The sequence below is a fragment of the Pezoporus occidentalis genome, unplaced genomic scaffold (genome assembly GCF_034315485.1).
Source record: "Pezoporus occidentalis ecotype Australia unplaced genomic scaffold, CSIRO_AGI_Poc_V1 ctg431, whole genome shotgun sequence".
NCBI classification, from domain to species: Eukaryota; Metazoa; Chordata; class Aves; order Psittaciformes; family Psittacidae; genus Pezoporus; species Pezoporus occidentalis.
This window is the reverse complement of record NW_026915760.1, coordinates 1-110060: the sequence shown is the minus strand read 5'-3', so window position 1 is coordinate 110060 and position 110060 is coordinate 1. Positions and strand designations below refer to the sequence as shown.

The window sequence follows — 110060 nt, the reverse complement described above, 5'->3', positions numbered from 1 at the left end:
AGCCAGTCATCCATTCCACCTCCAACAATTCTAAGCTCCTGCGTATTTTCATTTCTTTTCGCAGCTTAGCATGAATTGATTCAGAATGGTCAGTTAAGTTCATGCAGCACATACTTTCGAAATCCCCACAACCATCCTGTAACAATATCTTTGTTACATCCCGGGCTTGTGCGCTTCTAGTTGGAAAGGCTTCTGGCCGACCTGAAAAGGTGTCTGTTAGTACCAACAAATGTCTATTATATCCCCTTTTTCTGTCCTTTTGAAAATTCTCCTGCAAAATTTTATTTTAACTGCCATTACCATCTAGGGTCTTCTTGAAATAGTTCCCTGTTTCTACTGGATATTTAAATTTAATTTCTTTTTTTCCAATCTTCATAGTTTATCATAGATCATTTACAATTTCAGGAAGAAAATTTTGTTATACCACAAGTAATCAATATTAAAACAATTAATATTAATCAGGTATAAGTATTGGTCCCAAGCTGCTATGTCAGTTATCACATAAATCCAAATTACGACTGATACAATTTCATATGTGAAGGGCCTGAAGGTTCGATCCGCCATGTCTTCTCTGGTTCTGGTGCTTTCTTCGTTTTTGAAGAAAGGTTGTTCCATTATCTGGTACAGTCTGCTCCACTTCTCCTGTAGAGGATCTCCTGAAAAATTCTTAACATAAACCCAGTCTCTGGATCTAAAAGGGTGAGTCAGATAATCCATGCCTCTCGTTCTTGTCCCCAGTATTCTCTTATTTGCTCTAATTACTTGCCCAGATTGATCAGAAACTCTAGGAGATAGCCTTCTCCCACTTCCAGAAGACTTTCTCCTTTAAACCGGGACTGATACGGTCTTCCATATAAAATTTTACGTGGGATAGCCTCTTCTTTCGACCGAGGTTTAGTTCAAATTCTTCATAGAGCCAGTCTAAAGCTCGGTATCAATATCTTGACATATTTTACTAATCTGTTGTTTGATCACCTTTTCTACTTGCCCACTGGCCTGAGGCCTGTACGGAACATGTAGTTGCCAATCCAGCTCTAATTTTTGCTAATTTCTTGTAACTATTTTGCACTAAAGGGCGAGCCTCGGTCGGAAGAAATTGCCTTTGGTACTTCCAAAACAAGGTATTATACTGTTTAACAATGTTCCAATTACTTGTCTTGCATTATTTATTCTACAAGGGACAGAAAGTGGGTCCTACACAATGTCAGGGTGAAATCAGTCTGCTGAAAGCCCACACAGGGTCTTGTGGGTTTGTGATGGCTCTGAAACCATTTCATTACCTCACAGAAGAAGAGTCAGCGCTGAACCACTGCGTGTGGAGGAATCTGAAAGGTCATCAGATTCACAATTTAAACACCAGATTGGAGTCCGTTGGGTTACAAGAAGCTTTCCAAGGACAGGAAGCTGCACTCAATAAATGTACCAGTACTCTGACACATGGCATTTAAGGGGTTAGAGATATTTGGGCACTGGCTCTGCTGTCAGCAGAGGTGACACTGCAAAACTGTGCCCCAAAGGGATGTGCCAAGTGGGGAGTGCATCAGCCAGTGCCTCCGTTGCTGGACTTGAGTGAGCATTCTTCATTATCAAGAGGCAATCAGTGAGCACCCACTGGAGAGGCTGAGCTCTGTGGTGTGCTTTGCCTGGAGGTTGTTCCCACTGGGAGCAGAGAGGAGTTTCCACGCTGGGGGAGAAGGATGCTTACAAACCCCACCAGATGCGGATACTGAGCTCACACCCACCAGCCCAAAGTCCTTCCAGAGTCCCTGAACTGGAGAGAACCAGGTTTAGCTCTAGTTGTTAACAAAAGCCTATAAATCAAAGCCTCTGAGCTCCAAAGAAGCAAACTAAACCCCATGTTGTACATCTCCAGCATTGTCCTTCTCCCACCATGCTCAGATCCTCCTGACTCCAAACTTGGGCACCTGCCTTGCATCACCCTGGCAGGAATCCCTGCTCCTACATCACACCCCAACGCTCTTTTGGGGTGCGGGGATAATCCGAGATCCCAACAGAAGCAGCTGGAAGCTCTGGAGAGCCAGGATCCAGGGACTGGGCTGCATTCTGGTTACCTTCCAGGCCACTCCCATGGCTGTGCCTGCAGACAGAGGGACACCAGAGGCATAAACCAAAGCTTATGCAGGAAGTAATGGGGATGTACCTTTCAACGAGGACATTCCCGTTGTTGGTCTGCACGGCCATCCACATATCCCAGTACTCTGCCTGTGAAGGCTGCGTGTAGGGCCCAAAGACTGCCCCGAGCCTGGACAAGAGGGAGTTCAGAGCAGCAAAGCAGTAGATCTGTTAGTGTATGGATCAAGAACTAGCCCTGAAAACCTGAATACATCCACTGGGGAAAACGGGGAAGTACAGCAATGCAAATGGACCCCCGAATGCACCTAGAGTTGGATTTTGCAGGCCTTTTTTTTTGGGGGGGTGTCCTGGTTTCAGCAGTAGCAGTCATTTTTCTCCTTCTTGGTAGCTGGTGCAGTGCAGTGTTTTGACTTTCAGCTCGGGAACAGAGCTGATAACAAGGATGCTTTGGTTTGGCCAAGGACTTTGTGAGCCTCATGCTCTGCCAGGGAGGAGGGGAAGCCAGGAGGAAGCAGAGACAGGACACCTGACCCAAACTGACCAAAGAGGTATTCCATACCACAGCATGTGCCTAGGATGTAACTGGGAGTTAGCCGGAAGGGCAGGGAGACTGCAGGGTTGGAGGAGGTATCGGTCAGAGCTTGGTCGGGCTGGGGGGGCGAGTTATCGGTCGGCTGGTGGTGAGATGATGTATTCTCTTCCCTTGTTATTTCCTTTATCATTATTATCATTGGTGGTAGCAGTAGTGATCTGTGTTATACCTTAGTTACTAAACTGTTCTTATCTCAACCCGTGGGAGTTGCATTCTTTTCGATTCTCCTCTCCGTCCCTCTGAGAGCAGGGGGAGGGCAAGAAAAGGGGGGGGGAAGTGAGCGAACAAATTACCTGACTGGGTTTAAACCACGACAGTCCTTTTTGGCGCCCAACGTGGGGCACGAAGGGTTGAGATAACGACAGATCTGACCAGATTAATAGTCACTCATCACAATGACGATTTATTGGCTCTCAGAGTTGTTTCTCTTGATCTCACAGCTTCAGAATGTTGTAACTTACGTAGAGCCGGTATTTGCTGTGATAGTGTTTATCAAGTGTGGGGCCTGGGCTAAGGTTCTTGTCTCACTGTGCTTTATGGCAATGGCTTGTAATACGGGCGGGCTCCAGCAGCAGGGCGGGACGGACGTGGCCGTGGACTTGTACCTGGCCGTCCGGCTGCTCTTCACCGTCCTGGCCCTCACCCTACTCTCCATGTTCGTGAGGCTGCGGGGAGCCGAGGGGGAGCGGCCCCGGGAGCCGGCGGCAGCCGAACCGGCCCGGGAGAGCGGCCCCGGGGAGCAAGCGGCGGCGGGAGCGGGGCCGGAGGCCGCGAGGGGACGGCTGCCGGTGGAGGAGGATGGGGCGGTCGAGAAGAGGAAGGAAGGGGCTGCCGAGCAGCGCGAGAAGGCGGCGGAGGAGCCGAGCCCCGCACAGGCGCCGAGCCCCGCGGAGGAGCCGAGCCCCGCTGAGGAGCCGAGCCCCGCGGCCGAGCCCAGCCCCGCGACGGCCGAGAGCGTTTCCCGGAAGCCGCCCGCCGAGCCCCAGGAGGATGCAGGAGACCACGCAGCATTTCCCAGCAAGGCAGAGGAGGAAGAGCTGGACTCAGGAAAAGAGAAGCTGGCGGTGGGAGAGCCGCAGCTGCACCAGCCCCAGTGACAGCAGCAGCTACACCAGCCCCAGTGACAAGTACAGCAGCATCGTTTGAGAGTTCTGAAGGTTTTGAATGGCCTTTGGGTATCCTTGGGACCTGCCTGCTGATTGTATGGGGATCAGCATGTTGGCACACACACACAGTGTTTTACCCAGAACCATTTTGTCTGATCTCAAAAGTTAAGCAGAGTCAGGTTTGGGTCTTGTCTGGGGTTAAACAAGGATAGAAGGGGACCAAAAGGTTTTCTCCAAGGCTGGACAGTCATGAGTGGCAGGGTGTGTGGGACAGTATGGGCAAGTATCTAGTCCACTGGGCCCCTCCAGTGCTTTGGAAGCATCGGAGATGGAAGGCAGCTGTATGGAGTCCCCAGCAACAAGCTGCAGAAACTGCTTAAGGGGACAGTGAATTATTTTGAGCCTGGTGGGCCCATGGCACTTCAGGCCATCAGAGCAGAGATGCAACATAGAGATGGACTCATGATCAAGGGGTGGACTTAGCAATGGACACTATTGCCCAGGTTATTCACAAGTGTGAACACTGCACACAGTCTCTCCTGCTCTGGAAGACTGTTACAAGAGATGGAGCCTGGCATCATGGACCAGATGGACGCAGCAGCTTTATAGCTACTGGTCCATGCACTTAGATAAGAGTGATGGTATATTGAAAATGTGGGATCTGAGCATGACGTGAATGGTATGGAATAAGGGGCGGATAATGTCCTGGTTTCAGCAGTAGCAGTCATTTTTCTCCTTCTTGGTAGCTGGTGCAGTGCAGTGTTTTGACTTTCAGCTCGGGAACAGAGCTGATAACAAGGATGTTTTGGTTTGGCCAAGGACTTTGTGAGCCTCATGCTCTGCCAGGGAGGAGGGGAAGCCAGGAGGAAGCAGAGACAGGACACCTGACCCAAACTGACCAAAGAGGTATTCCATACCACAGCACGTCATGCCCAGGATGTAACTGGGAGTTAGCCGGAAGGGCTGGGGGACTGCAGGGTTGGAGGAGGTATCGGTCAGAGCTTGGTCGGGCTGGGGGGGCGAGTTATCGGTCGGCTGGTGGTGAGATGATGTATTCTCTTCCCTTGTTATTTCCTTTATCATTATTATCATTGGTGGTAGCAGTAGTGATTTGTGTTATACCTTAGTTACTAAACTGTTCTTATCTCAACCCGTGGGAGTTGCATTCTTTTCGATTCTCCTCTCCGTCTCTCCGAGAGCAGGGGGAGGGCAAGAAAAGGGGGGGGAAGTGAGTGAACGAATTACCTGACTGGGTTTAAACCACGACAGGGGGGGAAAGGTGGTTTGAAACATCTGATAAAAATATAGAGGGATTGGGCACTGTATGTGCTGTGGTTTGGGATTTCATGGCCTCTGGAATGTGCACAAGCTCAGTACCCAGAGGACAGAGGATTTCAGCGTACTGTGAAATCTGTGTCATTTATAGGTGCCAACCTGGAGAGAGAATGGCCTGCAGGATCAAAGTCACTTAAATCCAGGGGCAAATTCCTCCTGGGACAGCACTGGGGCATCTGCTCATGGGCCAAACACCCACTACTCCAATTCCTATGTGGCCCCCTCCCCATGTTGCTCATACCCCCTGTATGGGCTCTGACCAACTCACCCTCTGGAGAAGACAAAGAAGTTCATCAGGCACGTGATGATGGGGGACAGCAGCCCCCCATCCTTGAGGATCTTGGGCACAAGGGAAAAAGGAGACAGTGCTGCTCAGTATCATGAAGATGGGCAAATCCTGCTCCCTTAGGGGGCTTTCCTCCCGGTTCCCCATAAACTGTGAGAACTGGGCTGGTTCAGCCTGGAGAAGAGAAGGCTCCTGAAGGGGAGACCTTAGAGCAGCTCCAGTGCCTAAAGGGGCTGCAGGAAAGCTGGAGAGGGGCTTTGGACAAGGGCCTGTAGGGACATACATGTCCTGGGTTCAGCAGTAGCAGTCAGTTTTTTTCTCCTTCTTATTAGCTGGTGCAGCGCTGTGTTTTGACTTTCAGCCTGGGAATAGAGCTGATAACACCGATGGTTTTAGTTGTTGCTAAGTCATGTTTACTCTGACCAAGGACTTTGTGAGCCTCATGCTCTGCCAGGGAGGAGGGGAGGCCGGGAGGAAGCAGAGACAGGACACCTGACCCAAGCTGTCCAAAGAGGTATTCCATACCACAGCACGTCATGCCCAGGGAGGTAACTGGGAGTTACCGGGAAGGGCACGGGACTCTCTTTTGGGGTCGGACTCGTTTCGGCGGGTGGTATCGTATTCTCTTCCCTTGTTATTTTCTCTTATCATTATTATCATCGGTGGTAGCAGCAGTGATTTGCGTTATACCTTAGTTACTGGACTGTTCTTATCTCAACCCCTGGGAGTTACATTCTCTCGATTCTCCACCCCATCGCCCCGGGAGAGGGGAGGGGTGGGGGGAAGGAAAGAAGGAGGGAAAGAAGGGGGGGGGGGGGGGGGCGGGAATGAGCTGCCTGACTGGTTTTAAACCACGACAGGACAGAACAAAGGGATTGGCTTTAACCTGCCAGAGGGGAGACTGAGATGAGCTCTTAGGCAGAAGCTCTTCCCTGTGAGGGTGCTGAGGCACTGGCACAGGGTGCCCAGAGAAGCTGTGGCTGCCCCATCCCTGGCAGTGAGAGCAGAAAGAGGGGACGTCTGTGGTGATGCTCAGCTATGGATGGCCACGGTCCCTTCCACTGTCACAGAAAGCACCTTCCAGCTTCAGGAAAACTGCAGGAGCTTAAAATATCCCAAATAACAGCAAGATCATCCCCAACCATAAACAGTTGTGAGTCCCTTTCTCCCACTTTGGGCTGGAGAATGGGAAAGGATGATGCAAATAGAGCTTGGCTCCTGTGTAAGGTATTGGAGAGGAACAAGGCTGATATCCTGGAGCACGGTGGTACCTCCTCTGCAGCATCACCCACCCCAGGCTGTCTCCTCATCCCCATGGAGGGAGAAGCCATGGGGGTTGCTGTCAGCATTCAACCCACATGCCCTCGCTGCCCTCACCTTGTACCAGTTGTAGCTGGAGGTCAGGAATCCATGCAGGAGCACAATGATGTCAGAGCTGGGAAGGGAATGGGGCACCTCAGCATCAGCTTCCCCCGATTTCCTCCTCTAGGAGACACACTTTGCTGTTTGATTCACTAGAACCCGAACCAGCATCATGATGTTGTCTTTCCCACTGCTCCTTTAAAAACCAAGGTGGGTTTGACTTGCACCACAGCTTCGGAAACCCAACCAGATGAGGAACCATGGCCACTGGTACCAACTGCTTGATGCAAACAGGGATTTACTTAGCACAAATCAACTGCAGCTGCCTCTAAGATGCTACAACCAGTCACAACTGCTCCAGCAAAAAGGCCTTTCCTTGCTGTGACCATCAGAGGCTCTTGGGATCCTTCCCACTGGGAACAGAGCTTGTGCAGGGCCTGGAGCACAAGTGTGATGGGGAATGGCTGAGGGACCTGGGGGGTTCAGTCTGGAGAAGAAAAGGCTCAGGGGGGACCTTATTGCTCCCTACAACTGCCTGAGAGGAGGATGGAACCAGGAGGGGCTGGGCTCTGCTCCCAAGGAACAAGGGATGGGACAAGAGGAAACGGCCTCAAGCTGCACCAGGGCAGGTTTAGATGGAGCTGAGGAACAATTCCTTCCCCAAAGGGTGCTCAGGCATTGGAACAGGCTTCATGATCTTGAAACTCTTTTCCAACCTGGTTGATTCCACGATCACCCCATTATGTGCTCTGATAATGAAGACCCACAGCACAGCTGGATCCACACAGCAGCTCCCCTTAAAGCCATTGTGGTCTGGGAGGCATTTGCCATCACTTTGCCTTGGGGACACCCCTGGGTGCACCGAGGGTACCAGAACCACCACCCCTCTCCCCACCATGATGGACGATGTGTCCCTGGTATTGGTGCAGCCCCATCACCTCTATAGAAGATGTTCTGGTCCCGGTATGTGAAGTACCCTCCAGAGGACCTCCAGGAGAGGAGAGCTGGGGATAGCCCGGGGGGGGATGTGAAGGTACACGGTGAGGAGGGGCATAGTCAGCAGCCCCACCTGCACCCACCACTCCTTCATCCCGTGGGAATGAGGCACCACTCCATAGGGATCTGTCCCATTAACTCTCGTATCCCCATAACCCAATCCAAAACCCCCAAGAGACAGGTCCATGACATCAAAGGGTCTCAAGGTTAAGGTATGAGGGGTGGTGTGGGCCCCAGTTGGGGTCTAATGGATGGATGTGGTCCCCATTTGGGGTCTGAGGGGGAATGGAACTGCATAGGGAGTCTGAGGGGAAATGGAGCTGCATAGGGGGCCTGAGGGGGGACATGGGTCCCCCAATGCATGTCTAAAAGGGGATAGGCACCCCATTGAGGGGCTGAGGGGGACACGGACCCCGTTGGGTTCATTGGGAGGGCTGAGGCTCTGTGGCCCCATTGAGGGTCTGAGGGGAACGTGGACCCTATTACAGGTGACACGTGCCCCATTGATGGTCTAAGGGGACACGAACCCCATTGGGGCGCTGGGACTGTGAGGCCCCCTTGAGGGTCTAAGGCTCAAAGCCCCGCCCCCCCCCCCCCGAGGTGTCACGTGCTCATCTCAGACCACGCCTCCTCCCTCCCTGCCGTGCTCCCCCTCCTCGGAGGGGTGTCAGGTCCCGCCCACCGCAGAGGCTCCGCCCACCGAGGAGGCCCCGCCCGCCTGTGGGCGTGGCCTCGATGCGGTGAGGGGAGCCCCGTGCGCGCGCCGCCATGGCTCTCCGGGGGCAGGGCCAACGGCCCGCACCGCGCATGCGCCGCTCCTCGGCCGCGGGGGGAATCAAATCGGGCGTAGTTGAAGGGTTGGACGTCAGAACCTGGAGGGCGGTTGGGTAAGCGGGTAGCGGCGGGACGATGTCGAGCAGGAGGAGCGTTGGGGATCCTGAGGTGGGTGCCGGGGTCCTCTCTTCAGCCTCGCTTTCCCTTCACCCGTACCCTTGCAGCGGGGACTGTGGTGGATTGCTGGAGGCCGGGCCCCTGTCCTGGGGGGATGTGGGATGTGAGGGGTAACGGGACGGTTGGCGGGGGGGTGTCGGCAGCTTGCAGAGGTGTGAGTGGGGATGGGGGGTTTATGGGGTTAGAGCCGGGTGAGCTGTGGTGGAGAGAGGAAGGGAAATGGGCTAGTGGAAGTTGTCCCTACCCAAGGCAGGGGCTGGAGCTGGGTGAGCTTTAAGGTCTCTTCCAACCTAAACCGTGGAAGTTGTCCTTACCCAAGGCAGGGGTTGGAGCTGGGTGAGCTTTAAGGTCTCTTCCAACCTAAACCGGTCCATGATTCTGATTCCGAGAGCAGGGGATGTCTGAGAGGTTGCTTGTGGTCTTGCTCCTCTTTTTACTGTCTCTTAGACCTTTTCAGATTGCTTTTCCTGTTAATGGGAGAGGTTTTTTGTCTTTAAAACAAATAATAGCTGTATATTGACTTCCTTGTGTATTTTCTTTTGTAAACCAGTATTTAACCAGGCGCATCCCTCAGAATCCCAAATACCAACATATAAAAACCCGCCTCGATACTGGTAAGTGAAGCTGATGCTAGTGAGTGACGTTGTAGTGTAACAACACCAAATGTGGATGTAGGAGCATAGAAAAATGAGTGTTTTCTGACGCTGTCCTGAACTACTTTACCCCACATACCAGCTATATCAGAACTCGCATCCTGATTATGATGTGTTACAGCTTAGAAACTTGGGCTCTGCAGTGACAGTTCCCATGGAAATTGCTGGCCTTGGAGTTTATTATTCTTGTATTAGTTAATATCTTGACAATGGTGTAAGTCAAGATGGTTGTTTGGGGGGTGTCTTCAGGGATTGGCCAGGTTGGACGGGGCTTGGAGCAACCTGCTCCGGTGGAAGGTGTCCCTGCCAATGGCAGGGGGGTGGAACTGGAGGAGCTTTAAGGTCCCTCTCAACCCAAACCATTCCATGATACTTCTGCCCCCCCCTTGCTGGAAATCCTATAAAATGCACTCAGGTACATCTGTAGAACTGAAGCAGCACTGTAGGTATGTGTAGAAGATTTGAGCTCCTCCTGGTGTGGAGCATCTCTAGTGACTTTCACCTGGGCTTTAACCTAAGGGTCGCCTCCTGTTCCCCGGGGTTCAGCAGGTCCTTTGACTTTGCTGTTTAGTTTGGCTTTTCTTTGTGAGAGAAAATTTCTAGGAGGAAAATTATGCTCTTATTTATGGCTGCCTTGTGTTCTCATGGTGAAAGAGGATCTGCAGCAACGTCTGTTGTCATAGGCTTATCTTCTTATTTAAAAAATCCAAATTTAAGACTTAAAAGCCCTGAAGAAAAGCACTAATAAAATAAATCAAACTGATCCATCCCCCCCCCCCTTTTCCCCCCATTTTCCCACCCGTCCTTCTTTTTCCCTTATTTTTTTCCCTCTTGTTCTTTTCCTCTGTATTCCCCCCCTCCCTTTTCATATTTTTCTCTTTATTTTTCCCTGTTTCCCTCTTTTTACAGGGCACAGTTTGACAAAATACACTGAGAAGTTGGCAAAAGTCAAAAGAAGTGAGTATCTGAGAGGAGCAGAATGTAACTGGTGGGTTAGTTCCAAACAGGAAGAGCATCAAGGAGCAGGGATTGAATCCTGGGCCCTCTATTTGCTTGGAAATCTCTGCTCCGTTGATTCTCACAGCCATTTACAGGAAGGAATAGCAGAAACATGCAGCAGTAGGATACAAAGATGCTTCTACCTTGATTTTTGGATGCTTTCTGCTTTGTCTTGTGCCTTATTTCTCTGTCTCTCTTACTGCTTGACAGATATAACTTAAGAAACCAGGCAGGCAGTTCTAGGAGTCTTTCCAGATCCTTCTTAGTGCAGCTTCTTGCTATTGAATGGAAACCAGATAGGAAGAAGTTCTCTGGACTGAGAAAACTAGACTAGATCCATCTGGAAGACTCAGACTGTGCTCCTGAGGCTTTATTTTGCTTTTGGGTAACAAATTGAGATCTCTTACCTCTGTTGTTTTAACATGCTTGGATTTCTGTCAGAATACTCTAAGGTTCTTCTCATTTCTGTGTAACTCGTTGATTTTACCAGAGCCAAAGACTGATGCTTGGAAGCCTCTGGCTTGTTTAGGCTGATGAAAACCTGACTGACTCTTATTTCACTCTCTTTTTCCACTGAAAACAGGCCTTTAAGAAAAACTGTTACTAAAAAGCAAAATTTTACTACTATTGTCCAGATTATTCTCTCACAGAGAGCCAAGAAAGCTCTTAAACCTAGAAAGCTGCATTTCTTTCTGTGGAAAACAAAACCCATTCCCGTTAAGGAGGATTAATTTGATTTGGAACATTCAGGTTTAATTCTTGGACCCATTTATTCTGTCCCTCTGAGCTGGTGCTGTTCGCATTAGAAGGCAGGTCACTAATCTGTCACGTGAATATATCAGAGCTCAGCTTTTTGCAGAATGGTCCTTTGTTGCTGGCTTGTTTGTTGTTTTGCTGTAAGCACCACAGGTCTGTGGGGAGAATCAAAGGAGAAATGACTTTTCTATCCAAAATCCTGTGTTGCCTGGCTAAGATTTCAATGCTTGACACTGGCTTGCCATCACTTGTTCTCTGTGCTTCAGATCTTGTTGTATGGCTCTAGTTGGTTTTCAGTCTCTGCTCTGGGTCTGATTTGGTTTCATGTAGGGCTTCTTTTGTTGAACCACAGCTCTGGAACCCAACAGAAACTTTCCCATTCTCTTTGGGCTGAATAGACACCTTCTGTTCCCAGGCAATTTGGAAACTTCTTCCCCTTGGTTTCTCACGAATAGATGACACCACTTGGACACAACTTTAAATACCCACTACAGGCAACTCTCTGTCTCTTGTGTAATGTGAGAGAGAGGGATTTAAACCTGTGGAATTAAAATGAAGAGAGCTGGAACCACGATGATTTGTTCCTTTTGGAGGATTGACTTGAGGAGAAGCACCAAGTCTTTTCCCTTCCTCTGGTATCTCCACTCCTTTCCGAAGCCCTGAGGAGCACATCCTTGATTCCACAATAATTCCAGCCCCAAAGCAGTTCACTGAAGGGAAGAATGTCAGAAAATTCCAGTGGATCTTCCAGGACAGAACTGGGTACGTTGTGTTGCTTCTACAGGCAGGAGCAGCACTTCCTGCGACCTTCCTGATCACTGCTGGGATGTTCATGCAAAGCAGTCAAATTAGTTTGTTGTAATAACACCAGCTTTGGGCTGGTTTTCCTGTTGATAGGAATAATTTTGGGTGGTAAAGGTAAGATCTAGGTCATAAAGAGATAAATAATCCTCACTTGAGGTGGGCAGAAAGCATCCAGCAGCTGTTTTGTGTGAGCACTGTGGTAGTTTGGTCAGTGTTCATAGGCATCCAGCTCTTCATAAACTTTCTGCTTTTCTTTATCCTTGTAAGTTAAGTTGATTTCTTGCTCTTCACATGACTGAAGGGCTCTTTTTGCCCATGGCTGGGGTGGTTTAACCATATGGACATGGGCTACATGTGGGTTTTGTGTCCGGCAGAGGAAATGGGCTGAATTATTGCTGGTATTTTCCTGTTAAAATGAGACTTTAGCAACCTGAACCTGAGGCTTGAAGCCAAGTTCATTTTGGAGTGCATGGATGTTCTGAAATCTAGTTTATGCGTAGGTCTTGTACTTGATTCAGCCCCATAATTTGAAATGTATAGTGCACCCTGCAGTGCACAGGGATGTTTTGGATGGGCTTCTTTTCCTTAGGTAAGCTGCTGAGTAGCAAGTAGGCACTTGCTTTGCTGCCTGATAAACATTGTATAGCATAAAATGTTGAATTTAGGAGCTCTGCTTGGTCTGAACACTGAAAAGCACTTGGTCTGCCTCTTCAGGAAGCACATTTAAGAAGGAAGGGATAAGAATAAGACCAAACCAGAGATTAAAACTCGCAATTTCTCTTTTTTTGTCTCTGTTTTGCTCTTATAAGGTTCCTTAGGTTGTGTATGGGGGGAATCTTGTCCAAGCATTGTCACCACTTGTATTGAGAAGAGATCTCAGCCTCCAGCATTCATGTGGCTCCTTCTCTAAACACATGTCAGCTTGAGCATTTCCCTAAGCTAATCTGGCAGTAATTTTTGGTGTAGTGGATTCAGGAGTATGGATTTGAGACCTTCCTCCCCCTTTCTCCACCTTGCTTAAGCTAATGGAGCATTCAGCAGATGGTTATAGAAGATTTAAAATTGCTTAACTGGCTGGATTTGCTGAAGGTCCTGTTCTCTGTTGTTAAAGTCTGTTCTCTGTTATCTCTCTTAGCTGAAGAGAGACCACTTTGGAATCTCCTCCAACAGTTAGAAACATGCAAAGGATTTTTCTTTATTAAATATAAAAATCTCTTTACTTCAGAGCTGGAGCTTCATAAGGGAGGAAGAGGAGGAAAAGAGAGAGTTTAGATTCCTTAGTGTGGCTTCAAGAGCTTCATGCAGAGCTCTGTTAGAGCTGCAGTGCCTGACACAGGAGGAATTTTGTACATCTTTGCCTTTCCCTGCCAGTGCAGTACTGACCTTTCTTATTTTCCCTCACTTTTCTTTCGTATCTTCTTTGTAGCTGTAAATTTCCCAAAGGAAGAGGCTTCTATTACTTCCCATGGGAGGCTTTTTTATATCAAGATGTTCCTACAGATACTAGTCTTTGCTTCTGTTTCCTCCTACATAAACCCTTTTGTTTCCCATTAGAAGGCTCTTCTCTCCCTTGTGTTTACACATCTCAAGTATCTGTCTGCAGTCTGCCTCTTGTCATTGCTTCGTTAGGGCTGTTAATCTCTGCTCTAGTTGTCTGTCAGTCATTCCAGCAGCTGTCTGGCTTTCCTTGCTACCTCAGCTTTGTCTTCAGGCTTAAGATTAAATTAGTCCAGTTTTTCTGTAGCAATTGTGTCAGCTTTGAGCTGGTATCCACACTGAGCTGCTGCTTTCTGCATGAAAGAAATTCTTTCATTTATCTCTCCCTCTAGATATCCATATCAGGGAATTGTAGGGATTGGAATTTGACAGCTAAAAGTAAGAAAACCTGGAGCATCTGAAGATTAAATATGCATGTTTAGCTTAGTACCTGACAAGACAGAGTCTAACATAGGATGTCCTTGTGCTGTGATCCTCCTGTAACTTGCACAAAGTAAAAATTCAATCCAATATCTAAAGGGGCTGCAGGAAACCTGGACAGGGGCTTTGGACCAGGGCCTGTATGGACAGGCCAAAGGAATGGCTTTGATACCGGGAAATAAAGGGTTAACATTGTGCCTGCTTCCTTAAGCAGTTGCTGTGCTTAGTGAAGCAGAACCTTAGGAGTCAAAGTTGCAACTCCTACAATTCACCTTTCTAGCAGCTGCTAGGCAGAATTGTCGTAGATAAGATTCATAGCTTAATGTTTAAGACATTCTTGTTCAAATAGTATCTTTAGAAAGAAAAGGAACAAAAGATAACCAGAGTAACAAAATTTGCAAACTTGACAAGTTTCTGCTTTAAGATACATAAAACCAGCTTGTACCAAACCTGAAGTCTGGACAGGAACCAAAACCCTATTGAGTCTGCGTGAAAGCAAGAGGTTGCTCGCAGTGATGAAGAGGAACTACAGGCCTTCATCCCCACGACCCCCTAACGACCACCACCAGGAGGCACTGCGCAGGCGCATCAATGGGACGAATGCCAGAAAACTAATTATAATACTAGATGGGAATAGGTTTTGCATATGTATTAGGCGTGAAGCAATCTCATGTTTAGGTAATCATTATATGTGATATAAACGCACTGAGTGGCAAAGGAGGGTGTGCATGCTTTTGGAAGAGTAGTCCCCATGCGCCTCAGCTGAATAAAGCATACCTACTTTACAACTCTAACGAGTTGTGGAGTCAATCCGTGTATCAGCTTTAACCTGCCAGAGGGGAGACTGAGATGAGCTCTTAGGCAGAAGCTCTTCCCTGTGAGGGTGCTGAGGCGCTGGCACAGGGTGCCCAGAGAAGCTGTGGCTGCCCCATCCCTGGCAGTGCTCAAGGCCAGGTTGGACACAGGGGCTTGGAGCAAGCTGCTGTAGTGGAAGGTGTCCCTGCCCGTGGCAGGGGTTGGAACTGGAGGAGCTTTAAGCTCCCTTCCAACCCAAACCAGTCTGGGATTCTAGGATTCCAGTAAACTTAATCTGGTTTAAGGGGCTTTGTGACATAGTGGGCTTCAAAGAACAGCAGACAAAGGTGCTAAATTCATGAAACTTTCTCCAGCAAGAAGAGAAAACACACAGTGATACACACTTGACCCTAAAAGCAACTAAATCTGCCTTCTCCACTTTAACCATATCTGGACAAGATCTCTCTTTATAACTGGTATTACTTTTCACAAAGTCGTCAGGTTTTGGTGCCCCAAAATCCCGCTGCATTGGTGAAAAGAGTCTATGAGAATAGCTGGGACTCAGCCCATGAGCTGGTACAGCAAAAGGTGGGAATTAACTGAAAACTGACCTTGTTTTTCTTATGTTTTCTCTCTGAAGATTACAGATATAGAAAGGATGAGCTGTTTAAAAGGCTGAGAGTGACCACTTTTGCCCAGCTGGTATGTATGGTTCCCTCTGTGGCCTCTGAAAGTTGTCATCTTTTAGGAGCAGCATTTTTTGTCTCTCTAAAACTTTCATGTTGTTATTTCCTGCAGTGTTTTAACTCGCTGTACCCTGTTCTCTCCCCAGTTACGTGGCCTTAGTAACTCCTGTACTGGCTTTGTCCTGCCCTTATAGATTGCCCTTAATACAAGGAAACCATTTAGGCCAATATTTTCAGAGTAGTAGAAATGGTTTTAGTTTCAAATTCAAGTTTTTGGTGACTCTATCTTTGAAATTTATTCCCTATTTTTTTTATGTCCCTTCACTTAAGAGGATTTTTAAGCCTCTTATAAGAAAAGAGGGCTATGTAAAGGAGGTTCAGATCTGATCTCCTCAAGCTTTGTGTCACAGCCTGAAGCCCTCCCTACCAGGGGGTTTTGCTACACATGATGGAAATGTTCTTGACTTCAAGGCTTTCTGTGTGTTTTTAAATCAAATGAATCCAAATATTAAAGGCTGGTAAATTTGATCTGTAAATGAAGAGCTGAGTGGTGCTTATGTGTTAGTTCACAAAACCTAATAAAAACTAGAAAAATACAAGCTCTCTTCTAAGGAGAGAATGTTAAAGTTGCAGATATTAAAGGACTGGGTTTAGCAGACTCCCATCTTCAGTTCCCCTGGATTAAGACCAGTCCTGTACCTCTCACTGGTGCAATGAACTGATTTACTATGAGAACATCCCAGGTCTTCTCTGTGGAATAATCCCATGTGTGATTTTAGCCAGTGCAGTGTATGCTCTGAAATGTTTTAGTGACTGAACTTGATAAGTTAGACAGCATTCTGGTATTTGATGTTACCTGTGTGGCACATGTGGCTTTTCTTTCCTCCCAAGTTGAGTGTTCTGGGGGTTTTCTTTGCTACAACTTCCACTTAATAAAAGGACAAACTTGCTGTACAAGCATCATATACACACCTATGTGTGACCTTGAAGTCCAGTAGAAGTTGCAATGAGTTAAATGCATCTTGGCTTGAGGATTGTTTTTCCTTAAGCTGATCCCTGCTCTCTCGCAGTGACATCAGTGCATGTGTATCAAGGTATTGTTGCTCTCTTTTGTCTCCCGCAGGTCATCCAGGTTGCCTCTTTATCTGATGAAATCTTAGAAGTGACAAACAAGGAGATCCACAAGCTGGAAGGTAACAGTATTTGTTGTAAGCACAAAGAGAGGGAGCTATAGATCACTGTCATGTGGTGAGCTGGGTCCTGACAGACAGAGCTGGCTATTCAGCAGGGGAAAAATAACTTCACTTTTGGCCTTCAGCCACTTCACTTTGTGGACAGCAACACTCCTAAACCAGAAAGGCTGCAAGTAAGAAAGTCCTCATGCTGCCAAGTTTATTGTAGTAACTCAGTAGATATCATGCCTCAAGAACTACATATTCATTCTTCAAATTAGATCTTCAGCCCTTAAAAATCCTATGGCTCTTTATTATTAATATGAGGCTGTTAGTAAAACATCCTTATAAGAGGATGAAATAAGGCTGTCTTTGAGAGACACACTTTCTTCTAAGACTAGGAACTGGCTTAAAACCTGCTTGCTTATTTCCTGCAGCATTTTAACTCTTTGCACCCTGTTCTCTCCCCAGATGGTGATTCTGCTGCTCCACATCCAGATGCTGAAGTCACAGAAGGGACAAATGGGAAAGGAAGCCCTGATAGGACACCCAGTCCAGTCCTGTTCCTAAACAATGCAGGGGCTGGGGTTTCCTATCGCTCCACACTGCAGAGGTGCCTGACAATAATACACCATTTCCTTCCTGTCATAGCAGATAATTCCTTTTATCCAGCTAGGTTTTTTTAATTGCTGTTAAATAGCTTTATATTGTATTTCTCATTAAAGCCTGAGTTTGGAGGTCTGGAAGTGTGAGCAAGAGAGGGCTTGGCAGATTTTCCTGTCTGAGCTAGGTTTGAGGCTGTAACCCAGCCCTGTGGCCACCTGAAATGGGTGACCAGGAAATGTATTTGTGGGATTTGATCCAGGTCCCTGGGTTGAAGAATCCACGTTATAAACTGCTCTGATAAACTCAGTAATGTGCCTTGCTGACGATAACACATAGTTCCATGGTTAGAATAAAAGGCCAGTTTCCAAACCCACTACATCACTAATCAAGGTCAGAGGTACCAGAAAGACATTGTAAGAGGAAGCTTTGTCTGGGCTCTTCCCTTGCAAACGCTAACAGTTGAGATGCTCACCTGACAGACCTAGTGATCATGTATTCAAGCTGTCAATTTAGTGACCACTAAGGGCATCTGGAGGTTTCTCTTCATGTCCTGTACCCAGTGTAGTGGTGAAATGGGAAACCTCTGCATAGCACTGGTGCCTGAAAGTTATTCAGTGTGTCTGACTTGCTGAGATCTTGGGTCTAGTGTAAGGTATCACTGCCCATGGCAGCGGCTTGGAACTGGATGATCTTAAGGTCCTTTCCAACCCAAACCATTCTGTGATTCTATGATCTTGGTGTTGGCAGTTTCTTAAGTATCATTCTCCCTCGCTTTATGATGTAAACCACCGGTAACTGATTGATCCAGAAGAGTCTGGCATTTCACGTAGCAAGGCTGTACTCTGTTTCATATCATGACAAAAGCAGTCTCTTCTGATGTCCTGGAAAGTGTGAAATAGAGCCTCTCCACTTCCATGTGGTGTATGGTGGTACTGGGATGGCAATGGACTATTGGAACTGTGACTGGTGGCGAGGTATGGAAGCATTCAGAGTGAGAGCTGGTACCATAACCTCCTCTTTCCTCTTGCAGTGTGATAAGTGGTGTTGGTGAACTGGGTATACAGGAGGACACTCCAAAGAAAGAAGAAACTGAGGCTAAAGACACACCTTATCCTGACTGCCCCTTCCTGCTTTTGGATGTACGAGACCGCGACGCATACAACCAATGTCATATTATTGGAGGTGAGAAGACTACAATCCCACAGCAGGCTCAGCTGGGATCATCCTTCCTTCTCCATCTCATATCCTGGCTGGCTTCATTTTAACCCCCAGGATGGGACATTCTTAAGTGCAGAATGCTCTCAGCACTCACCCAGTACACCCATCTTTCCTGGAAAGGGATAAGGGTGTGGAGCTGATGCTAATCCCTTATTCAGTGGATTTCCGTGTCTGCTGAACCTCAACAAGTCTGTGTCACTTGTACTGCACGTTGTGTGATGGTTGATGTTCGGCTGCTGTATGATTTTTCTCTCTTTGTCTTTTAATCTCCTCTGCAGCTTATTCCTACCCTATTGCAATGCTGTCTAGAGCCATGAATCCATACTCAAATAGTATTCTGGAATATGTATCCTTTACATATGAAGAGCTGACCTAAAACAAATAAGGGGGGGGGGATGTTGGGGGAGGCTTTCAAGACCAGTTGGGGCTGTAGCAGTTGCTGTCACTGAGACAATGCTCAACAAAATCCAGGGATTTCAAAAGGAAGATGGGAGAGGAGGTCCTTTATGTTGACTGTGATTACTTCGTGAGGCTCTGCTGCCACCATCAGATGCCAGATTCTAGTTCCTCAAGGCTGTAACACCTCTTGACTCCCGTGGGAGCTGCCTGAATTTGGCATTTCATGGGGTTTTGGCTGCTGGAAGGCAAAGCCATACTTGGGCTCCCACCCCTGTGGTTGGTCCACATTCATCAAATCCTTTGGCTTCTTCTCAGCACATTGATGGGGATTGGCTTTTCTTTGAGGGTTAGAAAGAGGATTATCAGGCAGGATTAGGCTGATAATTGTTCTCTTGAGAGGGCTGCAGGGGAGAGGGGAGGTTGTAAATGAAGGTGCTTCATGCTCTTGCCTGTTACTAACCAGTGTTAGAACAGTGGTGGACACTTGCTGCAGGGGCTGCACTCCAGTGGGGATTAGGCTGTGTCCTTTGTGTCTGTCAAGCCTCATCACCCAGAAATCAGATTTAAATCACAGATGCAGGGAAGACTTGATTTAAATACTGATACTTGCAGATCAAGCAGGGATTCTCTCAGTCTCCAGTCCCATTTGTCTCCTTTTTCTCTAAAAGGGTATTAAGAGTTATGTGAAGTTTCCAAATGACTCCTTAACTCTTAGCAGAAAAATGCCCATGGGAAGATGATAATTCTGTATGACAATGATGAGAGATTAGCCAGCCAGGCCGCAACATCTATGTGTGAGAGGGGCTTTGAGAACGTCTTCATGTTATCTGGAGGTAAGTGGGGATGGGCAGGACCCCTTGAGACCTCAGGAGGGTGGATCAAGAGCAGAGAGCATGCCTTTGTGTGAGCTGGAACTTGGCAAGAGCTGGATATTCAGCTCTGCCAAGTGTTTTACTTGGCACTGGTCCACTCACTGATCCCATCCTAGCTGGTGGTCACTGGTAACATGTGACATGTCCATCTGCAGGTCTAAAGGTCCTAGCACAGAAGATCCCAGAAGGACTCATCACAGGCTCGCTCCCTGCATGTTGCCGCGTAACACCTCCCTCTGGATCTGCCTGGAAGAAGACCTCTCTGCAGGTGCCATTCACACCAGCTGAGAATAGATGGAGATTTTCTGAAGATAATCTACAGAAGATTAAATACTACCTTGAAGAGGAGCACATTCCTTCAGACACTACCAGTAAGAGTCCGGAACAAACGCTGCAGCCCCTTGCTGTAGCTCTTGAGCCTGCCCTGCAGCACTTTCTCTGTCATAATCTTCCCATGAGAGAGCTGGGAGAGGAGTTTGATTTCTAAACAGACTGAGAGGATCCACTAAAACCTGTGCTATGCCAATCCCAGAGGATTTAAATCTTGCATAGCTACACAGTGGTAAAATTCTGGGACTGCTGGGGGTTGGCATATGCCATTTTACCCACTACATTTAAATGTCTTTAGGTTTAACTGGTGATTAATAGGGTCTTCAAGTGCTTAGGCCTCCGTAGTTAGATAGAAACTCTGCCCAAACCCTGCACTGAATTATCCATGGGTCTGTATGTTTACAGGGACAGCTGGAGAGGCAGCAAGGGACAGCAGATCATAGAATCCCAGCCTGATCTGGGTTGGAAGGGACCTTAAAGATCATCCGCTTCCAACCCCCTGCCATGGGCAGGGACACCTTCCACTAGAGCAGCTTGCTCCAAGCCCCTGTGTCCAACCTGGCCTTGAACACTGCCAGGGATGGGGCAGCCACAGCTTCTCTGGGCACCCTGTGCCAGCGCCTCAGCACCCTCACAGGCAAGAACTTCTTCCTTATCTCCAATCTGAACTTCCCCTGTTTCAGTTTGAACCTGTTGCCCCTTGTCCTATTACTCCAGTCCCTGATGAAGAGTCCCTCTCCAGCATCCTTGTAGCCCCCTTCAGACACTGGAGGCTGCTCTGAGGTCTCCACGCAGCTTCTGTTCTCTAGGCTGAACAGCCCTCATGTTCTCAGCCTGTCTGCATATGGGAGGTGCTCATCCATCATTTGTGTGTCCTTGTGCTCCATCCCACACTCAGCTCCTGACCTTTGGGTTGTTTCTTTTCCCCACAGGCCGTTTTAGCAGTGGCTCTTCAGGACGCAGCTTCAAGGCAACAGCCATGAGGAGCAGCCCCAGTCTCCCCAGCACTGCTGGCAATGGGGGAGTCCTCAGTGCCCACTCGTTCGGCAGGAACAGCGTCCAGAACAGGCCATGGAAATAAGCAGCAGTGTCTTATGCCACTGAATAAATCTGGAAACAAGAGCTAGGAAAGTCCTGATTTTGCTGTGGGAGACTGATCCAAAACCTACAACTGCTCAGGGCTGTGTGAAAACCTCCTTCTGCCATGGGCAGACCAAACTAGCCTGAGGAATTTGAGATTCTCCAGATCCAGAACTGAATGTATTTTCTGGTTGTCTTGATGGATTTGTATGCTTTGGGGCTTCTTGACTTGATGTTCTTTGGAGGATGAAGTCAAACTCTGGGAGTTTTAATTGTAATTTAGGTTTTATTAAATTAAACACCTTGTGGTTGAGTGCTTCTTTCAATTTGAGAGCTATCAGAGAGCCTGGAGTGGTGCCTATGGAAGCTGGGAGTCAGCAGGGGCTTGGCTCTCCCTCCCCTAAGGATCACAGCAGGCGAGGAGGGACCTTTCTACCACAAGTCAATGTTCAGCCACACAAAGACACAGAATCCATCACGTCCTAGGTCTCTGCTTGCCCAGTAAGTGTCAAACTGAACATCTTCCCCTTCCAGAAGCAGAGGGCACCTTCCTTTCTCTTGTGTCCCACTGTTTCCATGCCAGGCTTTAAGGCCAGGTTGGACAGAGCCTTGGGGCATGGCCTAGTGTGACGTCCCTGCTTATGGCAGGGGTTGGAACTGAATGATCTTAAGGTCCTTTCCAACCCAAACCATTCTACGTTTCTATGCCCATTTAATCCCCCTTTTGGGCCAGCACACTACTCATGTTGGCTGATTAGCACCAAGCTGGTCTCCAGAAAGGCTTTTTACCATGATCAGGGAAAACAGAAACGAAGGAAAGGCATTGCTCATCCTTCTTTACGTTGATTTATTGCATTTTCCCCCCTCCAGCTCATTCCATCACCACTCAGGACCTGCTCCTGGTTAGTAGGGATGATCCAGCGTGTACTGCATGATGACCTTCAGCGCCAGCCACGTCTCCTGGGCCGTTGGGATGATTTGGCTGGCAGGGAGCAGGAATCCATAGCGCCCTGTGTCCCGCAGCTCGAAGGTGAAGGAGTATTTAATGCCCTGGCTGTATGTCCAGTCAACAGTAGATCCACTGGCTTGATCTGGGTGGAGAAACAATAGGAGGACACTGCTGGGCAGGTATTTCATGGGATCTTCTGTCTAAGCTGAGGTGTGAGTGATGATTTGGGTTTATTATGGGAGAATCACTGCTGTCCCCTCCCCATTACTTACAGATGGTGGTGTAGATGCTGCCATACTTGTAGCTAGTGCCATACAGAGAAGACAGAGCTGCAACTGCCTTCTCAGATATCTCATGCTAGGAATACACAGAAGGGAGAAAGATGAGCCAAAGAAAGGGTAACCGTGTGGGATACAACCTGCAGGAGAGGCTTTTCCTCATGCCACAGGCAAAAAGGATGTCAAAGCTCAATAGGTGAGTTCCTCCTAGGAGGAAAAGAGCAGCTTCACATCATCCCAACCCCCTTCTGCCCCCCACATCAGCCCTACCAGTTCCTTGTGGTCAGGCGCTGGGGTGTTGGTGTAGCCATAGGGGTAGAGCAGGAGCTGGGAGTAGCTGTGGATGGAGATGAAAGCCTTGATGTTCCCGTGGTTGTTCACAAAGTCCACGATGGCCCTCACCTCGGGCTCCGAGTTGGCGTAGGGTCCGTGGTATGTCTCTGAGCAGGGGTTCCTGCTGGCCCCAGCCTCTGTGGAGCAGAGGACGGGGAGCACAGGGTAAGTGAGTGGCAGCTGGGCAAAGGGTCTTTTCCATTTCCAAGTTTCTCCCACCCCTCAGCCAGCAAGGAACACTCTGGGGCTCCTCCTGGATAACTCTATGACTTTCAGTTGTGATCCCCATCAACACCCTGGTGCAGCCCAAACTCTCATCTGCCACAAACCAAATCACATCTTTTCTCCAGGGGCCATCTCTGGATCTTTCTGAGCCAGAGAAGGCCTCAAAGCTTCCACCTTGATGGTGGAACCTAATAAATGGGAGGGCTCTGACCTCCAAACCCTGCGTTCCAGTTGCGGTTGGGGTCCACACCAACACAAAGGGAACCCGAGTTCCTGGACCTGGTCTTGCGCCACATGCGGTTCTGGAATGGCAGAGACATCTCAACTGGGGGCCGGGGCTGCAGCTCCACCAGCACTGAGGGAATGGGGAGGATAATGGGTCGTGGTGGTCCCCTTCCATCCCATGGAAACACGGACAAGGAGGTTTTGATGTGCAGCAGCCCCATCCAGCATGGCTGTAGGGGCCAGGGCAGTACCTGTGTGTAGGTGTAGACAAAGCCATCGGGGTTGGTGACGATCTCCAGGAAGATGTCCAACTGGTTCAGGACGGAGGCCAGACCCTCATCATTCTCATGATCCTGGACAATCTAGAGAGTGGATGGTGGTTTATGGTGCCAATTGCTCCCAGAGAACCATCCTCTCTATGGGGTCAGCCCTCTGGCACCCATAGTTGGCTGCAGGACCTTGTGGCCCATTGGGGACCTCAGCCATGTCCTGGGGGTGTCCATACCTTCTTGGCAAACCAGACCCCACTGGCCTGTGTCACCCACTCCCGGGAGTGGATGCCGGTGTCAATCCAGATGGCTGGGCGGTTTGTGCCCCCTCTGCTGAACTGGAAGAGCAGAAAGGGGGGGGTGGGAAGTGTTGGCTTTGTCCCTGGCCCCATTGCTCCCTCGGGTCACCCCATGGACCCCAAGCCCTCACCCTGAGCACATAGAGGGGACGGTCCTCTGTTGACCGGCCGATCTCAAGCTTGCTGACCAGGTTGGGGTTCTCAGCCACCAGCAGGTCCATGAAGGCATAGATCTGCAGGAGAACAATGTGGGGGTCACAGCCAGCTCCCCACCTGCTGCACATGGAGCAAAGAGCAACCGCAGGATGTGGGGTTTTTACCCCCAAAATGCCCCAAATCTTGGGCTTTCTCACCTCATCCAGGGTATGATAAGCAGCAAAGTTGAAGCTGTCAGTGGAGAACATCAGTTGGCGGGGGCGATGGAGCATCTCCATCTGCTCGTGTTCCACCAGTGCCTGGGAGACAGGGGACAGGATGAGACCTTGTCCCACATCAAGACCCACATCTTCCCTGCCTCCCCTCCACCAGCACTGACCTGTACGTCCTTGATCATGACGGAGTAGGAGATGTCGTTGTCCTCGAGGTGCTCTTTGAGGGGCTGGAGACTGGGCAGGGGCACACGGATGTCCACAGGGTGCCCAGGACCACGAGGTGCCAGCCAGAAGTCCAGCTATAGGGGGAGGGAAAGAGATGGGGGATCAGATCCCACCTTGGGCTGCCCCACAAGCACCAGCTTCTGTCTTGCTTTTCACCATTTGGTCACCATCACCCCACATCCAGCACCCCCAGCCCTGCTCTACAGAGTGGTTTCGGGGTGCAAAACAAGGAACTTGGGGGTCTTAAGGGTGTCCCTAAGACCCCCGCTGCCATTGCACCCATACCTGCAGCTCCTCCACATCCTGCAGCTCATGCACCTTCTGCAGCTCCTCCTCGGTGGTGGGGATGATGCGCAGCACTTGGTGCCTGTGGGATCAGTGGGTCACCGCCATGGGTCCAGCCTAACCCCCTCCCAACCATCCCACCACACTGCGGTTTGCTCTGAGCCTCTTCCCAGGAGTATCTGTGCCCCTTTGGAGCTGAACCAGCTCCTTCTGCCCCAACTGGTGCCACCATCCCCATCCCAGCCTCCCCTCTCCACCCAGATCCTACCCAGTAAATGTCTCAGTGCTGGTGGCCACTGCCACTAGGGCAGCCAGGAGCACAAGGACCTTCATTGTCAGCCTGAAGAGCCTCTCCCGTGTCCCAGCAGCACCACAGAGCTCTTAAATCCCATGGGAATAGTGGCCCCAGCCCGGCCCCACCAGCTGTCCCCTTTCCCAGGGCAAGGGAAACCTCCCCTTCCCAGGGAAGGTTCTGGCTGGCACCAGCCAAGGTCGGGCACTGCAGCACCATTGTTCCCTCCTCCACAGTATTCCCAGTGCCAGCTAGATCTGTTCTGTGAAGTGGCTTAGTCACCCATAGGCAGGGTTGAGAGGTGGGGAGGTGCCAGAATCCCACCCCACTGGTTGCAGCACATGGCACTGGGGTGAAAAAGGGTAAATTTGGGTTGAGAAAGTGCAAAATGCAAGTTTTTGTGCAGAGGACTCGGTGCCCTCGATGCCTAAACCATGGTTGTGGTGGTGGCAGCAGCAGAACTGGTTTGAAGCCCAGCACAGGACAGAGATCAGAGTGAGTGATGGGCATCCCAGCTGCTTCAAAGCACTTTGGCCCCACCTATGGTGCTGAGGGTGCCCAAAGTCCCTCCTTGCAGCCCCCAGGGAAAGGATGATGGAACAATGCTGCCCAAAACCCCACAAATTTGGGTTTGGCAGCCCCAAAACCACTCATCTCCTCCCAGGTCCTTCAGGGCTGTTGGCTCCAATGGATGGGACATGTATGGCCAAAGCCACGAGGAGGGAAACAACTGTCTGCAGGTCTGAGAGTCCTTTTTCACCCCTTTTGGGGGGTCTAGCACAGAAACATAAAGGTGCCAGCCTTAAATGCAGGTCTGTTTATTGATATGAGGGACATGGGTTCAGTACGGATGCTCCAGGACGTGGACCATGATGTTCAGCAGCGCTGCCCAGGTCTCTGTAGCAGTGGGGATGATCTGGGTGCTGGGCAGGAGGAAGCCATAGTATCCCATGTCCCTCAGCTCCAATGTGAAGGAGTATTTCACCCCGTGGTCATAGGTCCAGTCAATGGTGGTGCCATCGGCCAGGTCTGCAGGGAGAGGAGGGGAGGTGTGATCCCAACACCGAGCATTCCTGATGGACACAGCACTGTGGGATGGGGAAGGAACACTAACAGATGGTGTTCACGATGCTGCCATAGGTGTACTTTGTCCCATACACAGCAGCCAAGTCACTCACTGCCTTTTTAGCCACTTCATTCTGCAAGGGAGACCCCCGAAGTGGTGAGACCTGGGGGAGCAAGACCTTGGGGCAGCAGAGCCTAGATCCCAGCATTTTTCCAACCCCTCTGCTCCTGCTTTTCCCCAAAACACTCTGATTTTTTGATGGATGGGAGGTACATCCTGTTATCACCCTCCCTTTTTTTTAGTGGTGGCCTTGGCAGTGCTGGGCAATGGTTGGAATAGATGATCTTAAAGGTCTTTTCCAACCTGGTTGATTCTATGATTCCAAGAACCAACTGATGGGCTTCAGGTCGGCTTTAACGAGAAGAGCAAGGTCCTGGAATGATCCAACCGGACTTTTCCACCAAGGCTGGTGCTCACAGCCCCATGTCTACATGTTGGGACCATCTCACCAGCTCCTGGTGGTCGGGTGCGGATGCTGTCTTGTAGCCATAGGGGTAAAGCAGCATCTGGGAGTAGCTGTGGATGGAGATGACCAACTTCACGTTCCCATGACCAAGGATGAAGTCTGCAATGGCTTTCACTTCCCTCTCGGAGTGGGCATAAGGACCACGGTAGGTCTCAGAGCAGGGGTTGCTGCTGGAGCCAGAGCCTGGGGCATGGTGGAGGAGGCACCATGCAGAGAAGCTCCCCTGGGGAAGGGCTTTAGCCCCCAGGTTTCTGCCCTATAGCAGGGAGCTTTGAGGCACAAGTGATGCTCAGTGTGGGGACCTGGTGGCCCCAGCTCTCACCTCCAAACCCAGCGTCCCAGTTCCGGTTTGGATCCACACCGATGCAGTGGGAGCCAGCATTGATGGACCTCGTCTTGCGCCACATGCGGTTCTAGGAGCAGATGGGGTGAGACCATCGCAGGGATGTGAATCCCACCTCCTTGTTTGGACAGATGCCACCCTCCTGCCTGAGCAGCAAGAGAAAACGGCCTCAAGCTGCACCAGGGCAAGTTTAGATGGAGCTGAGGAACAATTCCTTCCCCAGAGGGTGCTCAGGCATTGGAACAGGCTGCCCAAGGCAGGGCTGCAGTCACCGTCCCTGCAAGTGTTCACACAGCGTGGAGATGAGGCCTCAGTGCCATGGGTTAGTGGTGGCCTTGGCAGTGCTGGGAATGGTTGGGCTGGATGAGCTTAAAGGGCTTTTCCAACCTGGTTGATTCTATGATCTTCAGGGAGAGGAGGAAACCACCCATCCACCATCCCACATGGAAGGAACATTCCTCCCCTCCCAAAAACCCTGCCCAACCATGGTTGCTGGAGGCAAGCATTAGGACAAGTCCCTGTACTCACAGAGCTGTGGGTGTAGGCAAAGCCATCCGGGTTGGTGATGATCTCCAAGAAGATGTCCATGCTGTCCAGGATGGCAGTGACAGAGGGGTCCTGGCCGTACTCCTCAGCGATCTGCATGGGAAGAGGAGCAGGAGCTGCCTCAGTGTCCCTTGGGCAAAAGGGATGTGACCACAGGGAGGTGTGAGGATTGATGTCCCATATCCCAGGGCATGTGGGTACCTTGTTGGCCGTCCAGGCACCAGTGGCTTGTGTGATCCATTCCCGGGAGTGGATGCCAGTGTCCAGCCAGATGGCCGATCGGTTGGATCCCCCAGTGCTGAACTGCATGGAAAGGGAGGGATTTCATCCCTGTGTTCTCCCAGGACTGGGCAAGGAGAGGATTCCCCCTGTACCCACCTTCAGCACATACAGGGATCTGTTCTCATAGCTCTGCCCGATCTGGAGCTTGCTGACAAGGTTGGGATGATCAGCCACCAGCGTGTCCATCCAGTCGTAGATCTGAAAGGAGGAGCTGCTGAGGCTCACCCAGGCTTTCCCTTTGGGTTTTAGAGTATCCAGCACCAAATGGAACATGCAGAGAAGATGTGGTGCTTCCCTAGAGGCCAGGTTGCTCCAGCCAGGGAACACTGCCAGGGATGGGGCAGCCACAGCTTCTCTGCGCACCCTGTGCCAGCGCCTCAGCACCCTCACAGGGAAGAACTTCTGCCTTATATCTGACCTGAACTTCCTTCAAGCACAGACTTTGAACCCCAAAACGATATTGAAGTTGTCTTCCAGCAAGCTGGGAGATGCCAGGAGAGCCCACACTGCTCATGGAGGGATTCCCAGCCTCCTGGCTCAACTAAAACCTCTGTCCAAGGAGGAGTTTCATGTGCTGGGGGGCACCTACCACCATGAACGTCACTGCATGGATGCAAGCATGGCCTGAGCGTGTCCCCACCAAGGTGAAGTGAATGCTCTACAGAGCAAAGTACCTCATCTATCGTGTGGTAGGAGGCAAAATTGAACGTGCTGGTGCTCTTCTTTGTCCTCCTTGGCTTTGCCATGGCTTTCTTCTCCTCATCCACTAGTTTCTGTTCAGGAGGAGAAAAACAAGCCATCCAACAGGCTACAGGGAGCAGGGAGTGGGTTCTTCTTCCATTTCCTCCTGGTTTCCAACTTTCTGGACCTTCCATTTGGGATTGAACTGCAGGAATTCATCCCGCTCCCACCGCAGCTCTCACCTGCAGGTCCTGGATCATGATGCTGTAGGAAATGCCATTGGACTCCAGGAGGGTTTTGACTGCCTGGAGGCTTCGGAAGGGCACCCGCAGGTCGGCCGGGTGGCCGGGGCTGGCGGGGTGGCGCCAGAAGTCAACCTGGTGCAGAGGAGAGAGCTCAGCCTCATCCTGTGCTGGTGCTCATCCACTGAGCTCCACAGCACCAAAAGGGGTAAAAAGGTCTTGGGACAAGTTTTGGGGACACATGAGACAAGAAGGCAGAAAAGCACAAAATGGAATCAGTTCTCAGTAACGTTAATTTTGATGGCTTTGTAATAGAAAATAACCGCAGTGCTTGAAGGTAATTGACATAGTTTTAGGACCTCAGTACAAAAAGTGTATGAAAAGCAGAATAGAAAAACTGGACCTGGGGATGGGGAGTATTTGGGACTAGCAGATGCCCAGGATGGGCACAGTTAAACTAACTGGTAAGTAGAAGGACAGGATGATTGCTGTCTGTAGTGTTAATAAAGCCATTAAGCTGGTGTAAACATCTACTGGGGAGTATCCCGGACTAGCAGATGGCCAGGATGGGAGCAGTTAACTGATAAGTAGAAGGACAGGATGAATGCTATGTCTGTAATGTTAATTAAGCTGGTTATGAAGATTGTTGGGAAAAGTAAATGACCCTCAAAGACCACCACCACATTTTTGTATGCAAAATCTCTGGGAAATAATGTAATTCAGGTGTAGCCTCATGAATATGTATGTATGCCCAGTGACCATATAAGGATGGCCTGAGGGGGACACACGTTAGGAGGAGCTATCCCCAGTGTCTCAGTGTCAGTATAAAGAATACCTGCTTGTCAACTTGAAACTCTGCTGGCGAGTTTGTGCCTGGAGATTTCTCCGAATCACACACATGGGTATCGGGTCAGGGGCATAGAATCATAGAATCCCAGGTTGGAAGGGACTAAGGATCATTGGATCCAAGCTTTCTAGGCAAAGCATGACCAAGACTGGGTGTCCCAGCACCCTGACCAGCTCAGTCTTCAAGTTCATTCAAGTCAAAACCAATGCAATGACATTTTTGACAAGGATTCTCAACGTGGAGGTGACAATGCTGCAGGAGCCGGGGTGTCCCTGCTTCATGTGAAATATGGTTAGTGGGGGCCTTGGCAGTGCTGGGAATGGTTGGACTGGATGAGCTTAAAGGGCTTTTCCAACCCAGCTGATTCCATGATTCTATGAAACAGAACGGCCAAGCTCAAGGTCCCCCAAGCTAAATATTATATTTATATAGTTATGAATTCTTTATATATATAAAATGGGAAGGAAAATAGGATGTGAAGTCATAAGGAGGTCCTGGGTGTCACCAGGGTCTCTGTTTCACATCAGGGTATGCTCAGGGCCCCACCACAGCTCACCTGCAGCTCTGTCTGCTCGCCCAGCGCCCTAAGCAGGGCAGTCTGCTCCTCATTGCTGGCCATGATGCGGAGGACCTGGTCCCTGCAGGGAGGCAGAGCCATCAGCACGGGATGGAGTCACTGGAAGGGGAAAGGAGCTAAGCTTCCAGTGTTGATGTGGTGCCATTGTGGTCTGGGTGGAGCCTGTGAAAGGTCTGCACTGGCTCAGTAGGCTGGAAAGTCCATCAGCGGTTGGAGGTTGGAGATTGGAAGTGAAAAGTGCAGGTTCAGAACAGCCAAGATAGGGAAAAGAAGCAAGTGCTGGAGAACCTGAGGTGGTCTCCATCCTTCTTTTGATCATAAGAATGCCCAAAATGTTAGGAGATACCCTATATATCAATATATTCTGCCTATATCATAGTATCATGGAATCCCAGACTGGTCTGTGTTGGAAGGGACCTTAAAGCTCCTCCAGTTCCAACCCCCTGCCACAGGCAGGGACACCTTCCACTAAAGCAGCTTGCTCCAAGCCCCTGTGTCCAGCCTGGCCTTGAACACTGCCAGGGATGGGGCAGCCACAGCTTCTCTGGGCACCCTGTGCCAGCGCCTCAGCACCCTCACAGGGAAGAATTTCTGCCTAAGAGCTCATCTCAGTCTCCCCTCTGGCAGGTTAAAGCCATTTCCCCTTGGCCTATCAAGGGCTGTTGATATGTTTAGGTACTTCCCAATACAGCTTCCACTCCAGCCTGGCTGGGCTCCACAAGGGTGGGTTAAGCTACACCACTGCCAGTGTCCCTATAGCAAAACCTGCTCGATTTCACCCCTTTGGGATGTCATCCTTCCTGTCTGATCCCAAAGGAGAACAGATAGGTCTGGGTATCTCTCACCCTGGTCCCCATCCCCATCCGTGGTGTCCCGTCCCCCCCCGGCTTCCAGCAGGACTCACCCCACAAAGAGCTGCTCACTGCAGGTGGCTGCCACAAGGGAGGCAAAGACCAGGAGGATTTTCATGGTGAGCAGACACAGACGAGCCTCAGCCATTCATGGACCTTCTCAGCAGGGCCGCATCTGTCCCACGGCGCCAGCAGTGACAAGCAGGTTAGGAACAGCTCCAGGAGCCCAGATGTTTGCTTTAGTTGGACAAGAGCAGCCAAAACAGGGAGGATCTGGTAATGTCTTCCTCAGTGCAGGCAGCCAGGGAGGATGTGTACCCATGCACCCAGTTTGGGGCGAGTTGCTGTCACACCAAGTGTGACATCCCATGGGTGTGGGATGGTGGCAACAGTGAGGTCCTAGAACCCCGGGGTACACAAGGACACGGTGCTTTGTTCCCATTAATTCCTTTATTACTGATCACTATCAGTAAGTCAGTTACGGTGAGTAAAGCGAGTGTGTATTAGAAGTTACTACAAGATTACTACAAGTTACTACAAAATTACTACAAAATACCAGCGGAAAAGCATATAAACATAATTTATATTTACGATTAACTACTTATATGCACACATATATATAGACATACATTATAACTCAAAATCTACCATTCAAGTTATTACCGGTGCCGATCCTCCAGGAATGGGGCCAGCTGATGATGGATGAAGTCTCACATCAAAGCTGATGGATGTCACAGAGCCCAAAGCCAGCCAGACATCCCCAGTGAGGCTCCAGGGGTCACACAGGGATGATCACCTGGAGGTAATGCTCAAAGAGAGAGAAAACAATGAGTTGGTTTTGGGTAGAAAATGAGTTATTTTATGTCTTCTAGTTTAGATACAAGAGTGGGTGCCCGTGGCTGACTTCTGCTGCTTCAGGAGGTCAGTTCCTTACAGAGGTTTCTTTGTTCCTCAGGTTATAGTAGCCTCTTTGTTCCACAGGTTATAGCAGGGTCTTTGTTGTGCGTTTATCTGCAGTGCCCTGAGCTCCTGTCTGTGCTTGTCAAGGATGCTCTGGGTTCCTGGGCTGGGTTCCCAGCCTGGCAGACGTCACCTCAGTGAGGTTTGTAGCCGGCATCCGTTGTTTTTCTCAATAAAACCAGGTTGTTTTTCCAATTGCACCAACAGCAGTGTGTGCGGCAGGGACAGAGCCGCAGCCGGGGGGGGTCCATTGCGGTTTCAAAATGCAGAACCAGGACAGAATCCCAGCCTGGTTTGGGCTGAATGGACCTTAAGGTTCATCCAGTTCCAACCCCCTGCCATGGGCAGGGACACCTTCCACTAGAGCAGCTTGCTCCAAGCCCCTGTGTCCAACCTGGCCTTGAACACTGCCAGGGATGGGGCAGCCACAGCTTCTCTGGGCACCCTGTGCCAGTGCCTCAGCACCCTCACAGGGAAGAACTTCTGCCTAAGAGCTCAGCTCAGTCTCCCCTCTGGCAGGTTAAAGCCATTCCCCTTGGCCTGGCCCTACAGGCCCTTGTCCAAAGCCCCTCTCCAGCTTTCCTGCAGCCCCTTTAGGCACTGGAGCTGCTCTAAGGTCTCCCCTTCAGGAGCCTTCTCCAGGCTGACCCAGCCCAGCTCTCTCAGCCTGGCTCCAGAGCAGAGCTGCTCCAGCCCTCACAGCATCTCTGTGGCCTCCTCTGCACTCGCTCCAACAGCTCCACGTCCCTCTTGTGCTGCTGCCCCAGAGCTGGATCAGGACTGCAGGGGGAGTCTCCCCAGAGCACAGCAGAAGGGCAGGATCCCCTCCCTGAACTGCTGCTCATGCTCCTTCTGATGTTGGTGAGCTGGTCCTGGCCAGTGGTGCCAGGTAAAGGTCAATGTGTCCCATTGCTGGCCTGTCCTCCCAATGGAAGAGCATTTTCTCATGTCCAGCCTGTCCCTCTCTTGTTTCAGTTGATGCTGTTGTCTCGGTTTCATGTTCTCAATAACCTATTTCTATGGATGGGAGCGTTCTCATTAGGTCACCCCACCCCAAAGCTGTCTCATCTCCAGGCCAAACTAGCCCATCTCAGCATCCCACCAGGGGACACATCCTCCTGTTCCTCTTGGTGATCCCCACTGGTCTTCCTTCCAGTCTCTTTGGTGCCAGGATCCCAAAAACTGGATGCAGTTGTCACCAAAGCACACATTTAGTAGAAGAGGGGCTGGGTGGCCTCAGACCCGGATGGTTGGAATAAGCTTTAGGTCTACAACACCAGCTGCGGCTCCTCAGGCTCTGCAGCTCCTCCCCACTTGCCACAAAGTCCCTGCTCTGGTGGCAACAGGTTGGCCAGGACCAAAAGCCAACATGGGCCCTGGACCCTCTCCACCAGTTGGGATTTACCAGTGTTGGTTCTAATCCCCATCTGGAGGACGGGATATCGGAAGTGTGGGTCAGTTTGGGAAGCAGATGCCAGGAGCAGAGGGGATGGGGACACACGTGGGGAAGCTCCAGCTGCCCCGTGCTTGGGTTTGCTTTTGAAAACATCTGCACTTAACCCCAAACCAAACCCACGTGGCTCTTTTCAATGCCTCAGACTCACCTTCACCTTCCTTTCCCTGCCATAATCTCATGTCCTTCAATCTGAACCAACATTTCACCCACTACACCAGGTAGTTTTGCCTCCTGCCAAGCTCACGGAGCAGTGAGTAACTCACCAGCTGCTGGGAGATCACAAGACATGGAGATAAACCTGTTAGAGCTGATTGATAATCACTGCAGCAGCAGCAGCAGGGATTGCTAAACTCTGCCCTTTCCATGGCTCCCGTGCACAGCCCTGAGCTGTCTGCTCTTAATTCCCAAGAAATGAGCAGGATGAAGAGCAGGATGAGGGGGACTCCTGAGGGATTGCAAACTGGCTGTGCTGGATGAGAGCAGGAGTCTGCCCATCTTCATCCTCCTTCTAAGCATGGGCAAATCCAGGAGGGAGGCAAGGGACAGGACAAGTATTTGGGGGATGTTAGGCCAGGATTGCTCCTTCCCACCAGGCAGCATCCTGAGGCTCATGACAGGAAACAAAATTCCTTTAATCAGTCTCCTAACCTGGATTATGCTGCTGATCATCATCATGTCTACAGCAGCTTGTTCTGCTTCCAGAAGTGAGCTCTCTCAGAGCTTTGGCTTACAAGAGCAGCAACGTGGAGCTGTTATATATGAAATAAATAGAGACGTTCTTCCATGTCCTCTCTAAACACCACTGGAGCAGAGCATGAGGCAGGCTCAGGTAACCCCCCCTGTTCTCCTTGTTTATCCAGGTGGGAAAGACCTGATCTCTTCACCTCACTGGAGGTCACTCCTCTGAAATCTCAACAGCCACACAAGTGCTCACACCATCCATCCTCCTCTTGTCACTGTTCCTACTGCGTCTCATTGAGGTGGGCCACAACTGCATCCTAAAATCTTCTAATGGATCTACCATGCACATACAGTGGAAGTGAACACGACAAGCATTAAATGCTTTTCATATGCAGACACGTGTTGCTGTAGGAGGAATGCATACAGGGGTTTTATTCAGCCAGATACCATAGTGCCACGTGAGCAGATCCAAAGGAGGCCACAGAGATGCTGTGAGGGCTGGAGCAGCTCTGGAGCCAGGCTGAGAGAGCTGGGCTGGGTCAGCCTGGAGAAGAGAAGGCTCCTGAAGGGGAGACCTTAGAGCAGCTCCAGTGCCTAAAGGGGCTGCAGGAAAGCTGGAGAGGGGCTTTGGACAAGGGCCTGTAGGGCCAGGACAAGGGGAATGGCTTTAACCTGCCAGAGGGGAGACTGAGATGAGCTCTTAGGCAGAAGCTCTTCCCTGTGAGGGTGCTGAGGCACTGGCACAGGGTGCCCAGAGAAGCTGTGGCTGCCCCATCCCTGGCAGTGTTCAAGGCCAGGTTGGACACTGGGGCTTGGAGCAAGCTGCTCTAGTGGAAGGTGTCCCTGCCCATGGCAGGGGGTTGGAACTGGAGGAGCTTTAAGGTCCTTTCCAACCCAAACCATTCTATGATTCATATCATTACAGCTGTCACAAGCACAAAAAGGGAAGAGGATTTATGAGCTTGCTCCTTACAGAAAGCTCAATCCCACCCCAGATTTCAGTAGGGATTGTCTCGCACGTGTTCCATGATTGTTTTCAGGCCCAGCCAGGTCTCCTCTGCAGTTGGAATAATCTGGTTGGCTGGCAGGAGGAAACCAAAGCGACCTGTGTCTCGCAGCTCAAAGGCAAAGGAGTATTTGATGCCATAATCGTAGCTCCAGTCAATGCTGCCTCCACTGGCTTGGTCTGAAAGAGAAAGGGAGAAGATTCAGAGGGTGAAAAGAGGATTGACTGAGTTCTGGTGTCCTATCTTTTATATTTGTGAGGGATGAGTACTGGCTTCTTATGTGAAGCTTCAGCTCAAATGTTTGACTGATGGTGCTGCTCTACAGAAGCATCACTGCTTCCAAGAGGGAGAGACCTAGAACGGGGGACAGAGATAGCCCATAAAGGCTCAGACCAGCAAAATACTCACAGATAGTTTTGCAGATGCTCCCCACTTTAAAGGTGGTGTCATAAATGGACCGGATAGAATAGGCAGCAGCTCTTGCCAAGTCATCCTGGAGAGGAGGAGATGAAGGACAAGTCAGAAAGAAGCCACACGTAATGAGACTAAATGGTAAAGAGTTCACCAACCAGAGAAAGCTCCAAACTGCTTTACAGCCTGTTTTCATCCCCCCAATGAACTAGTGCCAAATCAATCCACTTCTCAATTACTCTTACTGCCAACAGCAATTAACTTCCACAGTATATTTAGGAGGCGCCATTGCAGGTGAATTAGATCATGGCAGGCTCTGTATCTTACCATCCAGTGTTTCATCTCACTGACTGTCTCATCAAGAAAAGGTTCAAGAAGTACCAGAAAAATTCCAAGGCAGTTGGAGATCTCCCAGTGCTCAGTGATTGGCTTTGTGCTCACTTAACTATGTAATGGGTGGTTGTAGAGCCAGGCTCTGCTTGGAGTAGGGCAAAAGGATGAGTGGCAGCAAACTGCCACATGGTAAAGTTGTGTTTAGCTATTAGGGAAAAAGAAAATCCCCATGAGTGGGGAAACTTTGGGATGGGCTTGAAGAAGCTGTGGGGTTTGTCTTTAGAAGTATCAACACAATTAATCAAACCTCAGCTGGGCAAGGCCCTAAGCAACCCAGTCCAACCTCAACACTGCCTCTGACTCCAAAGCCTGCCTGCTTCCAGCAGAGGGTTAGACTGAAGACCTTCAGAGGTCTTCTCCTTTTGTGTTATGGTTGTGAAATCCATAGCATGTCAAAGATACTATTTACAGCCACAATGCTGTCATTAAAGGAAAAAGAAGGAAATATGGATGACCAAAGAGGGCTGAGAATGGGTGGAGATGGCACGTGTTTGGATATGACCAATATTTCTCTTTTAAAGGCATTGCATTGCACCAGGTTTTTGTTCCCTCTCATGGATGGTTGCTGGTGTGGATCATAAAGTTCAGCCTGATATCTCACTGCAATACTCGAGACTGGAAAGCTGGCTGGACAGAACAGAGGAGCTGAAACCACATCACTGTGTCTCACCAGCTCGGCGTAGTCTGCTGGTTGAGTGCATTTGTAGCCATAGGGATACATCAGAAGCTGAGAGTAACTGTGGAGGGTGAGGAAGGCCCGGATGTTTCCATGATTCCTTATAAAGTCAACAATAGATTTAACTTCCACCTCCGAGTTGGCACTGGGCCCACGATAAGAGTCAGAACAGGGATTATTACTGGCTCCAGGACCTGTTGGTGCAAAGAGGGAGCAAAGGCAAACCTGTAAGAACTGAGATCCATGAGAAGTCAAAGCAGACCAACACAAAGCCAGGCTTTCCTAAGAACAGGTCTTCAGGCAAAGGCAAAGCCTTAAATGCCATTAAATACTCAAATAGCAGTGACAGAGCATGAGTACTCAAGGGACATACTCCTAGATGATACAGATTATTCCCTTCATCTTGTGCTCACTGGTAATTAATCAATGTGAAATTATCTTTACAAAAGATAGCTCCCACCCTATGTGACCATTTTCTTTCTGAATTCCCTGTATTAAGGCAATTGCTGGTCCAGGATCCAGGGACACGAAAGGGAATTTTCTTCTTAGTGACAGCCAGAATCCAGAAACTGTATTCATACCTCCAAAACCTGCATCCCAGTTCCGGTTTGGATCAACTCCAACACACAAACTGCCTTTATTCCTGGAGCGGGTCTTCCTCCACATGCGGTTCTGCAACAGAAAGACAGAGACTTCTTACAAGGGCCTGCAGGGACAGGACAAGGGGAATGGCTTTAACCTGCCAGAGGGGAGACTGAGATGAGCTCTTAGGCAGAAGCTCTTCCCTGTGAGGGTGCTGAGGCGCTGGCACAGGGTGCCCAGAGAAGCTGTAGCTGCCCCATCCCTGGCAGTATTCAAGGCCAGGTTGGACACAGGGGCTTGGAGCAAGCTGCTCTAGTGGAAGGTGTCCCTGGCCGTGGCAGGGTTGGAGCTGGATGAGCTTTAAGGTCCCTTCTAACACAAACCAGTCTGGGATTCTAAGATGCAGAATAAAACACTATGGCTTGAAGGGAGCAAATCTTGGTCCTTGCATTAAAACTGTTCCCCAGAAATAGTTGCTATTCACAAGGAAGCAATCCTAGGCAGGAGCCTAAGATTGTTCCTGATGGGCTGACTTCCAAGATGGATTTATGGTCAAAAAAAGGTCTGGTGAACTTCAAATGGGTTAAGTTGGGTTAGACAAGTAATTAGTATCTTTGGTTGCCCAACTCCTTTGTAACCCCTTCTTACAGCATTAAGAAATGGACTCTCCAAGCCTACTTTCCTCGCATTTATTGCTTGTTTGGAAGAGCACGACAGCTTCCTAAATCAGCTTAGACACACAACAGCTTACTCACAGTGGTGTGAGTGAATACATATCCATCAGGGTTTGCAACAGGCAGCAGGAAAATGTCCATTTTGTTCAGCAGAGAGGTGGTGGATGGATCCTTCCCATAGTCAGAGGCAATCTAAGCAAAGAAAAAATAGTGCACTGTGATTATCAGCATATTTCTTATCCACTCAAGTACAGAGACAAGTCTGGCTTTCAGGGCAGGGAAACAAGAAACATGAATTATCTGCTGGCCATAACTGTTCCTTGTTAAACTTGGAGCTTGGAGAGAGCAATGAATTTGTTTTATTCTGAAGATAGGAAGGTAATGGAAGAGGGAAACAAAATCTTCTCCTGCCCATCCCACAGAATGGGTCAAGGCTGACTCTAAGATTGAGACGGATTAGCCAGGCTGGGAATAGCCAACTGTGCTGCACTTCTCTGGTAGCTTAGTCATTGTCAGCAGAATGTAAATGCTCATTTATATAGAGCTGGAAGCTTGGGCACTTTCGTGGAAGGTAACTAACCACTCAAGGTTTCTCTGTGTTGGCAAACTAATCTCAAAGTCCTCAGTTACTATCAGCCCTGCAGTCCCCAACAATCTCACCTCAACTACTACAGTTTGGCCACAGACCTGTTAGAGTGAGTCCAAAGGAGGCCACGGAGATGCTGCATGGGCTGGAACAGCTCTGCTCTGGAGCCAGGCTGAGAGAGCTGGGCTGGTTCAGCCTGGAGAAGAGAAGGCTCCTGAAGGGGAGACCTTAGAGCAGCTCCAGTGCCTAAAGGGGCTACAGGAAAGGCAGAGAGGGATTTTGGACAAGGGCCTCTAGGGACAGGCCAAGGGGAATGGCTTTAACCTGCCAGAGGGGAGACTGAGATGAGATTTTAGGAAGAAGTTAAGGAGAGTTAGAGAAGCTGGCTGAACACATATAGGTGTGATACAGTTTTAAATAGCCCCAGGCATTCCCAAAACAGAAGAAAACCCAATCCCTGCTGGATTAACCTGTTTAGCTATCCACATTGCACTCGCTTGGGTAACCCACTCCCGGGAATGGATACCAGCATCAAGCCAGATTGCAGGTCGATTGCGTCCTCCAGTGCTGAACTGTGAAGCAAAATAGAGTTTTAACACTTTCACTGACACCTTTTAGTCAAGAACATCCAGCATAGCCTGGGATGCTTCTAAATTGTGCTGTCTGTAACACATGTGTATATTGGTGTTATGTCACATGTGTTCTGTGATGTACGTCACACCTTAAGCACAAACAAAGGCCGCTTTTCATAGGATTCCCCAATCTGGATCTTCCGGACAATGTCGTTAAAGGCAGATGCAAGATGATCTAGTTCTGCATAAATCTGAAATGAGAAGTCAAGAAGACATTCTGATTCCATTTATGGCTAGTGCTGATCAGAACAACTGTAAGACCTGATGAAATCTACTGTTCTCCCTTTTTGACTTCATTACTGACCTCTTCAAAGCCCCATTTCACCTTACATCAGTGTAGCTGGTGCCGTTCCTAACATCACAAAGTATGTCATCACTGCTATGTCATCAAGACTTCAGGGATAAATTTAGACCCCTCTTTTAGAACTTCTGGTAATAAAATACCTTACCCCCTGCACTGTTTGACAGCTACTGGTCTCTTATATTTCTCTATTTCAAGATTCGTTTATTTCTCAATCTCTTTTGAGGTCAGAAGAAGGGTTTTGACAGAAAGAGTATGACCAACACTTACCTGTTCAAAGACTCTGGCTCATTGTTCTGACCACAAAATCAATACATTTAAACCCAAACCCACATGCCAATAGAAGCCAGAAAGCTATTTTAGCTCCTCATATAGGACATTGAAGACATCACGAAAAAAGGCCAGATAAAAGAATCCTCTTCCCCAAAAGGTACTCACGGAATCTAAGGAGTGGTAAGTTCCATAGTTAAAGGTGGCAGTGCTGCGATCCTTTTGCTGACTTTGGGCCATATCTTGCTTCTCTTTATCTAGAACAACCTAAAAGAAACCATTCAAGTGTTGAGAAAAGCCTGTTTAGTTTGCAAACTTGTGACCAAATGTTTATCTCAAATAAAGAAATGGTGGCTCTGGAGCAAAGAGGTGCTTCTGCTGAATGTATCTGTAGCGAAGTGGGCAAGAACAGCAGTGTCTGAACAGTCAGTTTAAACTTTAAACACTTCTTAAGATGAATAAGAAAGCTTTAGGGGGAAAGAGAAGGAAAAAGTCAGTGTTTCTGCTCATATGTGGTATTTTAGATGGCATTTGGGGATTACTGCTCACGAAGAAGTGTCAAATTAGTGCCCAGATGAGTGCCTTTTCTCTCGCACAGTGGAGTACAGTTCTTGCAGAGTATGAGCCTGAACCACTCTTAACACACGTCACTGAATTATGAGTAACTTCAGTGTGGTGATTCCAAATGTTTGAGGCCAAAAGAGCACATGGAATTCCTCAGGGGTTATAAGAAAACTATTCAATAGTTTTAGATGTCATCTGCAGAGTGATCCCCACAGCTTCCCAGCACAGCAGTGATCCACAGAGTGCCTCTGAGAAATTAATTCACAGACTACAAAAATAAGGGGAGGACTCATGGAAAGCAGAGTATGGAAGAGTGTGTTAATGAATGAGGCCAGACTGTGGATCACTATTTGTTTTCAAAGGATATAAAAGCTAACAGGCTGAGAAAGTTGGGGCTGTTCAGCCTGGAGAAGAGAAGCTGCGTGGACACCTCAGAGCAGCTTCCAGTGTCTGAAGGGGGCTACAAGGATGCTGGAGAGGGACTCTTCATCAGGGACTGGAGTGACAGGACAAGGGGTGATGGGTTCAAAGTGAAACAGGGGAAGTTCAGGCTGGAGATAAGGCAGAAGCTCTTCCCTGTGAGGGTGCTGAAGCGCTGGCACAGGGTGCCCAGAGAAACTGTGGCTGCCCCATCCCTGGCAGTGTTCAAGGCCAGGTTGGACACAGGGGCTTGGAGCAACCTGCTCTAGTGGAGGGTGTCCCTGCCCATGGCAGGGGGATTGAAACTAGGTGATCTTAAGGTTCTTTCCAATCCAAACCATGCCATAATTCTATTAAATATGTGCCAATGGCATTGCCTACTTGCAGGTCTTTTATGAGAACGGAGTATTCAAACCCATGGGATTCCAGGAAGGCTTTGACTAACGGGACTCTTTTAGCAGGGATTCTCACATCCGCAGGGAAGGATGGGGCAGTGGGATTCTTCCAGAAATCAAGCTGAAAAAGGAAAAGGAAAATGGATTTGGTTTGGGGAAACCGTTCTGCAAACTGCTCTTCTAAAGCTTTAGAAATGCTGGCTGCTCCCAGACTGAATGTCTCCTGCAGAACTGTGCTTACAGCACGGTCCATTCTTTCCCTTGGCCTTGCCACAACCTTGTAGCAGTAAAAGTAACAAACTCACACAAAAAAACCCCAACAAAGGTCCACAGGAGACTAAAATAAGCATTTTCACTGACTTCAGAGCCTCAGTCACATAAGGAGGAAACTTTAATCTTCTATGATGATTATTTTACTATCCTCCATTTTACTATAGTTTAAAGAAAATCTCTGCATTACAATACTAGATAACACTGGTTTTATTTTTCCTTTTATTTCCCCTTTGGTAGGGCTTTTCTACATTTTCATTCCTATACTATTCAAACCAATAGTTTTCAAGATAACAATAGTAACAATTCTCACCAATGCCAATAAGAACAGCAATAACCTGGAATTTTATAGTGTGTTTTCCTGCTTCAGTACAGTGTAGACTAACTAATACAGTCCTCCCACAATGCTGGGAGACAAGTACAGGAACATTAGCATCCCCACTTTAAAGACAAGCTTTCCAATATTAAGAGCAGATCACTTCAGTTATGACTGTAAGCCCAGTAGGAAGAAAATATGATTGCAGGCACTCCTGAATACCAAGCTGGCACCAGAACCTGCAGATCAAACACCAAGTTTTGAGGCAGTAAATCCATTTATTACAACTGCCACAGTATGGCACAAACCCTTCACGTGTAATGCAAAGTCCTACCCCTAACTAAAGCATTAACAAATGTCTCTGTGGCAATAACATACCTCAAGGTGTCCCATCGTTTCCAAATGCTGTAACTTCTTAACCTCCTCCTCATTTTTTGGCTTGATTCGGAGAACCTGGTGCCTGCAATAGAGCACTAAGATTTCAGAAACAGGCTAAAAAAGGGGTCTGATTGAAATAGCTGCTTGTTGGCATCATGGATTTGGTGGGTAGTTACTTGAATGTCACCATCTGATACGAACTTCTTCAATGCACTTGACTTAAGGTCACCCAAGAGTTCAACCAACAACCTGCTAGACATGCACTAGATTAGTAACTACTTAAATGACAGTATTAAGGTTTCATCATAAGTCATCAAGTGGATAACTTTTTAATCGCTAAAAGGATCAGTCTTGCATCTATTAGTTATTTTTTGTCAACAATTTGCAGAAAGACAATATTCTGGTTGGGTTTGATCTAAATGTTTGGGGAGCACTATTCAACCAAGCAAAGCAAACACTAAATAAAGGATTAGTTTCATCTTTCTTCGGTTCAGATGAAGACTGTTGACAAACTTCCCTGTGTTGTCAGAAGCTGGTATCATCAGAGGGTGGCCTGCACCATTCCAGGAGGAATGAATCACCATCAGGAAGTTCCTCACTCCACTTAACTGTGCATTGTACAACATGCAGTGACCACAGCCTACAGTCTCCAGCTAGTTTTATATCCCTAAAAACATATGTCCCATTCAAGTACACAATGTTGCAGGCTGCTTGGTAAAAAGAGGTACAAGAAAACAGTACCATGAGGACAGGCTGCTGAGGTCAGGGTTGTTCAGGCTGATCTAGCTGCAGCCTACAACTGCTTGAAGGGAATTACAAAGCAATTACAAACTCTTCTTGGTAAGGGTGGATGATAAAAAGAGGAAGCAGCTCCATGCCCTGAACAGAAGGATGGACTGAAAACTTCTGGAAGCCTCTTCTACCCAGTGCTTTTATGAAATGACAAAAAGATCTCTAAGAACAAGTGTATGCAACAACTGGGAGACAGAAGATCCTATTCTGGATAACCAGGGGGGATTCTGAAGGAAACCTGGAAGCCAGAATGAATTAACAACTGAAAGTAGAGCCTGGGGTCAATGTCGTAGCCAAAGTACCAACGTGCTCCTTAGCTGTAGAGCCTGAGGGGTTTTGTTTAATCAAGTTAGATCAACACTGAAGGCACTTTACCACAGTAGTAACTTATTACTAGATTCTCCATCATCATAAGCTTTATGTCTGGATTGGATTCTTCCACAAAGAAATGAGGCTCATTCACCACAGCTACTGGACAGACTGAGGAATTAATTAATGAGAATTAGACTACATTATGCCAAAGCCCAGATTAAATGGTCAAAATAGCTTTTCCTGGTTTTACAAATCCCAGAGTTTTAGTAAATTATGTATATTACTTCTTATTCTTAATCCTTACATCTTCATGTACAGATTTACTCACAGGAATCTAGTGCTGACTTACTACATCTCAGGGAGTATCTATTATTTTTTTATCATCTTCTATTAAGGTTCTTACATGGTCAGTAAGGCTGTAAGGAAACACACCAGGAGGCAAGTTTTGCAATGCAACACAAGGATAAATCTTTAGAATATAATCATTGGAAATAAGGATCTGAATTGCTTAGCGCTCTGAAGAGGATAAACCATTTAAAAAGAAATAAGAAACTCCAAAACCAAAGGGAAACTAGTGAGTTTTCTGACCTGAAACCAGGTTCTGGGCTTTCAGCTCTGCTTTGTGCCACACCAAATCTGTCAAGCTGCACACTTGAGTTGCGCAGTGAGGTTCAGCTCCACATCAAGGCTCCAGATGGCTCCCATGGCACAGTCAGAGCCCCACAGTCACAGCCTTGGGTGGAGAATAATTTAGGAGCTCAGCATGCAGACAGACCCTTCTCCTCAGAAAATCCAAATGAAAGTAGAGAAGGGTCCCGTCAGACACCAAAGTACTGAAGCAACAAGAGAAGTCAGCCATAAATAACAAAGAATGTGCCCCAAGCAGATTTCATAAAGCTAAGACGATGAACAAATACAACTGGGTCATAGAGCCTGAAATGAAAAGGCTTCCACAAAAGCATTACTCACCCAACAAAAGTTTCCAGGCACAAGGAAACCCCGAAGAGGGCACTGAAGATCAAACCCAGCTTCATGTTTGATGAGGAGCTCAGCTCAGCCTAACAAAGGTGAATTTAGACAAGACTTGTTAAAAAAAACCCACCCTTCTTCCACATGCCTGCATTCCATGTGACTGAGTTCTCACATTTTATCAGAGCTTTCAAGGCAACCAGCAGATAGGAGGCTGATTTCACCTCCAAAACGTTTCCACTGACACACTCAAACCTGTCAGGGAGGAGCTGTTTTCAAAGCTTTGCCCACAAAGCTCCTCAGTGTCCTTTTACACACTTTACTAGGGAGAGGAAAATAAGAGTCAAACCAGCTCCCGCTGGGGGTGAGGAGCTCTACCTCATGGACTTTTGGTCCTGGGTTTTCCTCCCATAGATTTCTAGTAGCTAATTTCTTGTTCCAAAGAGGCAGCCAGCAGAAAGATCCCTCTCCAGCAAAAATACTCTATTTGAGTGCTTGTTTTGAAGGATGAACTCTGCGTCCTGCCTGTGATGCAACAAGTTCTCTCTGACAGACAAGGCCATGCTATAAATTCACTCTTACACACAAGTTACACATTCTAGATACAAGCCAGATGATAGTTTAAATATTCTTTATTGACATTACTAGCACCCCCTCAACCTCCAGATGGGATGTTCCATACAGATCCAGCCACTCCTTCAAGCGAGTTAAGGTTGCAGCAAGGTTCACATGAAAGCATGTTTATTAGGAGCAGGAAAAAGCCTTTGGTGAACAGGAACTTAGAGGAGCTCCACTCTGCAGCTAGACCCTCCTCCTTGGACAGGATTCCTCTCCTAATGAAGTAAGCTTCTCAGGAAGAGCTGGCACAGGTTGGAAGAAGTGCCGGGACAGCCACTGCTGGCTCCTCTCAATTTTACAATGCCCACAGGGCTCTTCCCTGATCCAGCAGCTCTCTGAGTCCCTTTGCTCTTGTCCTGGTCTCTGTCTACGTCTTGCTCCACAGGGAATAGCCTTCCGCTTGTTTACCTTCCGTGAAGGTGCCAAGATGTTTGAGCTCCCATAGGAGTAATGGTGCCGGGCAGGCTTCTGGCTGAGCTTTGGGAACCATCTCTCTTGCCTTTGGCTGCAGGAACACCCAGCTGTGGGTGTCCCAGAATGCCTGGGAGGACCGGAGAGCTGCTGGAAACACCTTTTGCTTATCCCATGAAAAATGTTACTGAGGAAGAGCCAGGTGCTGACCCTGCTGTAATAGCTGCAGATGGGGTTCCTGGGAACTAAAATGAGGCAGAAGGGAAATGGTTCAGCTACTCTGGAATCAACCTCAGGACACCAAGGGAAGGAAGTCTGACAATCCCCAGTGGAAGCTCTCAATAACCGTCTCCCCAGTGACAGCTCTCACTGTCAGGGTTTGTCAGCACTTCCCTGAGGAGCTTCCCCTGTTCCCTGCTCCCACCCTACCCTTCCACAGCCAGGGCTGGGGTTTCCTGTCATGTGTTCCAAGCAAGTGTTTTGTAAAGCTCATGTTTTGGGAACAAAGGGAGCCTCAGGCAGGGATTCTGCCTGTTCTGACATACAGGAATTAGTCATCCTGCAATTGTTGTATCTTGGGGGCACACTCTGGAGAACATATGCTCTGCGGGAGGTGAGGTATGTTCCTGTAAGTGCCCAGGTCCTTGAGGCTTAACCTAACCCAGTCTTTGGGAAATGAGAACATCTCCACTCTCCCTAACTCAGATAACACAAGTGGATCCTAAGAGACAGGAACCACCATGAGAACTTCCTGCTTCTAGCACTACAGTAATTCTGATGGAAGACATTCCACCTATAGCTTATGGCCTTCAACATTTCACAAGGAACCAACACAGTGTCCACACCACCTCTTGTGAATCGTTGAAAACAGGAAGGAGGGACTTAATTTAGGGCAAAATTACAGCTTGCTTCATTACTCATGTTACACCCTACATGGATTTAAAGGCTGCCAAGAGATCCCGCCAAGCATGATGTCAAGGTCTAAAGTACACCAAACAAGCTTCCAGTGTCCTGACCAGCATCATCTTGGGCCTCCACCCACTGATTTTAAGGAGCTGCATTTAAGCCCAAAGCTCTGTACCCAATCCTAATGCGCATTAAAGGGCCTACAGAGGCTTTGCAGCACTGTGACCTTCTCCTGTAGCCATGAGGTCCTGCAGGGTTTGGGGATCAGCCTTGAACTACCAGTAAGTCTAATGGATGAAGATGAAAGCCTCTTAGAGTTCAATTCAGTGCCCAACACCCAAGCACATTAGAGAGCAGCAAGAGCAGGGGTGCAACAGCATGTCAGAAGCCAAAGGTGACAACAAGGCAGGGCAGGCAGAGGACTCACCACAAGCAGCACAACCCCACAGGACCCAAATAAGAGGAACAGAGAGGTTTAGTGGCACTGACCAGGCACAGTCACAGTCCAGATCCTCAGGGATGTCACACAGTGGGTCCAGAGCCAGGATGTCAAGAGCTACAAGTCCATCGCGCACCCACTGCAGCTTAGACAAGGACCAGATCAAATAGCCTCAGCTTAAATGCAGCTTCTGTGCCAAGGGGCGGAGGGTGCCTGGGTGGTGGCCCCACATGAGGCTGGTCAGGGTAATTAGCACTGTCAGGGCCCTGGCATACTAATGTGAGCAGGGTGGGACAGTCCTAGAAGCTGTGGTATCATGGAGTGACTCAGGAACACCATGGTGACAGGTTAAGAAATGAAACGTTCAATGAATCTCATCTAACCATAGAATCATGAATGGTTTGGGTCGGAAAGGACCTCAAGATAATCCAGTTCCAACCCCTTGCCACAGGCAGGGACACCTTCCACTGGACCATGTTGCTCAAGGCCCTGTCCAATCAACCTTTGTTGCTTAAAATCACCATATTAATAGTAGAAAATGGCTTTAACCTGCCAAAGAAGAGACTGGGATGAGCTCTTAGTCAGAAGCTCTTCCCTGTGAGGGTGCTGAGGCGCTGGCACAGGGTGCCCAGAGAAGCTGTGGCTGCCCCATCCCTGGCAGTGTTCAAGGCCAGGTTGGACACAGGGGCTTGGAGCAAGCTGCTCTAGTGGAAGGTGTCCCTGCCTGTGGCAGGGGTTGGACCTGGAGGAGCTGTAAGGTCCCTCTCAACCCAAACCATTCCAGGATTCTATGATCCTATCCTGTGTAACAGTCTCTTCTATCACACAGAAGAAGAGGCAGCCGAGACAAACCCCTTGTCTCCCATCTTCTCAAAACAAACATTCAGCAATTCCATAGGAATAGGGAGGAGGGAGGAGATAACCTGTAATGGACTGAGCTCTCCTTGTGCTCCTGTGATCCCCTTGTCCCCTCTGCCCTCTCTGTGTTCTGCATCTCCTTCTCTCCACCAGGGTCCCAAGCACTTTCCAAACTGATCTTTTGAGCCTTGGGCATAAGGTCACAAAACTCATATTTACCTGTTGAATTGCTCTCCCTTTTGTCAGAACATAACCATTTACTTTGGACTTTCTGGAGGACCTGTTTCAGGGAAATACCATTGTACAGATGTTACTCAGACCAACATGTAAATATTAATTCCTTACATAATGCTAAATTCTCACTGCACAGGTGAGCTTGTGCAGAGGCTCTGGGACACGAGGCTGACTGGTCCTTGCACAGCTACAGCACAGGGAGCAGAGCCAGCTCCTGCCCTAGGAACACACCTCCAGGAGGGGAATGCTCATGTCTTCCATTTATACCAATCCCCCATTCCTCAGAAATCCCATACCCATTCCACCTTTGGATAGAAATGTTTCTTTTCTCATCTTCTCACCACACTGACATGGCAAAGGGCTTCGTCACAACTCTTTTGGCTGATCAAAGTTAATTGTCTATAACACAATTCATTTGGGATTACTGCTGAGAGAACTATTATTTCTGTAAATAATGGATCATTCCCATGTTCCTAATCCACAAGGCACCTTGGGAATGCCCTGGATAAAGAATGAGTAGGGATTTCAGTATGTGGCTCACCATTTATAGATGTGACTGGCATCATTGTAGAAGCAGAATCATCATTTTGATTCTCTCTAGAAAATCTGTGGAATAACACTGGCTGCAATGGAGTTACTTGTTCCCAACTCAAATTTCCTTATATTAGGAAATGGAGACCTTCAACTGGCCAGGCTTATTCCCAGATTTTACATGTTGAGTCATGCAGCACCACACACTCCATCGGATCATGTTGGGGCTTTGCATTTTAGGACATGGATGAATAGTAACTGGGAATAACAAGAAGGGGATGGGAAGGGTACTGAGAGAGATACAATCAGTTACGTACACCTGGGGATTAATGACTGGTTCTAACAGTGACATCATCCCATGAGATAGTTATAATAACAACAACTTCCAAGGCTGGGAAAGCCCTTTAGGCAGGAAAGTTGTGTAGAAGTCCAATATCCTTGTGCTGAGGGCCCGTAGGTGTCAGCAGAAAACATGGAATTAATGGATATCTTACTTGAGCAGAGCAGACAAGGCAGATGACCACAATGCCAGTGCAGAAGCAGAGCAGCATCTTCCCTCTGATCCCCCCAGAGCTTTCCTCATCCTCATCATATTCCCACTCATCTGTTTTCTGACTAGTGCCAGAGACAAAAGGGTCCTTTTGCCAGTGGCCTCGTTACTGACCATGGAACATGGGGCTGTTTACTCTCCAAGGGGTGAACTGCAGTGTTTGGAGCAGCGCCTTGGCAACCCCATTGTCCAGGTGACACCGCAGGAAGCGCCGACATGTCTGACTGCTCATGGCCTGGGTGAGTGGGTTAAACACTGGCAGATGACACCGGGCTGGGTGGGAGTGTTGGTCTGTTGGAGGGCAGAGTGATCTGGACAGGCTGGATCCATGGGATGAGGGCAGTGGGATGAGGTTCAAAAGGCAAAGTGCTGGGTCCTGCACTTGGGCTGCATCAACCCCCTGCAATGCTCCGGGCTTGGGCAAGAGCAGCTAGAAACCGCTCATGGGAAAGGATCTTGATTGATGGAGCTGAACATGAGCAGCTTGTGCCCAGGCAGCCAGGAAGCCACCAGCATCCTGGCCTGTACCAGCACCAGTGCGGCAGCAGGGCCAGGGCAGTCACTGTGCCCCTGCACTGGGCACTGGTGAGGCTGCACCTTGAATCCTGTGTTCAGCTCTGGGCCCCTCACTTCAAGAGAGACATTGAGGTGCTGGAGTGGGGCCAGAGAAGGGCAGCGGAGCTGGTGCAGAGCCTGGAGCACAAGTGTGATGGGGAATGGCTGAGGGACCTGGGGGGTTCAGGCTGGAGAAGAGAAGGCTCAGGGGGGACCTGATGGCTCCCTCCAACTGCCTGAGAGGAGGATGGAGCCAGGAGGGGCTGGGCTCTGCTTCCAAGGGACAAGGGATGGGACAAGAGGAAACGGCCTCAAGCTGCACCAGGGCAGATTTAGATGGAGCTGAGGAACAATTCCTTCCCCAGAGGGTGCTCAGGCACTGGAACAGGCCGGAGGCAGACATGAACCATCACAGAATCCCAGACTGGTTTGTGTCGGAAGGCCCGCAACACCCGCCATAGCAGCCATCCCTGCCACCCACTGCCCTCCCCCTGCGCCACAACATGGCCGCCACAACCACTCCCCTCAGCCGCCGCTTCGCGCCAAAACACAGCTGCGCGCGCATCCGCCGGCGCAGGCTGTGGCGTCACGGCGTTGCGACGCTGCCGGCGTTCGGGGGCGGTCGCGTGAGGGAGGCGGGCGCTGCTCCTCTTCCCGTGTGGGGAGCGGAGGCCTTGCGCTTCCTGAGGGAATTCCGTGCCCTTCCTGAGGGAATTCCGTGCCCTTCCTGAGGGAATTCCGTGCCCGTTCAGCTCCGCCGGCGCTCAGAGCAGCGGCAGGTACTATGAGTGACCCCCCGCGTCGGGCTGCGAGGGGCGGCGGCCTGCAGGCGGGCGGTGTTCGGCGGTGAGGGTCGCTCTGTGTGCTATGGGGCTGTGGGCAAGAGGCCGCTTCCCTTGCAAAGCCGTGTGGATGAGGCCCTTAGTGACATGGGGGACTTGGGGTAAAGGTTGGACTTGGTGATCTTAAAGGTCTTTTCCATCGCGTTGGGTCTGTGGTTCTGTGAGTGATGCTCAGAACGGGGGGGTGGAGGGGAAGTAGGGCCGCTTTGGTGTGATGAGGTCAGGATGGGGGGCAGATGTGGGTTATGAGAGCCGCCCGTGTATGGCAGGGCGCTGCCTGTGTGTAACGGTGAGGTCGGGGGGGGGGAGCCCTCATGGTCCCTCTGTGTGTGGCAAGGGGAGCTATGGGGGTGCAGAGTGAGTGTCAGTGAGATCTGCATGAGATCTGGATGGAGGAGCCTGTGGGGTCTTGGACAAGGGTTCTGTGTGGCAGGGGCAAGCTGGGAGTTTGGGTTAGGGGGGAATGTGGGGACTTCCGTGTGTGGCACTTAGGGGTTGTCGAAGTGAGACCCCACTTGCAGCACTGTGTGCAGTTTTGGTGTCCTCAGCATCAGAAAGACACGGAACTGTTGGAGCAAGTCTGGAGGAAGCCACGAGTATGATTGGGGCTGGAGCACCTCCTGTATGGAGACAGGCTGAGAACATCGGGGCTGTTGAGCCTGGAGAAGAGAAGCTGTGTGGAGACCTCAGAGCAGCTTCCAGTGTCTGAAGGGGGCTACAAGGATGTTGGACAGGGACTCTTCATCAGGGACTGGAGTGACAGGACAAGGGGTGAGGGGTTCAAAGTGAAACAGGGGAAGTTCAGATTGGAGATAAGGCAGAAGTTCTTCCCTGTGAGGGTGCTGAGGCGCTGGCACAGGGTGCCCAGAGAAGCTGTGGCTGCCCCATCCCTGGCAGTGTTCAAGGCCAGGTTGGATGGCGTTTTGGGTGACATGGTTTAGTGCAAGGTGTCCCTGCAGGGGTGTTGGAACTGGATGATCTTAAGGTCCTTTCCAACCCAAACCATTCTATGATTCTGTGATTACTGTGTCTCAGAAGAGGGCAGGGGGTATGGGAGGATATATTTCAGTCTACAGGTGATGCCCTCTTAAGTGAGTAGAAAGGGACCAAATCTCCCTTTTATTTCAGTGCCCCAACAGTGCAACTTCTGCTTAAGCAGGAGGACATGGTTCAGGGAGAGAAGTTGGGAGTGTGAGGATGGCAGAGAGGATTCCTCCTTGGGGCTGTTACTTCCGTCAGCATGGGAAGGGAGGTTTTGGGGCTCAAAGTGTATGAAAAACCAGTCAGAAGGATTGCCAGCAATGTGTTCTTGTATAATTTTTCCAGTACCCCTGATGTTATTTCACCATTGAATCATTGTGCCAGGAAGAAGCAGATAATGTGATTTGGGGTTTGTGTATTTTTTTCCCTAAAAGAAAACTATTTATGTTCCCATCTAGTGAAGAACGATGTGACAAGTGTTGAAGTGAGCAGAAGGAAGGGACAGTAACATATTTTGATGATGGCACTGGAAGAAAAAGTCGCCAGGATTAGTTCTTTGACATAAGGTGTTACTGGGTATAAAAGCTACTACTTTTCAGATGCACTGAACCCACAGGAGGTGTTTGTACACTCTCAAAATCCTGTTGGCTACTTAAATGACTGGGAATGTTCAATAAAAATACTGCAGAATGGTGCTAGGCCTTTCTTTCCTGTGGCTTCCTTTGCCTGGAGAAGGCAAGAACTTTTCCTCTCGCTTCTGAAGGAGGTTCTTTTTCAAATATGAATCTCAGAATCACAGACTGCTTTGGGTTCTTCTGCTTAAGAGCTCATCTCAGTCTCCCCTCTGGTTCTTTTTCAAATATGAATCTCAGAATCACAGACTGCTTTGGGTTCCTCTGCTTAAGAGCTCATCTCAGCCTCCCTTCTGGCAGATTAAAGCCATTCGCCTTGGCCTGTCCCTACAGGCCCTTGTCCAAAGCCCCTCTCTAGCTTTCCTGTAGACCCTTTAGGCACTGTAGCCCCTTTAGGCACTGGAGCTGTCTCCCCTTAAGGAGCCTTTTCTTCTCCAGGCTGACCCAGCCTAGCTTTCTCAGCCTGGCTCCAGAGCAGAGCTGCTCCAGCCCTCGCAGCGTCTCCGTGGCCTCCTCTGGACTCACTGCAACAGCTCCAAGTTCCTTTTGTGCTGTTGTTGCCCCAAATGAGGTTGGAATCTTTCTCTGGCCTCTTATTTGCACCTCCCTGGAGAAGATGGGTGCTGTTCCTCAGTAATGAGGTGACAGAAATGTCATTGAAGAAATAACACCTATTTTTGCCGGTGAAAAGAATCTGCTTTCTTTGATAATACACTGTTACTTAGTGCCTAAAGGTAAACCCTGTTTATAGAGTTTTGGATAACTGCTTTTTCTTTCATCTTCTACTGACCAAGATTTACTCTATAAAAGTTGACAGATGTTGTCTCTGTGTTTGGTATTACAGATGATGACATCAGAACAGAGTCCAGAGACTTCCCTCATTGACAAGACCTTCCAGATAAGGAAGGAGGTTGAAGCCCGGAAAGTCATCTTGGCCTGGGGCCTCCTTAATGTGTCTGTTGCAGGCATGATATATACTGAAATGTAAGTTAGTTGTTACATCAGCTTCAAACAGGCAAAGCATCCTACTTTCTATACCCCTGAATATTTCCTGGGGGAGAATTATTGCAAAATAACTTCATTTTTATTCCTTTTAGGACTGGGAAACTCATAAGCTCCTACTACAACATCTCATACTGGCTACTGTGGTATATTGGTGAGTTGCTGCAGCATTTACAGGAGTTTTTAGGATTCTTTACTTTTTTCGCTTGCCAGTTTTTTGTTGTTTTTTTTTTTGGGGGGGGGGGGGGTGTCATTTTTCAATGAGATTTTTTTCTGTTTAAATTCAAACCAAACCTTTGGTTTACTTTCTGTCATCTTCCTTGAAACTGTTGGAATTTCATCCTCTTTAGTGACAGGTAAGGAGTTTTATTAGCTTTCCTAGATAATATTATGAAAGGGCATGAAGAACTTGTTTGGAGCATTGAATCTGAAATGTGTGGAGTAAGGCTTTGTAGAACACTCTGGGTTTTACTACCACATTGTACTGTGGGTGTAGATGCCATTTCACAGTACTTAAAAATTGTTTCAGAGGAGTAGACTCCACACTGACTGTAAGGAAAACGAGCTCCAATGGTTCTTGCATAAGAAGGGGAAGAAATCTTAGATAGTTGCCCAAACTGGTGCTCACTGGTAGCACTAATAATGACCTGGTTTTGATTCCTGATTTTGCAAATAATGCACCTTAATTGGTAAAACCATCTGTGTCTCTTCCAGAACTTGCCTTTGCATCTGTGTTCAGCCTGAATGCCTTGTTTGATTTCTGGTTGTACTTCAAATACACAGTGGCACCGACAACCGTGGTCATGAGTCCTGGCCAGAGGAGACTGCTGGGCTTGCAGAATGCAGGTGGGTGGGATAAGTATCTCTGGCAGTCTTTTTAGTTTTATTCCTATTTTTTTCTCCTGTTTTTCCCTTTATCTTACTCTAGTGCAGGATTCTTTAGTTAAGTGAGTTCTGAATTACCTCTCCGATACGAGTAAACCTGAATTACCTGCTGTGTATTAAAGTTCACAACATCAAGTGTAGTTTGTGTAATGTCAAGTGGTAATTTGATGAGTGCGTGTGGGGAGAACAGCGGGGAAACAAACACTCCTGGTGTAAAAGGACTGGGTAGTGAGATACTTCAATGTCGTGAGGTTGGGCAAGGAATATGTAGCCTATAAATATAATCATAGAATCAACCAGGTTGAAAAGACCTTTAAGATCATCAAGTCCTGATCTGAAAATGGCAGCCTAGAGTGCAGTCACTCTGAAAGCTTTTGAGGATCACAGCAGAGTTCCAACATACACCAGAACCTGACAAGGTAAATACACCAGCAGCAAAATGCTGGCACAGTAGCACTGCACTTCATGAGTCTGCCTCAAGAAAATGAGAGGCAGACAGGAGTAATGCTGTATCACCAAAGTTCAGGGATTTTATATAGAATCATAGAATGGTTTGGGTTAGGAAGGACCTTAAGGTTATCTAGTAGGTGATGCTTGAAGTAGCCAGGTAGAGTAAGTGAAAAGATGAGTTAGAGAAGCTACCCAGGGTCATGCAGGTGCCTGTAATATTTAACTGAAATCCAAAGCTGTAGGATTTGTACTGAGTCTTGTGCATGTCTCTCAGTCTCTTCCATCCATTGCTTGACCACTGAATTCTGTAGGGACCAGATTTTTCTCATGTCCTTTCTAGCAGCTTTATAAAAGAGCCGTAAGATAGCACCATGTATGTGTTTTGTTGTGTGTTTAAAGCCTGAGGAGAGTTTGGGGCTGCTCCATCCTCGGTGCTAATCCTATTTTTCCTTCTTGCAGCTGTACAAACAACTCCACCACGTGAGCTGGCAGCAAAGAAGGACCCATCTTCAACACCTTCTCCTCCAATCCAGGGTCAAAGTGTGCTGAGTTACAGCCCATCCCGCTCCCCTAGTGCCAGTCCAAAGTTTACTACTGGTTGTATCACAGGCTACAGTCCTCAGCTACAGGCTCTGTCAAGCACCAGCAGTTCTCACAGCAGTATGACCTATTCACCAAGTGGCAGCTACAGTAAGGTAACGACCAAGACACCTCCCAGGGGTACAGTTTGGTCTTTGTTTTGTGTGCTGGGCCGTTGAATGGGAGCAGCAGCACTTGGAGAGATGTCTGTTGGGAGACTTGTGCATTTGTGCATTTACTCCTGTTGCAAAGTAGATGTAAATGTGTTGTATTGGGATTTGCCCTTTCTCCCTAGTGACACTTCCTTTGGTTCAGAGCAACTCATTTGTTTCAGAACAAAGCAAAACTAAGAAACAAAAGTGTAAGTGCAAAGTAGAAGAAAGAAAATGATGTGTTTGGTTTTCTTCACCCAAGGTTTCTGGCTCCAGCCCCTTTCCTACTGGATCTATGTACAACACGAGTATTGGGACAATGGAAGGTGGTGGTCTGAGGTCTCGTTACCGCTCTTCACCTGTGTTCTATAGTTCTCCTACTGGCAAAGAAGACTACATGACAGACCTCAAGTCCCTGGATACCTTCCTTCGAGGTGAAGAAGAGAAGCAGCAGAGGGTTCAGCTAGGTAAAGAAAACTGATTCAGTCAGAACAGCTTGGCAATGAGAAGGTGACGGGTTTAATCACATTTAGCTTTTGTGGGTGGGGAAAGCTGCAAAGGATTCCTGTGTACTCACACTAGTAACCTGTGACTAGTAAGTTGGCAAGGCTTAGGATTCTCAGAAAGTTTTCCTCCAAAGTATTCCTTTGAATAGGATACATGCCTGTGTGGAAATGGGTGCTGATAGATTGTCTCTGTAGTGTTCATTGGCTGTAGAGGGCCATGATAAGATAACCTTGTCCTTGATGAGAGGGATATCCTGTGGAGAAGGTATTTCAGATAAAGGGAATTACCTGCAGGCAGTTTCTGTCCTGGATAGGGACAATCAAGATAAGGGTGATTATACAGACTGACTTCTGCCTCTATTCCTGGTAATTCCTGTTCCTGTCTGTTGTCAAAGCCTTAAAAGCCCAGTGTGCCTGTACTCTTGCTTCCAGAGTGACTTGTTAGTAATTCTACAGGACTGTTTAATGAATTCTTTCAGGAAGTTCAGATTCGAGCTCTCCTTCCAGCAGCCCGACTTTCTGGAACTACAGCCGTTCCATAGCAGACTATGCACAGATGCTCAGGAAGTTCCAGTATCAGCTGGCTTGCAGGTCCCAGGCTCCATCAGCACACAAGGACGAAGCTGATATGAGCTCAAAACAGGCTGCAGAAGAGGTAAATTGGGCAGCAAGGTGGACAAGAGGGAGAAATAGCCTTTAAAATCCACAGCTTTGTACAGAGGGTTGGACTTGACCTGCATCAGAAATGAGGGAGAGACGATTCTTCAAGCATTTAACCATCTTTGTACAGCTTGAAAGACTCTGTGTCGCTAAAAATGGACATTTCATATTATGAGTTGTAATCGTAGAATCATGGAATGGTTTGGGTTGGAAGGCACCTTAAAGCTCCATCCAACCTGGCCTTGAACACTGCCAGGGATGGGGCAGCCACAGCTTCTCCAGGCACCCCGTGGTACCGCCTCAGCACCCTCACAGAGAAGAACTTCTGCCTTATATCCAACCTCAACTTCCCCTGTTTAAGTTCAAACCCGTATACCCCTTGTATACCTCTTACATCAAGCCTAGAGTTCAGACCAGTTTTAACCTAGCAGAGCAGAGAGCTTAAAACTGAATTTGGGCTCACACAAGATGATTGTACCATGAATACAAGTGTTGTATGTGAAGCTGCTGCAGAAGTCACACAGAATGGTTTGGGTTAGAAGGGACCTTAAAGCTGTGATGTAGTTAATGTCAGAACTTGTCATAGACCCCCAAAATCTTGGTATTTGATTAAGTTCTCATATGTGCTTACTAAATCTTTCCATAGGTTTGGGCACGGGTGACAATGAACCGACAGCTCCTTGATCACATGGATTCCTGGACCGCCAAGTTCAGAAACGTAAGTGCCACCTTTGAGGAATGCCCAGTTTTTGAGAACAAGGTGAGTTTGTGAGAACTCCAGCAGAGTGGAAAAGCACCTCAGTGTACCATGGGTGCTGGAAGAATTGCAGTGTCTGAGTCTTGGGGTGGCACACAGAGGTAAGAACACAGGAAGAAGGGATTGCAGAGGTTCCTTTTCCACCTGATCTTGGTGGTTTGTATTCCAAAAACTACACAGTTGTAAATTTCATCTACCTTTGAATGACAAACAAAAGCATCTTGGCCATGACAAATTACATATGAGGACAGGCACATGACATATGAACAGATACGTCAGACATATAAGTGGCATATGAAGAGAGAGACTGAGAACATTGGGGCTGTTCAGCCTGGAGAAGAGAAGCTGTGTGGAGACCTCAGAGCAGCTCCTAGTGTCTGAAGGGGGCTACAAGGATGCTGGAGAGGGACTTTTCATCAGGGACTGGAGTGACAGGACAAGGGGTGATGCATACGGGAGGTGCTCCAGCGCCTGATCATCCCTGTGGCCTCCTCTGGACTTGCTCCCACAGCTCCATGTCCTCCTTGTGTTGAGGACATCAGAACTGTACACAGTGCTGCAAGTGGGGTCTTGCCAGAATAGAGGGGCAAATGGTGACAATTAGTAGGATGTAAAACCTGGGTTAGAGTTTTTAAACATTTTTATTGCTTCTGACATCCTGAATTTTGACCTTTTCTGTTCCTAGTGGATTAATGAGACTATTCTAGTGCCACTTGTCCAAGAGATTGACGCTGTGAGCACTCAGCTGAGAAGAATGGGGTGTCCAGAGCTGCAGATTGGAGGTAAGAGCTGGCAGTAGCTTTGGAGTTCCTGGAGGTGGATAATGGTGGTGTCAATGGGTGGGTGTTACCTACAGTCCCTTTGTTGAATATTGTTCCATTTCCACTCTGTACTGGTGGGGTCACCTTTTCGGGGCTATTTCATCTGGTGTCTCCTCAAGAGCTGTATCTGTTGCAACACCCATATTAAAACAGGTCAGTGCTGGTCTTGTCCCCACTCTTCTTCTGCTCTTCAAAGTGGATATTGGTTCCTTGTATCTTTTATGTTCTGTGATCTAAAAGAGACATCTGGTACTTCACTGTAACTGAAATGAGCATTTGGGGTAGTGTCACCTCTTAAATGCTTTGGGGACTTTAAATGGTGCACCAGAAAGGACCAGGTCCTCTTTGGAATGACACTGGAGGAACAGCTTTGGCTGACCAGCTCTTTCTCTCTTGTGTTGCAGAAGCCAGTATCAGCAGCCTGAAGCAGGCAGCACTTGTTAAAGCTCCTCTCATTCCAACCCTGAACACTATTGTGCAGTACCTGGATCTTACACCCAACCAGGAGTACTTGGTGGAAAGGATCAAAGGTAACGCGGTGCCACCACACTGACTTCAAACCACTTCTGTTACTGCAGTCAAGTGATGGTGGTGTCAGGCATTTCCTTAGTGGAGATGTTTGAAGAGTCACACAGGGATGAGAGCTACTCTTCAGCTGGAGAGATGCTTCTTCGCAACTTTATCTTTTAAAAGTGATATAATGATGCAGGACTTGGATGTAACCTTGGGAATGGTTTTAAAAGACCTATTTCTCAGTTTCCTCCTGCGTGCTCAAGGTGCAAAATGCTGGATTTGATCTCTTCATTCACTACAGATAAAAATCATCATTTAAATTTACCTCCCCATATCGTATATCAGTATCATAGAATCCTAGAATGCTTTGGATTGGAAAGGACCATAGAGCTCATCCAGTTCCATAGAGCTCATCCAGTTCCAACCCCCTGCCATTCCACTGGAGCAGCTTGCTCCAAGCCCCTGTGTCCAACCTGGCCTTGAACACTGCCAGGGCTGGGGCAGCCACAGCTTCTCTGGGCACCCTGTGCCAGCACCTCAGCACCCTCACAGGGAAGAATTTGTGCCTAAAATCAAAATCTGCCTTCTTTCAGTTTAAAGCCATTTCCCCTTGTCCTGTTCTTACAGGCCCTTGTAAAAAGTCCTTCTCCAGCTTTCTTCTCATCCCCCTTTAGGTACTGAAAGACTGTAATAATGTCTCCCTCAGCCTCCAGGCTGACCCAGCCCAGCTCTCTCAGCCTGGCTCCAGAGCAGAGCTGCTCCAGCCCTCGCAGCATCCCCATGGCCTCCTCTGGCCTTGCTCCAACAGCTCCACGTCCCTCTTGTGCTGCTGCCCCAGAGCTGGATCAGGGCTGCGGGGGGGGGTCCTCCCCAGAGCACAGCAGAGGGGCAGGATACCTTCCCTGAGCTGCTGCTCATGCTCTGGGGGTGCAGCCCAGCACACGATGGGGTTCTGGGCTCAAGCACACACTGCTGGGCCATGTCTTTGCAAGCATTTAATTAGTTGGATGTTTCTGATTTTGTACACTGGAAACATACATGAAGCCCCTGAAATTAGCACAAAATACCTCTCATACACTTTGAACCTCCATTAACTGAATCCTGTTGCTTTCAGAACTTTCCCAGGGAGGATGCATGAGTTCATTCCGATGGAACAGAGGAGGGGATTTCAGGGGCAGGAAGTGGGACACGGACCTGCCCACGGACTCCTCTGTGAGTATTCAAAGACATCTTGACCTGACAGCTCAGAGTGGGCTGCCTTTGAGCACGGGTTTGGAGGGAGTAACCAAGAACTGTTGAGGAACACAGTGAAATCCTGTTTGCATCACTTCCATAGATAATCCCATTGTGGGTGGTGAAATTCCCTGGGGAGTAATGCAAATGGGATTGGACATTGCATAGACCATAACAATGTAATTGTGTATCTTAGTCTTAGGCCAGGCTTTTACTTCAGCTCACCTGAAACATCTGTCAGATAACTATAGGGAGCAGCCAGAGACAAGGGATCTTGTTAGGGCAGCTCTTGCTGTATGTTTAAACCCAATAATTCTATTCAACTAAATAATTATAATAAATGATTTTCAGTTACCTGGGAGAATAAAACCCAGGAGATCAGAATGTCAGAGGTTCATGCCTCTCCTGAGAAAGGTGTAATGAGACACAGTCACTGGGAGCTGAAGTTGTACAAAATCAGTCTTGACATAGGATTTGATGTCCAGTTTGTGAAGGTGATTAAGTACGTGGTAGTGACTGGCCATGGAGCAACTTGTAGTGTCTTGCAGTGCAGCAGGGCACACAGCTCAGAGGTGTAAATACACATTTGGGAAGTTCTGACATTAACTTAAAACAGTTACTATTAGCAAAAAATAAACACAATTTCACATTTGTGTTAATCACACTGTAGAAAATAGCTGTGATTTCCAGGGTGCATCTCCCACATTTCTTGACTTTTGGCATTTAGCCTGGAAAAGCTCTTTTGTCTGTTAAAAAGATCCTGTTATAGTCACAGAATACCAGACTGGTTTGTGTTGGAAGGGACCTTAAAGCCCATCCAGTTCCAACCCCCTGCCACGGGCAGGGACACCTTCCACTAGTGCAGCTTGCTCCAAGCCTGTGTCCAACCTGGCCTTGAACACTGCCAGGGATGGGGCAGCCACAGCTTCTCTGGGCACCCTGTGCCAGCGCCTCAGCACCCTCACAGGGAAGAGCTTCTGCCTAAGAGCTCATCTCTGAGGGTGCAGCCCAGCACACAGGGGGGTTCTGGGCTCAAGCACACACTGAAGCCAGGTCATGGGGAGCTTCTCCTCACCCCACGGCCCCAAGTCCTCCTCCTCAGGCTGCTCCATCCAGTCTCCCCCAGCCTGTGTTTGTTCTTGGGATTGCCCCAACCCATGTGCAGGACCTTGCACTTGGCCTTGTTGAACTCCATGAGGTTCACACAGTCCCACCTGTCCAGGTCCCTCTGGATCCCATCCCTTTGAACACAGAAGTATCAGATCACAGAGAATTGGTGATGTTGCCCCCATAAAGTATTGAGAAGTCTCCATGAAGGTTTAGAACACAAAGATGCTGAAGTGTGGTTTTCTGAATACTTATTTTAGGACTTTATTTCACAATTATGGTATTCTTAATAAGCTAAGCATGGGAAGTAAGATCCCAAACTAAGGAAGCTCAAGTGGGATTTGGTTTTGTTTGCCCAGATCATTATGCATGTGTTCTGCACTTACCTCGACTCCAGGCTCCCGCCTCACCCCAAGTATCCCGACGGCAAAACCTTCACTTCCCAGCACTTCGTTCAGACACCAGATAAACCAGGTACCAGCATCCACATTGAGCCCTTGCCTCTTGGCTCACATCAGTGCCCTTGAAATCATAGAATCATGGAATGGTTTGGGGTGGAAGGGACCTTAAAAGCTACTCCAGCTCCAGTCCCCTGCCACAGGCAGGGACACCTTCCACTAGAGCAGGTTGCTCCAAGCCCTGTCCAGCCTGGCCTTGGACACTGCCAGGGATGGGGCAGCCACATACTGGGGAAAGTTTAGCTAAATGTAGATACTTCTTTTGTGCTACTCATTCAATTCTAAGCTAATTTGGCTATTTTAGCTAATTCAAGAAGGAGGAGCAGCTCATCTGCCTACTCCTGGCAGCGTTACGGTCATTCAAAGAGAGTGAAAAGAGAAAGGGAGAAGGGAAGGGAAGGGAAGGAGGGGAGACTGGCAAGGGAAACAGGGAAAGGAAGAGGGAGTGGGTGGGAGAGTCTGGGAGGAGAGGCATTGGGTGGAATAACTGGGAGGGCAGCTGGGAAGCTGTATGATGAGTGCCAGAGAGGAGAGTGGTGTGCAGGGGAGAGGTCTGGGGAGTGAGTGTGTGTTAAAATGAATTTCAACCCCAGAAAAGCTGTCTAAAACGTGTAACTAAAGCAAGACAAAGGGAATTTTAAGTTGCAAAAAGATCTGGAGCTGGGGAACCTTAGGAAAAATGGGAGTTGGGTGTAAGCCAGCACTTCCTCCTCACAGACACTTCAAATGAGAACGTCTTCTGCATCTACCAAAGCAGCATCAATCCACCTCACTATGAGCTCATCTATCAGGGCCAGACCCACAACCTGCCCAAGGTACGATGGTGTGAGTGGTCTCTTCCATCAGGAAACCATCCCTGAATCAGATTTGGAGTGGGATTTTCATGTCCCAGCCACATTTATGGACTGTTTACACATAGGCTGAGCAAGTGCTCATAAACAGGAGCTTGGTCTTTGACCACAATGCACTACTTTGGCTGTGCTAAATAATACCTTTAGTATCTACTTAAGATACATAACTATCTCAGTAGTAGCTTCCTTGTATCTCATTTACTGATAGTTTATGTTAAAATACCATGTTGTGTAGTTGCTGATGCCTGTTGTCACCCCAAAGACCAGCAAACCCTGTGTTGTTCGTAAGGATTCCAGGGCAGAGGAATCTTCCAGTCTGAAACCAGCAAAATTCTCCTGCGACTTTTAATGCTGGATATCTGTGTTCAGAAAAAGCTCTGGAATTTAAAGTATTTGGAGATGATTTTCCAGCCCAAATCCCAACATTTGGTCTATTTCTAGTGTTCACCTCATTGAAAAATGGGAAGTATTGAGGGGAAAAGCACAAGGAGCCATTTCATGACATCTACAGTTGCTTATTCCGCCTGAAATAGAGCTGTGATTGCTCATCAGTGACTCCATTCCTTAATTCTTCCCTCTTTCCATGGATTCAGGGCAGGAACAACATGTTCCACACCTTGCTGATGTTCCTTTATATCATAAAGACAAAAGAATCCGGGATGCTGGGGTAAGTACATGGTAGTATCCATCAGAGCATGGGGCACAAGTGGAGCCCTTCGTCCCTCACTCCTTGAACCAAAACTGCTCCAGTGGGATGATATTAATGGTGCTAAAACCACCTTCTCATTGGGAACACCAGCAGCTTTTCCATAACATTGGGTAAATCTTGGTTTTGCAGGCGAGTAAACCTGGGATTATCGGGAGTCAACGTCCTGTGGATCTTTGGAGAGTAACCCTTCTGGTGGGACTCTGCATCCGAGGAATGATGCTCCTCTGGTGAACTGAATCACTACCTTGTCGATTTAATCATAGACTTAGTAAGATGGGCTGATTTAAGCTCAGCTTTGTGGGCAGAGAGGGGAAGATGTGTAATTCCTACCTTATTTTTTTAAGTTTTTATATTCTTTTATTATTTAACACATTTTTGCTGTTGAAACACTCATACTTCCCAGTGCCAGGTGGGGTTTCCCTCTCCAGCTCTTCACTGAAGGAATCATGGTTCAAACTCCTGGTCTGCTGTTCCTGTTTCACATACCCCGTGGTGTCATCACCTGAGCCTGGGACTGAACCACAACTGGACTAAACCACAACCACCTTTGAACTACAGCCTTACAAGAGGCTGTGTGCAGCCAGGAGTGAACCCTCGCCTGGAAACAGGAATGATTTAACAACTTTGGGATCCAGGAAATTCCAGATGGGGATAAGAAGAGCCGAATCTAAAAGTTAAGACTCATTTTGGTTCCATTTAGTGCATGTGAGAAGAAAAATGTTACTGGTTTTAAGCCTGGCTCTTGCTGTAAGCAGGCTTTCTGCCCCCAGGAGATGGAAAAAGGAAAGACAAAAGTCTTTGATTTGTTGGTGTCAGTAAAAAAGAGTTTGTAAAGTTAGTTTTAGTTTTAATTTTTAAATTATTTGCAACTTTAATTTGAAATCTGGGGTTGCTTTTTTATTTTGTGCCTTTTCTTTGGCTTTTCCTCTTCATTTTGAGCTTTGTTTTCTTGGCATTCACCTCTGGCTGTCTCCTGAGCGCTGACACACCATCCACCTCCCCAGCATTACCCTGCCTTTGATTTTAGCTGCTTGTTACTCCTCCCATCAGCAGTTTCTCCTCCAAACCCCTTATTCCAGGATCCTTAGGGGCTGCCACGTGGCCTCAGCACCTCGGAGGGAGACTGGGCTGCATAAACCCACAGACTCCTCCAAGTCCTGGCTTTTGGGGGCATACCTTTGGGGAGAGACCACTTGGATTTGCTTTGGAAGAGGAGTCCCTCAATATCTGCCAAAAAACTGCTTATTGTGAAGGGGCAGGGAGGGAGGATCTGCTCCAAGTTCTGAGCCTGGAGTGTTTTAACGGTGTAAAACCAGTGTTAGAAGCTGTTTGCTTTTAAAGGGGTATAAAAGCTGAAGATCCTTGAAGATCATTCCCCTCATCATAAACTGCCCCAAACCCCACTCACAGGTGGGAGGACACTGGTTTCTCACCAGGGCCACCACCACCCCCTGAGCAGGGGGTTTTGTGCCCTGTTCCCACAGATGGGAAGGAAAAGAGGAATTGGGGCTGTGCTTGGGACAGAGATAAAGCCCCTTTTGGGGGGAAGTTGTGTGTGAACTGACTGCTGTGGGCGAGTGGGGCTGGTACCAAACTGGCTCCTTTGGTTCCTGTATGAATGAGTTTGGTTTATCCAGCACTTGGGTGCGGTTTTGCTGTGGTTCAGTATCGGAGGTAACTGACGCGGGACGTTCATAAACCAGGTTTAGTTGGGCCCTATCCCAAATCTCACCGCAGGAGGTCGCCTTTCACCCCTCAGTCTCCAGGCTAAAGGCTTCTTACATGCAGAAACTACTTTCTTTGACCCATAATTGGGTGTTTCTCTAGAAGATCTCAGCCCCCAGGGCACCCTCAGGCCCTGTGCACCTCAGTACACCATGAATCCCAGTCCTTGTGCATCCTGGAGTCTTCTGTCCCCTGGTGCACCCCAGATTCCTGTGTACCTCAGTCCCTGTTCACATTGGTAACACCACAGGCGCTGGTCCCTGTGCACCCAGTTTCCTGCATAGCCCAGCTGTGTGCATGCCAATACACCACAGAGCCTGCCCCCCACGTATCCCCATGCTTGCATACCCCATACACCACATGCTCTCGTCCCCATGCACCTCAATATACTGCGCACTGGTTCCTGCATAGTGCCCCAGTCCTTGTGCACCCTGATGCACCATGTATCTGGTCCTTGTGCACCTGAATTCACTGCGCACCCCAGTCCCTGGTCATGTTGATACACCATGGACCCTGGTCTCTATGCACCCCCATCCTTGTGCACCCGTACACCACACATCCTGCTCCCCATGCATTCCAGCTCCTGCATGCCTCAGCCCTGTGCACCCCAATACACCATGCTCCCTAGTCCTGCATCCTCATCTTTGTGTACCCCAATACACCATGCACCCTAGTCCTGAATCCGCATTGTTGTGTACCCCTGTACACACCACGCACTGATCACTGTGCACCCCTATCCTTGTGTACCCCAATACACCATGCACCCCTATGCACTGTGCCCCCTGGTTCCTGCATGTCCCAGCCTTGTGCACCCTAATACACTGCACACCCTGCTCCCTGTGCGCCCTGAGCCCCCTGCACCTTGCTCCCAGTGTAGAGCCTTAGATCCCTGGTGCACCCCAGGTTCCTGTATGCCCCAGTCCTTGTGCACCTGCTCCCTGTTCATCCCAGTCTCTGTTCGCACTGGTACATCATGGACCCTGGTCCCTGCACACCCCCATCCCTGTGCACCCAGTTAATGCATACCCCAGCCCTGTGCATCTCAATACACCACACACCCCAGGCTCCTGGAGCAGCATCCTGTGTGTCCTGCTGCGCTGTGAGCCCCGGATCCTTGTGCACCGCGTTCCCTGCACACCCCAGTTCGCTGAGCACCCCAATCCCTGCTCACGCAGATACACTGCACCCTGGTCCCTGCGCACTCCGTTTCCTGCAGAGTACAGCTCCATACACCCCGGTTCCTGTGCACCCCAAAACAGCGCTCACCCCAGTCCGCGTGCACCCAAACACACCGCACACCCCGGGTCCTACACGCTCCAGCCCCGTGCAGCGCGATACACGACGCACCCCGGTTCCCGTACATCCCCATCCCCGTGCCCCCGGACGCTTTGCGTGTCCCAGTCCCTGTGCACCCCCATTCACCGCACCCCGCGGTCCCTGCGCACCCCCGTGCACCCCGCTTCCCTCGCACTCACCTCGCTGTCTCCGCATCGCAGCTCCCGGCAGGCGAGGCTCCGGTCGGGCCGGGCCGGGGCCCCTCCCGGTGTGAACGGGGCGGCTCCCGGGGGCGCGCCCCGCGCATGCCCGGCACCGCCCGTTAAATCCCGGCTGGCCCCCGGTGGGGGGAACCGGCCCCTGCGACCCCGGCACCGCCGCTGCCCCGCCATGGCCAGCGAGACCGAGCCCGGCCGCCGCCGCCGCTGCTGCTGTGCGCTGGACGCGTCCGGTGAGCGCTTGGGGGGGGCCGGGTCCTTCCCGCCCCGTCCTGGGCACCGGCGGGGTCCCCCTTTCCTCAGCATCGCTCCGGGCACTGGGGGGTATCCCCGTTCTCGGCACCGCTGGGGTCCCTTTCCCAATCCCCGAGCTCCGCTCTAGGGTCCTCCTTCCCTTCCCGTCCCGTCCCGGGCACTGGCGGGGTCCCTCCATCCCCAGCGTTGCTCTGGTCCTGGGGGCTCTTCCTGTTCTCAGCACTGGTGGGGTCTCCCCCAGCTCCTTAGCATCGCACTGGGGTCCCCCCACCCCATCCTGGGTACCAGTAGGGTCCCCCAACTCCTGAGCATTGCTCTGGGGACTCTCCCTAGTCTGGACACTAGTGGGGTCCCCCATCCTGAGTATGGCTCCAGGAACCGGGGTCCCCCCTCCCCATCCTTGGCACCAATGGGTTTCCCCTTCCCACCCATCCCCTGGGAGCTCCATGTATCCCCCTTGTGTGTTCTGGGGGCCAGGGGGATATCCCCTCACAACATCACCCTGTGACCCAGGGTGCTGAGCCCAGGCCCCTGTGTGACCCTGTTCCACCCCCCCACAGATGGCCCTAAGGCCACCGAGCCCCGGGGTGACAGCGACGGCCCCCGCCGGGGCTCGCTCTGCGACCGGCACTGCTCCACCATCAACAACGTGCAGGGAGACGTGAGCGACCTGGGCTGCCACCTGCACCGGCCCCGCATCCCCACAGGTAGGATGGGAATGGGTCAGGAATGGGGGGGGGGGGTCACCCATTGTCACCCGTTGTCACCCATTGTTGCCGTAGCTGTGTCCCCCCTGTCCTGCTGCCACCAGCACTCAGAGGAGGTCTGTGAGAGCTGCATGGTCAAAACCACCCTCACGGCTGAGAATGCTGTGGAGGCCAACAAGCTCTCCAACAACTACAAGGTGGGTGCCTGCGGCACGGGATGGGGCACCTATGGGTGCTCCTGGGTGGCTGTGTTGGGTCCAATGGGTTTTCTTTTCCCCCTTTCACCCCCTATAATGTCCCTCTACAGTTTGGCTTCAAGAAGTGGAAGAGCCACGTGACAGCACGGCCATGGGAGGACCGCTCCGAGATAGTCAAGGAGCTCTACTCCGACCTCAACGTTATCCGGGGCTCTGGAGGTGGGTGCCCATGGGGTGGTGGTGGTGGCAGCGTGGGTTTGGGTTGGTGTAGAGGAGAATGGACCTATCTTGTGCCTCCCCTTCAACAGGGTCCATGGTGACGTGTGGGAACATCCTCTACCTGCTGCTCTTTGGCTGGTGGCTCTGGCTCTTCTATGGCATCGTGGCTGCTGTGATGTTCATCACCGTTGTGGGGGCTCCTTATGGTGAGCCCCAGATTGGGACCCCCATGGGAAGGGCTGGGTGAGCTGTGGGCCTTCTGGGTCCCTTCTCTATGAAGTGGCCCTGGAGCTGATGGTGTCCCCACCAGAGCTGATTCTCGTGTCCCCACAGGGCAGCTCTGCTGGGACCTGGCTGGGTATTTCCTCTGGCCCTTTGGCAAAGTGATCCAGAAAGTGGAGGTAACGGCACATCCCAACTGGAATCCCATGGCGGGGGGGGGAGGGGGGGTGGTTGGGGTATCCTTTTATGCATCCTGACATCCCCATCTTCCCCCAGGCCCCCAAGTCCCACCGGGCGTATGAAGCTGGCGCAGAGGAGAGCTCACCCCTGCTCGGTGGCCCCGTGCCCCACCGCTGGCACCCATGGTGCTGGGGGGACACTGGATACTGGGTGAGCCCTGTACTGGATGTGCTGATACCCCCTTCCTTAGCATGGGCACCCCCCTCATGGTGTGGATAGCACCCACGGGTGCTCCCCTGGGGTAGATGTTTGGGGTGGAACCCCCAAACTAAAGCTGTGTCGTTCCCCCCCCATCTGCAGCAGCGCGCAGGCACCGCAGCGTGGCTGTGCCTGGGTTACCCGGTGCTGGTGGTGGCCCATGGGCTGGTGAGCGTCGCCGCGTGGCTCCTCGTGTTCCTCATCCCCGTGGCCAAGCTGAGTGCCCGCACCGCTGCCTGCGTCCTGCTGCTGCCCCCGGAGCGGGTGCTTGTCCGGCGCCTCCGCATGGTGGGTGCCTCGGGGCAGGGGTGAGGGTCCCGCATCCCTGCTCCAGGTGGGGTTTGGGACGGGGGGATCAGATCAGTGTCACCCACTTCTGCCTCTGCAGACGGAGGCCCCGCTGGAAGGGGAGGTGATTCTGTGCTGCTACAGCGCGGTCAACCCCTACTACTACAAATATGCAGTGGATGGCATCAATGTGTTTGCTGTCAGTATCCTTCCATAGAATGGGTTGGAAGGGACCTTAAAGCTCCTCCAGTTCCAACCCCCTGCCACGGGCAGGGATACCTTCCACTAGAGCAGCTTGCTCCAAGCCCCTGTGTCCAACCTGGCCTTGAACACTGCCAGGGATGGGGCAGCCACAGCTTCTCTGGGCACCCTGTGCCAGCGCCTCAGCACCCTCACAGGGAAGAGCTTCTACCTTATCTCTCCTGTTTCAGTTTGAACCCCTCACCCCTTGTCCTATCACTCCAGTGCCTGATGAAGAGTCCCTCTCCAGCATCCTTGGAGCCCCCTTCAGACACTGAAAGCCACTCTGAGGTCTCCACACAGCTTCTCTTCTCCAGGCTCAACAGCCCCGATGTTCTCAGCCTGTCTCCATACAGGAGGTGCTTCAGCCCCTGAGCATCCTTGTGGCCTCCTCCAGACTTTCTCCAGCAGCTCCATGTCCTTCTTACATTGAGGACACCAGAATTGCACACAGTGCTGCAAGTGGGGTCTCACGAGGGCAGAGGAGAGGGGCAGGATTCCCCCCTTTTGGTGCAGGGAAGGGTGTTGCAGGGGGCAGGGAGAGGATGACCCCAAAGCCCACTTCATTCTCCTTGACCAGCCATCCCAGACCTGCTGCCACTGGTGCTGGTCACACTGGTGCTGGGTTACGTGGACAGTCACAACCGCCTGACCAGCTCCTCCGTCAAGTTCACATTGGCCTTGCTCTCCATCATGCCTCTCTCCTACTACATTGGGATGGCCATCGCCAGGTGAGTGGTGATGGGGGGAACCTTTGGTGACGGGAGACACTTGTTGGCCCCACTGACACCATCTTTCTCCTCCTCCTCCAGCATCTCGGCCCAGAGCACCTTCGCGGTGGGAGCGGTGGTGAATGCCACGTTCGGCTCCATCACGGAGCTCACCTTCTACATCACTGCCCTCATCAAGGGCTCTCGCGAGGGCAACCGCTGCTACACCGAGATCGTCAAGTCCGCGCTGACGGGGACGCTGGTCGGCTGCGTCCTCTTCGTCCCGGTGAGACGGGGTGTGTGTGGGGGGGCACAACAGCCCCTGGTCCCTGCAGGGAACTCCCTGCAGAGCACTGATGGGGTCTGGCACTGATGAGGGCTTTTCCACCCCGAAGGGCCTGTGCATGGTGATCGGGGGCATCCGGCACCAGGAGCAGCGGTTCAACAGCCGCTCAGCGGGTGTCAGCTCAGCCCTGCTCTTCCTCTCTGTGGGAGGTGAGTTGGGGATGGGATGTCCCCAGGTCTGGGGAGGCCCCACCACTGCAGGTGCTCACCCCGTGTCCCTCCATCCCCACAGGTGTCTTTGCCCCGACGCTCTTCTCCAAGGTCTATGGGAAGCTGGTCTGTGGGGAGTGCCACAACGTCACCCAGAACCCACTGGGGCACTACCTGTGCCACAACTGCCACTTTGACCTGGTGAGTGGGGACACGGGCCCCCAAACACAATGGGTTGAGGTTGGGGATGCTCTGAGCCCATCCAGCTCCTGCTACCATGCTGGGCAGTGGCACCGGGGCTGTCCCTTGTCCCCTGCATCCCCAGTGACAGGCACTTTGTCTTTGCAGATGGATAACAACGGCACCCTCTACTACAGCCACGTCCAGTGAGTGCCCATTGGGATATGATTGTCCCCACATTAGGGTGGCACCTCCTGGGTTTGGCTGTGGTCCTGCACCCATCCCAGGTCCCCTCTTTGCCCCCAGTGAAGGGCTCTGATCCAGCATCCCACCTGCTCCGTCCCAAGGGAAGCCCTTTGGGGTCTCCATGCCGGACACTGGTGGCACTAAGTGTGTGTCGCCCGTGTCCCACAGACCCCTGGTGTACACCGTGTCCCTACTGCTCCCCGCTGCCTACCTCATCGGCCTCTTCTTCACCCTGAAAACTCACTCTCACATCTACGACATCCACATCAGCGACTGTCACAGTGAGTGTCCCCAAGCTGGAGATGCCCTGGCTGCAGGGGCTGACTTTTGTCACTGTCCTGGTGTGTCCCACCATGTTCCTGCTCTGTTCCCAGTGCCTGGCCACCACCACAGCGCTGTGGTGCACTGGTCCCGCTGGCGGGCCCTGGTCATCCTCCTGGTCTCCACCCTCTGCATGTCGGCCTGTGCTGACCTGGCCACAGAGCACATCAGCCCCATCCTCACCAACTCCACCATCTCGCAGGTGAGGATGGGGATGGGGATGCGGCAGGGTTGGGTGGTTCTGAGGACTAGGATGTGCTGGAATCCTGTCCTGGGTGCAGTTTGAGCCCCAAAAGCAGGGAGGGAAACGGTGCTGAGATGCTCCATGCACTAAGGAGCTTGGTCGTGCAGGGTTGGGATGTGGTCAGGATGAGTGCTGAGGGTGGACTGAGATGAGCTCTTAGGCAGAAGCTCTTCCCTGTGAGGGTGCTGAGGCGCTGGCACAGGGTGCCCAGAGAAGCTGTGGCTGCCCCATCCCTGGCAGTGTTCAAGGCCAGGTTGGACACAGGGGCTTGGAGCAAGCTGCTCTAGTGGAAGGTGTCCCTGCCTGTGGCAGGGGTTGGAACTGGATGAGCTTTAAGGCCCCTTCAACCCAAACCATCCCATGACTGTTGCCTCTCCCCTGCAGTACTTCATCGGTGTCACGGTGCTGGCAATGGTGCCTGAGCTGCCAGAGATTGTCAATGGCATCCAGTTTGCTCTGCAGAACAACCTGAGCCTGAGGTGAGGGGGCTCAAAGGATGGGGTTTGGGATGTCCTCTGGTCCCATAGCTGTGCCCTGGTGCCAGTGATGGGCTCCCCAGCTTCATGACACTGGTGGGTCAGATCCTGCCAACTTCCCTAAAAAAGACTGAAAATCACCCCCAAAATGGGGCCAGAACCAGGTTGGACTGCGTGGTTTGGTTCCTTAAGTTAGGTGTTTCTTACCCTGAGCAACCCAAGGACTGCTGAGGAGCTGGCACTTGGCAGCTCCTAATTCCTCTGTCCTCTCCAGCATTGAGATTGGGAACTGCATTGCTGTCCAGGTCTGCATGCTCCAGATCCCCATCCTGGTGCTCTTCACCATCTTCTATGTGAGTAGCCCCTGGGTGAGCTCCTGCAGCGGGCTTGGGCACACACAGGTCTCCATGAGACGTGACAAGGGTGCAGCCACCGTCCTCACTGCAGGGAGCAGTGGGGTCAGATGCCTCCTACCTTGGCTGATGCTGTTCCCAGCCCTAGGGACATGTGGCACAGGGGGGCTAAGGGGTGACATTCAAGCCCCAGCCACAGTCAGTGCAGGGCTGTCCTGGTAGACCATAAACCCCAAATCTCTGCTTTGCAGCCCACCAACTTCACACTTGTCTTCAGCGACCTCCATGTCTATGCCAGCATGTTCAGCGTGGTGCTCATGAACTACATCTTCATGGATGGCAAATGCGACTACTTCCAAGGTGATCACTCGCCCATGAGGTTGCTGTGGGACTTGGTGTGACCATGTTCCTTGTGCTGGATATGGCCCTAGGGTCACCTTGTTACTGCAGCTCTTGGCCTGTGGTGGCTTGAGCAATTCTGAGGTCTTGGTTGACCATGTTGGAGGTGCTGGGTCAGGGATGGAGCTGCCACCCTGCAGTAGCTCCGAGGGGGATCACTCCCTTTCCATCCTTAAAAGAGAGTTTAAACCCCTTTTAATTGAGGCTTTAAAGTGGTCCATGGAAGTCCTCTACGGTGGGGCTAATCCAGACCTCACCAGAAGGTTTTGAAAGCAGCCTCCCTCCTTGCTCCAGGTTGTAACTGCTTCACCCTTCTCCGTCTCCCCTAGGCACAGTGCTGGTGATGGTTTACTTCATCCTCCTGGCTGTGTATTTCTTCGCCCCATCGCCCAGTGGTTGCTGAGGTTTGGACTCTGCTCTCTCCCACCCTCTCATTGGGTTCAGCGCCTCTCAAGGTGTGATCCAGTGTCTCAGGGACTCGGCTGGGCTGGCTCCAGGCTGGAAGCATCATCTGCTGAAGCTCCTGCTGCTGTTTGGCTCCCTCCCTGCTGTGGGTGTCAATGGGGCTTCAATGATGGGAAGAGTGGTGGCAATGGAAGCACTCCTGATCCAAGAAGCAACTGTGATGTCGGAGCACTTCACAGGGGTATTTCCAGCCCACACTGGTGTGGTTGGAAGGAAAATGCTCCTTAGTGGAGGGTCTTGAAGGGGGTTTATGTGATCTCAAGGACAGATCCCTCCCTTAGGATGTGTTGCACTGGGAGAAGGTGACTGAGAAGAGCCTCTTGCCCTTCCATGCAGTTGGTGATCTGAGGCCTGGAAGGGACTTGGGTCTGAGGCCCACACGGGGCTTTTGGTGGCACTAGAAATGCACCAAAAAGTGGTTTTTCAGCTCTTTTGTCACTAAAGCAGTTTTGTATAAATCAGGAACAAGTTTGTTTCTTCTTATGTGAGCCCTTGGTCACTTGTCCAGGTCCCTACAACCCAGGTTAGGAATGGTCTTGGGTTGGTGGCCACTTGGTGCACCAATGATGTAGTGGGCACTGGGCAGCAATGACGGCTCAGTTGGAGCCAGCATCTCTGGGAGCAGAGCAGGAAGCACTCAATGTCCCCCCTTGCAGCACCCAAGGGAGATCCACCCTGATGCCATGGGGACAGGGCCAGCAGTGGGGTGGCTTTGGGCTCCAGCTCTTGTTTCTAGCCTGGTCCAGGGTCATCCTTGCTCAGAGGCCTCTTACAGGCTCCTGGGAAGGGTCAGGGACGATACCTGAACACAGGCACTGAGCTTCCTGTGCCCCTTGTCCCTCCCCAGCCTGATGTTGGCATAAAAACCAGGAAGGGGACCACTGCTCCGTGCCTCCAGTGAACACTGGACTCCAAAACATCCCACAGTCAAAGGTGAGACAGGACTAGACATGGAACAGCCCAGAGAGAGGTGGGCAGCAGCTTGATAGCAATCAATGGTGCTGCTTTATCAAGCTCTTTTCGTGGTAGAGCGTCAGTACGGACAATCCAGATGGCTGGGAATGTTCCTGGGTGAGTATCCAAAGTTTGGCTGATGGCTCAACAGCAATGAGATGGAAAAGGTGTGGAATGAGAGGGCAGATGATGGCACTGAGCAGGTTCTCCTACAGCTCAGCTGAGGCCAAGCAGAAAACATCTACCCAGGGCTGAGGGATGCTTTGGGAGTCTCTTAGAGCCAGTCTTTGTGTCTATGGAAGCAGGCCCAGCTCAGCATTACCTGCTGGTTGGCTACAAGGATGCCCTGAAGAGGGCCCACATCACCCCAAGCTGCTCTGCTTGGGGCTGGCAGCAGGGATAAGGTGTGGGTGAAGGCAAACCCCTGTTCTAAGGTGGATTTCTCTGTCTTAGTGTGTCCTGTCCCATCCCCAGCAGCTTTCTGGATGTGAACTCCTCTCCCTCTATGAGTTGCTGCAGATGCTGAATCCTTGGTCCTCTCCCTTAGGGAAATCATGGCGCTGCCCTGGCACAGGCAGTAACTGCTGGTTTGCTTTCACATGGAATTGCACAGAGAGAATTAACTTGCCTTTAAAAGAAACTAGCACTTGGGCATCACCTGGGATGCAGGTGAAGACAAACAGGAGATGGAGCAAGAAACACTGGAGCCATGTATCCTTCAAGCTGCACCCAGAGCAAAGCCTTTGCCACCATGAGCGAGAAGTAGCTTTAGCTATTCAAAAGCTCAACACAGAGTGGAGCAGCAGGAACTCAAACCCTTAGAAGGGGGCTGGGTGCTTTGCAGTGCTTAAAACAAGGCAGTTTTAGGAAGGAGCAGCCTCTGAGGTCTTGTACCCATCATACAGGTGACTGGGATGGGAGAGATGGGCTCTGGGCTTGCACTTGCAGTGGTCCAGCACCTTGAGTGTTTGGGTGACCCAGCAGTGACTTGGTGTGTCAGAGGGATGTCAAGGGTTGTATCATCCTCTCTGGGTGGCTAAACACATTCCATGTTAGGCTTTGAAGGTAAGATTAGGGGACAGTGTTACAGGTGTCAGTATAGAGCCATGCTGAGGCCAGATGTGTCCTTCCCTGTGTTCACATCTGGGGGAAAGCTTCTGCTGCCCCCATAGCCCTGCCAAAGTGAGGAGGACACAAGAGCTCAAGGACATACTTGCTCAGAGACCCAGGCTTGGATGGATTAATATCGCCTTGGTGCTGATGGGAGATGCCCTTTAAGATAAGGGAAGAATCAGCACATGTATGATCAGGTTGTTGCAGTACAAGGGTCCTGGTAGAACTGGAGGCCAGGAGGCAAAGCTGAAGTGCAGACATTCAGCCTCTGCAAGAAGTGAGAACCACTGAGCTCAGGTCAGAAGATGGAGAAAGGACCCACTGGCCCAATGTGGTCCTGCAGAAGATGACACCCCAAGCCAGGGGCAGGAGAGCAGGTACCCTATTCCCCAACTGCCTGCAGGGTCTGGGCTCACTGCTGAGCTGCAGCGAACAGTCAGGCGGCTTGGAAGGGGTTGCAATAGGGTGATGACACTCTCCAGGAGCACAGGTTCTGAGCCAGAAACTAGCCCAAATGCAGACTGGGGCCTGTCAAAGCCATGTGGCACAGCTGAAGTTCCCAGCTCTGCCCTTTGAGCTGCAAATGTACAACAAAGGGGACATAAACCAGAGCTGCAAGCCGCTGCCACCAGTTTGGGTGGTCCAGAGCACCAGCGAATGCTTCAGGGGGATGCCCAACCTTTGTTTTCTTGGGATTTGGAGGGGAAAAAGCAGCAACTAAGGCTATAATGGGGGGAAAACTATCCCCAAGAACAGGGAAAGCTTAATACTGGGGTAAATCAGTAGAACTTGACCCCTAATGGTCAGTTGGGTGCTCCCTAAGAGGGGTAGCGGGGATGGATGAGGCAGTGCTGTTGAAATAACAACACAAAGCCAATGCTATGGTTTATTTAAACGTAATCTCTTCAAAACCCCCAAGTGACCCCTTTGTCTCTGATGGGAGGAAGGGGAAGGGACTTAGAAAAGCTGATTTAAAAGAAAAGGCACTTAAAAATGGTCTTCAACTGAAAAGGACTTTGCACGAATGTGATGCCAGCCAGGTGGAGCTGCTCCAACAGCCATTAGTGTGGGCTCCAGAGCCAACATCACTGTATATGGAGCACAGCAACACAGGGGCCAGCCTCCTGCCTGTGTGGCCATGACCACTGCTTACAGCAAGAGGGAGAGATCTTCCCTCTCCCCTTCTTTTGATGCTGTGTTTCCTGGGATAAGCAATACATGAGCTTCCAGGAAGCCACCTGGGAACCTTGGTTAAAAACACACACAGCAATAACATCCCCACCCCAGGGGAACATGAAGCCAAGTAGAAAAAGGCCAACATGTGCTATATGGGAGGAAGGAAAACACAAAGCTCACACCCAGGCACTGGGTCTGATGTGCTGCAGGTTAAAAGCGAGCTCTGACAGCTCCAGGGTGAGTTTTTGCTGTTGCAAGATGAGCAGCAAGAGTTAAAACAGCTTCAGCACAAACCTTTCCCTCCCCTCAGCACCCTGAGTAAACTACACAATAGTCCAGGAAGTGGCAACTTTTAAGCAGTCTTCCAAGCAAACATTTCCACATGAATAGGTGAGGAACACACAGACAGGGGGTGGTTCAAGTCACTGCACTGGAAAAGCTGCACAGGCAAAGCTTCACTCGCTGCCCCATGCGATGTTCCAGCCGTCTTCTGAAGCTCCAAGAGATAGGAACATGCCCATGGAACACATGCAAAGCCTTCAAAAGCAGGAGCTCTTGGGTTTAGAGAGTTCAGCTGGGTGGCAGGGGATGAGTGTTCTCCAAAGCAAAAGAATAGGGTGGCTGTTGCTCTACACTGAGCATCCTCTGTTAGATACAGCCTGTGGAAATAAAAGTGCACCACATGTAAGCATGGGCTTGGATATTCCCAAAGCTCCCACCCTCCCCAGTTTAGTCGCAAGCATGTGCTGACACCAGATTGATGGCTGGATGTTATGAAACAGTACCAGAGAACAGTTTTTTGGATTAATGGTGTAATTTAGAGATCCATAAATAAAAAGTGGCTTTTCAACAACTGAAAGTAACAATCTCTAGGAAGGCATCGATGTAGTTGCTGAATAAGGCGCTGAGCAGGTTCCTCCATGTTCTTAGCAAGACCATCCATGGTATCCATAAATAAGGGGAGGTGGGAAGGGGGCTTCTGGAACGTAGTATGTCTTGGACGGAAGCATGAGCTGGTCTTATTTTAGTCGCTCAACAAGTCCCTGTGTCAGTCCAAGGTGCAAAAGCTGAGATCTGGAGAGGATTGCCAAGTGAGGGAAGTATTCCAGGAGCTTCTCCCAGGACAGTTCCAGCAGGCTGGGCACCACCAGCCACATTTTAAACAGAGAGCCAGTTCGTTTGTTCTCATGGATGTTGACCACCCCTCCATGAACGTACATGCAGCCAGCCTAGGTGGGAAAAGAGGGAGTTACACAGGGCACAGAAGGTGCTGAGGGGTAACACAGGCAGGAAAAGCAGGATTTAGCTCTCCAGATTCCCAGCTGGTTAAATCACAGAGTGAGATTCAGCTCACACACCTCTGTGTGCACATAGAAATGTCACTGCCTGAGCCAGTCGTGCTCCTCTCATAGCCAAGGGGAGGAATCAGTGTTGAAGGGCTCATCCCAAAGCATGGATCTGCTATTCTGAGAGCTCTGCTCCGTATTTAGGTGAATTCTACCCCCAAAAATACATTTTAAGAGTTGGGCAAAGCATTAATAAATTAGTATGGAACCATGCTTGGTTTCAGCTAAAAAAAATGTGCTCTTTTAAACTAAACCCCCACCATACATACATATGCTGCATTCCCTCTGCTACCTCAGCACAGGAGTGACACGGGAAATGGGAGAAGCTCAGCTGCTAACCTATTTTGTGAGTGGCATTTCTTCAATATACAGGAAAACAAAGGGCATTCCAGGCACCCACCTGCAGTTCCCTGCTTGGGAAACACCTTGATCAGACCAGTTTCCCAAGAAGCTGCATTTATAGCTACATCCAAATGAGGTGAAATCTGCACTTACAACCAAAGAACCTGATTTCTGCCCTCACCCACTGCCCTAAGGTGATGATGAGCTGAAATCACAGCTAAATGTCTTTCTTGCTGCCTGCAGCCTATCAGTCACAGGTCTCTAAGCTTCTGGTTAACACAAACAGCTCTGGCAATACCTTCCTATACTTTGTTATATATATAAATACTTCCTATACTAACCTATATTTTGTTAGCAGTGTCTTCCAAAGAGAGCTACTCACCTGTAATCCTTCACCTCAGGCTGTTCTCAGTAAGCAAAAGCAGTTTACTTAGGGCACTATTTGTCCTTTTTCCTTCTACAAACAGGAACTGCTACTCATACATGGAATTAGTCCTCAGAGCCGATACAGTTTAAAAGCTAAAATGCATCACTGCTTTTAGAGAGCAGAACATAACTGCGTGTTCCAGCTCTTCAAAGAGCAGCAGGAGTAAAAGCAGTCAATGCAGTGACCTCACACAAGCCTTTAGCTCCTAAAGTGGAGGTCACCTCCTTGGTAACCCTGCTTCAGCTCTATCTGCAGCCCACACAAACGTCACAGTGGTTGGATGAATAGCTTGATCTTCAGATTCGTAGGAAACAAATGAGTCACTTACTGGTGTGACAGCAGCACAGTGAAAATACACTGGCTCTGGCATGGCAGCCGGCAGCTTGACCCACTGGAAAGTTTGTAGATTCAACTTCCAAATGTCTCCCAGAATCGCTTCTCCATTGTAGCCTCCACAAACAAACACATCTGTAAGAGAGGAAAGCCAAAGTGCTTACAGACCCAGCCATCCTTGGTGCAGTAACTGCAGAACATGCTGGGACTAAGTCAGTGATCACCTTTCCAGAGGAGTTTTAGGATCAACAATTGTTCTACCTCAACAGAAGATCTCAGAACCTCCCAAACTGGTCCCAGCACAGAAGCCACTTACAGAATCCCAGCCTGGTTTGGGTTGGAAGGGACCTTAAAGCTCTTCCAGTTCCAACCCCTGCCACAGGCAGGGACACCTTCCACTAGAGCAGCTTGCTCCAAGCCCCTGTGTCCAACCTGGCCTTGAACACTGCCAGGGATGGGGCAGCCACAGCTTCTCTGGGCACCCTGTGCCAGCGCCTCAGCACCCTCACAGGGAAGAGCTTCTGCCTAAGAGCTCATCTCAGTCTCCCCTCTGGCAGGTTAAAGCCATTCCCCTTGGCCTGTCCCTACAGGCCCTTGTTCAAAGCCCCTCTCCAGCTTTCCTGTAGCTCCTTTAGGCACTGGAGCTGCTTTAAAGTCTCCCTGGAGCCTTCTCTACCTTCTGACATTGATCAGAAGAAATCATAGAATCACAGAATAGTTAGGGTTGGAAAGGATCTTAAGATCACCCAGTTCCAACCCCCCTACCATGGGCAGGGACACCTCACACTAAACCGTGTCACCCAAGGCTCAATACAACCTGGCCTTAAACACCGTCAGGGATGGAGTATTCACAACTTCCCTGGGCAACCCATTCCAGTGCCTCACCACCCCCACAGTAATGACAGAATCACAGAATAGTTAGCGTTGGAAAGGACCTTAAGATCATCCCTGAACAATCTCATCTCAGAACTTGGATTCCAGGACTTGGCCTCACTTTGACTTTCAGTAAAGACTATACAGCCCTCAAGATGCAGCAGTAGCATCATTCATACCTGTTCAGGAGCTTGTAACCAGTAAGTTGCAAAGCACCACGGATACTCATGGCTAAAATGTGGTATTTTACACTGAGGTGGCCATATGAGCTTTAGATGTTGCATAAAATACCACAGAATTCCAGGAAGTGACTGTTCAGGGCAGAAGTAAATTCACCTACAGCAGCAAGATCCCTCATAGAATCAAGGGATCAGCCAGGTTGGAAAAGACCTTTAAGAGCATCAAGTCCAAGCATTCCCCAGCACTGACAAGGCCACCACTAACCCCTGGCACTGAGGGCCTGAGCTACATGGTGTGTGAACACTTGCAGGGATGGTGGCTCCAGCACTTTCCTGGGAAGCAGAGTGGTGCCAACTGGGCAGCTTAAGGCCTGTTAATGAGAAAGAAATCCTCTTCCATAAAAGACACATGTGCCCTGCAGTAGTCCCAAATGTGTGCTGGAGGCCAGCAGCTCTCAGGCTAGAAGGAGGAGGTTCTCATTGCTAGGTTGTATAAGATACACCAATACTCAAGGCAGATCTTACCATTTTTGATCTGAACACAGCTATGGCATCTTCTGGCTGCTGGGAAGCCTGAGGAGAATGAAGAGAAAAATCTGTTATAGTTGCTTCAAAGTGCTTGGGCAAACTGGTGATTATATTTCAACACATAATCATGGATAGGAGGCACTTGCTTCCTTTATAAGGGGCTTCTTTCTACAATCCCAGGTGTAACATCTCTAATTGAGCAACTGCTGTTTCAGGTTTGACTCCTACTTGCTCTCCAGAGAAGGAAGAAATGTGCTGGAATCTCATTCCCCCCAGACTCCAGCTTTCAGCTCTGGCCTGGTGAAAGCAGCAGCCAAGGTTCCAGGGAAACCCTTACTGCTACCCAGGCCAGCATGTGGTCCCTCAGAGGGAGCAGAGGTGATGTGTATCTTCTTCTGGGAGGAGAGCCAGCCACTGTCATCCTTCCCAGCCAGGGAGGGAGAGAAGCCAGGCTGCTAAATATGCTTCAGATGGGTTTAAGCTCTAAACAAGCAGGACCTTGAAGCCAGTGCTGTCACACGCTGTACAACAAGGTTATGAAGAAGGCTTTTAGCCTGCCAAAAAACTGCATCTTCAAGCATCTTGGCCACTATCTAAGGGAAATTCCAGGGGGAAATTCCAGACTCACCAACTTTTTCATGAGGTTTTGTGGCAATTTCCTCCCAGGTGTTGGTTTCAATGTTGTAGGCATGGATCTGAAGAGATAAAGAGGAGCCATTAGTTCCTCCTGGCCCTCCCATCACGCCGATGACGCAGTTTCAGGCTCTGACCCAGGAAGCCACTATAAATACCACCTCTTTCTCGTTAAGTGTAAAACCAAAAATAGCTAATCTCAGCCAGTGACTAAGCAGGTATAAAATCACCTTCAAAGAATAGCAGCTTCCTAAAGTTTTCATCTCAGGCTTTGCTATTTGAGCCCTACAGCTGAAGAAAAAGAACAGTGCTTCTCAAACCTGAAGACATTAAACCCACGCCCTCCAGTTCTCATAAGTGTTTAGAAATACCTAGTTCATACTGCACGTAAGGAGAAAAGAAATGCAGAAAATGGAGAGAGAAAAAGTCATTTCCCTGCTGCAGTTTCAGCTTATTTGGAAGCAGAGCACTATTTGAAGTGTCCTCATTTATCATTTTGGTGTTCAAGATGATTTTGTTCTTCCCTCCCCAAGTTGTATCAGAGAGAAACGTGTACCACAAGAAAGGAAATTAAAGCTTACAATTAAGGGGGAAGAGAAGAAAAGAGTCACCATATCAATATATGAACAAGGAATTGCTTCGTTTTAGAATCATGGAATGGTTTGGGTTGAAGGGACCTTAAAGCTCCTCCAGCTCCAGCCCCCTGCCACGGGCAGGGACACCTTCCACTAGAGCAGCTTGCCCCAAGCCCTGTGTCCAACCTGGCCTTGAACACTGCCAGGGATGGGGCAGCCACAGCTTCTCTGGGCACCCTGTGCCAGCGCCTCAGCACCCTCACAGGGAAGAGCTTCTGCCTAAGAGCTCATCTCAGTCTCCCCTCTGGCAGGTTAAAGCCATTCCCCTTGGCCTGGCCCTACAGGTCCTTGTCCAAAGCCCCTCTCCAGGTTTCCTGCAGGCCCACCTTTAGGTATTTGCACTTTCCTGTTTTGGCACAAGTACAACATTTAGAAAGATGTCCTAAGTGTTTTAAAAGGAGAATCTTTGATAACAGATGTGCAAAATGAAGCTGATTACCTTATCTAAGGAATAAGCTGTCCAGGAAGTTCCACCTCCCAGGATATAAATCCGTTGACCATCGTGGGCTATTTCATGTCTGTACCTGGAAGTATCAAAAAGGACTTTGCAGCACAAGCAGTCAGTGCAACAACAAAAGCCTTCTGTAAAATACCATTACATTGTAGTGGTTTAAGCAGACACCCCAAGCCTGGCCATGCTGCATCAGCCCCTCAGGTTGAGAGCATTCAGATGTGGCAGCTTTCATGAGCAGTCTAAGCTGCACCCCACAAGCCTGAAAGGCATCTTCTGAGAGCAGAGCACCACAGAACTTAAATACAACGATTTATGGAGCACCATGATAACCATCAATATTCCAACCTAAGATGGTCACAGATTGGTCTCCCTGCCCTCCTTCCTCCACACCTTGGTACAGAACAGGACAAGGGACAAGGAGCAACTGGAACCTCTTCCCTTCCTCAGCACTCACCAGCTGCTGCAGGTCCCCAGCTCTGTTCTGGCACCACAAAGTCCAAATCAGCATCCTGGCAAAGGCTTCACATCCCCTTGCACACCAGACTGCTGCAGCACTGGCTGTGGCAGGTTCACAGCCAAAAACACTGCTCTAAGAGCACCCTGCCTGTGTGTTCTCAGCCTCTCACTCCCAGTAAAGGTGGTGAGTCCCCAGTGCAAAAGCTCTTTGAGACTGCCCAGCTTCTCACCTCTCCTCTGGCATGTCACAGGACATGTTGTTTGGTTTCAGCTGGATCCACTCTCTAGTGTTGAGGTCAAGCTTATGGAGGTCAGTGCTGTAAATATAACCAGTTGTTCCTCCAAACACATAGAGACAACCATTGATGATGGCCATGGCCTGGCAGGTAACAGAGAGAAACCAGTTAAAAAGGACATGTGACATCCTCTGTCTGAGAGAGGGTTCCTGCCCTCCCAAAGCAAGACACTGCCTGAAAAGCTCTACCTATAGTTCACAAAGTGAGCAACATGATGATATAACAACAAAGATGATATACAACAGATGGGGGGCAGGAGGTGTTTGTAAGAGTAGAAAGTTAACTCCGTGATCACAAGATGAAGACCTAGAAGTGGAGCTGCTGAGTTTTAGGCATCACACAAGGCAGATCAGCGCAGCAGGGGCTCTCAGGAGCTAAACCCAAAGCGCAGTTAACCCTAAATCTCTTCCATGCTGACCTTATATAGATACTGTTACAGGGATTCTTATAAAACACCTACCAGATAGCCAGTGGCATTAAGGATAACAGGGGAAACCCCACAGTGGGCAATTCAGACTCAACAACAGAGAGAGTGTGCAATTGGAAAGCACACAGGACTATTACCCTACCAAAACTGTGAAGGCACCATTCCCTGGTGCAGTCCAAGGTGGAAGCAGAGACATTCTGCTCCCACCTACCTGTTTGCCCAACGCCAGCTCAAGCTGAACTGAGAAAAGGGAATACTGCTTTCTTTATCCAACCATCTGGTACACATCTGAAGGAGACATTAGATGGGTTATAAATGTCTGCACCACAAGTACATTGGGAGTATTATTGGAAAGCACAGCAAAAGGTAGCAGCCTCCTGTGAGAGTCAATCTGTTGTTTTGTACATCATGTTTACCCTTACCCAGGATATTATGGAAAGTCCTCAAAGTTGTTATTCTATTACAAATAAGATCTACTGGCCACTGTTTTTGTTTATAATTTGAGTTTTAAAGGCTTTAAGGAGGCTGCAGTGCAACTCTAGAACCTACCTAGAACTCTAGAACCATTCCTTAAATCAGGCATACTTTTGCATTCAACTGCATCTGGCAGCTAGTGAACAAATTCTGGCTTTTCTAACTACGAGAAAACTACTCCTTTGAAAACCTAAAGAACCAAGACTGCTCTATTTATGAGTGAACCTGCCTCTATTTACATACACAGAGAACAACTAGCAGAGAAGAGAGCTCTGTGCTCTGTGGCACACAGCCCAGTGTACACAGGCACAAAGTGCCTCACAAGGCTCTGTCCTTCATACCTGCCCATAGATTCGATTTGGTTTCTTTCCTCGGCAGCTGAGTAGAGCCCATCTTTTGTACTTGACATTGCAGACATGGACGTCGTTGCCATTGCTCTCCCCAAACGGGATCCCAGTACCCCCAAACACCAGCAGGTTGTTGCCATGAAGCACAACTAGGGGAAAGAGACAGAGCAGTGAGAGTCGTTGCTGTGAGATGCAGTGAAACAGAACAAGACTGCTCTGGAGACAACAGAGAATTCAGTATTGTTCAATACCCTACAATTCACACTCTGCATTTATGGCTTTGAAATGCCCTAAAGCAGAAAGAAAGCAACCTAAAACCATGGAAACCAAAGGCCTACTTTTAAAAATGAGTAGTGAACAAAGAGATCTATTTTGGGATGCTCTGGGATGTCTGAGTGCACCGAGCATCAACCTGCTGGAGGCGCAGGTGCAATGCAACTGTTAAATACCTGAGGACAACCTCTTGCATTTGAAATTCTTTGCCTTAACCTGAGCAAAGGGGGAAAGTAAAAATCACAAAAGCAACCCAAACTCAAGGCCTACAGCTGGAAATAGGATCCAGATTGCCCAGTTCTTGCCCAGTTTTGCATTCCACAAGGGACACCGATTAAAATAGCTTCAGGAGAGGGTGCACAGGAATTGAGTTTCCATACGTACGTGACATGGAGGCCAGTTCCCTGGGCATGTAGCCTTCAGTGCTCATCTGGTGCCAGGTGTCTGTAGCAAAGTTGTACCGCCAGAGTTCCCTGAAGAGGGGGTAGTCCTCATTCTCTGGCCCTCCAGACTCCTCGTAGTCAGGGTTGTAGCCTCCAAACACATACAAGTTGGCATTATCCGCCACACAACGATGGCCACTTCTTGCTGGTGGAGATCTGTGGCCTACAACAAAACAAGAAGTTGAAAGAGCTTCAGTGAATGGACAGCAGGGGAGCTGAGGTTGCATGTGAGGGTCAGGAATACATCAGCTAGTGGCCCTTATAGGCACTGGGAGCTGCTCTAAGGTCTCCCCTTTAGGAGCCTTCTCTTCTCCAGGCGGAACCAGCCCAGCTCTCCCAGCCTGGCTCCAGAACAGAGCAATTCCAGCTCTCTGGTGGTCCTCCAACAAGAGTGTCTGGTGTTTAGCCGCAGGGAAGCACATCTGCAGCCAGGAGGACACAGCTCTGTAGTGACAGATCCACTTCTCCAAGTAGAGCCTTGGGTGGCATGGTCTAGTGTGAGGCATCCCTGCCCAGGCAGGGGGCTGGAACTGGATGACCTTAAAGTCCTTTCCAACCCAAACCATTCTGTGATTCTATGTCACCATCTCATTCATGTCTCCAGCCCCTGGACCACAGCAGCCTAGAGACCTGCCTGCAGGGTGATGCACAACAATCCTTCCATGAGACCAATTTATGAGCTATCTTACAAATTCCCCTTCTGTCACAATCTGTGGCAGATTTCACTTAGGAAACAGTTCCAAAATGTTTATATTTGAGCTGCCAGATGGGAATAAAGAAGAAAAGTAATGATTTGCTCTGCCCTCCTACAAAAACCTGCTCTTAGTTTCTTCTCTTTTGCTCCTGGCACCTTGTATCTCAAGAAGGCTCTTTCACCTTGGACACCCTTCGGCTACCTAAACATTAAGCAACACAGGTCTGATACAGCAAATATCTGGGACAACAGCACAAGAGGGATGTGGAGCTGTTGGAGTGAGTGCAGAGGAGGCCACGGAGATGCTGCAAGGGCTGGAGCAGCTCTGCTCTGGAGCCAGGCTGAGAGAGCTGGGCTGGGTCAGCCTGGAGAAGAGAAGGCTCCTGAAGGGAACATCTCAGAGCAGCTCCAGTGCATAAAGGGGATACAGGAAAGCTGGAGAGGGGCTTTGGACAGGGGCCTGTAGGGAAAGGAGAAGGGGAATGGCTTTAACCTGCCAGAGGGGAGACTGAGATGAGCTCTTAGGCAAAAGCTCTTCCCTATGAGGGTGCTGAGGCGCTGGCACAGGGTGCCCAGAGAAGCTGTGGCTGCCCCATCCCTGGCAGTGTTCAAGGCCAGGCTGGACACAGGGGCTGGGAGCAAGCTGCTCTAGTGGAAGGTGTCCCTGCCCACGGAAGGGGGTTGGAATTGGATGAGCTTTAAGGTCCTTTCCAACACAAACCATTCCATGATGAAAATCTGCTCGTAGACAAAGGCACTTTCACTGGGAGGATGCATAGAGGGAACCCATCTAAGATCCTACAGATGCTTCACTACAGGCAGACACAGCCCTTCCCAAAAGGGCTGCCCACCCTCTTTACTATAAGCCAATGGGAATAAAAGCAGGGAGGACAGGCTCAGGACTCAACTGGAATAGACAATAAAAGACTGATTCAGTCCAGGAGAACCTACAGAGCAATATTCTTGTTGGAGAACAGCAATTGATCCAAAAGCAATTCCAAGCTTGCTCGGGTTCGATGCACAGCAAGAGCCAAGCAGAGTGCCAGACATGGATTTTTTTCCTACAAGATACAGGTCCACATAAGGAATTAAAAAAATGAAAGGAACAGAAAATGATCAGGTCCCGAACAAAGAAGCTGGTCTGAGACAAGTGTAGAGAACAGGGAAGTTTCAAAAATCATGTTTTCTATGCAATACAAGTGTTATGGTGAGAGTAACTCTAAGCTTCATCTTGAGGAGGATACATAATAGTCCCCCAGCTGTACAACTTCAGTGCGTAACCATCACTCCCTTAAGCACATCCTCTGCTTGTGGCACCTCAAGACCTGCTTTGGTTCAGTTGACAGTAAAGAGAAACCCCCCAAAATCGTATCTCAGGCTGGTTTGTGTTAGAAGGGACCTTAAAGCTCATCCAGTTCCAACCCCCTGTCATGGGCAGGGGTAACTTCCACTAGAGCAGGTTGCTCCAAGCCCCATCCAACTTGGCCCTGAACCATCAAAAGAAGTTCATGGAAGACTCTTCACCCAAACAAACCAGAGATCTTCACCACCCAATTGATCCCACAGCTCTTTTACACACTTCTAGGACGGAACAGGACCCAGAGAAACATCAAAGTAGGACCCATGTTTGCTTCTTAGAGGCCGTTACAATTCTCAGCAACAAATCAGACAACAATGAACAAGGCATCAAGAATCTTTCCTACAGCAAAGGTGAAATAAATGCTTTGTCCAGACTCAGTAATAAATTTTAACTCAGCACAAACAGCTTTGCTTCATCATGTTCCCCATTTGCTGCTTTAAGCCCCAGCTCTTGTCCAGAATTCAGCTGCTCTGCATGGTTCAGACAAAGTCCTTGTGCCTGTTTTGACAGATTTGGGTTGTTTCCAGTAATAATTGTGTCTTGCAGCAATTCCCGCATTATAAAATTAGCACTGGCTGAAAGAGAGGGCAAGAAAGTTAAGGAATTAGTGGAAAAATCTGGAGTCTTTGGCCTGGCTACTGAGACAGAGCAGTGCCATCAGACACATGGTGTGGCATGGACACTGCAGCACAGAAAGGGTGGGTGTTACATGTACTCATAGCGGCAGCCAGGAAGCTACTGGCCTAAACTATTAAACAAACACTACGTGCTTTAGAGGTGATTCACAACTGGAAAGAGAAACATCCATCCCTTTGGAACTTCTTTATTTGAAACTCTGAAGCTATCCAAAGAGATGGATTCAGTTTGAAGTGAATACATTGACAATAAAGGTATTTACAGTCAAAGTGATCCTTCAGACTCTTGAAATTGGAGATGCTTCAAGAGGGGAATTCATCTGATGTTGAGGATCTGCAAACAAAACTGTGTTTGAGAAGCGCCTGTGCCTCTCTGCAGCCTATAGAGGATCTCACGTGTCTACGCTTGGCCACAGGCAGCTCCTCCTCCTTGTTTCTTCTTCTATGTTTGCCTTGAAGGTCTCAAAGAGAAGACTTGGAAGAACTGGAACAGGAGCTTAATTCCAGCAAGGATTAGGAGCACTGATGTACATGTTTTGCAGGGGAGTGAGGATTTAATTCAGTCACTCACTGAATTTAAAAGGTGACAGGGAATGAGGAGTTCAAATGTTACATCAACTATAGATCCTATTTCCCTCTAGTTATAACCCTTGCCATGAGAATTTTCCAGATGGAAGAGAAGAGAATAATCATAAACTCAAGGAATCCCAGGTTGGAAAAGACCTCAAGGATCATCTGGTCCAACCTTTCTTGGCAAAAGCAGAGTCTAGACTAGATGTCCCAGCATCTCGTCCAGCCTAACCTTAGAAGTGCCCAACATAAATAAGGCTGAGTTCTATATAATGCCAACAGACTGAAAAGGAAGAAGCATAATTCAAAGAAAATAGATTAAAGAACAAAACCAAGGAGACCTTCCCTGCCATTCACCTCCCAGAATCAGAGGGACTTTGCCATAAAGCTCCAGAACACTGAAGTTTCAACAGAAAGGGATCAATGTTTGATGCTTGCAGGTCCTTGAGATAGCAAGACAGGTACATTAAGCCCACAGACATCCCAACTGGTTTCACCTCTTTCCATTTACCTGCAAATGCATCTCCTGTCTTTAAAAGATGCTTTTTGGAAGATATTTTGAAGACACAGAAAGGGCATCAGAAGCTGGAGCTGCTGTCAACCAGGTAATTCCAAGTACCCAATTGAGATAGTCTGAAAGGCCCATCCTTCCCCTGCAGCATTCCTGCTGCAAACCACATCTGCCGCTACTTCCCTGTCTATTCCCATCAAACCCAAGAACTCTGTGCAGTACAGGAACGAAGTCCACTAACCACTCACTCAGTAACTTTGTCAGAAGCTATAGATCATGGCCTGTCCCTGGCCATGAGTTCACAACTCAGGGGAAATCCACTGTCTTCAGCGTTGAGCATCAAACTGGGGATGGCAGCAGCCAGAATGTTTCCTCCTGCTGTGCCTGCTACATGGTGGTGACTCCCAGGGAAAGAAGAACTGGAAAGGCCAACCAAAGCCCCTGCTGCTACAAACACAACCAATTTCCTTTTGCTCTTCTCAATTCTCTGCTCTATTCAAGCTTTGTTTGCTCAACCCATGCTCCACATGAAGGACTGACTTCCCTCCAAAGGTTTCCCAGCTTGCTGGATTTAAGTTTCATTCTTCAGTCAGTGACCCCTTCATCTCACTGGACTAGATCCTCCCACTTCCAGAGGTTCAGAGAAGATGACTTATCTACTCATTAAACAGGGAAAAAAGTTTAGTACATCTTCTGAGTCACCTAAGCAAGCAATGGACAATGTTAAACCAAGTTAAATTGTCACTAAACTCTTCTATTAAGAATTGAAGTGATCTTAACTGCCCCTCCATTCTGCTTTGCTGAGACCCCTCTTTTGCAGCAGTGTGTGCAGTTCTGGTGTCCTCAACATCAGAAGGACATGAAGCTGCTGGAGAAAGTCCGGAGGAGGCTACAAGGATGATAAGGGGCTGAAGCATCTCCTGCATGGAGACAGGCTGAGAACACTGGGGCTGTTCAGCCTAGAGAAGAGAAGCTGCGTGGAGACCTCAGAGCAGCTTCCAGTGTCTGAAGGGGGCTACAAGGATGCTGGAGAGGGACTCTTCATCAGGGAGTGTAATGACAGGACAAGGGGTGATGGGCTCAAAGTGAAACAGGGGAAGTTCAGGTTGGAGATAAGGCAGAAGCTCTTCCCTGTGAGGGTGCTGAGGCGCTGGCACAGGGTGCCCAGAGAAGCTGTGGCTGCCCCATCCCTGGCAGTGTTCAAGGCCACGCTGGACACGGGCTTGGAGCAAGCTGCTCTAGTGGGAGGTGTCCCTGCCTGTGGCAGGGGGTTGGAACTGGATGAGCTTTAAGGTCCCTTCCAACACAAACTGTTCTATGATTCTATGATTCTAATTCACTTTAGAACAAAGTCTTAGAAAAAGATTCCTCAGTTCTGTGTTCTTAAAGAAGACACCTGCAAAAGCTGAACCTATTTAATTCAGATTGATTTCTTCAGCAGACAAGCTCTGTTACCTGCCCTCCAAGGAAGGGCTGCCTTTCCATTTAACGATGTTTTATCAGATGAATCACATCTCCTACTGAAATTCTTCATCCAAGTTTTGGATTAGTTTGTGCTTGAGGATTACTGGCGTGCAATGAGCCTATTACACAAGGGCAAACTTCAGATGGGGCAGGAAGAGGGAAACACCCAAGGGCTTGCTAACTTCCTCCTCGAGTTACCAAAGCCCAGCTCCCCAGGAGCTGATTCTGCCACAGATTGAAGATGTGCCCAACACTAAGCAAAGCACAGCAAGGCTCTGTCACCATGAAAAGCTGTAGGTCACAGGCCCTGTTATGAATTCCCTGATCCCAGACATGGAAAGCAGCAGCACAGTGTCAAGACAGATCTGGTCATGAAGCCAGTTACAGAAAATGGCTTTCAAGTGGATGGATATAATCTGGAAAGCACTTGTTATCCCAGTTCAAGACTCCAGAGCAAAGCAGAAAGGAAGGATAGGAAGGTGATTTCACAAGGAGACTCCTTTTCCTTGGTCCTGAGGGCCAAAGTGGGAACAATAAAACTTGCAGAGAATAAGAAGCTCCACAAACAGAATGAAGTTGAAACATCACAACAGGGACATAACTAAGGCAGGACCTAATTCAGGACTAAGCTATCCTATAGAAACCTGCTTGCCGACTATGCACTGACCTGTTAACACCCTTTTTAGGTGATTCATAGGGTGACTTCAGAGGGAGCTGATGGGATGTCCCAAACTGACTTTGTTAAAGTGGATTCCTAGTGGAACACCTTTCCTGCAAGAGGTATCATTAGAAAGGATAGTAAGCAAAAAGGTGACATGAGTATCTGTTCCTGATGTGATCCAGCACAGCAACCAATGCATGAGGCATCTGTTTCTTATCTCTCCAAATACTTTGAATCCAGAATAGGTCTGTGGTGAGACGGAGGAGAAAACAAAGATGTTCATTAAGAAAATGTAAAGAAACCCTTCAGTTTGGAGGAGAAAATGTAATGGTCCTGAATGGTGTCCAACACGACACCAGTGGTGTCAAAATGTCCCTCTTTAAGGGGAGGACAAAGCTGAATTGCACCTGCTGGTTCATAAATACTGCTCCTATTCTGACTAACACAAGATTCAAAGTTTATTAAATTCCAACTCCAGGACCTTGACAGCAACAGAAATCTATAAATAGCCAGGAGTAACAAAACAAAACAGCACAAAGATTCCCTGGCATCAGCAGGTTACCTGAAGTTACAGAATTACAGAATAGTTAGGGTTGGAAAGGACCTTAAGATCATCTAGCTCCAACCCCCCTGCCATGGGCAGGGACACCTCACACTAAACCATGGCTCTGTCCAACCTGGCCTTGAACACTGCCAGGGATGGAGCATTCACAACTTCCCTGGGCAACCCATTCCAGTGCCTCACCACCCTCACAGTAAAGAACTTCCTCCTTATATCAAATCTAAACTTCCCCTGTTTAAGTTTTAACCCGTTATCCCCTGTCCTGTCACTACAGTCCCTAATGAAGAGTCCCTCCCCAGCATAGGCCCCCTTCAGACACTGGAAGCTGCTCTGAGGTCTCCATGCAGCCTTCTCCAGGCTCAACAGCCCCAGTGTTCTCAGCCTGTCTCCATACGGGAGGTGCTTCAGCCCCTGATCATCCTCTTGGCCTCCTCTGGATTTGCTCCAACATCTCCATGTCCTTCTGATGCTGGGGACACCAGAACTGCACACAGTGCTGCAAAGTGGGGTCTCACGGAATCCATTTCATGTGTGCCTCAAATTCAGATTTAAAGACTATGCTAAAGTGTTTTAAACCAAGCCCTTCTTTCCTCCTCCAGACCATGCAGAACAAAGCACGGGTTTATTTATTCCTGGAGCATAACCTAGAGATAACCAGGTGTAGCCTCAAACATTTTCCCAACAGCAACCCCAACACTGCTTTTTATGACCTCCCTTTCTTCCCAATCTATTTTAATCACAATATCCACAGGAAGGTCATCAGTAAAGGATCAAGCAGTTAACATAACAAAACCCACTGTGAGATCCTGGGGAGGGTTTGATTTTACAAAATAGTTAAATAAGCTGGTTCTGATCACTTACATGCACAAGAACCAGATATATCCAAATGATCCAGCCAGGATCACTTATATCCAACACAGACAGTGAAAGGGTGATGGTTGCCAAGTTCTCACTGTGATTCCTAGGTTGTTCTTCATTCAGGGCAGACTCATTTTGGGCAGGTCTCTTACATTTAGACTCCTACAGCAAGATGCTTTGGCCTCAGTGTTTTGCTTCCTTCTGCTTCCATAATAATTACAGATTCAAAGCTAATAAAAGCCACAAAAGTGGCTCTTGCTTCCTAAAGTAACAAACCAGTGGTGAACAGCTAAGGTGCATGTGTGCATTCTCTTCTCTGCTTCTTAAAGCTCTCTCAAGGTGGTACCAGTGTATTTTCCCTGGTACCTGTATTTTCAACATCTGGAAGAGCAGGTTTCAATATCTCCCTTTCCGTTTATGCTTTCCGGAAGGCTTCTGAAGGACATTTAGGTCAAGCCAAAGTGCTGCTAGCTCATAGGACAGAGAACGTGACAAGTCAATATTGACTTTGACTCCAGTCTTTAAAGCTTCATCTTTCTCATACCGGCTCATGTAATCAGAGTACTTTACAAACGTTTGGATAAGGAGGATGTAAATGCAACACCAAGGAGAAGGTTTAAAACCTGTTTGTTCCTCCATCTGTGTTCAGCCTCCCCAGAACACGCAGCTCCCTTCCAGAACACCCAAGAGAGAAAGCAGCTGAGCCTGGGCCCTCAATGCCTGAGTGATGACTCTGCCCAGCACCAAGGACAGCCAAAGATGCCAAACACAATGCTCAGGCTACTGGCCAAGAGCCTTTCAAACATGTGAAGTCCCTAAAGCTGTGTATCAAGGAGAATGTTCATTCTCACATTCAGCTGTGAGAGGCTTAAGGACTGGATCAACATCCAGAGCTGGTCTGCTTCTTCATCCTGCCTCTGCATCCTGCTTCTTGGGAGCTTCTGGTTTCAAACCTCTTTGTAGCAATCACATACTTCAAACATTTCTACAAGCATCCAGCTGTATTTCTCATGATTAGTAAAACAGGAATGGGATTGTAACATGAGAGAACATCCAGTGCAGAGAATAAAATAAGGAGTTCTTACGAGTGAACTGTTTTTATTGAGAAACCAGAGCAAAAGAGGAAACACTTGCCACAGAAATGGATATATTACAGATTTCACACCACTAAAACTGAGTGTTGTTTGGGTTGGTTGTGGTTTGTGAAAATCTAAAAGGCAAATAAGGAAAGGAATTCTGGATATGAGAACCATACGACAGCCCAGGTCAGAAGAGACCTGGAAAACTCATCTGCTCTATCCTCTTGTGGGAAAGGAGGCCAAGATGAGATTACTCAGCACCTTGTGCAGTTGCATCTTGAAACCCTCCAGTGATGGGAACCATGTCCCTGGAGAGGCTCTTCCAGTGAATGATTGTTCCTACTGTAAAAAATGTCTTTCTTACATTGAGATGAAACCTTTCCTGGTGGAACATGTACCCATTGCTCCTTGCCTTTTCCATGTGGCTCCTTGTGAAGAGAGATCCTCCATCCTCTTTATGGCCACCCTTTAAGTGCTAGGAAATCATGATGAGGTTCCACCTGAGCCTTCTCTTCTCCAGACTTATTCAGCCTCTCCTCACAGGGCAGGTTCTCCAGACCTTCGACCATATCACAGAATCACGGAATGGTTTGGGTTGGAAGGGAGCTTAAAGCTCCTCCAGTTCCAGCCCCCTGCCACAAGCAGGGACACCTTCCACTAGAGCAGGTTGCTCCAAGCCCCTGTGTCCAACCTGGCCTTGAACACTGCCAGGGATGGGGCAGCCACAGCTTCTCTGGGCACCCTGTGCCAGCACCTCAGCACCCTCACAGGGGAGAACTTCTTCCTTATCTCCAACCTGAACTTTCCCTGTTTCACTTTGAACCCATCACCCCTTGTCCTATCACTCCAGTCCCTGGTGAAGAGTCCCTCTCCAGCATCCTTGTAGCCCCCTTCAGACACTGGAAGCTGCTCTGAGGTCTCCACACAGCTTCTCTTCTTCAGGCTCAACAGCACCAATGTTATCAGCCTGTCTCCATATGGGAGGTGCTCCAGCCCCGATCATCCTAATGGCCTCCTCTGGACTTGCTCCAACAGCTCCATGTGCTTCTGGTGGTGAGGACACCAGAACTGCACACAGTGCTGCAAGTGGGGTCTCAGAACAGAACAGAGGGGCAGGATCCCCACCCTGAGCTGCTGCTCATGCTCTGGTGAGTGCAGCCCAGCACAAAGCGGGGTTCTGGGCTCAAGTGCACACTGAAGCCGGGTCATGGGGAGTTTCTCATTGATCAGCACCCCCAAGTCCTTCTCCTCAGGGCTGCTCTCAATCACTTCTCCTACCAACCTGTCCTCTGAACCCTCTCCAGTCTGCCCTTGTTTTGCTTTACTTGTAGGGACCAGAACTGGACACAGCATCCCAGGAGCAGCCTGACAAACACTGGATAGATTAGGATGATTCCATCCCTCTCTGCCAGTAATGTCTCTGTGGATGCAGCCCAGGACCCAATTTGCCTTTGCTGCTGACTCACACACAACCTTTTGTCCACCAGGACCCCCAGGTCCCTCTTAGCAAGGCTGCTCCCCACACCACACAGATCCCAGTCCATACTGGGATACCCTTGGGATGTCATGTTCAACTTCATCCTGCTCTTGCTTGCCCACCCTTCCAGGCTGTCCAGGTTTCTCTTAAGGTAAGATTAAGGCATCAAATGGACATTGCTCTTCAACCAAATGGCTTTCAGCTTGATTCCAACCAGGACAAAGGGACTTGGGATGCCTGGGGTTTAAAACCTGAACCTCTCTATACAGAAAACCTCTTAATGTGACTGCTACACTGGGAAATGATAGCTCCAGGCAAGGGCATAAATGGGAGAGGCAAAGATATATTTTGGTCTTCAGATTATTTCTATTCTCTTAACCACAACAGTCTGTTGAAAACACTGAAAGTTTAAATGTGGACATGGATGAGAAGAATAAACCATACACCACCTACAGTTGACATTTTTGGTCTTTCCAAAGCTTACAAACACCTAAAAATTGCTCTTCCCTTTTCTTTCCCCAAAGTATGATTTTAGATGCATAAAGAATCTTCACCCATCATGACAAAGCAAAACCACAAATTGTTTGGGGTTTTTTTGAGCCGTTAAGTCATGGTTTGTGGATGCTGCTTGAGAAATGTCCCTCTGGAGAAACCCTCAAGAGAAATGCTCCTCTTGAGAAAGCAAATGGAGCGGCACAACCCTGGCACCAGCTCCCACTTGCTGCCTGCTCACTTTTTTGTGGTCATTTCTCCATGCAAATGAAATTCTCCACAGCGAACAAGATGACAAAGGTCTAAAATCTGCTCTTCAAGTAGGTGGAAAAGGAGAATGTGACAGGAGCAGCACCTAATTCAATGTGTATGCTCTTGTGTTTAACCAAGAGATAGTTCAGATCTACTTCAAATGACACACAGGAGCAAAAAGAGCTCTCTAGATAGGGATGTAGCAAACGCATTCATGTAGCAAACACATCCAATGCCAAAGCGTGCTGCGAGTTCTTCACATGCTTTCGCAACAGTAATTTCTTATAAAAATGGGATTAAAAGGAGATAGTGCTCCTTATGGAAAGAGTCTAGGGCATTGGATGGTGGGGGGAAATGAAGCAATGCTCCTGGAAACTCTGGAAGAGAACTGGAAGGTAAGAAAGCAAACCTGGCTGGAGGAAATGGAAGGAGGGGGGGTAAAAACCCCATTCCTCTCTCCCTGTTTCAATGGTTACATAAAGGCTGCTGCTGCTGCTGGAGCTCTAGAAATAGGGCATTATCAGGTGTCAAATGGGGAGAAAACTCCAGGAATTGGCTCAAATGGGTTTTTTCTATCAAGAAGCTTTTCAGGAAGATGGACAGTCAGCTTTGGGTTTGCTCAGGCTGGATTCAAGTGATAAGGCTGAGCTGAATGGGGGCAGCGTGTCACCAGGGCTGCAGCATCTGCCCCTGTGTGCAGTATTCCACACTGGCACACAATCCAGAGGTAGAAGTGGGATCATTACAGCTGTACCAGGGGGATGCGCTCCCAGTTCACTCAAGCCAACGATTAAATTCAGGAACATAATCAGATCCTGTGTTCCCAAAAAAGGCCTTTATTACAGAAGGAAGGAAACATGTCTGAGAATCTGCCCAAAAATAGAAGGTGTGGAGCCACTCAGCACATTCACAGCAGCCTTGCGGGAGAGTCAAAGGGATTTGCTCATCCTTGCAGCAGATCCAGCTTGAGACAGGCTCCACATGGATAGAAACACAGACCCTGGTCTGAAAGCCCCTTCCCAGCTGCTGTGGGTGCTCCAGACAGTGCACTGCCTATAGGCAGTGAGGGACTTCATATCCCCCAGTGAGGAATCTGAGTGGTGGGGCCAGGGCAGAAAATGATGCCCTGAGCCTGGGTAACCCCATGCTGGCTGGCACCCCCCCAGCAATATGTGGTCCTTGAGGACTGGGGTGCTGTAGAGATAAGTGAGGGGACCCCAAACCAACTGGATACTCCCCCAGTCACATAACCATGGGGTGCCTCATATTCCTTCCAATATCACAAAGCTCTTGGGAAGGGGGTGATCTCCCCAGTGCTGTGATTAGGGGGTAACCTCAACCTCTTCCCCCTAATATCCTGGGGCTCTTGGGGTTGGGGGTCCAGAGTCATGGGGTAACCCCCCAGCATACCAAAACTGCTAAAAGGAAGGTGGAAAGGGGGAAGAACCATCTTTCCTAGGGCACAAGACTGGGCTGATGTCTCACCCAATGGCCCTCTGCTTGCCTGGACCCAGCATCCCAGCATCACCCCTCCAACGGAGGGGACCCCTCACCCCAAAAACCTGATATATTGGGACCGGGGGGGAAATGTCACCAGAGGCTCATACAATCCCATTCAGGATCTCAGGGTGACTGTGATGGGGCTGACCCCAAATGGGACTGTGAGGTTCCCTGTCCCCACTCTTCCCTTATCCATGGGCATGTGGAGCATCACCATCTGCATGGAAACTGCTGAGTTAGGGAGAGAACCACCACCCTTTAGGGGCATAGGAACGGGGTAACCCCCTTCCACCCCCGAACCTGTGGGTCCCCTTCAACATCCTACGCCCATTTATAAGGCGATAATCGCCCCCATTATCACTGCACCCCCATATCCCAGGCCTGTTGGGCCGGGAACACCGCAGCCCTTCCCACACAACCCCCTCCCCATCCCATACCCATGGAGTACCCCAAATCCCCCCAGCATACTCCAGAGCCGCGGGGCCGATGTCACCCCCCCAGCCATGGGGTCCCCGTCCCCTCAGCGCCTTGGGGTGCCCCCGGCCCCCAACACCCGAGGTCGGGGGCTGCCACTCACCGGTGAAGCGGGGCCTGCCCGGTAGCTGCACGAAGCGGTTGAGGAGGCCGCTGCCGCCGGCCCCCGCCGCGCTGCCAGGGCCCTGCCCGCCGCCCTCCCACCCTCCGGCCGCCGCCGACATGGCCCCAACCGCTCTCCTCAGGGCAAGCTCCCGTATCCGCCCCCGCCTCTAACCAATCAGCGGCGAGCTTCTTCCTCCGCTACCTATGAAAAGCGGTCTTATTGGCAAGTGGGGGAAATCCAGGCGAGAACGCAGTTGTTGTGGGTGCTGAGCTGATCGATCGAGCCGCCGCGGGGGCAGGCTGGAGCAACAGAGCGACGAAAGTGGGAGCTTGCAACGGGGGTGAAGCGGCTGCGGCGGGACGCGGGGCCCCGCGGTGGAGGCGGCAGCGCTCCGTTAGCCCTCCGTGGGGACGAGGGGGCCGTGCGGAAGCTGTGTGCGGGCATGGCGAGCCCCGCGGCGGCGCCGGAACGCTGCTGTGAGGCCGCGTTTCCTGCCCCCCCTCCCCGGGCCGTGAGGTACTGAGGGACCAAGATGGCGGCGCCCAGCGCCGAGGCGGCGGCGGCGGGGGCCCGGAGCAGGCCGCCCGCGGTCACCCCGCAGCAGATCCGCGACCTCATCGGCGGTGGGATCGCTGCGGAGGGCGCCGGCCCCGAAGGGTGAGGGGAGCGGCGGGGCTGGGTGGTACCGGGGCGTGGGGGGGGGGGGCGGCCCGGCCGGATGGCACCGGCGGGGGTGGGGGGGCGGGAGCACTCGGGGTTACTGGGGGGGGGCGATGGGAGATGCTGAAGGGTCCTGGGATGGGGCTGGAGTCACTGTGGGGTGATGGAGAGCGCTGGTGGCCATTGGGAGGTGTTATGGGGCTGGCAATGAGAGAAAAGGGGGCTGGGAGGGACTGGGAAGCGCGGGGAGGGGAAGGCTGGAAAGTGCGTGGCGCTGGGAGGCGATACGGGGAATTGGGAGGGAGGGTAAGATGTGTGGGGAGGCAGGAGTGCGAATTAAGGTGCTGTGACACTGGAAGGCAGTAGTGGGCAGTAGGAGGCAGCGCTGGGAGGACAGGGGCAGTAAATGACCGGTAAAGTACGAATATCCCTGCAGTATGAGCGAGCTGAACGGGGTAAGTGTGGGGTCGCTGACCCAAAGAGTGTGTGGCTGCACCGCGGGGTGGCACAGAGGTGGGCCCTGGGGAGTCTGGAAGGCACTGACAGGCAATGGGTGGCAGAGCTTTGAGGGTATCTCGCTGAGGCCAAGCAGCTGTGGCCACTGTCAGAGGCACTGTTCATTCTTGAACCAACTAGCCTTGGATTTTGGTGCATGGAGGAGTGTTAAAGAGAGGCCAAAGGGCAGGGCTTGCGACAGGGATGGTGTTCCAGCCATGGATGCTGGTGTTGGGAGCTTGGGAGCAGCCCCAGTGTCAGAGACAGGCTGCAGTTGTCAGTCTGGCTTTGCCAGGCTCAGAAGTTCTAGTCATCTACTTGTCACTAGCAATCCCTACCTGCTGCTGTTGATCATTGTGGAATGTTTAATTTTTTTAATGCTTGCTGCACTGCTTTTAAAATGGATTTATTATTCCAGGGAGACCTCAGAGCAGCTCCAGTGCCTAAAGGGGCTACAAAAGACCTGGAGGAGGGGTTTGGACAAGGGCCTGTAGGGACAGGAGAAGGGGAATGGCTTTAACCTGCCAGAGGGGAGACTGAGATGAGCTCTTAGGCAGAAGCTCTTCCCTGTGAGGGTGCTGAGGCGCTGGCACAGGGTGCCCAGAGAAGCTGTGGCTGCCCCATCCCTGGCAGTGTTCAAAGGCAGGTTGGACACAGGGGCTTGGAGCAAGCTGCTTTAGTGGAAGGTGTCCCTGCCCGTGGCAGGGGGTTGGGACTGGATGAGCTTCAAGGTCCCTTCCAATACAAACCAGACTGGGATTAAAGTAATTGAAAGTTGGGGATTAGGAGCTCTGGAGAAAAGGTTTTGCAGGATGAGAAGTTAGAAAGTGGTTTGTGCATTTCCTATGAATGGGGTGTTCCCAGCACAGTGCAGATGCTTCACTTGCTGACTTTACTGTTCCTTTCAGGAAGGACATGTCCAACTGGTCAGAATCAGCTAATGGATCTTCTGAAAAGGATGCTCTCTCCTTGGAGTCTGCCAGCAAGGAAGCCTACTTCAGCAGAGTGGAAACATTCACCATATCCTTTCTGATGCTGAGCTTCCAGCCGTCCCCACCCTGCTTCATATAATGGTTTGAGGTGGAAGAGACCTTAAAGCACATCCAGTTCCAACTGCCCTGCGATGAGCAGGGACACCTTCCACTAGAGCAGGTTGCTTCAGGCCCCGTCCAGCCTGGCCTTGAACACTACCGGGGATGGGGCACTCCTTTGCTGCCACCTTTCCTGTGGTTTCTCTGCAGACTTCATCTTCTTGGAAGCTTTTCTTTGCCCAAATAAACCCTGGCCAAAGCTCTGCCTGGTCAATCCACTTACTGGGTTTTATCCTTAACGTGAGCACCCATTGAAGTGGGCAGGCAAGCCTCACGAGCTGTCTCCCCTGGTTTGTGCCAGGTATGGCTGGGTCAATGTGGAGTGTGACATGCTGAAGTGCTCCAGCTGCCAGGCCTTCCTCTGCATGAGCCTGCAGCTCGCATTTGACTTCAACAAGTGTATGTATGCTGGTGCCTCATGGGTATGGGGTTGGGCTGTGGGGTTTGGGGGTGTACGCACATCATCGTGTGAATAAATGATTTCTGGAGTCTTGTCATAGAATCAGCCAGGCTGGAAAAGCCCTTTAAGCTCATTCAGCCCAACCGTTCCCAGCACTGCCAAGGCCGCCACTAACCCATGGCACTGAGGCCTCGTCTCCACAGCGTGTGAACACTTGCAGGGACGGTGACTCCAGCCCTGCCCTGGGCAGCCTGTTCCAATGCCTGAGCACCCTCTGGGGAAGGAATTGTTCCTCAGCTCCATCTAAACCTGCCCTGGTGCAGCTTGAGGCTGTTTCCTCTTGTCCCATCCCTTGTTCCTTGGGAGCAGAGCCCAGCCCCTCCTGGCTCCATCCTCCTGTCAAGCAGTTGTAGAGAGCCATCAGGTCCCCCCTGAGCCTTCTCTTCTCCAGACTGAACCCCCCAGGTCCCTCAGCCCTTCCCCATCACACTTGTGCTCCAGGCCCTGCACCAGCTCCGTTGCTCTTCTCTGGCCCTGCTCTAGCACCTCAGTGTCTCCCTTGTAGTGTCTTTCTTGTCATGGGATGTGCTGGTTGCTTGTTTATCAAAATAAAGCACAAGTTGAATAAATTTCCTTTAGTTTGTGAGGAAGTGGTAAAACTTTCTGCCTCCATTGTCAGAGATGACTTCGGATAGAATAGCTCCAGTTGGGAAGGATCTGCAATGATCATCTAGTCCAACTGGCTAACCAGATGTTAAATAGTATTTCAAGACCAGGTTGGATGGGGCTTGGAGCAACCTGCTCTAGTGGAAGGTGTCCCTGCCCATGGCAGTGGGTTGGAACTTCATGAGCTTAAGGTCCTTGCCAATCCAAACCGTTCTATGATCTACTTGTACTAACAGCAGTAAACCTCCCCTTTGTGTTGCCCTCACTGAGCTCCCTGCCCAGGCCCAGCACCAGTTTCCTTCCCGTGTCTGCGGAGCACTGGCCTGTCCTGACACTATAATGTACAAGTAATGAGCAGTAAGAGCTCCTGTGTCTCCTATGTTGGACAACATGGGGCTGGGAGAGCAGCAGGAGCTCCAGCCTCCATGGAATGCTCCTAAGCCGCAGGGTAGTGATAATAAAGCCTGTGGTTTATCATATGCCCAGACCTTCACTTTCCTTTACCTGCTTCTGCCCTCTGCAGAAAGATGTCTGTTGTCCCTCTGTAAGTAAAAGTCACCTCCACTTCCCATCTTCCTAGACTGCAAGTCCCAGTTCTTGTTATCTGGAAGGTAGCAGAGAGCAGATCCCTGCTGTTTAACAAATGCAGCCTGGGCCATGTGTAATGGGAGCTGCACGAGCACTTTGTTTTGGCTCACTCTGCATATTGACCTGTGTTTGTTCAGGCTATCTTTTCACAGTAAACCTTGGCCTGATGATTCTGTTGTTGATCACACTGGTTTAGGGAAACAATAATCAGAGGTTGAAGGCTTGAAAATACATTTAAAAATTAATTATTTGTTTCAGAAAGGTGTAAGTTTAAATATGAAATATTTTGGGGGGATGCTTGATTTCCAGACATGGATGTGATTTGGGTCCTACAGCAAGAATGAAGGGGTCAGGAGAATTAGCTAAGGACTGGTAGCAGACCTAAGAGGTAAAACTGGCTAAAGCAGCTGGTCCTTGTGCCCATCGTCTGAGCTGCTTCCACTGCACTGCTGTGCAATGTGGCTGGCTCTCCTGCTCCGTGGCTGCTGTGCCTGGGAACGGGAAGGGATTTTGGCTGCAGGGAGGTGGAATTGCTCTGGTGATGCCTGTTGTGGAGGAGGTAACCCCTTGAGCCAGCTTGACTTTACTGCCACAGGAACCACTGCTCTGTGGTTTCCTGCAGGGAGGCTGGAAGTGGAACAGCTCTTCTTGGTGGGAGGCAGATGAGTCTGAAGAGAACTTCAGGCTCTGCAACCTGCAGCCTCAGGTTGTATCCATCACCCAGGAGGAGCAGGGAAGCCCTCATAGCCTGGTGCCTTCCTCTCCTGGTTTGTTTTTTCCAACCATTCCCTGAGGGGATGGCTCTGCAGGGGAGTAGACATGAGCTTTGCCTTGCAGATAAGGAGCGCTGCGTGGAGCTGAAGAAGGCCTTGTGCGCTGCTCATGAGAAGTTCTGCTTCTGGCCAGACAGTCCGTGCCCAGGTTGGTGTCTCAGAGCCCATGTCCACTATTATTCCCTTCTTTTTCCTCCCTTTCTGTCACTGCTCTTGTCATTCTTTGTAAGAATTACAGTTACTCTTCAGGCTGTCAAAGCAGTGTCATCACAGTCCTCTTTTTCCTTATGGGGACAATAAAACATACAATAGCAAAGCAGTGTCTTTGAGCAGCCTCAGCAAACTGAGCCATAGCTGGGCTGGACCCATCCTCTCTTAACCCTTGTGTGCCTCTAGGGCAGTTAAAATGCTTTTAGGGTTGTAACTGGGAGGGTACAGGGGGGTCTGCATGACACAGGGTGCTCATGGGGTCATAGAGCTCATCTTCAGAGCTATACTGCAAGGGTGGTTGCAAAGGGAAAGGGCTCAGCTTCTCTTTTAAAAGCCAGGAGGCTGCTATGGGGAGACCTGGGCTCATCTCTCTTGTCCTGTGGGATCAGGAGGTGGTGGGAATGCTGATGGCACAGCTCAGGCTTTCCATATTTGCTCTCACCAGACCGCTTTGCCATGTTGCTGGTGGATGAGCCCAGAGCCCTTCTCCAGGACTTCCTGGAGCGCTTCCAGAGCCTGTGTCAGCTGGAGCTGCAGCTGCCCTCCCTCAGACCAGAAGACGTGAAGAATATGGTGAGTTCCCATCTACCCTGCTCTGGGTGCATTCAGGTCCCCTGTGAGGGTGCTAGGCACCCCTGTGCTGTGCAAACCTAGACTGAAAGAGTGGAGAGATTAAAACCTGAGACTTGTATATGTGAGTGGTCTGCCATCACCATGGCTTTCTCCTTGTGTGTTCTCACCATGGTGGTTTCACCTGGTATCTCTGGAAGCATGGAAAAGAGTGCTTGGAAAGCCTTCTTCTCTCTGACCAGTGCAGGCACAATGGGCTCACATCACCACAATGGGAGGTGGGCTGTAGTGTCAGGTTCCCATTCTGCACCTTTCCCAGTGTGTGTGGTGCTCTTTGGTGCCTGGCAAAAGTGGTTTGGGGTCCCACAGGCTCCTTAGGGAGAGGAGCTCTCCCTGACAGCCCTCATTCCTGTTTGTTGTATCTAAGCACTCCATGATCTGTGGCAGCCCTTTAACTGGGATCCCACAAGACTGGCGACAGTCATTGTATTAGGTGGGATCAGGAGTTTGGGGTGCCAAAGGCTGCCATGGAGCAGAGGTACAGGCAGAAGCCCATGAAGGTGAAGGAGTCCAGGGAGTGTGGTATGGGGGGGCTCAGCAGGCAGGAGGGAAGAGCAGGAGCTCTGACACACAAAGCTGAAGTGTAGGTACAGCTAGGAGCAGGTGTGGGATTGCCTTCTCGTAGGGACCTGGCCAGGCCCTGCTCTACTCCAGCCAAGTCTGGCTTCTTGGGCACTTGCTTGCTGGGAAGCAGATGGCTCTCAGCAGCAAGAAGCCATGTGGGAACTGGGGAACTCTTCATCCATTCAGGATATTTTATGGGCTGGCTGAGCTATGAAACCCATCAGAGCCCTCTGAAGAGGAGCCGCATAAAGCCAATGGATGTATGTCATCTCCACATCTAACTCCCCAGCAGCAAGGCTGGAGCCTGACTGAGCCTTTGCGGACTCTCTTTTCTTGCTGTGTCTCAGGAGTGGCCCCAGAAGTGCTCATGGTTTGCCTGAGGAAAAGCAAACACAGCCCCTGCTGCCTCCCTGGGATAGGAGGGATGGGTGAGGAATGTGCTTGAACAGGGACACACAATGGGGAGAGTCAGATGGACACAAGGCAAGAGGAAGCCATCACACTGTTTTGCCTATTAACCAGAGTGAAGTGTTGGCTCTCCAGCTGTTTTAGGAGAGACAAAGGGATTCTCCTCCATGTAGGACATGATCTGTGAGTAGAAGCAGCAGATTTCATCAGGCTGCCTCAGCTCTGCCCCCTTTCTCTGCCCCACAGTCCTTGACAGAGGAGAGGATCAGCCTGCTCCTCCAGCTGATCGGGGAGGAACTGGAGCACAAAACAGAGGGAGAGAAACCACCAGTGAAGTTTGCCTCAGAAACCCTGCAAGTGCAGGTTCCTGCCTGCATCCTGGCTCTGTGTGGCTGGACTTGCAGGTGAGTGGTGCTGTAGGACTGGTGCTGAAGTGGAGGCTGCAGAAACCAGTGAGAGGCTGGAAGGATGTGGCTGTTCCTCCTGTGAAATGCTCAGTATCCCCGATATGCCCCTCTGCTCTGCTCTGTGAGACCCCACTTGCAGCACTGTGCAGTTCTGGTGTCCTCAGCATAAGGACATGGAGCTGTTGGAGCAAGTCCATAGGAGGCCACGAGGATGATCAGGGGCTGGAGCACCTCCTGTATGGAGACAGGCTGAGAACACTGGGGCTGTTGAGCCTGGAGAAGAGAAGCTGTGTGGAGACCTCAGAGCAGCTGTCAGTGTCTGAAGGGGGCTACAAGGATGCTGGAGAGGGACTCTTCATCAGGGGCTGTAGTGATAGGACAAGGGGTGATGGGTTCAAAGTGAAACAGGGGAAGTTCATGTTGGAGATAAGGCAGAAGTTCTTCCCTGTGAGGGTGCTGAGGCGCTGGCACAGGGTGCCCAGAGAAGCTGTGGCTGCCCCATCCCTGCCAGCGTTCCAGGCCAGGTTGGACACAGGGGCTTGGAGCAACCTGCTCCAGTGGACGATGTCCCTGCCCATGGCAGGTGTTGGAACTGGAGGGGCTTTAAGCTCCCTTCCAACCTAAACCATTCTGTTTCTAGTTCAGTGTTTTACAATCTCCAGCTGTTAGAAACTGATGGACTTCCAGAAACCCCAGTGCAAAGCTCCCTAACCTGAAATGGATGTCTCTCTGAGATAGCAAAAAGCCTGAAACAACCAAGCTACTGGTTGCCCCTGTGTTGCTCATGTAGATGTTGAAGTCAGTCACTGTGATATCATCCTCAGTAACGCTTTCATTGCTCATCAGGCCTGCAGGAAGGGAGGGAAGGTTTGTGACCTGAAGGTTTTCAGCTTCCCAAAGCTGTGAGCAGAACAGCCACAGTGTTCGGGCCTGAGGCAGCTTGCTGAAGGTGAAGAGAGCTCTTATGGTGCAGGCTGGGAAAGGGCTTATGTTGAGAAAGAGCAATGCTACCACTGTGGCTGGGCCAGTGAGGATGGGGACATGGCTGTTGTGCCATACCTGGGTGTGCTCCTGCTCCATGGCAAGCCAAAGTGTAAACAAGCTGGTTTAAATCAATGCTACGGATGGGGTTTAATGTTTTTTTTTACTTCTTAGCACAAGCAGCTGAGTCTGTGCCTCAACCCAGGGGCACTGATGTCTTGAAATGTGCTGGCAACTGAAACCATCCCCGTGTTCTGCCAAATACCTGCATCTGTTGTGAAAGCTGTGGTTGTGGGCCTAGATTCATCCCTGACCTTCTCTCCTGCCTTGGCTCTGTCCCTGCAGTGCTGGCTCTGGCTCAGTGCACCTCTCGGTGATCTCCTGCTCCCGCTGCATGAGGAAGGTGGGACTGTGGAGCTTTCACCAGCTGGAGTCTGTGGGGCTGGAGCTGGACTCCTGCAGCCCCAGCAGCGGAGGCGCTGAGCGCTTCCCACTCCTGCCCACATCTCCGCGCAGGATGCTCACACGGAGCCAGGACATGCTCCCGCCAGGCTCTGAGCAGGTATAGCCCAGGGAGCTCAGGGTGTCTGGGTGGTACAGGGGCACACCGGAGGCAAGGCTGATGTAGTTTGGGTGCCTTTTGCCTTGAAAGAGGCTCATTCTAGTCCTGTGTCTCCAGCTGTAGCCATTGTACAACAGAAATGGGTTGTTGCTGCCTTTGCCCTTTGCTTTCTGTCCTCCTCTCCATCAGCCCTCCTGTAGGAGGGCACAAAAAGGGCCATTCCAGCTAGCATCCTGGGGCTTGTTCAGCTTGAGGTGCTCTGACTCAGGGGTATATCCGTATCACCCATATATGGCTGAGAACACTGGGACTGCTGAGCCTGGAGAAAAGAAGCTGTGTGGGGACCTCAGAGCAGGTTCCAGTATCTGAAGGGGGCTACAAGGATGCTGGAGAGGGACTCTTCATCATGGACTATAGTGATAGGACAAGGGGTGATGGGTTCAAAGTGAAACAGAGGAAGTTCAGGTTGGAGATAAGACAGAAGCTCTTCCCTGTGAGGGTGCTGAGGCACTGGCACAGGGTGCCCAGAGAAGCTGTGGCTGCCCCAGCCCTGGCAGTGTTCAAGGCCAGGTTGGACACAGAGGCTTGGAGCAAGCTGCTCTAGTGGAAGGTGTCCCTGCCTGTGGCAGGGGTTTGGAACTGGAGGGGCTTTAAGGTCCCTTCCAACCCAAACCCTTCTTTGATTCTCTTTCTAGCTAGACAAATCCGAATGCCCATGGTATTAAGAGAAGGTGGGATGGCTCCTACCAGAATGTCTGAGAAGGCTTTGATCTCTTGTTTGTGCTGGGCAGGGCCCCCCTGTCCCTTTCAAGCAGAGGACATGCTGGCGACCAGAGGAGTTCTGTTAATTCCCTGTTCTTTCCCCACTGGCAGCAAGAGAAGAGCCCATCCCCAGCAATCTCTCGTCCACCACGGGGCTGGGACTCTCCCATCCCCACGGACCGGAGTGAGTTGGAGGTGCCCAGTCCCACCCCAAGAAGCCGCCCCATCACGCGCAGCATGGGGCAGGGGGAGAGCATGGAGGTGCCATCCAGTCCCCTCCGTAAAGCTAAGAGGACACGGCTCTGCTCTTCCAGCAGCTCAGTGAGTGACCTGGGGCAGGGAGAGTCTGGTGGGGCTGAGAGGGATCTGGGCAGGGTGCTCTTCATACAGTTTTGATGTCTTCAACATCAGAAGGACATGGAGCTGTTGGAGCAGGTCCAGAGGATGCCACGAGGATGCTCAGGGGCTGGAGCACCTCCTGTATGGAGACAGGCTGAGAACACTGGGGCTGTTGAGCCTGGAGAAGAGAAGCTGTGTGGAGACCTCAGAGCAGCTGTCAGTGTCTGAAGGGGGCTCCAAGGATGCTGGAGAGGGACTCTTCATAAGGGACTGGAGTGACAGGACAAGGGGTGATGGGTTCGGACTGAAACAGGGGAAGTTCAGGTTGGAGGTAGGGAAGAAATTCTTCCCTGTGAGGGTGCTGAGGCGCTGGCACAGGGTGCCCAGAGAAGCTGTGGCTGCCCCATCCCTGGCAGTGTTCAAGGCCAGGTTGGACACAGAGGCTTGGAGCAAGCTGCTCTAGTGGGAGGTGTCCCTGCCTGTGGCAGGGGTTTTGGAACTGGATGATCTTAAGGTTCTTTCCAAGCCATTCTATGATTCTATGATACAGGACCCAGGCTGATGTTTAGGCACAGGGAGGGTTTTATCATGTCACTGGAGTCTGTTTTTAAACCATTCTGTCACTGTCCTCATTCATTTTCTCTTCCTCCCCTACGTAGGACATGTCTTTGAGGAGCTTCTTTGACCCCAGCTCTCAGCATCGTGACTGGTGTCCCTGGGTGAATGCAGTGGATAGAGGGGAAGTCCTGGAGGATACCACGACCCCCATGGAGAAGGAGCCTGTAAAGGCAGAGCCAGGCTGGCGAGTGGTGCTGAACATGCTCCTTGCCACCAGGAAGTGTGACAGAGTGCCTGAGACAGAGCCTGTGGTGAGCCTGAGGGACCCCAGTCCCATACCCAAGCACTTAGAACACTGCCCCAGCCTTGCCTAGCGCTGAAAGCTTATGGGGTGAATTTAGGGTAGATGGGCTTGCTTTGGGCTCATTGCAAACCTAGTTGGGTGGCCAGGACCAGGTTTGCTTCTGCAGAGCCCCAGCTTCCCCTATGTCTGTGCTGGTGGCCTCTCAGCCAGGTCTCATCCATTACAACGATGTTGTGCTCAGATCTGCTCAAGGGCTGCTATAAATAACAGCCTTTCCCCAGCAGATCAGCACTGCCCAAGATCCAGTTTCATTTCACGTCCCCATCAAGAGCTCCTGACCCTCTCTGCACACACTGTGATTGCAGCCCCAGGCTGCTGCATGGTGGGTTTGCTGAGCCAGGGGGGCAGAGCTGAGGCCATGGCCCCTGTCCCCAAATGGCTGTGGAGCAGCCAGTACCTGCTGCTGCCTTGCTGGACCCCCTAAGCTCTATTAGCCACTTGGATTCCTCCTCCTTTGCTTGGGGCTGAGCTGCAAGGACCAGTGGAGCAGTCCTGCTTCAGCATTTGTCTTGGGAACTTTGTGTGAGTTGTGGCCCCTTGTGGCTGTGCAGTGGACTGAGAAAGCACCAGCAGGTCCTGTAGCACCAGATGCAAGTCAGAGGTGTGAGACCCACCAGGAGCAGGGGATGGTTTGAATCCCATCCTGCTTCTTGGAATCGTAGAATCAACCAGGCTGGAAAAGCCCTTTAAGCTCATCCAGTCCAACCGTTCCCAGCACTGCCAAGGCCACCACTAACCCATGGCACTGAGGCCTCATCTCCACAGCGTGTGAACACTCGCAGGGACAGTGACTCCAGCCCTGCCCTGGGCAGCCTGTTCCAATGCCTGAGCACCCTCTGGGGCAGGAATTGTTCCTCAGCTCCATCTAAACCTGCCCTGGTGCAGCTTGAGGCTGTTTCCTCTTGTCCCATCCCTTGTTCCTTGGGAGCAGAGCCCAGCCCCTCCTGGCTCCATCCTCCTGTCAGGCAGTTGTAGAGAGCCATCAGGTCCCCCCTGAGCCTTCTCTTCTCCAGACTGAACCCCCCAGGTCCCTCAGCTGTTCCCCATCACACTTGTGCTCTCTTCTTGCTTGCAGTCTCCTTTCTCTTCTCCCCTCTGGTTGTGATAAATAGGGCTAATGAAGAAGAGGAGCAAATTGATGTTTTGCCAGCAATTAGGGTGTTTCAGAATTTTTTATTTTTTTTTTTTTTTGCTACTTGATTTTCTCCTCATGTACTTTGTAGACAGGTCAGGTGCAGTTGCAGCTCCTGTTGTGGTGCCTTAACCTCTGCTTGTCACTTTGCTCCCCTCTCTCACAGAGCCTCTTGGAGAAGTCCTCCAAGGTATTCCGCATTTTCCGGCAGTGGGAGAGCATGAATTCCTCCTGAACAGGCCTCTGCCTTTGGGAACTGGCATGGAGCATCACATCGGACAGGCAGAGATCTGCTTCAGGCTGCTCCCATGGCAGATCCGTGTCCTGAGGAAGGGGATGCTGAGGAGCCTCCACACCAGATGCAGCCCACAGCAGCTGCTGGGCCCCCTCCTCCCTGCCTGCCTGCCTTGGAAGCCCCCTGCCTTCACAGACTGCTGCTGGAGCCCTGGGCCCCGAGGGCTTCCATAGTCGCAGCCAGAACCAGGATGTGCTGTGGCCACATGGGGTGAACAAGGAGATGTGTCACCTCCTGAGGGTGATGGTCCTGTCCAACTGTGACCTACCACCAGCAGCACAGGGAGGTGATGCCAGGTGGGAATAAACATTTCAGTTTTGTTTTTTCTTTATTCTTAGTGCTTCTTCCTGGGGTGGGATGAGCTCTGGACCCAGAACGTGGCTCCTGTATCCCTCAGGATGCTTGTCTTTGTGGGATCAGTGTTTAATTGCCCCATTTTCCTGTTTTCCACTCGTGCTTTTGCTGTCTCCCATACCTGATGTGTAGAATCAGAATGGTTTGGGTTGGAGAGGACCTTAAAGCTCATCCAGCTCCAGCCCCTGTCATGGGCAGGGACGCCTTCCACTAAAGCAAGTTGCTCCAAGCCCCTGTGTCCAACCTGCCCTTGAGGCCTGCCAGGGATGGGGCAGCCACAGCTTCTCTGGGCACCCTGTGCCAGTGCCTCAGCACCCTCATAATAAATCACTTAGGCTGGCATGCCGTGGAGGCTGGGATCCAACCAAAATCCAGGAAGAGGTGGATTAGAGCTTCCCATGGCTTGGGGCCACAAGGCTGGGTGCTAGGGAGGAGTAGGTCTCTGTAGAATGGGAAGGGAAGCTGGAAAGGGAGACCCTGATCTTTTATCTCCATCCTCTGGGATGGTGGGGAAGGCATTTGGAGAGGGCTGAGACCCCACAGGCAACTTGGGCACAGTTGGACCTCCTCATCCCAGGTCTGCCACAGCTGCCCTTTGGAGAAGGAGCCTCCCCTGCCTCAGTTTCCCAGCTCCAACATCCTTTTCCCTGCTGGCTTCTTGGGTGGGTGCTGCAGGGCTTGAGTGTGGGTAAAGTCCTTTTCCTTTCTTAAGTGGGTGCTAATTGTGTGGCCCTAAGGAGGAGCTCCTTCACCCCTATGGGAGCTGGGATGGAGATGGGGTGTCATTCCCCCAAACGCCCCCTGGTACCCCCAGCCCTGGAAGGGTGAGGGTGGGGCATGGAGGAGCCCCTTGCCCAGCTGCCTGGACCCACAGATGTCCCTGTCCCAAACAAGTTCCCCATAGTTTCCTCTGGTTCCCGTTATCCCCAATAGGTTTCCACTACCCCTTATAGCTCTCCAGTACTTGTTAGGGGGTCCCTGTAGCTCCCCAGAACTCCTCTGGTTCCCCATAGCTCCTCCATTTCCAATGGTTTCCTATCATACCCTATGGCTCCCCTTGCTCCCCACATCTTTCCTGTTTCCCCATAACTTCTGTGTTCCTCCAGCGTCATCTCCACTTTGTCTTCCCATCCCTGCCATGGTCAGGGAACCACCCCACAATCCATAGGGTGCATCCACACCAGGAAGAATCAAGTCCCCATTCTGCAGTGGACAACACCAGCCACCCCACCCCCCCTGGCTGTGTGCCCTGATTTTCAGACCCAGGAGGGCTCGGAGGTCCCCAAATCCTCTCCTCACCCCTGCGCAAGGGGTCTGGGTGCAAAACCTGTGGTATCACACAGGTGAAATATAAAAATTTAAAGAAATTAAGAGAAAATCCTGATTTTCCCACTCCTGTTTTCCCAGTTACTTGGAACCAGTGAGGGAGCATTAAGAGTGTGGAGTGGGGGACCCTCTATCCCAATTTTTCCAGCTGCTTTGCTCCCCCTGCTGTAACTCACCTGGGGTGTGTTACCTCCTGTCCCAGCTTTGGGCTTGAGGGGTGTGTTGGGACATTAGAGGAAATCACCCCACAAGTGGTGGGGGGGGGGGGGGGGGGGGGGGGGGGGTGGGGGTGAGGTTGTCCCTTTCCTTGGGCATTTGGGGGTTCTTTGGCTGTGTCACCTCCCCACACATGGAGGAAGTGTTGGGATAACTGATGGGGTGATGCTGCGGTCAGGAATGCAGGACATCCACC

At 50.2% G+C, this 110060-nt stretch overlaps 9 protein-coding genes across 14 annotated transcripts; 4 read left to right on the top strand and 5 right to left on the bottom strand.

The window, feature by feature from the left end:
• Positions 1 to 1963: 1963 nt before the first annotated feature.
• On the bottom strand, positions 1964 to 7963 carry MEST (mesoderm specific transcript; the record flags this gene model as incomplete). The annotated part of the gene is given in 6 exon segments (XM_062634627.1): positions 1964 to 2098; positions 2162 to 2263; positions 5396 to 5495; positions 6706 to 6879; positions 7714 to 7799; positions 7801 to 7963. Coding segments are annotated over 6 exon segments (755 nt in total), but the record flags the coding sequence as incomplete, so codon positions are not given.
• A 659-nt stretch (positions 7964 to 8622) lies between these two features.
• CEP41 (centrosomal protein 41) lies at positions 8623 to 21322 on the top strand. The gene is made up of 11 exons (XM_062634641.1): positions 8623 to 8713; positions 9273 to 9336; positions 10285 to 10332; positions 15287 to 15348; positions 16456 to 16525; positions 16976 to 17117; positions 18141 to 18292; positions 18607 to 18674; positions 19446 to 19560; positions 19755 to 19970; positions 20862 to 21322. Exons 1-11 carry the CDS (start codon positions 8681 to 8683, stop codon positions 21008 to 21010), a joined length of 1119 nt encoding a protein of 372 aa, XP_062490625.1. The 5' UTR covers positions 8623 to 8680; the 3' UTR covers positions 21011 to 21322.
• Positions 21323 to 21836: 514 nt separating this feature from the next.
• On the bottom strand, positions 21837 to 24896 carry LOC134171962 (carboxypeptidase A1-like). Its single transcript, XM_062634635.1, has 11 exons — positions 24737 to 24896; positions 24469 to 24550; positions 24123 to 24257; positions 23941 to 24042; positions 23719 to 23820; positions 23525 to 23626; positions 23271 to 23381; positions 23006 to 23096; positions 22507 to 22706; positions 22231 to 22315; positions 21837 to 22100 (listed from the first exon to the last, which is right to left on the bottom strand). Exons 1-11 carry the CDS (start codon positions 24799 to 24801, stop codon positions 21913 to 21915), a joined length of 1263 nt encoding a protein of 420 aa, XP_062490619.1. The 5' UTR covers positions 24802 to 24896; the 3' UTR covers positions 21837 to 21912.
• Positions 24897 to 25562: 666 nt separating this feature from the next.
• LOC134171960 (carboxypeptidase A1-like) lies at positions 25563 to 60812 on the bottom strand. 2 transcript variants are annotated; one of them, XM_062634634.1, is made up of 11 exons: positions 60600 to 60812; positions 29850 to 30332; positions 28447 to 28581; positions 28198 to 28296; positions 27620 to 27721; positions 27443 to 27544; positions 27224 to 27334; positions 26675 to 26765; positions 26336 to 26535; positions 25875 to 25959; positions 25563 to 25789 (listed from the first exon to the last, which is right to left on the bottom strand). In XM_062634634.1, the coding sequence occupies exons 2-11, from the start codon at positions 29949 to 29951 to the stop codon at positions 25602 to 25604; spliced, it is 1215 nt and encodes a 404-aa protein (XP_062490618.1). In that variant the 5' UTR covers positions 29952 to 30332; positions 60600 to 60812; the 3' UTR covers positions 25563 to 25601. The 2 variants fall into 2 exon arrangements, with proteins under 2 accessions (XP_062490618.1, XP_062490617.1); XM_062634633.1 differs by lacking the exon at positions 60600 to 60812 and adding an exon at positions 30775 to 30901 and having other exon boundaries at positions 29850 to 29931.
• On the bottom strand, positions 34735 to 44349 carry LOC134171963 (carboxypeptidase A2-like). 3 transcript variants are annotated; one of them, XM_062634637.1, is made up of 12 exons: positions 44145 to 44349; positions 43767 to 43855; positions 41694 to 41775; positions 40716 to 40850; positions 39519 to 39617; positions 38869 to 38970; positions 38618 to 38719; positions 37643 to 37753; positions 36887 to 36977; positions 36300 to 36499; positions 35234 to 35318; positions 34735 to 35004 (listed from the first exon to the last, which is right to left on the bottom strand). In XM_062634637.1, the coding sequence occupies exons 2-12, from the start codon at positions 43829 to 43831 to the stop codon at positions 34817 to 34819; spliced, it is 1260 nt and encodes a 419-aa protein (XP_062490621.1). In that variant the 5' UTR covers positions 43832 to 43855; positions 44145 to 44349; the 3' UTR covers positions 34735 to 34816. The 3 variants fall into 3 exon arrangements, with proteins under 3 accessions (XP_062490621.1, XP_062490623.1, XP_062490620.1); XM_062634639.1 differs by lacking the exon at positions 44145 to 44349 and adding an exon at positions 43942 to 43987; XM_062634636.1 differs by lacking the exon at positions 44145 to 44349 and having other exon boundaries at positions 43767 to 43922.
• Positions 49605 to 62840, top strand: TMEM209 (transmembrane protein 209). The gene is made up of 15 exons (XM_062634630.1): positions 49605 to 49647; positions 52168 to 52307; positions 52421 to 52479; positions 53040 to 53171; positions 54120 to 54355; positions 54654 to 54858; positions 55377 to 55552; positions 56204 to 56275; positions 57000 to 57096; positions 57540 to 57665; positions 58763 to 58860; positions 60348 to 60462; positions 61164 to 61261; positions 61891 to 61964; positions 62136 to 62840. The coding sequence occupies exons 2-15, from the start codon at positions 52168 to 52170 to the stop codon at positions 62188 to 62190; spliced, it is 1683 nt and encodes a 560-aa protein (XP_062490614.1). The 5' UTR covers positions 49605 to 49647; the 3' UTR covers positions 62191 to 62840.
• A 2539-nt stretch (positions 62841 to 65379) lies between these two features.
• LOC134171957 (uncharacterized) lies at positions 65380 to 72167 on the top strand. Of its 2 annotated transcripts, none has more exons than XM_062634629.1 (20): positions 65380 to 65457; positions 66040 to 66186; positions 66262 to 66383; positions 66494 to 66602; positions 66692 to 66808; positions 66936 to 67003; positions 67101 to 67214; positions 67365 to 67550; positions 67651 to 67753; positions 68380 to 68521; positions 68603 to 68786; positions 68896 to 68995; positions 69078 to 69196; positions 69344 to 69381; positions 69590 to 69702; positions 69796 to 69944; positions 70371 to 70465; positions 70737 to 70815; positions 71067 to 71175; positions 71544 to 72167. In XM_062634629.1, exons 1-20 carry the CDS (start codon positions 65397 to 65399, stop codon positions 71615 to 71617), a joined length of 2229 nt encoding a protein of 742 aa, XP_062490613.1. In that variant the 5' UTR covers positions 65380 to 65396; the 3' UTR covers positions 71618 to 72167. The 2 variants fall into 2 exon arrangements, with proteins under 2 accessions (XP_062490613.1, XP_062490612.1); XM_062634628.1 differs by having other exon boundaries at positions 65391 to 65457; positions 67368 to 67550.
• Positions 72168 to 74606: 2439 nt separating this feature from the next.
• On the bottom strand, positions 74607 to 96240 carry KLHDC10 (kelch domain containing 10). The gene is made up of 9 exons (XM_062634640.1): positions 96081 to 96240; positions 83330 to 83551; positions 82667 to 82821; positions 81359 to 81507; positions 80658 to 80742; positions 79579 to 79645; positions 78948 to 78995; positions 77366 to 77505; positions 74607 to 76151 (listed from the first exon to the last, which is right to left on the bottom strand). The coding sequence occupies exons 1-9, from the start codon at positions 96199 to 96201 to the stop codon at positions 75942 to 75944; spliced, it is 1197 nt and encodes a 398-aa protein (XP_062490624.1). The 5' UTR covers positions 96202 to 96240; the 3' UTR covers positions 74607 to 75941.
• An 89-nt stretch (positions 96241 to 96329) lies between these two features.
• On the top strand, positions 96330 to 108299 carry ZC3HC1 (zinc finger C3HC-type containing 1). 2 transcript variants are annotated; one of them, XM_062634631.1, is made up of 10 exons: positions 96334 to 96740; positions 98147 to 98258; positions 98578 to 98728; positions 100821 to 100904; positions 101412 to 101539; positions 102815 to 102972; positions 104302 to 104518; positions 105392 to 105601; positions 106279 to 106488; positions 107840 to 108299. In XM_062634631.1, exons 1-10 carry the CDS (start codon positions 96616 to 96618, stop codon positions 107906 to 107908), a joined length of 1464 nt encoding a protein of 487 aa, XP_062490615.1. In that variant the 5' UTR covers positions 96334 to 96615; the 3' UTR covers positions 107909 to 108299. The 2 variants fall into 2 exon arrangements, with proteins under 2 accessions (XP_062490616.1, XP_062490615.1); XM_062634632.1 differs by lacking the exon at positions 105392 to 105601 and having other exon boundaries at positions 96330 to 96740.
• The last annotated feature ends 1761 nt before the right edge of the window (positions 108300 to 110060 follow it).

Bases quoted from the DNA above. Each gene is read 5' to 3' on its own strand.
- CEP41 (XM_062634641.1), top strand. From the start codon at position 8,681: ATGTCGAGCAGGAGGAGCGTTGGGGATCCTGAG. The intron at 9,337-10,284 runs GTAAGTGAAGCT...CTCTTTTTACAG, and splicing joins AAAAACCCGCCTCGATACTG to GGCACAGTTTGACAAAATAC. The intron at 10,333-15,286 runs GTGAGTATCTGA...TTCTCTCTGAAG, and splicing joins GTTGGCAAAAGTCAAAAGAA to ATTACAGATATAGAAAGGAT.
- LOC134171962 (XM_062634635.1), bottom strand. From the start codon at position 24,801: ATGAAGGTCCTTGTGCTCCTGGCTGCCCTAGTGGCAGTGGCCACCAGC. The intron at 23,097-23,270 runs GTACTGCCCTGG...CTGCCATTCCAG, and splicing joins TTGTCTACACCTACACACAG to AACCGCATGTGGCGCAAGAC. The intron at 22,707-23,005 runs GTCAGAGCCCTC...TCTGCTCCACAG, and splicing joins CTGGAACGCAGGGTTTGGAG to AGGCTGGGGCCAGCAGGAAC.
- LOC134171960 (XM_062634633.1), bottom strand. From the start codon at position 30,869: ATGGCTGAGGCTCGTCTGTGTCTGCTCACCATGAAAATCCTCCTGGTC. The intron at 28,297-28,446 runs GTGAGAGCTGCG...CCTCCTGAACAG, and splicing joins TCATGATCCAGGACCTGCAG to AAACTAGTGGATGAGGAGAA. The intron at 26,766-27,223 runs GTGAGTACAGGG...ATCTGCTCCTAG, and splicing joins TTGCCTACACCCACAGCTCT to AACCGCATGTGGCGCAAGAC.
- LOC134171963 (XM_062634637.1), bottom strand. From the start codon at position 43,831: ATGAAGCTGGGTTTGATCTTCAGTGCCCTCTTCGGGGTTTCCTTGTGC. The intron at 37,754-38,617 runs GTTAATCCAGCA...TTCTTTGCTTAG, and splicing joins CAATGTGGATAGCTAAACAG to ATTGCCTCTGACTATGGGAA. The intron at 35,319-36,299 runs GTGAGACACAGT...CCTCCTCTCCAG, and splicing joins CAGCAGACTACGCCGAGCTG to GATGACTTGGCAAGAGCTGC.
- TMEM209 (XM_062634630.1), top strand. From the start codon at position 52,168: ATGATGACATCAGAACAGAGTCCAGAGACTTCCCTCATTGACAAGACC. The intron at 54,859-55,376 runs GTAAAGAAAACT...GAATTCTTTCAG, and splicing joins GCAGCAGAGGGTTCAGCTAG to GAAGTTCAGATTCGAGCTCT. The intron at 57,666-58,762 runs GTAACGCGGTGC...TGTTGCTTTCAG, and splicing joins CTTGGTGGAAAGGATCAAAG to AACTTTCCCAGGGAGGATGC.
- LOC134171957 (XM_062634629.1), top strand. From the start codon at position 65,397: ATGGCCAGCGAGACCGAGCCCGGCCGCCGCCGCCGCTGCTGCTGTGCG. The intron at 68,522-68,602 runs GTGAGTGGTGAT...CTCCTCCTCCAG, and splicing joins ATTGGGATGGCCATCGCCAG to CATCTCGGCCCAGAGCACCT. The intron at 69,945-70,370 runs GTGAGGATGGGG...TCTCCCCTGCAG, and splicing joins CCAACTCCACCATCTCGCAG to TACTTCATCGGTGTCACGGT.
- KLHDC10 (XM_062634640.1), bottom strand. From the start codon at position 96,201: ATGTCGGCGGCGGCCGGAGGGTGGGAGGGCGGCGGGCAGGGCCCTGGC. The intron at 80,743-81,358 runs GTGAGAAGCTGG...TGATACTTCCAG, and splicing joins TGTGACATGCCAGAGGAGAG to GTACAGACATGAAATAGCCC. The intron at 77,506-78,947 runs GTAAGATCTGCC...CCTCTCTTACAG, and splicing joins CTGTGTTCAGATCAAAAATG to ATGTGTTTGTTTGTGGAGGC.
- ZC3HC1 (XM_062634631.1), top strand. From the start codon at position 96,616: ATGGCGGCGCCCAGCGCCGAGGCGGCGGCGGCGGGGGCCCGGAGCAGG. The intron at 100,905-101,411 runs GTTGGTGTCTCA...TGCTCTCACCAG, and splicing joins GCCAGACAGTCCGTGCCCAG to ACCGCTTTGCCATGTTGCTG. The intron at 106,489-107,839 runs GTGAGCCTGAGG...CCTCTCTCACAG, and splicing joins TGCCTGAGACAGAGCCTGTG to AGCCTCTTGGAGAAGTCCTC.